General features: G+C 39.3%; 1 protein-coding gene and 1 long non-coding RNA gene across 6 annotated transcripts; one reads left to right on the top strand and one right to left on the bottom strand.

The window, feature by feature from the left end:
- Positions 1-16,888: 16,888 nt before the first annotated feature.
- On the top strand, positions 16,889-108,289 carry uacab (uveal autoantigen with coiled-coil domains and ankyrin repeats b). Of its 5 annotated transcripts, none has more exons than XM_061887050.1 (19): positions 16,889-17,090; positions 68,253-68,383; positions 77,217-77,305; positions 79,361-79,425; positions 84,959-85,016; positions 87,835-87,905; positions 88,202-88,308; positions 91,517-91,698; positions 92,049-92,086; positions 92,410-92,463; positions 94,893-95,000; positions 95,114-95,146; positions 100,311-100,400; positions 100,537-100,567; positions 100,799-100,848; positions 101,026-103,716; positions 103,788-103,940; positions 104,202-104,267; positions 105,462-108,289. In XM_061887050.1, the coding sequence occupies exons 1-19, from the start codon at positions 17,043-17,045 to the stop codon at positions 105,531-105,533; spliced, it is 4,137 nt and encodes a 1,378-aa protein (XP_061743034.1). In that variant the 5' UTR covers positions 16,889-17,042; the 3' UTR covers positions 105,534-108,289. The 5 variants fall into 5 exon arrangements, with proteins under 5 accessions (XP_061743034.1, XP_061743033.1, XP_061743037.1 ...); XM_061887049.1 differs by having other exon boundaries at positions 92,407-92,463; XM_061887052.1 differs by lacking the exon at positions 16,889-17,090 and adding an exon at positions 67,269-67,463 and having other exon boundaries at positions 92,407-92,463.
- On the bottom strand, positions 22,504-55,330 carry LOC133543068 (uncharacterized). Its single transcript, XR_009804294.1, has 3 exons — positions 55,222-55,330; positions 38,718-38,863; positions 22,504-22,862 (listed from the first exon to the last, which is right to left on the bottom strand). It is a non-coding gene; the product is annotated as an uncharacterized LOC133543068 (long non-coding RNA).
- Positions 108,290-135,000: the final 26,711 nt, after the last annotated feature.

Genomic DNA, 135,000 nt, shown 5'->3' with positions numbered 1-135,000 from the left:
GCTTTTCACCAACAACATTGTTCTTTATAGTCTCCATTATTAAATGAAAAAAATTGCAAAAGATTCAGCAACACAGATGTCCAAAATACTGTGTAATTATGCAGTTAAAGCAGACGACTTTTAGCCGCGAGTGGTGCAGTGCTAATATTTCCTGACAGTCTGTGACGTCACGTGTAAGCGTCATCATTCCACAGCATTTTCAACAAGAAACTCGTGGGAAATTTAAAATTGCAATTTAGTAAACTAAAAAGGACGTATTGGCAGGTGTTGCAATGTTAATACTTCATCATTGATGTATAAACTATCAGACTGCGTGGTCAGTAGTAGTGGGTTTCAGTAGGCCTTTATAGCACGATAATAAATAAAACATTTTTAGTTAAAAATTTAGATTTTTTTTTGTACATGTGTTCCCTCGCACACTGTCTCATTTCAATTGATTATTGATTATAACTAGTGCACAACAAAACAAGAATTGTTTTTTAAATTGCTTATTTTTCAACACATTTAAAAATACCTCTACATGTTATTTTCATATGTTGTCACTTCATTGTGTCCTGTCCCAACACGCATCGGATTTTTATTTAAATGCAGATTGTGAAGGACGTTTCGAAGATGTAATGGTGACAATAACTAGCTAAACATTTGAAACATGGAGCGAGCAGCAGAAAGGTACTAAGTCGCCAACAAAACCGAACAACATAAACAGATACGATTAGTGATAAAGTCGCTACAGGGAGAGAAATAGGTTCTCAAGCAAATTGATGTGTTTAAATAAAGCTGGAGTCACTCACCAATGGCCAATGCAGTTGCTGGCCAAAGCATTGCATCACTCGGGAATCGAAAAATTGGCACCGCTGCCGCCATATTCTTTTGAAAAAAGCTCACGTTAACAGGCAAAGGGCGGGGTTGAGACAAAGGGAACACTCTGCACAGAGAAGAGCAAACAGCCGTAACAAAAGCACATCAAATAATACTAAAATACTGTGACAGACTTAAGCCGTCGTCGTGTGGGTTGCATGGACCACCCAGGAAGGACATCTCTCTTGAGCAGGTTTGACTCTTCTATTTCCCAAATAAAGCTTGTCTTTCGGTCTGGTCGCTTTTCAGCTCCTTCCCTTCTGCTCACTCCTTGCTCTCCTTCAGTCGGCCGCGTCGTCGTCGTGCGCTCTTTTGCTTCCACTCCTCGATTTCTACTGCAGTCTCTACAACTCCTTCCGCGACCTCTCGTCCTTCTCCCTTGATTTAGATTGCGGCGACGTCGCTTTCGACACGCCCCGCCTCTCCACTCCGACGCATCCTCCGCCTCCTTGCCGCCATCTTGGGCAGGGCTGCAGCGTGCCCTGCCCGCCGTCGGCCCGTTGGCTCCGCCTCTCCACAAATACATACTAGGGTTGTATGGTATACCGGTATTAGTATAGTACCGCAATACTAATTAATCATATTCTGTACTATACAGCCTCTGAAAAGTGCTGGTCCGACACAGGCAGAAAGCGATAATCCATAAAAATTTAAAAAATGCGCGTCCTTTCGGATTTCAATGCGTAAAAAGACACAAAAAGTGTGTCAACGCCAACACTGAATACACATCCTGTCCAGAATGATGGGAACATGGGATTTCAGTCATTTGTAAGACTGTATAGAAATATGACGTATCTAAATTCCCCAGAGCATCTTAACTAGACACATAAAAGGCCTACTGAAATTAGATTTTCTTATTTAAACGGGGATAGCAGGTCCATTCTATGTGTCATACTTGATCATTTTCGCGATATTGCCATATTTTTGCTGAAAGGATTTAGTAGAGAACATCAACGATAAAGTTCGCAACTTTTGGGATTGCTAATAAAAAAGCCTTTCCTTTACCGGAAGTAGCAGACAATGTGCGCGTGACGTCACGGGTTGTCAGGCTCCTCACATCCTCACATTGTTTACAATCATAGCCACCAGCAGCAAGAGCGATTCGTACCGAGAAAGCGACGATTTCCCCATTAATTTGAGTGAGGATGAAAGATTCGTAGATGAGGAAAGTTAGAGTGAAGCACTAGAAAAAGAAAAAAAAAGCCATTAAGATGTTATTAGACACATTTACTAGGATAATTCTGGAAAATCCCATATCTGATTATTGTGTTACTTGTGTTTTAGTGAGATTATAAAGTTATACCTGAAAGTCGGAGGGGTGTGTTGACCGCCAGTGTCTCTGATGGAAGCCATGGAGGAGCCAAGAAAGTCGCAACTGCCTTTTTGACAGCTGCTGCAGGAGGACGCAAGCTCCGCTGATGTCTCCGGTAAGAGCCGACTTATTACCACAATTTTCTCACCGAAACCTGCCGGTTGACATTTGGTCGGGAAACATGTTCGCTTGACCGCTCTGTTCCATATTAAAGCTTCACAACAAACAAAGAAACACCGGCTGTGTTTTGGTTGCTAAAGGCAGCTGCAATCCACCGCTTTTCACCAACAGCATTCTTCTTTATAGTCTCCATTATTAATTGAACAAATTGCAAAAGATTCAGCAACACAGATGTCCAAAATACTGTGTAATTATGCGGTTAAAGCAGACGACTTTTAGCCGCGAGTGGTGCTGGGATAAAATGTCCCCTCCAACCAATAACGTCACAAGCACGCGTCAACATAAGCGTCATCATTCCGTGACGTTTTCAACAAGAAACTCCGCGGGAAATTTAAAATTGTAATTTAGTAAACTAAAAAGGCCGTATTGGCATGTGTTGCAATGTTAATATTTCATCATTGATATATAAACTATCAGACTGCGTGGTCGGTAGTAGTGGGTTTCAGTAGGCCTTTAACTAAAAGCACTCCTCTCGGCCTCTCTTTTTAGTTTTTAATTGTTTTTATCAGTGTTTGCAACCTCATTTTGGCAACTGTTTGTCACATAAAGTTGACACATAATCTCTCCGTTTCCACAAGTATCTGGTAAATAATTTTTCCACGCTGTTTAATGCCGGCGGCTATGATGTCATGCCCGCAGAGTACCACTGTGTGAGTGTAATTTGCACCCTCAAAGGTGTAATTTAAAAGAAAAAAAAGGTACAATTTAATTGTTGCACACTTATGTGATCATTTCTCCTGAACAAGCCTCTTGAGAGGTCAACACAGGGAAGAGCATGAAATGTAAAGGTATAACTTGGAAGCTATAACGGTTCTTCTAAAAATACATGAACAGGGTCTGTCTAATGCAGTCCAGGTGTGGTAATTGTTGTTGGATGCATTTATTATCCGGGGTGTTACTTTCACACAAGGTGCAATTATTATTTTTCCATTATAATCTTGGTCTTGTGTATTTGTACAAAGAAAAATGCTTGCAGAATGTTTATGTTGTTTGTGTAATGCAGTGGTCCTCAACCTTTTTTCAGTGATGTACCCGTTGTGAACATTTTTTTTTAATTCAAATACCCCCTAATCAGAGCAAAAAAAGGGTTGAAAAAAAGGGATAAAGAAGTAAAATACAGCGCTATGTCATCAGTTTCTGATTTATTAAAATTTATAACGGTGCAAAATATTGCTCATCTGTAGTGGTCTTTCTTGAACTATTTAGAAAACAAAAGATATAAAAATAACTAAAAACTTGTTGAAAAATAAACAAGTGATTCAATTATGAATAAAGATTTCTACACATAGAAGTAATCATCTACTTAAAGTGCCCTCTTTGGGGATTGTAATAGAGATCCATCTGGATTCATGAACGTCATTCTAAACATTTCTTCACAAAAAAAAATTCTTTAACATCAATATTTACGGAACATGTCAACAAAAAATCTAGCTGTCAACACTGAATATTGTATTGTTGTATTTTTTTTCACTGTTTATTAACTTACATTTATTTTTGTTGAAGTATTATTCCATAATACATTTTCAAAGGATTTTTGAATTGTTATTATTTTTAGAATATTTTTCAAAAATCTCACGTACCCCTTGGCATACCTTCAAGTACCCCCATTTGAGAACCACTGGTCTAATGCCTATTTTTATTCATTCTATTTCATCATATAATGCAGCAAGTTGCCACCCTTGTCTTTTATGTGCAGTATGTCTTATTCATATGTGAGATATGTGATTTGTGGACACCGTAGATATGAAACACCTTGAGTGTGTGATTTACAGTCCCGGCGAGAATTGGGCAGGTCAGCGTGATTCTGCATCTCAAGTATTATGCTGCTAGCTTCATCTCCATGGCAACGGTGTTACCATGGAGTCAGTGACAAAAGTGACACGTTTCATTGCTGGCAGACCGTAGACGAGCCTCTCTACCCCTAATCACACATACAGATGTACACTAATGACCAGTGAAAAATGTTTTTGGAAAAAAACTTGCATTGTTCGGGTTTTGAATTGGTTGCCCAGATATTTGCACACAATGACCAATTGATTCATCGGCGGTCACTCGAAGCGAGTATGACGATCCTCCCTTTTTGGAGGATGCCTGTGCGTGACTTTGTTTAACGTGGGGAGACTGGTGCACAGACAGTCACCACACATGATGCTTGACAGAATCGGGCCAGGGTCCAGTGGCATGGAGTCCAAGACGAACTCGACTGGGGGCCCTTTTCTGCTGTGACGCTCCATAGGGTTAGCAATCATCCTCCGCCTGTTCCACTGTTGAGGGTCTTGGGTTGTTATTTCCCCATAACTGGGCCCACATGGATGTGGGCGTGCCTTCTCCCGCCATCGCGGCCGTTGTGGTAGTTCTTACATCTACCGTTTTCCGCCTGCTCGGCCGTTAAGGTCTTCACCGTTAGGGCAGTGAATGTTTGGGTGTCCCACGATTCGATTCAATTGCGATTCTTGGGGTCACGATTCGATTAAAAATCGATTTATTTATTTTTCCCAATTCAACACGATTCTCGATTCAAAAACAATTTTTTTTCCTGATTCAAAAGGATTCTCTATTCATTCAATACATAGGATTTTAGCAGGATCTACCCCAGTCTGCTGACATGCTAGCAGAGTAGTAGATTTTTGTAAAGGACAATGTTTTAACAACTGATTGCAATAATGTACATTTGTTTTAACTATTAAATGAACCAAAAATATGACTGATTTTATTTTTGTGAAAATATTGGACACAGTGTCTTGTCAAGCTTATGAGATGCGATGCAAGTGTGACACTATTCCATCCATCCATCCATTTTCTACCGCTTATTCCCTTTCGGGGTCGCGGGGGGCGCTGGCGCCTATCTCAGCTACAATCGGGCGGAAGGCGGTGTACACCCTGGACAAGTCGCCACCTCATCGCAGGGCCAACACAGATAGACAGACAACATTCACACTCACATTCACACACTAGGGCCAATTTAGTGTTGCCAATCAACCTATCCCCAGGTGCATGTCTTTGGAGGTGGGAGGAAGCCGGAGTACCCGGAGGGAACCCACGCTGTCACGGGGAGAACATGCAAACTCCACACAGAAAGATCCCGAGCCTGGGATTGAACCCAAGACTGCAGGACCTTCGTATTGTGAGGCAGACGCACTAACCCCTCTGCCACGGTGAAGCCCTGTGACACTATTCTTTTTTTTAATTTTTTTTATAAATGTCTAATGATAATGTCAATGAGGGATTTTTAATCACTGCTATGTTGAAATTATAACTAATATTGATACTGTTGTTGATAATATTAATTTTTGTTTCACTACTTTTGGTTTGTTCTGTGTCATGTTCGTGTCTCCTCAATTGCTCTGTTTATTGCAGTTCTGAGTGTTGCTGGGTCAGGTTTGGTTTTGGAATTGGATTGCATTGTTATGGTATTGCTGTGTATTGTTTTGTTGGATTGATTAATAAAAACAAAAACAAAAATAAAAATCAATTTAAACAAGGGCTTCACGGTGGAAGATGGGTTAGTGTGTCTGCCTCACAATACGAAGGTCCTGCAGTCCTGGGTTCAATCCCAGGCACGGGATCTTTCTGTGTGGAGTTTGCATGTTCTCCCCGTGAATGCGTGGGTTCCCTCCGGGTACTCCGGCTTCCTCCCACTTCCAAAGACATGCACCTGGGGATAGGTTGATTGGCAACACTAAATTGGCCCTAGTGTGTGAATGTGAGTGTTGTCTGTCTATCTGTGTTGGCCCTGCGATGAGGTGGCGACTTGTCCAGGGTGTACCCCGCCTTTCACCCGATTGTAGCCGAGATAGGCGCCAGCGCCCCCCGCGACCCCAAAAGGGAATAAGCGGTAGAAAATGGATGGATGGAAATTTAAACAAAATGAGAATCGATTCTGAATCGCACAACGTGACAATCGCGATTCAAATTCGAATCGATTTTATCCCACACCCCTATTCACCGTATCCCTGGCTCTGGGTCAGTCAGGTACTAGGCCTTTGCCAAGAGCCACCTGGGGCAACAGTAGTAAAGGGGTCAACCTCCTTGTGCCCCAAGACCCCATAGAGGAGCCTTCACTGCCGGATGCACTTTAACGTCATGCCCAGGACTAAAACCAATTGATTATGAAATGAACAACAACATACCAGCTGCAAGGAAAATGCACAAGTCTACAAAATTACCTGGCTAAATCCATCCGTAATTACCTTGACGTTTTAAAGAAAACGTGCTATTTTAGTGGAAAAAATTGATTTTTTCACTAAAATAAAATCAGTGCTTCAAGTGTTTGTTTGGAAGCAACTTTTGAAGTAGCCCAGTAAATCCTATAAAAAATCCAGTACTATTACGGTAACTTGTTTACTTGTTATTTTTTATTTATATACCTTTGTATGTAATTTATTTGTTATTTTATTTATTTATTTTAATTATTTAAAACACTATTTTATACTATTAGATTTGTTTTTTTAAATAAAGTGATTTTATTTTCAACACCATCATAGTGGTGCCACCTTTCTGTTGCCTATGTTAATCAAATTAAGTAATTTGATATGCTGGCAAACACCATTAAACAGTTGCAATTAAAAAGTACTGGATTTCCTCATTGCATAATTAATTGCAATGGATGTTGTAGGAGAGGGAATACTGTAAGCTGGTGGGAAAGATGAAAATCCATTAAACACATGCAATCAAAAACAAGCGGTAGAAAATGGATGGATGGTAAGGAATTGAATAGTGAGGGATTTATTTTTTAATGCTGCAATGACACGCTGCGAGACGGCAAAAAAATGCAAAAGAAAAATGACGATCGTGACGAATACAAAAATCCCTAATGGAAAATGGGTTGTACTTGTATAGCGCTTTTCTACCCTTTTTTAAGGAGCCCAAAGCGCTTTGACACTACCTTCTCCAACCTCCACGGACAAAGCTTTGAACAATGGGAGACCGGGCTTTCTGCTCCGCTGCCCCCAGTCTGTGGAACGCTCTCCCTGACCACCTGAGGGCACCTCAGACTGTGGATGCTTTTAAAAAAGGCTTAAAAACCCATCTTTTAAAAAAAGCCTTTCTATAGACATGCATGCTGGTTGTAGCTATTGGGCTGTTTCTAGTTCTTTATTTTATTTATTTTTATTATTACTATTTTTTTAAACTTTGGCACTTTGAGGTTGTTTGCTCAACGTAAAGTGCTTTTTACAAATACAATCTATTATTATTATTATTATTACTTCCACATTCACCCCCACATTCATACACTGATGGCGGGAGCTGCCATGCAAGGCGCTCACCAGGACCCATCAGGAGCAAGGGTGTAGTGTCTTGCACAAGGACACAACGGACGTGACTAGGATAGTAAAAGGTGGGGATTGAACCTCAGATTGCCGGCACAGCCACTCTACCAACTTCGCCACGCCGTCCCCTAAAACGTAGGCGTTACATGGACACTGCAACTTCACAGAAAAAAACAACATTTTGCCAGGCTACCATCTTGAAAGACTTTAAACGTAATATTTCAAAACTTGTTTTCATTGAGGGCCACGTCACAGTTATAGCTGCCATTAGAGGGCTCCTTGTAACAGCAAATAATATATGAATTTACCTATGATTTCATGGATATATATTTTTGTACACTGTAAAAACATCTGTTGATTTTACACAAAAAAAACCTGTAAAAACAGAATTGTACTGTATGAGTAAGTGTGTGTTTTTTTTTTTTTTTTACAACATATCTTGGTAATTGGGAAAACGATACCGCTGTTTTTTTTTTCGTTTTGTTTTTTTAATTTTGGCTAAATTGACATTTTTTTTGCAGTAAAAACATTTGGTACAATTGTTTTCATTTAATAGTAATTCACCGTAAAAACAACAACCACAGATTTTGCGGTAAAAATGGCAGCTCAGTCGACGGAATTTTACCATGATAAAAGTGGATTTTTTTCGATTTATCGAATTGTGTTGTAAAAATTTTACCGTAAAACTCATTGTCATTTTTATAGAGTTCAATTCAATAGATAACTTTTTTTGAAATCATACGTCAAGCAGATGTTTGAGTATTTATTTTTATTTTGACCAAATTTTTTTGCAAATTATGGAAAAATAACAATTGTTGCATTATTGGGTAATATTAAACTTGAAAAAGGTATGCAATTTCATGCAGTATAAATATTTTTTTCATATTATTTCCAGTCTTTCACGGGCCATTTGAAATGATGTAGCGGGCCATATGTGTTTTACATTGTTAATTTAGAGCAACCATTTTCTTTACAAAAACATGAGGAAAAAATGTATCTTGTATTCTTAAAGACAGCCATCTGGCGCCCCTGGCAGCATGGCTGACCTCCATATTGTTTCATGAACATGCAGTGTTTCTCTCATGCAGTTGTTTTTGTATTCTTTTGGCATTTGCAGCATTTTTTATTTTGCATTTTGTTTTTGGTCCTGCAGCATTTATGTGGTAGCAGCATTTTTTATTTGCAGCATTTTACCCGCTGCATTTGCTTCCTGGTGCTGTGTGTTTACCATTCGGGTCATTGCAGTCAACACTGGAAAGAACGAAGAAGCATTAATACATTAGGAGAAATACATAAAAGAAATACATTTAATTTACAGTTTAATAGTTTACACAGTAAATCAAATGTACTACATTTATACTACAGACTTTAGAATAGACTATATCTTTGAAAAACTAATTATTATTTCATTCTGTAGATTTATTTCATACACAGTAAAATATTTCAAGAATGTGTTTATCATTTTAAAAGCTTGCTGCTGATAAAAACTCCAAGCTCTGTATTTTACACAATGTGAAAAAATTATCAAATTTACATTTTGTAAGCTACTGCATGGTTCACACTCTAATCCAGTGGTTCTCAACTTTTTCCTTGATGTACCCCCTGTGAACATGTTTTTTAATTCAAGTACTCACTAATCAGAGCAAAGCATTTTTGGTTGAAAAAAAAAAGAGAGAAATAAGTAAAATACAGCACTATGTCATCAGTTTCTGATTTATTAAATTATACAACAGTGCAAAAATATTGCTTATTTGTAGTGGTCTTTCTTGAACTATTTGGAAAAAAAGATTAAAAAATAACTAAAAACTTGTTGAAAAATAAAAAAGTGATTCAATTATAAATAGAGATTTCTACACTTAAAGTGCCCTTTTTGGGGATTGTAATAGAGATCCATCTGGATTCATGAAATTCATTCTAAATATTTCTTCACAAAAAAAGAAATCTTTAACATCAATATTTATGGAACATGTCCACAAAAATTAATATTGCATTGTTGCATTTCTTTTCACAGTTTATGAACTTACATTAATATTTTGTTGAAGTATTATATATTTATAAAGGATTTTTGAATTGTAGATATTTTTATAATATTTTAAAAAAAATCTCTGGTACCCCTTGGCATACCTTCAAGTACCCCCAGAGGTACGCGTACCCCCATTTGAGAACCACTGCTCTAATCAACTCCCTGAGCCCTAAATTGGTTCAGTTGTTTATTGTTTTTGTCCAGATTGAACTCCCCAAATCAAATAACTTAATTATTTAAAAAAAAAAAATGTTATTGGGCTGCAACTGCATTAAATATTACAGCGAGCACATATTGTAGCTGCAAGACTAACTTAACAAGTGGCAGATGTGACACCAGACAGCGGGGGCGTCAAACTCATTTCAATGAGGGCCACATCTCATTCTAACAGTGAATACACATGAATGTTAATGTATATTTGTCTCATAATGCAATCTCAAAAATTCCTTTGCATTTGATTTTTTTTTACACACAAACTTGATTTGAAATAATAAGTCAGGGTGACGGGCAGCTCAGTGGAAAAAGGGGTTAGTGTGTCTGCCTCACAATACGAAGCTCTGAGTTCAATCCTGCGCTCAAGATCGTTCTGTGTGGAGTTTCCATGTCCTCCCGTTGACTGTGTGGGTTCCCTCCGGGTACTCCGGCTTCCTCCCACTTCCAAAGACATGCACCTGGGGATAGGTTGATTGGCAACACTAAATTGGCCCTAGTGTGTGAATGTGAGTGTGAATGTTGTCTGTATATCTGTGTTGGCCCTGTGATGAGGTGGCGACTTGTCCAGTGTGTACACTGCCTTCCGCCTAAATGCAGCTGAACATGCAGTTGAGACAGACTCCAGCACCCCCTGTGACCCCAAAAGGGATAAGCGGTAGAAAATGGATATTTAAGTATTTAAAAATGTTTGGAATATATGGTTGTTTGCATGATGAGATGATCCATCCATCCATCCATTTTCTACCGCTTGTCCTTTTAGGGGTCGCGGCGGGTGCTGGAGCCTATCTCAGGTGTATTTTGGTGGAAGGCGGTTTACACCCGTGTACAAGTCCATCCATTCATCATTTTTCTACCGCTTGTCCCTTTTGGGGTAGCTGGGGGTGCTGGAGCCTATCTCAGCTGTATTTGGGCAGAAGGCAGTGTACACCCTGGACAAGTCGCCACCTAATATTAAAGTAAAAAATACATGCAATTGCAGGCAGGACATGCATTATTTCTGTCAAAATTGTAAGAGTGAATACATTTAATAAGTACGTCGCTGTATTTTCCCAACTTTATTTTGGTAATCAAAATATTTTGCCCTTGTAACACAGTGGTTCTTAACCTTGTTGGAGGTACCGAACCCCACCAGTTGCATACCTACATTCACCAAACCCTTCTTTAGTCAAAAATAAAATATGTAGTTTTTTTGTAACGATCTGTCACTTACTTTCTGATAGTTTTTCGTGTTTTGTACTTTGTTTCCTGTTCAGTGCTCTTATTTTGTCATACTTCCTGTTTACTCCGCTGAGCACTGTTTTTGTCACACTCGCCGTTGATTGGCAGCGGTCCTCAGCTGCGGTCAATCAACATAGGTCTATTTATGTTTCACTCGAGCACTCCTCAGTGCTCGAAGTTAAAACCTATGTTGGGAACATCTCCATGCAAGACTGCTTTCTGTTTATATCTTTTACTTTGATGAAATTAAAATCATCTTACCTGCTTTCTGCTCTCCTGGATTTTTGCATACTTGAGGTCACACAACTGCAGCCATGCGACATCCCAACAGTAACTTCGAGCCAGAAAATTGTGACCTCGCGAGAATCCCTGTCGGCAATCCTCAGCCGACGTTCTGGACCGCACAATTCCTGGAGGACTTGAAGGCCAGGTTTGTGCGGTCCCAGCCTACAGACGCGGACCCTCTCCCCGCGGCAACGCCACCGGCTTCGGCTCTCGGACCGGCGCGTCCGCCACTTCCTGCATGCCTCGCGGCTCCCGCGGCAACGCTACCGGCTACGGCTCTCCGACCGGCGCGTCCTCCGCCGCCATCCTTCCTCTCGGCAACGCTGCCGGCTACGGCTCACCGACCGGCGCGCCCGCCTCCTCCTTCACGTCTCGCGGCTCCTGCGGCTCCGTCGCCGACTGCGGCTCTCCGACCGGCACGTCCGCCGCCGCCATCCTTCCCGTCGTCTGCTGAGCTGCTTCTCCCTGCTCCTACGCAGCTTCCAGCGGCTGCTCCCCGGCTGCTCTTTTTGCCAGCTCCCGCTCTCTTTTTTGGTTCGCCGAGAGCTCCAGTGGAGCCCACAGTGAGGTCGCTTTTGTCCTCCTGCTGGGACTTGGCACGGGACGTGTCTTCGTCCCTCCTCCTGGTCCCCTCCCGCCCGTCCCTGGTTTTCGCACCGGGGGACTCCGACGAGCAGGCACGTTTTCCCGCATGTGTGAACGGTGTCTGGCAGCCACCTAGTGGAGGGGGGCCCACTATACACTGCGGTGCAGCCAGGCACACACCGCTGTCATCCCCGCCAGCGTCTCCTTCCACGGAGACATCTACGTCCCTAGCGGGCTTTCGCACAGCTCCAACGCCGGCTCCACGCCTAGCCCCAACGCCGGCTCCACGCCGAGCCCCAACGCCGGCTCCACGCCGAGCCCCAACGCCGGCTCCACGCCGAGCCCCAACGCCGGCTCCACGCCGAGCCCCAACGCCGGCTCCACGCCGAGCCCCAACGCCGGCTCCACGCCGAGCCCCAACGCCGGCTCCACGCCGAGCCCCAACGCCGGCACTACGCACGGTTCCAACGCCGCCAAGAGCAGCACCACGCCGGGCTTCGTCACCGCCGGCATCCGCTATTCCTCGGCCAGCATTTGCTGCTCCTCGCCCGGCGTCATCTGCCGCTTTCACGCCGCCGATGACATCTGCAACAATCACGCCGTTGATGACGTCTGCCGCTTTCACGCCGCCGATGACATCTGCAACAATCACGCCGTTGATGACGTCTGCCGCTTTCACGCCGCCGATGACGTCTGCCGCTTTCACTCCGCCGATGACGTCTGCCGCTTTCACGCCGCCGATGACGTCTGCCGCTTTCACGCCGCCGATGACGTCTGCCGCTTTCACGCCGCCGATGACGTCTGCCGCTTCGACACCGCCGATGACGTCTGCCGCTTCGACACCGCCGATGACGTCTGCCGCTTCCACGCCGTTGATGACGTCTGCCGCTTTCACGCCGCCGATGACGTCTGCCGCTTCGACACCGCCGATGACGTCTGCCGCTTCCACGCCGTTGATGACGTCTGCCGCTTCCACGCCGGCACCAACATCGGCTCCTCAGCCGCCTCCTGCAGAGGTATCTGTTTTGGCTGCAGCCCCCGCCGCTTTGTCTGCTGTCTCCGGGCCTGCTTCAGCGCGCCCGCCTCCACGTCAGCCGCGGATGTGGCCGTGCCCTGGGCGTCCTCCTCGCGGGATGCACTCGTCTCTTTTTCGGCCAATGATGTGGCTGTTCCGTGGCCGCCCGCCCCGCCAGTTCCAGCGGCGCTCTACGCGCCGTCGCCACCTGACTTTCCCTCGCTGGCTGCGGGGACACGAGGTTTGGCGACCTTCCACCAAATCCTCCTTCCATCCTCCCTTACTTTGTGGACATTTTTTTCCATTTTTCTTTTCCAGGGAACATCTGGTATCTGTTCCTTGAGGGGGAGGTCCTGTAACGATCTGTCACTTACTTTCTGATAGTTTTTCGTGTTTTGTACTTTGTTTCCTGTTCAGTGCTCTTATTTTGTCATACTTCCTGTTTACTCCGCTGAGCACTGTTTTTGTCACACTCGCCGTTGATTGGCAGCGGTCCTCAGCTGCGGTCAATCAACATAGGTCTATTTATGTTTCACTCGAGCACTCCTCAGTGCTCGAAGTTAAAACCTATGTTGGGAACATCTCCATGCAAGACTGCTTTCTGTTTATATCTTTTACTTTGATGAAATTAAAATCATCTTACCTGCTTTCTGCTCTCCTGGATTTTTGCATACTTGAGGTCACACAACTGCAGCCATGCGACATCCCAACATTTTTTTCAAATTCAAGACAACAAAATGTTTTTTTACTGGTGCACAAACCGACTCAGTGGCCTAGCTAGATCGGAAGGTTGTGAGTTCAAACCCCAGCCGAGTCATACCAAAGACTATAAAAAAAATGGGACCCATTGCCTCCCTGCTTGGCACTCAGCATCAAGGGTTGGAATTGGGGGTTAAATCACCATAAATGATTCCCGGGCGCGGCACCCCTGCTGCTCACTACTCCCCTCACCTCCCAGGGGGTGATCAAGGGTGATGGGTCAAATGCAGAGAATAATTTCGCCACACCTAATGTGTGTGTGACAATCATTGGTACTTTAACTTTAAATTTAAAATGAACCGTGCATGATCATCACCTTGTTCAAAGAACAAAACCACCACAGTGGATGAACTCACAACAAATGACACGCCTGCAAATCAGTGTGACTTCTGCTGTTGCCGTATCCATAATACGCTGATAGGGAGGAGTTCATATTTACACGATGAGTCGGGTGTTTCTCGACATCTGCGGCGGAGGCCCTTCCGAACCCCTGAGGCTGACTCACCGAACCCCTAGGGTTCGATCGAACCCAGGTTAAGAACCACTGTTGTAACATTTAGATTTTTTACCTCCGCAGGGCCGACCCAGACAGACAGACAACATTCACACTCACATCCACACACTATGAACAAGTTATATTTCTAGAAAACTTTATGGGATTTAAGTCGTAACATTCAGAGAACAAATTATGCGTTTTTTCCGTAAATTGTAACTGGAGGTAAAACATCTAAATGTTACAAGGACAAAATATTTTGATTACCAAAATAAAGAGGTGGCGACTTGTCCAGCGTGTACACCACCTTCCGCCCGATTGTAGCTGAGATAGGCACAAGCGCCCCCTGCGAACCCAAAGGAAATAAGCGGTTTTGATTGATTGATTGAAACTTTTATTAGTAGGTTGCACGGTACAGTACATATTCCGTACAATTGACCACTAAATGGTAACACCCCAATACGTTTTTTAACTTGTTTAAGTCGGAGTCCACGTTAATCAATTCATGGTACAAATATACTAGACTTAGACTTAGTGTATGGATAGCTTGTCGTCAGCGAGCCAGGTGCAAATATTAAGGAGCTCAGCACTGAAGATTTGTTCCACCTGTGACTTGTCCTTGCCGGATACCAGCAGGGCCAAGTCATCCGCAAACAGCTACAATTCACAGTGGCAAGCTGATGGCATGTCATTTACGTGTATTAGGAACAGTAAAGGTCCTAGTATTCTTCCTTGGGGGACTCCACAGCTTACTGAGAGGGGAGGGGACAAGGTGCTATTCACCTCTACCACCTGTTTCCTCCACTCCAAGTAAGATTGCATCCAGCTCGATGAGGTTTTATCGAATCCGATTGCTCTGAGCTTGTCCAACAGTATAGCGTGTTTAACGGTGTCAAAGGCCTTCTGAATTTCCAGCATGACCATGCCGCAGTATTTGCCCGCGTCCACCTCATGTTTGATTTGGTCGGTCAGATAGAGAAGGCATGTGTCAGTGGAGTGGTTAGTTCTGAAGCCGGATTGGAATTTGTACATTAGTTTATTAGTAGCAAGGTATCTATTAGAGATGCGCGGTTTGAGGTCACAACCGCGGAGTCCGTCGGGCGGGTGACATGACGAAAAAATAGATTTTAAATAGATTCGGGAGGGTGGCGGTTGAACCAATTCGGAAATATATATTGTAATAATCCCAGGAATATAGACTCATAAAACTTCTTCGTTTGTCTTGTCTTTACTGCACAGGATGTAATACAACCACACAACAGTGCTCATGTCTCTAACGCTTTTCCCGGGACAACTCGAACTCTCACTTCCTGTCGATAACGTCACTTCCCTATCTCTCCCGGAAGTCCCGCCCCCCAGCCAAAGTCATTGGCTAACACCCCGTAGCCAGCCGCTACATTATACATAGTTAAATGTTATGTTGAAGAGGTTCTTTTAGCCTACTGATGTGTATTTATAAATGGTTGATTTATGTAGGCTAGTATGTAAAGTGTTGTACCTGACAACTCTTGATGGTACAATCCATATAACACGTCACAGACAACGTCACGCTAACATCACGTGACACCTCTGATGAAGGCTGCAGAAGCAAGGTAGCCCAAACTTGTCAGGTACAACACTTTACCTTACTAGCCTATAGAAATCAACCATTGATAAATAGTTAAATGTTGTTACCCACATACGAAAAACGAGCAGCACTCTTTGAAACAGTATGTGGGCATACTTTTATTTTGAAGTGTCTCGTTTGGTCTGTCGACGGATGTAAGGAAGCTACTTCCGGGTATGGCCAACGAGGTATTTGTCATTTGCTGGTATTTTACTTGGTAAAATGTTTGATCCACATGCTGTGCATATTATTATTTTTATGTTTGTAACCTGCTCTATTTATTACAGTTTTCACGGTGAATTTGAAGGGAAAGTAAGCCTTCAAATAAATCAGTTCAAGAAAGCCATTGTGTCTGTGCTTTTTGGAGGGAGTTACACCTTCTAACCTCACTAATGTCTTGCATCGTCTATATTAGATATATAACAAAGGGCGGGTGTGGGTTTGATGAAATGTTGGTTCGGGTGGGTGGCGGGTGGATGACGACTTTAGTGATGCGGTTGCGGATGATATAATTGCCTATCCGTGCATCTCTAGTATCTATCAACCTGTTCATAAACTATTTTTTCCATTACTTTCGAAATGGAACTGAGAATAGAAACAGGTCAGTAGTTACCAGGTTCTAATTTGCTTCCTTTTTTATAAAGGGGGGTTGCTCTTGCTATCTTGAAATCTTTTTTTAACTTGTTTGAATCGGGGTCCATGTTAATCAATTCATGGTACAAATATATACTATATACAGTCATCACAGTAGGTTAATCATCATAGTATATACATTGAATTATTTACATTATTTACAAAATTTAATCATAAACACATCCAGCTGAGTAATACACATTATTATTATTAATATATATTTACCCAATAAATGTAAAGTTTTTGGGGTGGTTTTCCAGGTGTTTCGGTGTTCAGGTAAGTCTGACGTCACCCCCATCTCGTCCCAGGATATCTCCAACTTCCCCCTTCGACGCTAAACTAGGAAGTCCCGCCCTTTGACGCAACCAATTGGACGAGAACAAAACCAAACCGCGCGTTCGCGACTCTGATTGGCTGCACCAGTCGCTCATCTAATGCGATCAGGCTTTGCCTTTCAGCGTCAGGTGGAAACTCGCCCCGTGGGAGACCGGGATACAAACTTGGTTTCAGTCCTTCGGAAGTTATTTGGGAACAGTCGGCGAATGTTTTCATAGATTAAAGGAAATTGACGACACAAACCAACACTTGGAAAATGAAGAGCTTCAAGAACCGCCTGAAAAAGCACGAAGTTAACATCACTGTGAGTAGAATGTTGTTGTTGGTGACGAGGTCGGCGGCGTTTTGTTATTCTTCAATTAGCTTTAGCTTTGTGTCGGTGAACGAAGTTACACGTTTTCTGATACAACTGCACACTTTGTATTGTCCTCTATCATATCCACGCCTTGTTGCCACGGTGGTCCCGGTGGAAGTTATAGCAAGCACCTGCAGTAGCTTCGAGTCACTTGTTGTATACAGAGGGGGGTCCAAAGTATGGCGCAGGGACCATTTCCGGCACGGTGCTCCTTTTTTAATTGTCCCCCCTGCTTAGAATTACCGTATTTCCTTGAATTGCTGCCGGGGCGCTAATGAATTTAAAACCTTTTCTCACTCCTGCGCTTACTAAAGGCATCCGGTAAAAGTAAGCATGTGCTAACTATTTTAAAACCTCTTCTCACTCCGGCACTTACCAAAGGCATGCAGTAAAAAAATTGAGTGTGATGTAAGGATATCATCATGAAAAGAACATTTGATAAGGGACGGCGTGGCGCAGTGGAAGAGTGTCCGTGCGCAACCCGAGGGTCCCTGGTTCAATCCCCACCTAGTAACCAACCTCGTCATGTCCGTTGTGTCCTGAGCAAGACACTTCACCCTTGCTCCTGATGGGTGCTGGTTAGCGCCTTGCATGGCAGCTCCCTCCATCAGTGTGTGAATGGGTACATGTGGAAGTAGTGTCAAAGCGCTTTGAGTACCTTGAAGGTAGAAAAGCGCTATACAAGTACAACCCATTTATCATTTTATTTATTTAATAAAAAAAAACGTTATGGTATTACCTTTACTTATAAATATAGTCCATGCCAGCTACTTCTGGGCAAAAGTATCAATAACTTGTTTATAGAAGTCTTTCTTATCTTTCTTCAGTTTTAAAAGTCTCTCTTTCTCGATGAAAATCTTCCTTTATTACCTCCCCCAGCACATATCACGTCACTCATTTCACTTCTGCAGCCGAGTAGTCGCAAGAAGGATCACTAGCGCCCTCTACCACCAGGAAGCGGGAGTCATTTAATGACTCATATTTGACAGACGCAGCTACGGTATTCTGACGGTCTCAAGCCGTCATCTCGCGGGTTCCCAGGACCACCAAGGAAGGACAAGGCTTGAGCAGTTTGACTTTGTTTATTTTTCAATAAAACCTCAGTCCAGGTCGCTCTTCCGCTCCTCCGCTCCGCTCGCTCGCCGCCTCCTCGCCGCCATCTTGGGCCGGGCTCCAGCGTGCCCTGCCTGTCTATCGGACCGTCTGCTCCACAGGTATATTAATAAAACATAGCTGCATACTGTTCTTTTTAGCATACCGGTATTCAATAGCTACCATGAATTGATTAACGTGGACCCCGACTTAAACAAGTTGAAAAACTTATTCGGGTGTTACCATTTAGTGGTCAATTGTACGGAATATGTACTGTACTGTGCAATCTACTAATAAAAGTATCAATCAATCAATCAATCAAAGCTTGGACCTTAAATCCTACTGAATAGCTCTTACTCTTCTTCCCTTTACCCGATTTCAAATTACCGGTATTGAAATCAGCCTCCTCTATTTTGAAAATGATGACAGGGGAAGTGTCACTCGTGACGTCACGAGTTTGACCCGGCGGTAATACTAAGCATGCGCTAATTATTTTGCGAAGAGAGTTTGACCCGGCAGTAATTCAAGGCAGGCGCATACTATATGCCCGGCGGCAATTCAAGGGAATACGGTAGTTCATTATGGAAGCTGCTCTTTGTCACAAACTTCAATCCTGGCCTTGTCCGGGTCCGACCATGTTAGCTTCGCCCCACTAATACACATACAAGCAACAAAAGATAACAACATGTTACTAAAGTGTTGTACGACGCTAATAATAATATCCATCCATCCATCTACTTCCGCTTATTCGAGGTCGGGTCGCGGGGGCAGCAGCCCAAGCAGGGAAACCCAGACTTCCCTCTCCCCAGTCACTTTGTCCAGCTCATCCCGGGGCGTTCCCAGGCCAGCCTTCATTTCAAAAGAATATAGCAACCATTATAGAATAATTTTTTAAATCCTTAAAGGGGTCATATAAGGATTTTTCTACATTTTAAACAGTTGTGGTCTACATCAGTGTTTTTCAACCACTGTGCCGCGGCACAATAGTGTGCCGTGAGATACAGTTGTGCAGTCGGGGATTTTGTAATTTCACCTCCATCCATTCATTGTCTACCGATTAGTCCCTTCAGGCGGTGGGCACTGGAGCCTATCTCAGCTACAATCGGGCGGAAGGCGGTGTTTACCTTGGACAAGAGAGAGAGACAATCACATTTGGAATCATTTTTGCAGAAGGCCTTAATGCTTAGACGTGTCTGAAGGGTTGGGAATCTCCTTAAGTTATAGGATAGGAAATATCAGATCCGTAATTCCACTGGTTTTGGAACCCGATATCGATACAGGATTGGATCAGCCCCATTCCTATTTGATTACTCGCTAAATACAGCGACAATTCCACTAAGTTGGCAACACTGATGATTCTTGCTATATCGTCTTTTTCTCTGGCAAAGTAGGTGTGTAAGAAGTATATTAAGATGCCGAGTTACTATGGATTCTGCCACCTCCTGTACATAATTCGAACAACATTTAAAGACATTCCCGTCATAATGTGTTTGTGAGCAAGTTTAGACAGGTAGTCCCAAATCTGGGGGTCCAAATGTATGGGAAACACTGCTAGTCTACATGCAGTAAATCAAACACTATTAAAGATGAACAGCATGGGATGATTGATTTTTTTTTCCCCCTCTAAAGTGGATTTTTCTACCGGTTAAAACCCTGTCTTGGCCACTGTGTAAAATAAATTCTACCAGTTCAACCGTGCTTGGTCTTTAAAACTCTGCACAGCTCAAGACGGAGTGGCTGCTTGGCACTGTTGTCAGCTCCCAGCAATTACCATGACAAAAGGCACGAAGCCAAGTGATCTGTGTGTGGTAAACTATCTAGCCTCTGCATGTGGACTAAAAAAAGCCTTTCACGGTTGAAGCCCAATTGTATTCACACTAGAGGTTTTTCCCCCTTTTTTGCCGTGATTCCCAGGGAGGATTTAAGCGTTCTTCTGCCCTGCAGCGTGTTTGTTCTGATACTTAAAAAAACCTGTTTGTCTCAAACAAAGTTTTGTTGAGGAAGAATGTGTGACATTTACTGATTTTTATGTTGCGATTTCATTTGTTTTTACCTCTGCTGGGAGACAGCAAAATTAGCAGAGGCATTCTAGATCAGGGATGTCAAACTGGTTTTCATTGAGGGCCACATCACAGTTATGGCTGCCATCAGAGGGCCGCTTATAACAACAGTGAATAATGTATGAATTTGCCTCTGGATTTCATTATTAATTGTATCAATTGTTTTAAACAAATTATATTTACACTTTTTTACTGTAAAATAGTGTTTTTTTTTAACAATATTTTACGGTAAATACCGCTGTTTTGTTTTTTTTTTGACGGAAAAAGCTGGCAGCTTAGTTGCCAGAATTGTGGTGTTAAATTTACATTGTGAGTTTTGTTGATGTTAACTGCCAGCTAATCGATGCTAACATGCTACGCTAATCGATGCTAACATGCTATTTAGCTAAAGCAGACATGGCACAGAGATGTATGGATAACCTGCAGATGCATTTGCAACTATATTACGTTTACTTCCACCCACATTTAATGCGAAAAAAACACTTACCAATCGAAGGATTTAAGTTGCTCCAGTGTCACGAGATGCGAAAGTCCTGATCGTTTGGTCCGCACATTTTACCGGCGATGCTAACGCAGCTATTCGGCCATGCCGAGGCTATGAATAGCGTCAATAGCTATTCGCTCAATAGCTTCAGTTTCTTCTTCAATACTTTCATACTCCAACCATCCGTTTCAATACATGCGTAATCTGTTAAATCGCTTAAGTCGCTGAAATCCGAGTCTGAATCCGAGCTAATGTCGCTATATCTTGCTGTGGTATCTGCCATTGTTTGTTTACATTGGCAGCACTGTATGACGTCACAGGGAAATGGATAGTCGCATCGCAAATCGCGAAAATCAAGCACTTTAAAGCTTTTTTTAGGGATATTCGGGGACCGGTAAAATTTTGAAAAAAACTTCAAAAAATACAACAAGCCACTGGGAACTGATTTTTATTGTTTTTAACCCTTTAGAAATTGTGATAATGTTCCCCTTTAAGCTGCGTGCATTACATTACTGGCGTGTCTCACTCCTTTTCGTCTGTCCTTCTCACAGAAACGTAAAATAAGCCCGCATTCTTACATACGTCACACGCTCTCGCCGAGAGCTAACGTTAGCATGGCTAACGTTAGCTGAGGCAGGTCGAGTTGCTTTTAGCTGCAGGCATTACACAGCAGGCGTTTCTCTCACTCCTCGTCTCTCATTCTGACAAATACGGAAAACAAGCCCGCCTTCTTACATACGTCACATACTCTCGCGAGTCTAGCGTCATAGCTTCTCGCCGATCAGAGAGAGAGAGAGATGGTGCGAAACTTATCACAAATGGAGGAAGAACAATAAATGCCCAAAATAAAGAGCAGGGGGTCCATCATCTGGCGGTGGTTTGGCTCCAAGTGGGAAGATATTCAGCAGACAACAGCAATATGCTGTTCAATGTATATACTATGATGATTAACCTGTGTGATGACTGTATTATGCTGATAGTATATATTTGTACCATGAATTGATTAACGTGGACCCCGACATAAACAAGTTGAAAAACTTATACGGGTGTTACCCTTTAGTGGTCAATTGTACGGAATATGACCTTTACTGTGCAATCTACTAATAAAAGTATCAATCAATCAATGCAAAGTATGCAGCGGAAGTGTTACTACAAAAAGGTACCAACACTATTAATTTGTTCTTTCATTTAAAAAGTCACCCTTGACAGAATGAAGAGTATTTAATAAATACAGTTTTGGTCAATTGACTTAGTTGTGATTTCCCTCTCTGCATGAAAGTTTAAAAGTAGCATATATTAATGCAGTATGAAGAAGAATGTTTTCATGTAGACACATCGAATCATCATACTGCTGTGATTATATGCATCAAGTGTTCATTCAAGGCCAAGGCAAAATATTGTGATATATATCGTATATCGCAATATGGCATAAAAATATCGCGATTTTAATAAAAGCCAATATCGCCCAGGCGTAATTGACAGTATATGCTGTAAAAAACAACATAAAATGTATTGTCATTTTTATTAATTTGATGAGTAGTTTGCTGTAAAGTTAAGTATTTTTATTTAGACAAAAACATGTTTGGAAAGTATGATAAAATACTGTAATACTTTTTGAAGAAATGGATACTATTAAAGTTTAAAAGGTATGCAATTTCAAGCAGTACATATATTTTCTGTCAAAATGAAAAAAATCCATTACTATCAGTGAGAAAAAGTACTTTATTGACACATATAATTTCCAGGTGTTTGCAGGCAAGATACGATTATGTTGTGGGCGAGATCTGGCCCCCGGGCCTTGAGTTTGACACCTGTGTTCTCGATATTAGTTAAGTGTGAGGTGAATTATATAAATATGGCACTTTTTTTTAGGGACTCAAAGCGCTTTACATAATGAAACCCATTATCTTCATCTTTAAACTATATTTAAACCAGTGTGGGTGGCACGGAGAGCAGGTGGGTAGAGTGTCTTGCCCAAGGACACAACGACAGCGACTGGGATGGCAAGAGCAGGAACGGAACTTGAACCCTCAAGTTACTGGCGTGGCCGGCGGCTGCTCTGCCAACCGAGCTACGTACAAGCAACTGTAATTGAAAAGAAGTAAAACATCATTCATTAGACTTTATCATTATATCCTGTAGAGCAAGCGTGTCCAAAGTGTGGCACTTTGTCAAAATAAATTCAGGAAAGAATAAAAAATGAGAAAAGGACACAATATAACGAGAAATTATCTAAATGTTGACTCTAATAAAGCTAATAATAATATGTTTTGCCACCGATACCACAAGGCTGTTATGAAGTAACAATTACTGGTATTAATGATAAAACATGTTAAAATTCCAGACACTTATTATTACCGTTTCCTACTCTAATTATCTTAAAACCGTGATCGATTACCGTACTTTGATAGACTCTCAGCATGGTTATTTATCGGTAATAGCGACAGTAGCAAGCTAAAAATATATATTTTAAAAAATGTATTAAAAATATATACAGGTATACATTCATTTAGAATATTGTAAGAATCACAATGTTTTTATTAAAAAATATACATCGTGTTTTTTGAGCACATTCAAATATACCATGATGGTAACAATGGTCCCATATTTTGGTATTATAATGTTATTTTGTTGCATTCCTAACAATGTTTTGTCTTTAAAGCTACATAACAATTATAATGACTCCCTCATCCTTTTGATTTATTTTCAATGTGGGACCCTCTACAGCAGGGGTCTCGAACTCAATTTACCTGGGGGCCACTGGATGCAGAAACTGGGTGAGGCTGGTCCGCAAGAAAAGATTTCTTAAAAAAATCTAACATTCACTTTTTAATGAATTCACCTTTGATTGGCTTTCCCGCCCTAGCAACATACTTGCCAACTCTCACGATCTTTCCGGGAAATACCCGGACATCAGTGTTCCTCCCGACAATCTCCCGGAGTAATCATTCTCCCGGTTTTCACCCTTACAACAATATTAAGGGCGTGCCGTAATGGCACCACCTTTAGCGTCTTCTACAACCTGCCGTCTTGTCTGCTTTTCCACCATACAAACAGTGTGCCGGCCCAGTCACATATCGTATGAGGCTTCTGCAGACCCACAGAATTGACTGCAAGACATACTTGATCAACAGCCATACATGTCACACTGAGGGTGGCTGTATAAAACACTTTATCACTGTTACAAATATGTGCCACACTGTGAACCCACACCAAACAAAGATTGACAAACATATTTTTGGAGAACATCCGTACCGTAACACAACATAAACACAACAGAACATATACCCAGAATTCAATGCAGCCCTAACAATTCCAGGCTACAATAGGGGGCGGGGTGTATATTGTAGCCCGGAAGAGTTAGGACTGCTTGGGATTGTGGGTATTTGTTCTGTTGTGTTTATGTTGTGTTACGGTGCAGATGTTCTCCCAAAATGTGTTTGTCATTTTTGTTTGGTGTGGGTTCACAGTGTGGCACATATTTGTAACAGTGTTAAAGTTGTTTATACTGCCACCCTCAGTGTGACCTGTATGGCTGTTGATCAATTTTGTCTTGCAGTCGCTTACTGCGTCTACAGAAGTCAAATACAATATTAGGTTGGGTTGCCACGATATTTGTACTGGTGGTAGAGAACCCCAAAGACTGTGCCCCTACGGTGCCCCCTTAATATTGTTGTTGGGGTGAAATCCGGGAGAATGATTACCCCCAGAAGGGCACTGAAAATTAGGAGTCTCCCGGAAAAAACGAGGGTATACAAGCATGACACCGTAAAGCGCCATTCATATAAAACTCGCTGGCCGCATCAACATAAAATTTTCACATCAAGGTGCGGGCCACAAAATAACGTCTAGCGGGCCGCGTGTTTGAGACCTCTGCTCTATAGTATTTGGACACCTTTGCTGTTGACATGTAATGCAAAGCTTTTGTTGTTAATCAAACATAAATAATCTAGATAGACAGTATTATTGTAAATGTTTCCATTGGAGGTAACTAGAGGCTTGGAGATATGGACAAAAATCATGTTATTTTTTTCACATCAGTTGATAGTAAAGCTGTGGTGATTCGTTGACTTCTTCAATGATGTACAGTAAAGGCCAAAAAAAAAAGTGAAATAACTTAAAACATGCTTTATATTCTAGTTTCTTCAAAATAGCCACTGATTACTGATGTGCACATTCTTGGCATTATTTTGATGAGCTTTAAGAGGTAGTCACCTGAAAGGGTTTTTACTTCACAGGTGTCATAGTTTTGATGTTTTCAGCGACAATCTACTATATAGTCATGAAAATAAAGAAAACTCATCAAAATGAGAAGGTGTGTCCAAACTTTTGGCCTGTACTGTAAATATATTGATTTACAGGTTTTGCATCGAGGAAACATGGCAGCGCACTGAGAAAACGAGTAGTGCTCCAATTGATCGGCCACCTATCAGCAGCTAACTGTAGCCATGTGTACATGGGCAAAATGTATTTAATCAGATCATAATTCGCAAGGCTGTAGGCCTAGCTTTTTCACTTGTAATACTCGGGCTAAACATTTTTTAAAAAGTAGTAACATAAATGTTTTTGTAGCACAGAAAAAATGTAGTAGCAATATAAAATTATATGAAATATCACAATTTCAATATTTACAATCAAAATACGTGCACATGTGCCCTCATACATATAAAGACTATGCTATCATAAGGCTTCCTGTAATGCTCAAATAAACACAAAGAACAACCCTAAATTGTGCTAGCATTGTCGCTAACACAAGTGTAGGGCTGGGCAATATGGGTCCAAACTCATATAGCGTTAGAGTTAGGCCCCTAAACTGACCCATAAATGGAAATATCCGTTGATGTAACTAAACATGATTTGATTTAGATTTTCGGGACTGATTGGGATCCGCAATACAAAAAAAATAAGGTACCAACAAATAAGAAAAATCGGTTTTGCATAATCGGATCCTAACTTAAGATGTGTTTCGAGATAAGAAAAAAGCCTTGAAATTAATATAATAAAAGTCAAATATAATCTCCAATCGTATTTAAAAAAACATTTAGCTATGCTCAATTATTCAGCTAATAAAAACACAAATGAATAAAATGTGAAATAAAGTGCCCTGGTTAAAGAGGACATGTTTAAATGTCAGCAGAAATATGAAAATAATTGACCTATAACAATGGTGTTTTTGTAAGTAAACATTATAGGATACAAACACAAAGATGTTAGCCAGGAACACCAAACTGCCAACTGCTTCATGATGCTGTGTGACAGGCTGTGTTCTGAAAATGACTGCAACCGTGCAGTGCAGTTTGTGTCAAGTTATAAGGTGGTGAAAAAAACGTTGCCTTTTACTGACCAGGTCCTCCAACTAAAAACTTGTTTTCTTGCATATTGCAAGACTTTACAACAAGTCCTGCTACGAAAGACCTGCTCCCTTCTGTGCATGGCGCCTGGCGCAGGAGGGAGACACAGAAACACACACTCACATGCACAGCTGTCAGCAGTGACACCTCCGCTGCGTCAGTCAATTCTCCATTTGGTTAACCGTTATGGTTTATGTGTATTTCAAACATGTTATACAGATGAGTGAGCATTTTACTCTAGTTGGATCAAATTTGGATGGATTTATTTTAGCAGCAAAACGCTACTTAGGGGTAAAAAACTATTTGCAGGCATGCTTTTTTTTCCCGTTACATCCATCCATCCATCATCTTCCGCTTATCCGAGATCGGGTCGTGGGGGCAACAGCCTAATAAGCAGGGAAACCCAGACTTCCCTCTCCCCAGCCACTTCGTCTAGCTCTTCCTGGGGGATCCCGAGGCGTTCCCAGGCCAGCCGGGAGACATAGTCTTCCCAACGTGTCCTGGGTCTTCCCCGTGGCCTCCTACTGGTTGGACGTGCCCTAAACACCTCCCTAGGGAGGCGTTCGGGTGGAATCCTGACCAGATGCCCGAACCACCTCATCTGGCTCCTCTCTGTGAAAGAGCAGCGGCTTTACTTTGAGTCCCTCCCGGATGGCAGAACTTCTCACCCTATCTCTAAGGGAGAACCCCGCCACACGGCGGAGGAAACTCATTTCGGCCGCTTGTACCCGTGATCTTATCCTTTCGGTCATGACCCAAAGCTCATTACCATAGGTGAGGATGGGAACGTAGATCGACCGGTAAATTGAGAGCTTTGCTTTCCGGCTCAGCTCCTTCTTCACCACAACGGATCGGTACAATGTCCGCATTACTGAAGACGCCGCACCGATCCGCCTGTCGATCTCACGATCCACTCTTCCCCCACTCGTGAACAAGACTCCTAGGTACTTGAACTCCTCCACTTGGGGCAGGGTCTCCTCCCCAACCCGGAGATGGCATTCCACCCTTTTCCGGGCGAGAACCATGGACTCGGACTTGGAGGTGCTGATTCTCATTTCGGTCGCTTCACACTTTTTTTTCCCGTTACACGCACAACTTATTTTTTGTCACAAATGTGACTAAATTGCTCGGATTGTACAGCTCTGATTTGGATTATAGTGTTACTTTGTATATGATTATGACAAGCATTTTCTTGCCGCACACCTTAAATCGGAATACTTGATTTGACATGCGTAGCACACACCGTGAAGAGAAGTAGAAAAAGAAGAATCAGTGACTTCTGTAAACAAACATGGCTCTCCCACGCTTAGGTCGCATTTATCCAACCAGAACGTCATCAAAAAGTGATAGACTATCGCCAAAATAGACTGTTATAAAAAAATTGTTGACCACTAAGCAGAAAACCGGTAAAAAAATAATGTTTTAGCAAGTCACGTAAAAGTGCAACCACTCCGGTTTCTGACTGCTCACCCACAAACACGCTCTTCAAGCAGACATCAAAGCCAAATATCCGGTAAACCTGCAAGTGCATTCTTAATCTTCTACAATCAATAACTTGGTTCAGAACATTTTGAATTTGATTGCACACAATATTTGAAATTGCCATAGAGGCGCCAATACTTCGTTGAAGCTATGTTAACTTCGGTAAGCCCTGCAGTGCGTGCAACATCATCACGTCATGTCCGCATGCGGGTCAGATTGCATTCACATTAGAAATCGAATTCTTCTCATAATGTTAAAGTTATAGTTGTAGTCCCAACGATCATCACACACTAAGTGTGGTGAAATGTGTCCTCTGCATTTAACCCATCCCCATTTTCACCCACTGGGAGTTGAGGGGAGCACTGAGCAGCAGCCTGTGCCGTGCTCGGGAATCATTTGATGATTTAACCCCCAATTCCAACCTTTGATGCTGAGTGCCAAGCAGGGAGGTAATGGGTCCCATTTTTATAGTCTTTGGTATGATTTGGCCGGGGTTTGAACTCACAACCTTGTAGTCTCAGGGCGAAAACTCTAACTGCAAGACCACTGAGCTGGTGGTAATGTGAATGGCCACTAAAAATATCGTATTTGACAAAAGTCCGAATTGGACATCCGACCCTGCAGTGTGATCGTAGCCTATACTTACAGCTAATTCTAAGCGATGTAGACGAGAAAAACCTGATTCCCACACCTGCAAATAAGTCCGTTTTGATTGCTCCGCAGTCCGTGCTTCTGGAAAAGTGTCAGCTGGAGGACAGCCATGCCAACTCCTCAGTGAGAAAAGTAGCTATGGTTATACTAAAGATCACAGGAATATGAATAACACACAGTTTGCATTTATTTAGAAATGTTTTGAAAAATGAAAATTGGGTAAAAAATGTCCTCAATCTGTTCAGATGTACAAAAACAGTGATTTATTTTTTTTTCTGATAAAGCTAGAGAAACACTCTTTCCTGTGTGTTCATGCGCTATTTAACAGCTATTTAATAACACCTTCTACCCATTTACGACTTAACAACTACAAGGGATTCTACTTAAAACCACTTTGAAAATGAATACTTTGTCTTGTTTCTCTTGTTTTAACTTTCAGTTATTGCAAATATAAACACAAAAGACATACTGATTTGAAGATAGTCCATGTATTTCAAGTCGGATGCAGAAACAGACTTTGCCCAAACAATTTTCCCACAGATTTGAAATTAAATTGCAAACTTCATTCTTCCATATAAATAGGTGTCATTTTCACCAAATATTTCTATTGTTTGAGCAATTTTTTTCCTCTCTAGATTAGATTAAAGCAAGTGTTGATGAAACACTATGGACACAAGCAAAGTGACTATAATGACTTGGGTCAAAGGTAAAATTAGTAACGGTTTTATGACACCCTCTAACAGGATTTGCAAACCAGATTCACATAGATTTTTTATGTTTTATTTTATGGCTTTTTGTTATCCCTTTTGTTTAATGTAAGGTACAATTCTCTGTCACCAATCTATCCCAACAAAGTAGTGACTGTAAAATGGCGTGGTTTAGGTTGGATATTTTGGAACTATATGGAAATGCAGTTACATGTATACAGTTATTAGAGGTGGGAATCTTTGGGCACCTCACGATTGGATTACGATTCGGGAGCTATTGTTCTATTAAAAATTGATTATCAATGCATCTTTAATTTATGTATTTTAATGCAGTTTTACATTTCTTTTCATTTCACTAAATAAGTGTTTATCACTTGCAACTTTAAAAAAACTATTCATTTGAAATAAGAAATAGTAAAAAAATGTCCACATTTATTAGATTAATGAAAATGTGTGCAAAACTGGACCATAAGTGCCCGATATTAAAGGAGCTAGTTGGATCGCTCGGTGAGATTGCTGCTGTCAGCCACATTTTAGAACTGTCTGCATTACTTTATTTAAAATAAATAAATCGATTATCGACGTTTACCAATCAATTCTGTAATCGTCAATGTCCGAAATTGCGACACATCTAAATATCAAATAAAAATGTATGTATGTATGAATGGACTAAAAAATGCACCAATGCTTGCCATTTTTACCAATACACTTATGTGGAGAACATATTTAATAAATGTTTTGTTGGAGTCAAAAGAATCAATCAATTTAATTAGGTTGTACCCCGTCACATTCTATGTGATTTATCAAAAAGCTACAAGTATGCGGTGCATGTTCTCTGTCTGTTGTCTGGTAAGTTTTATTTTGCTTTCTGGAATTGAAGCTGAATGCAGTTCTGTCATCTGCAAACATTAACTTGAGGTATTTTGTGATTTTACTGATGTTGTTTATGTTTTAATAATTTCGGGTCCCAGAACTGACACCTTGGGTACACCACAAGACACTTCCAAACTCTCTGTGTGATCTCTGAGCCTCACACATTGCTTTTTATTGGTTTTGTAGCTTTTCACCCAGTTCAAAACCACACCCCGCCCAAACGGTGTATTGTTCTAATTTGTTGATCAGGATGTTGTGATTGATTGTATCACATGCTTTTGACAGCTCCATAAATACTGCTGCTGCACATTGTTTACGATCTATTGCAAAAGTAATTCCTTCAGTTATTTCAATTAGTGCCATCGATGTTGATATTTTATCTTAGGGGTGTAACTGTACACAAAAATTTCGGTTCGGTACGTACCTCGGTTTAGAGGTCACGGTTCGGTTCATTTTCGGTACAGTAAGAAAACAACAAAATATACATTTTTTGGTTATTTATTTACCAAATTTGTAAACAATGGCTCTATCCTTCTAACATTGGGAACATTATATTCTGCCCACGTTAATCAACATTAAACTGCCTCAACTTGTTGATCAGATTAAATAAAATGACAAAACCTTTTTTCTACATATAAAAAGTGCAACATTAAACAGTTTCAAGTCAACTCATCATGCTGAATTTATTACAGCATTTGGGAAGCCTGTAGTTGATTTGTATTATGTAAATGTTATATTTTTATCAACATGTGATAGCAGGGACCTTGCCATTCAAACTAGGCTGCTACATTACTAATGATTAATGTAATTATAGCTGAAAAAAATAGTACAACAACAATAGGAGAGGCTATTCATCCCTGAACACCATGGAGAGTTCATGTAGGCTTAATGATGCAGTTACATTATTATATCACTAACACACACACACACACACACACACACACACACACACACACACACACACACACACACACCGCAAAATGAGCTAACGTTACGCTAAAAGTTAATTAGCCTTCACCTCAAGCCGGGACTGCGAGCGAGCTGAGCTGCTGTTTGTTTCTAGAACGTCATCTACAATGTTGACTGGAAGGTGTTTATTATAATTAGGGGAGAGTCCGCTGCTCACCTGCTAAACACATATCTGCTCGACGCTGAAGCGCTGACTTTGCGCTCTGAATACGCACTGCTGATTGGTTGTTACCGCTCTGAATACGCACTGCTGATTGGCTGTTACAGCTATATATGTAACCAATCAGATGGTTGTGTGGGTGGGACAATGCTGGGTGCTGTGTAGTAGACAGAGGCAAAACGGAGCGAAGCAGCTTGTTAAGACTTTAGCTTAGGTGGCTACTTTATATGTTCGTGTGGAAACTCTAACCGAACTGGAACCCCCGTACCGAAACGGTTCAATACAAATACACGTACCGTTACACCCCTATATTTTCTATGTATTCATATTGGCTAGCTGAGAGTAATTTTGAACGTGTTTATACATTTGTCAAATATGTTTTATATATATGATGTATATTTTTTTATATATAATAACATTTATGACATTTATATACTTTTTCAAGAATTTAGGAGAATTTTGGGAGTAATATAACTGGTCTGTTACTAGTGAATTGATGATTATGTCCTATCATGTAGATTGGTATTACTTTAGCTATTTTCAATTTTTTCTATAATGCGTTTTTCTTTTTACTAGTATTCTGCAATGCTTTTGTCATCCACTCTTCGAGCCATTCAGCTGCTGACACAGAAGCTAGCTTATGGCTAATGTTGTGTTTGCTCTTACAATAACAATGTCGCTACAGCTTGCTTATTATTATATAGGTTATGAAATGTAAATGAAGTATTGTTGCCGGTTTTTGATGCATTTTTAAAGCGATTTAGAGGCAGAATGATTTGCTCCCACCCATGGCTGGCCACCTAGAACGAGTGGATTATTACAAATTAAAATGCTAAAAACCCCCAGAACATATGTGTTCTTGTCACTCATAATGATTGTGAATGATAGACAAATCATTCTAAAAGGTGAAGTTCCCTTCTAATGGTTACAGTCTGCTAATAGTTTTACACGCGTATTGGATATGTCATGTTCCCTCAGGCAAATATGCGTGTTGGGAAAGAGTTGAAACCAAGGATAGAGCTTGAAGTGTTATGTCCTCTATTGCAGTGTTTTTATTTAATTTTTTGACCCCTCTGTGGGACAGAAATTCTAAGTGGGCCATACCCCACTGGAATTAATCACTATTGATGATTTTTTATTAATTAATTCATCTGTACAACACACCGTGTGAGTTAGTCTTTACATACCGTACTGTATTTTCTGGACCATAAGGCTCAAGACCGATGAGCGGGTCTATGTAGGTCTTTTTTAATACGAAAGGCGCACTAAAGGGGTCATTTTATGTTTTTTTTTTCTCCATTTAAAACACTTCCTTTATTCAAAGATTTGCATAGATTATGTCTTACAGACAGTCTTAATGTCACTTTCAGACCGTCGCTCCAGGAGGCTCCGTTTTGTGGGCGGTCTTATATAAGTGGCTCACTTTCGACAGCGTCTTCTCCCCGTCATCTTTGTTGTACCGGTGTAGCGTGCAAGGACTGGAGCCAAAGAAGTGTCAAAAGATGGAGCTCACTTGTTTAATGACATTCAGACTTTACTTGAATCAATAACGGAGCAGCATCTCCTCATCCGTGGCCCTCTCGTGCAATTACAATTAAATGTGTCCCGTGAAAAACCTGTCCACTCCGGAGGCAGTGGACAGGTACCGACAGGCCAAGCGGTGTGCAGCTTCAGCGGTCGCGGAGGCAAAAACTCGGACATGGGAGGAGTTCGGGGAAGCCATGGAAAACGACTTCCGGACGGCTTCGAAGCGATTCTGGACCACCGTCCGCCGCCTCAGGAAGGGGAAGCAGTGCACTATCAACACCGTGTATGGTGCGGATGGTGTTCTGCTGACCTCAACTGCGGATGTTGTGGATAGGTGGAAGGAATACTTCGAAGACCTCCTCACCTTCCCACCAACACGTCTTCCTATGAGGAAGCAGTGCCTGGGGAATTTTGTGGTGGACTCTCCTATTTCTGGGGCTGAGGTCGCTGAGGTAGTTAAAAAGCTCCTCGGCGGCAAGGCCCCGGGGGTGGACGAGATCCGCCCGGAGTTCCTTAAGGCTCTGGATGCTGTGGGGCTGTCTTGGTTGACAAGACTTTGCAGCATCGCGTGGACATCGGGGGCGGTACCTCTGGATTGGCAGACCGGGGTGGTGGTTCCTCTCTTTAAGAAGGGGGACCGGAGGGTGTGTTCCAACTATCGTGGGATCACACTCCTCAGCCTTCCCGGTAAGGTTTATTCAGGTGTACTGGAGAGGAGGCTACGTCGGATAGTCGAACCTCGGATTCAGGAGGAACAGTGTGGTTTTCGTCCTGGTCGTGGAACTGTGGACCGGCTCTATACTCTCGGCAGGGTTCTTGAGGGTGCATGGGAGTTTGCCCAACCAGTCTACATGTGCATTGTGGACTTGGAGAAGGCATTGGACCGTGTCCCTCGGGAAGTCCTGTGGGGAGTGCTCAGAGAGTATGGGGTATCGGACTGTCTTATTGTGGCGGTCCGTTCCCTGTACGATCAGTGCCAGAGCTTGGTCCGCATTGCCGGCAGTAAGTCGAACACATTTCCAGTGAGGGTTGGACTCCGCCAAGGCTGTCCTTTGTCACCGATTCTGTTCATAACTTTTATGGACAGAATTTCTAGGCGCAGTCAAGGCGTTGAGGGGTTCCGGTTTGGTAACCGCAGGATTAGGTCTCTGCTCTTTGCAGATGATGTGGTCCTGATGGCTTCATCTGACCGGGATCTTCAGCTCTCGCTGGATCGGTTCGCAGCCGAGTGTGAAGCGACCGGAATGAGAATCAGCACCTCCAAGTCCGAGTCCATGGTTCTCGCCCGGAAAAGGGTGGAATGCCATCTCCGGGTTGGGGAGGAGACCCTGCCCCAAGTGGAGGAGTTCAAGTACCTAGGAGTCTTGTTCACGAGTGAGGGAAGAGTGGATCGTGAGATCGACAGGCGGATCGGTGCAGCGTCTTCAGTAATGCGGACGTTGTACCGATCCGTTGTGGTGAAGAAGGAGCTGAGCCGGAAGGCAAAGCTCTCAATTTACCGGTCGATCTACGTTCCCATCCTCACCTATGGTCATGAGCTTTGGGTCATGTCCGAAAGGATAAGATCACGGGTACAAGCGGCCGAAATGAGTTTCCTCCGCCGTGTGGCGGGTCTCTCCCTTAGAGATAGGGTGAGAAGCTCTGCCATCCGGGAGGGACTCAAAGTAAAGCCGCTGCTCCTTCACATCGAGAGGAGCCAGATGAGGTGGTTCGGGCATCTGGTCAGGATGCCACCCGAACGCCTCCCTAGGGAGGTGTTTAGGGCACGTCCAACCGGTAGGAGGCCACGGGGAAGACCCAGGACACGTTGGGAAGACTACGTCTCCCGGCTGGCCTGGGAACGCCTCGGGATCCCCCGGGAAGAGCTAGACGAAGTGGCTGGGGAGAGGGAAGTCTGGGTTTCCCTGCTTAGGCTGTTGCCCCCGCGACCCGACCTCGGATAAGCGGAAGATGATGGATGGATGGATGGAAAAACCGTCCGACCGGAACTTTCCAATAACTAAAGTTCCGTGGGTGAATTATGTAAACCCACTGCACTTCACTTTCATAGTGAGTCTACTGACAGATATAAGTTACAACTTTACCCTACTTTATATTATAAATGGCAACAGTGGAGGATGAATGCCCCTTAACAAGTAGATAAAAAGAAGAAGCTTGACTACGGTGTCTTTACGGACTACAAAGGCGGACACGCGCACATTTTCAGGACTTATGCAGATCCCGAATACAGATCAGCTAGTACCAGAAGTTAATAAAATAATATTGCGAAACAAAACTCCAGATAATGTCTGCGAAAGGTGCCATTTTGCGGTCCTTATGCACACACCATAATAATACTAGCATGTTGAAGCACAGCACCTCTGACTACGGTAGCCGTAATGCTCCGACCATACATCAAGCGGTGCAGCTTCATAGCTTACCAAAGTCGTACTAAAACATATTGACAGATTTTTGAGCACCGTGTGTAATGTTCTATATTTTTAATACAACATTTAAAGATTTGTTGTTGTTTACTGGCATCATATTGCAGTCTACACGTATCTCTTACGTGTGACTGCCATCTACTGGTCACATTTATCATTATACCATGTACCAAATAAAATAGCTTCAAGTTCGGTAAGCACAGCTAAAATATTTCCATACATTAGGCGCACTGGCTTATAAGGCGCACTGTCGATTTTTGAGAAAATTAAAGGAGTTTAAGTGCGTCTTAATAGTACGAAAAATACGGTAGTCACCTTATTATCAAAGTAGATTGACAAAATGAGCTGAAAGAACATCTGCAACAATTTGTAACATTTAAGAAATACTGCTTAGTCTGTGTGATTTTAAACAACACAGATATGCAAATGATTCACTGGGTTATACATTTGTATAGTCACATTGCAAATGTTTTAAAACCATAAACATTGATCTCTTTTCAGCTTTATCAGCTTGTTCCTTTGCCAAAAAAGCAGTTTTTTGGTGCAAAATCTGCAACAATATTGCTCATATTGAATGTTATCAAAAGGGATGGAATTGCATATTTGCATTTACTTTCCCCGAACATATAGTATATCCAGAATACAATTTTAAAACACCTTCAACCCTGAACCTCACATACAGTGCATCAGTTTGATCATTTTTATTTATGAAACACAATCAACCTGAACTAATTCTTTCCAACTTATTTCAAAGCAATAATCTGTTTTATATGAGCAATGTCCACTTCAATCCAATTTGCCATCACTGTTCCAGATGCACAGAAAATCTCTTACAACATCTAAAAACAAATGATTGTCTTTGTATTTAGTGCCTGCAGTGAGCTTTTTTTGCACCGCACAGCCTTTCAAATCTGGGATTCAAACTTAATCCTGTTACTCTTAACTCTTGCTCAATGTTAAGATGGGGTCTGTTCTTTGTTTTTATTGCAGTAACAATTGAAAAACCCATCTCATAGTGATAGGAGGTGTCTGCATTTCCTTCCGTAGCTCTGGTGAATCTATAGACTGTATGTTTCGTCATGCACCCAGGTCATTTTATTATGATTTCAGTCACGTTTTCCTTGCCGCTGATGACTCTTCCATTTTTATTTTATTTCTGTTACAAATTTCTCCATCTTTCCAACTCTGTTAGCTCTGCACAAATGTGTTCCTGTGTACTTACAATTACTACTGGGTAAAACATGGAAACTGTTGATTAGATTGAGCATTGATTCCACTTAGTTTTGATCTAACCGCCGTAGTATTGGCCATGTACTGAGATGCTTTACTTGGTATAGTTACTGTCAATGTTTTGTATCGATCCACCCACCCTATAGCTTAGCAGTTAACATGGCTTATGGTATCCTCCTATAGTGTGGAATGTAGCAAGTTTAGCTATTCTTCTTCGCCCTCAAGTGATATTGATACTTGGCCACAAGGTGACTAACATTGTGGAAGGGCGTTAGCTGCTGCCTCACTTGCAACAACTCTATATTATGTTGACAACACAGTCGTTCGTTTGTTGCTGTCAAATTTGAGGGACGCAGTTAGAATGTATCAACATGTATTATCACGATATGGTATCACAATAGTATCAAAAAGCTCTATCGCTCGGCATTTATCACATATCGTTCATGTCGAGCAACCCCAATGCTTACATTTAATGTAAGTGGTCAGCTCGCTAACAGCATCAGAACAAAGGTTGGTTTACGGCTGAATGTACTATTGGCTATAGAAGGTGTGGTTGCGTGACAGTCTGTCTTTTTAGGATTAATGTCTGGCTCCATGGGGGCAGCCATGAGGTCATCTCTGCCGTCTCACCCCCGTCTGTGTTCCCATGCTGTGCAGCCAGAAGCGGCATGTTTGAAGCTGTCACTATTTGGATGTGTGTGTTTGTTTTCATATTCTACAAACCCCGTTTCCATATGAGTTGGGAAATTGTGTTAGATGTTAATATAAACGGAATACAATGATTTGCAAATCCTTTTCAACCCATATTCAATTGAATGCACTACAAAGAATAAGATATTTGATGTTCAAACTCATAAACTGTTTTTTTTTTCAAATAATAATTAACTTAGAATTTCATGGCTGCAGCAAGTGCCAAATTAGTTGGGAAAGGGCATGTTCACCACTGTGTTACATCACATTTTCTTTTGACAACACTCAATAAACGTTTGGCAACTGAGGAAACTAATTGTTGAAGCTTTGAAAGTGGAACTCTTTACCATTCTTGCCTGATGTACAGCTTAGGTTGTCTTGTCGTATTTTACGGTTCATAATGCGCCACACATTTTCGATGGGAGACATGTCTGGACTGCAGGTGGGCCAGGAAAGTACCCGCACTCTTTTACTGCAAAGCCACACTGTTGTAACACGTGGCTTGGCATTGTTTTGCTGAAATAAGCAGGGGCGTACATGATAACGTTGCTTCGATGACAACATATGTTGCTCCAAAACCTGTATGGACCTTTCAGCATTATTGGTGCCTTCACAGATGTGTAAGTTACCCATGCCTTGGGCACTAATACACCCCCATACCGTCACAGATGCCGGCTTTTGAACTTTGCGCCTATAACAATCCGGATGGTTATTTTCCTCTTTGATCCGGAGGACACCACGTCCACAGTTTCCAAATATAATTTGAAATCTGGACTCGTCAGACCACTTTTCCACTTTGCATCAGTCAATCTTAGATGAGCTCAGGCCAAGCGAAGCCGGCGGCGTTTCTGAGTGTTGTTGATAAATGGCTTTCGCTTTGCATAGTAGAGTTTTAACTTGCACATACAGATGTAGCGATCAACTGTAGTTACTGACAGTGGTTTTATGAAGTGTTCCTTAGCCCATGTGGTGATATCCTTTACACGCCAACGTCGTTTTTTGAGGCAGTACCGCCTGAGGTATCAAAGGGCCGTAATATCATCGCTTACGTGCAGTGATTTCTCCAAATTCTCTGAACCTTTTGATGATTTTACGGACCATAAATGGTAAAATCCCTAAATTCCTTGCAATAGCTCAATGAGAAATGTTGTTCTAAAACTGTTCGACAATTTGCTTACAAATTGGTGACCCTCGCCCCATCCTTGTTTGTGAATTACTTAGCATTTCATTGAAGCTGGTTTTATACCCAATCATGGCACCCACCTGTTCCCAATTAGCCTGCACACCTGTGGGATATTCCAAATAAGTGTTTGATGAGCATTCCTCGACTTTATCAGTATTTATTGCCACCTTTCCCAACTTCTTTGTCATTTGTTGCTGGCATCAAATTCTAAAGTTAATGATTATTTGCAAAAAAAAAATGTTTATCAGTTTGAACATCAAATATGTTGTCTGTAGCATATTCAACTGAATATGGGTTGAAAATGATTTGCAAATCATTGTATTCCATTTATATTTACATCTAACACAATTTCCCAACTCATATAGAAATGGGGTTTGTAGGTTTTTTTAATCGATTGAAACTTGTATTAGTTTATTGCACCGTACAGTACATATTCCATACAATTGACCACTATATGGTAACACCCGAATAATTTTTTCAACTTGTTTAAGTCTGGGTCCACGTTAATCAATTCATGGTGTATATTGTTTTCTGTCTGAATGTATAAATGCATATATATAGACAATAATGGGGATTGTTGAGGTAGGTTATGCGAGAACGCCCAATTTTATCCACCCATTTTGGGTAGGCTACAGCTAATATCAGCACACACACACACACACACACACACACACACACACACCATAATACTCACATTTTTGTTGTGCATCAGACATGCTGCGCAGAAGGAACACAAAAGATTCTGCTGATGAGCACCATTCAACTGTGACCTGGCCCTGACTCAGCCTCATCTAGCTGTGTTCTGGGTGTTTGCGTCCTATTCCATCTCTGCTGATTAGACTGTCAAACGTAAACACTTTTAGGCCGTTCTCATACTTTGCATGGAAAGGTCACAAAGCAGGTTATCACTTAGTTATGTTCCCGCAACACTATACTCTCATAACTGAAAGTATAAATGGTATTCATTATTAGTAAGGTTTTGTGAAATCATTTGCAGATCATATCAGTATTACTAACCCACTTCCCGTACAGACAAGGTAAATTTCAGTTGAACTTTGTATTCCTTGTGGATATTTTATTGCTTGGAATTTTTATTGTACAGCAGCTTTTTATAGGGTTATATCTGCAGTAATAACTTTGTGTGTGTGTGTGTGTGTCACTCTTTATATTAGCAAAAGTTCTGTAATCCTGGGTGGAGACCTTTCCCACTCAACTGTGCCTTGTTTTGAGTTGGGACAGGTTTGCACATGCTTGTTGTCTGGTGTCACAGGAATGTGGTAACAGGAAATAAATGGCTCTCTCTTCCCTCCCGCAGTTTAAATGACAATCTATGCATTTAATGAATACATTATTTAAACTAGGGTTGTACGGTATACCGGTATTAGTATCGTACCGCGATACTAAGGAATCATTTTCGGTACGATACCGTCTCTGAAACGTACCGGTCCCCCAACCCCCTGAGCCCGCATCGAAGTCACGTCGTGAGATTGCTGGTTTTACAAGCAGAGGCGCATGTTTGGCAGCACAAATCACCTGTGTCGAGAGAAAAGGGAGATGGGATGCATTGTGGCTTAAAAACTAACGATAAAGGTTAAGTTATAACACTGAAACACCCTCAGGAAGAGGTGCATTAAGACATGGCTAGCTAGCTAACAGCTAAAATCCATCCGCAGTCTGCAGTGTTTTAATCCTCACCTCCACGGCGACAAATAAAGTATGTTTCTTACAATTAGGATCCCTGCAGGATGAGGAATAATTAAACATGCTTCACTACACATCGTAGTTCACCGGCGTCAAATTGTAAACGAACACCATTGGTGGATCTATACCTAACATCCACTGTAATGATATCAAGTACAACCACATATCGAGTCGATACTACTACGATTACTTCGATATTTTTTGTCATCACAGCATCTTCTTTCGTTTTTTTTTAATGTATATTACCGTATTTCTTTGACTTGCCGCCGGTGCGCTAATTAATTCAAAACCTCTTCTCACTCCTGCGCTTACCAAAGGCATGCGGTAAAAGTAAGCATGCGCTAATTATTTTAAAACCTCTTCTCATTCCGGCACTTACCAAAGTTATGCAGTAAACATTTGAGTGTGATGTAAGCTTGGACCTTAAATCCTACTTAATAGCTCTTAATCTTCTTCCTTTTATGTGATTTCAAATTACCGGTATTGAAATCAGCCGCCTCCATTTTGAAAATGATGACAGGGGAAGTGTCACTGGTGACATCATGAGTATGACCAGGCGGTAATACTAAGCATGCGCTAGTTATTTTGGGAAGCGAGTTTGACCCGGCAGTACTTCAAGGCAGGCGCATACTATATGCCCTGCGGTAATTCAAGGAAATACGGTATGTTTATAAACTCCAGAAATAAGTCCCTGGACACATGAGGACTTTGAATATGACCAATGTATGATCTTGTAACTACTAGGGGATTGATACCCAAATGCGTAGTGTCATCCAAAACTAATGTAAAGTATCAAACAACAGAATAGTAAGTGATTATTAGATTTTAGCAGAAGTGTAGATAGAACATGTTGAAACAGGAATTAAGCAGATATTAACAGTAAATGAACAAGTAGATTAATAATTATTTTACTACCACTTGTACTTAATAATGTTGACAAAATAGAACCATAAATGACACAATACGTTACTGCATACATCAGCAGATTAAACTAGGAGTCTTTGTTTGTTTACTTACTACTAAAAGACAAGTTGTTTAGTTTGTTCACTATTTTATTTAAGGACAAACTAGCAATAAGAAACATATGTTTAATGTACCCCAACATTTTTTGTTAAAATAAACCCAATAATGCAATTTTTTTGTGATCCCCTTTATTAAGAAAAGTAACGAAAAGTACAGAAATAATTTTAGTACCTGTACCAAAATACTCATTTTGAACGTGATTTCTGTATAGATGTATATATCAATTAGGGCTGTGAATCTTTGGGAACTACACGATTCGATTCTATTCAAAATGATTCTCGATTTCAAAATCAATAAAATTTTAAAAACATTGGTGCCAGTTCTATGATTAACTACATCCCTCCATAAAATAGATAAACAGTTCTGATAAATTGTTATATTACTTAAAAGAAAACTGGGTTTTTTAAAATAAAATTCTACCCAAAAATGTAATAAAGACAAATACCAATAAGGCAACAAGAGAAGTATCACACACTCCTCTTTCCAAAAGTAAATATGTACAACAGATGAATGGCTGGACAGAACAGATTAAAAAAAAATAATTAAAAAAAATCATTTATTTAATCGATTAATGATTGTTACAAATATGAAACGTGTGTTTTTAGTGACCATTGTCTAATATCCAACAAACTTGTACTGTTGGATTACAATAAAACCTTTTCACTGCCATTGTAGAACGTTAAGGATAGTCCTCTTTTAACTTGAATCTTAAATGATGAAATGAAGGCTGTCAAAAACATGTTACTGGTGGTGATTTATCTATTTATGGCAAAATGTCTGAACACATGCACATCATGGCAAGCCACACTTGTCTACACCTTACGTATAGGATCAATAATCTCATTTGATAATAATCAGTTCAAAGAAGCAGTATATTACATTGTTTTTGTTTTTTTAGATCGAGCCATCCATCCATTTTCTGCCGCTTATCCGAGGTCTGGTCGCGGGGGCAGCAGCCTAACCAGAGAAGCCCAGACTTTCCTGTCCTTAGCCACTTAGTCCAAAAATATATCATTTTGTTATCTTTCTGTAAATAAAATTCAGTGAAAATATACATTATTTAGAGTATACATAGTTGCACATTCTGATTAATTATGTTAAGTTAATTTGATGATTGATAAGAATAATGTTGATAAACATACAACAGTGCTATATGAACAGAATGAATGGAAGCTGCTGTCATCATTTCAGTTTCTTTCCTGTCTGCCGATTATCCTGAGTAGTACTTGTCACGTTTCTTAGTAGCACCAATGAGGAAGCATGTTAAATAGTTTCGATTTTACGAGATGCCAGCTTTGACCCCAGTGGGACATCAGAAAAGAATACATGTTTTTGTATGGTACTCCCTCGATTATTGTGGGAATTAGAACCCCGCAAAGTAGGTATTTAGTAGGTAATCGTTCTACCCAACTAAACCTAAATAAATTAACTTATCCGACATGCAATGTACACAAATAATAATAATTAGCACAGCTTATGTTACCAAACCTATTTGACAATCAATGCATGATTGTTACTATCTAAATGTTTTGTTTTTTATTGTGCTAGATAAGTATCTATCGGTGGAAAAACACGAGCTGACTATTATGGATAAATTAATATATATCGGCGAAAATATTTTGTTAACGATATTTGGTTCCAAAGTCAACAAATGGTTGCATCTTACTAGTAACTGTGATTCTAAGCAAGAGCTGTTGTTCACAATGTATTGTTTTCCATGAGAAGGAAAATTTAAGGTTTTCCTGGGACGCATGGAGAGTGAATTTACAGTGTTCTTTTCACATTTTAATTCACCGAGTTACATCAGTGCATTTGTTATGAGTACTAACACATGATGACTAAAAAAATCAACTGCATGATGATGGGACGTCAATCACAGTGGCGATGTCACTCACTGTTGGCTTCTTCCAAGTGAGGAACAAAATAACGTAGAGGTGATGGCACAGTCTTTTTATTAGACACTTGGTTTCTGTGCCAGAACCCCGCAAAGTAGGTATTTAGTAGGTAATCGTTCTACCCAACTAAACTTAAATAAATTAACATTTGGACGACATTGTAGGGATGCAAATAAATTCAAATTGTCCCACAAAAACAAAGAGCTACACAAAGCTCGGCTGAAGAAAATGACAGGAAGCCCAATGTGGCCTAGCCAATCAGCTGCCAGGACAGAAAACTGTTATTGGTCCGCCAATAGTGTGCAACGTGCGATGTCAAATGGGCAAAGTAGCTTCAATGCCTGCTGGTAATATCAAATAAATGTTATGTTTTACATGTATACAAAAAATACCTATTTACAATTTTTTTAATCTGCGATTTTAAAACCATTAAGTGTGGCGGCAACGTTTTCCTTTTTTTAAAATCAAATTATCACCTTTATTTCTATCTGTGTTGGCCCTGTGATGAGGTGGCGACTTGTCCAGGGTGTACCCCGCCTACCGCCCGAATGTAGCTGAGGCCGCATATTCCCCTAAGGGAATAAGCGGTAGACAATGGATGGATTTCTTTGTTGTATTTTTTTCAGAAACATGTTTATTTTTTTTATATATATATATTTTTAATCATTAAAGCAAAATATCTATAAAATTTCCATGTTTGGGGATCTGTTGTATTGTTTATAAAATAAACAGTAATGATCAGTAATTGTGTAATGTATTGGTTTTTGATCACCCTCTTTATCTTTTACATCCGGGATCTTCCACATTAGAACCCTGCTTCATAATTTCAGTATTTATTTTTAGATCCAATTTGGATATTTTCTGTGTTACATTTTTACCACTAATCAATTAATGAAGAATCCTCTTGGTTTTAGGTAAACCCACTTTATTATTCAGTAAGACTTTAGAGCCTACAACACATTAGCGCTATAATCGTCTTTATCCATTCAGGATAAAGTCAGCAAAGTTAATAGTGTTAGATTAGTAGTAGCTTTAGTGTAGATTTAACAATAGTCATCTGTTTTTCACCCACTCAACTAATCAAGAGCAAGGTTTTTGTCTGGTATAACTGAACGGTTTTCAACAATACTGTTAAAACGGCCTTAATTGTGTTTAGGTGTCTTCATATGGGCACTGGCAAGGAGCAAAGTTCACATACCTTGGCCAACAGGAAATCTAATATTCCCACGTGGCAGTGTAAAAGAGAAGGATGAAAAGAAACATCTAAAGAAGTCTTGGTATGAATGAAGGAGCTCAAACTTAGATCTTTTAATTTGATCTAATATGCCTAAACAACAACGAAAGAGAGAGCGGATACAGTACATAGCAAAAATAATAATAATTGCTATTTATAGCGACCCCAAAGGGAATAAGCGGTAGAAAAATGGATGGATGGATAGTTAACAGTTATGTCATGGCACTGTACATTTGCCGAACTAGTAGCACTAATGTTAGTAGTGGGATTTCTTATAGTAAGAGATCATTCGATATGTGTCTGTCCAGGAAAAGGAATAGGAATACCTTCTGTATATACAGTATTTTTGAAAGGGAGTAGTAATTTAACTCTGCACCACTAGAGGGTATATCAGTCTGTCCAACTTGCAGTAGCTAAACTCTGAACAGCCAGTGATCCTGTGTATGAAGCTGAGAAAATCACTGTGTGCCTTATGTCCATAACTCCTCGCATCTCTTCATCTCCTCATATCTTTAATGGTCACAAGCTAACACTAAGTACCCCGAAAAACCAGCTGTCTCAAAAATGGCGCCTTTGCCAATGTAAAAACACTGTTTTGGAAAAGTTATGATATTGCAGCGTATTGCAATACTTTTTCTAATGATATTCTGCTTTTTTTTTTTAAATATTTTAGTATTGATTGTTTTTTTTATTCATTTTTGTAAGTCATGGTTTTCAGCCAATTGTAACCTATAACCTAAGGTTGTTAACCAAACTTTTCTACTACAAAGGAGCCCACTATATTAGCAATCTCACTCTTGATTTTAAGCATATAATATATTATTATATAATCAATAATTATCTCTAACCTACTTACAGTTTACAACCTTGTCAAATGATATGAAACCATGGGTTAATCACAAATATTATTATCAAGGCCGAGGGTCAGGCTGATTTAAAAAATAAATACTAATCAAAAATATACTGCAGAAGAAGAGACTCAAAAACTGATTTAAATTCAATTTACATACATAGAATTATCATACTGATGTGATTATATGTATCAAGTGTTAATTCAAGGCTAAGGCAAAATATCGAAATATATATTGTGTATTGCGATATGGCCTAAAAATATTGAGATATTATAAAAAAGGCCATATCGCCCAGCCCTAATTCTACCTGCATTTTAGCGGCAACACGACAACACTACACTCCCCTTAATAGCTAGCCACCAGGTAGCCACGCTGCTTATTGCACAATACCTACGGTAGCCCAGATGTCACGTACACTTTGGCGGGAGCGGGGGAAGAAAATTGATTTTTGAAAAATGAGAATCGATACTGAATCATACAACATGAGAATGGAGATTTGAATTCAAATAGTTATTTTCCCACACTCCTAGTGCTCGTGGCCTAATTATGAGCTCTGGCCCTATGGTTCAGAAACACTGTCATAGAAAAATTCCACACCTCTGCTCCACAAGGTGTCAATTTAGTGGTGAGCTCGGCAGTAAAGGAAGTAGACAGTTAAGAGAAAGAGGGCATTGCAAATACTCAATTTTATTGTGTCACAGGTATCATGCTTTGTATTGAAAACATGGAAAATGTAATTTACAATGCTGATTGAAGCATTTTCAATGCAACTGTTTTAACTGGCGTATTAGAAACATACTATATATGAAATACATGGGCCACAGTCACATCCATCAATCCATCCATTTTCTACCGCATGTCTCTCTCGGGTTCGTTGTTTGGCGGGAGCCTATCCCAGCTGCATTGAAACGGAAGGCTGGGTACACTCTGGACAAGTCGCAGGGCCAACACAGATAGACAATACATTGATTATGGCAAACACAAAAAATGATAGTTCCTCTCCAAGGTTCTCATAGTCATCATTGTCACCGACGTCCCACTGGGTGTGAATTTTTCCTTGCCCTTATGTGGGCCTACCGAGGATGTCGTAGTGGTTTGTGCAGCCCTTTGAGACACTAGTGATTTAGGGCTATATAAGTAAACATTGATTGATTGATTGATGATATATTTTGAAGCATAATTAAACAAGACGACAAACCGCAACCGTGCAACAACGACATCTAAAATCTCTATTTAGCTGTAAAAAGGATTTTTTTTAAACTCCTTTAAAAAGACATCATCTTATGTCTATTAAGGAGATGAAGTCTATTTTAAGAAGAAACTAGTGCTGTCAAAGTTTGCTCAATTGATAAAAAAACTGTAGATTAATTTCTTGCATTTAAAAAAAAAGTAGCTAAGGCACTTTTACTGTCAGAACAGTCTATTCTATTAAATAATTAAACATGATCATTTTTCCATACATTTATATATTCGTGGCAGCTCTCTAAAGATAGATTTGGAACGTCATTTGGCGCTACCTGTTGCCTCTGTTTATAAATGGGAGTGTGTGAATGTTGAGTTGGGTTGAGCTTGTGTTTATTTCGACCATGCATGCATACAACATGATACATCACAATTTCCAGTATCTCTTTTCAACATGTTCAAAAAGGAGTAAGAAGAAGCAGAGTTTATTTAATCCTATCCCTTTTCCTTTACATAGCAGCTGCTTAAACATTTGTTCACTTCCTGTTCTCAATTTATTCACAATATACTCCTTTAGTAATAACAATAAAAATAAATAAATAAATAATAATTAGTGAAGTAAGTTATATTTCATATGGTGATATAAGTAGGATTATCTAGTAACTGAATGGATGGATGAAATAAATACAGAATGTTTATCATGGTTCTTCTTCTTTGTACTTTGAAGTGGATTATATTAGTACATTTTTTGATTTCTTTGCTTAATTAATTCCATAATTTAATTCCACATACAGCTATACTGAAGGTCTTAAGTGTTGTATGTGCATACATTTTTCTCTAAGATTATATTTCTCCTCTTTTGTTGACATTAATTGTTGTATATTGTTTAGTAGCAGATTGTAGTGTGCTTTGTGTATAATTTTAGCTGTTTGCAAATTCACTGTATTGAGGAATTTCAGTATTTTTCATTAAATAAATAAGGTATTCGTATGTTCTTTACATCCAACATTATGTATTATTCTAACTGATTTTTTTTTGTAACACCGTTAAAGGGGAACATTATCACCAGACATATGTAAGCGTCAATATATACAATGATGTTGCAGAAAAAAGACCATATATTTTTTTAACCGATTTCCGAACTCTAAATGGGTGAATTTTGGCGAATTAAACGCTTTTCTATTTATCGCTCTCGGAGTGATGACGTCAGAATGTGACGTCACCTAGGTAATAAAGCCGCCATTTTCTCAAACACATTACAAACACCGCGTCTCAGCGCTGTTATTTTCCGTTTTTTCGCCTATTTTCTGGAACCTTGGAGACATCATGCCTCGTCGGTGTGTTGTCGGAGGGTGTAACAACACTAACAGGGAGGGATTCAAGTTGCACCACTGGCCCAAAGATGGGAAAGTGGCAAGAAATTGGACAAAATTTGTTCAAAATACGAGGGTGTGGGGAAAGCCGACGAAATGGTCAGTCGTTTGTTCCGCACACTTTACCGATGAAAGCTATGCTACTACAGAGATGGCAAGATTGTGTGGATATCCTGCGACTCTCAAAGCAGATGCATTTCCAACGATAAAGTCAAAGAAACCTGCCACCAGACCCCCATTGAATGTGCCGGAGTGTCTGCACATTTTACCGGCGGTGGTAAGGCAGACATGGCACAGAGATGTATGGATAACCTGCCGATGCAGTTCCAACAATAAAGTCAACTAAATCACAAAGGTGAGTTTTGTTGATGTTGTTGACTTATGTGCTAATCAGACATATTTGGTCGCGGCATGACTGCCAGCCAATCGATACTAACATGCTATTTAGGCTAGCTGTATGTAGATTTGAAACTATATTTACATCCAGCGTTTCCCTCCACCCACATTTAATGCCAAACAAACACTTACCAATCGATGGATTTAAGTTGATCCAGTGTCACAAGATGCGGAACTTCCGATCTTTGGTCTGCACATTTTACCGGCGATGCTAAGGCAAACATGGCCGAATAGCGTCAATAGCTATTCGCTCAATAGCTTCAGTTTCTTCTTCAATTTCGTTTTCGCTATCTGCCTCCATACTGCAACCATCGGTTTCAATACATGCGTAATCTGTTGAATCGCTTAAGTCGCTGAAATCCGAGTCTGAATCCGAGCTAATGTCGCTATATCTTGCTGTGCTATCCGTATTGGCATCACGGGATGATGTCACAGGAAAATGGACGATGGCTTCACAGATAGCGAAAATCAGGCACTTTAAAGCTTTTTTTTAAGGGATATTCTGGATGGGTAAAATTTTGAAAAAAACTTCAAAAAATAAAATAAGCCACTGGGAACTGATTCTTATTGGTTTTAACCCTTCTGAAATTGTGATAATGTTCCCCTTAATGAATGAAGTGTACTTTTGTAATTAATTCCCCATATTTCTGTACAGTAACTCAGATAGGGTAACACTAGCAAACAGTAAAACATAAGGAGTGATTTTTGGTTTAGAACATGTTTTGCTTTATTCATTATTGACGTGTTTCTTGCTACTTTATGTTCTATATTTTTTGCATGAGATTTCCAGTTCATTTTATCATCAATCATTACACCTGGAAATTTGGTTTAATTTACTCTTTCAATTTCTATTCTGTCTATTTGTGTTTGTGTTTGACTTTCCTTTCTACTGTTACTAAATAGCATTATTTTAGTTTTACTGAAGTTTAAGGAATGTAGCTTGTCATTCCACAACCATACAGTAGATGGCATCGGAATTGCTTTAATGCAGGGGTCACCAACCTTTTTGAAACCAAGAGCTACTTCTTGGGTACTGACTAATGCGAAGGGCTACCAGTTTGATACACACTTAAATAAATTGCCAGAAATAGCCAATTAGCTCAATTTACCTTTAAAAAAAAAAAAAAAAAAAAAAAATTATATATATACTGTATATATATATATATATACACAAAATGGGGATTTCTGTCTGTCATTCCATCGTACATTTTTTTTCCTTTTACGGAAGGTTTTTTTGTACAGAATAAATGATGAAAAAAACACTTAATTGAACGGTTTGAAAGAGAAGAAAACAGGAAAAAAAAGAAAATTTAATTTTGAAACATAGTTTATCTTCAATTTTGACCCTTTAAAATTCAAAATTCAACCGAAAAAAAGAAGAGAAATACTAGCTAATTCGAATCTTTTTGAAAAAATTAAATAAATAATTTATGCAACAACCCATATTAGTCATTTTTCCTGATTAAGATTAATTTTAGAATTTTGATGGCATGCTTTAAATAGGTTAAAATCCAATCTGCATTTTGTTAGAATCTATAACAAATTGGGCCAAGCTATATTTCTAACAAAGACAAATCATTATTTCTTCTAGATTTTCCAGAACAAAAATTTTAAAAGAAATTCAAAAGACTTTGAAATAAGATTTGAATTTGATTCTAAAGATTTTCTAGATTTTCCAGAATAATTTTTTGGGAATTTTAATCATAATAAGTTTGAAGAATTATTTCACAAATATTCTTCGTTAAAAAAACAGAAGCTAAAATGAAGAATTAAATTAAAATGTATTTATTATTCTTTACAATAAAAAAAATAAATTTACTTGAACATTGATTTCAATTGTCAGGAAAGAAGAGGAAGGAATTTAAAAGGTAAAAGGGTATATGTGTTTAAAAACCCTAAAATAATTTTTAAGGTTATATTTTATCTCCAAAATTGTCTTTCTGAAAGTTATAAGAAGCAAAGTAAAAAAATAAATGAATTTATTTAAACAAGTGAAGACCAAGTCTTTAAAATATTTTCTTGGATTTTCAAATTCTATTTGAGTTTTGTCTCTCTTAGAATTCAAAATGTCAAGCAAAGCGAGACCAGCTTGCTAATAAATAAATACAATTTAAAAAATAGAGGCAGCTCACTGTTAAGTGCTGCTATTTGAGCTATTTTTAGAACAAGCAAGCGGGCGACTCATCTGGTCCTTACGGGCTACCTGGTGCCCGCGGGCACCGCGTTGGTGACCCTTGCTTTAATGCAACTCATACTTACCTGTCTGCCAGATAATGTGTTGTTTCCAACTTAGTGACTCTGTCTCTGTCTCTGGCTATGGCTACATTCACGCAGCAAAGTAGGATCACCCAAAAATAAATAATTTCAGCAAAACATTTTCAAAGCATAATTGTTTTTTTTTTGGGGTCGGGTGATTTTTTTTTTTTAAAGATATCAAATTGGTTTTTTTTGGTTTTTTTTTTTGGCAAATCCGATCTTTTTATGTAGTCGTTTAGCATTAAAAAAAAATTCCATGTCTAATTTGAACACAAACTGACTCGCATACCTACATGATGTTACACGTGCTGCAGTGTTTATGGAACTAAACATGGCTCCAGTTCTATTAGGTTTCAGTCCCTGCACATTTGTGGCAATTTCAAGGATTTCCTGCAATCAAAGTCAACATTATCTCAATCTAATTATTGTGCGTGGAAGATTGACGAATGAGAGGGCAGGCATTTTGGCTAGACTACATTTACACTGCAGGCCAAAGTTGGCAAAATCAGATTTTTTTTGGATCTGATTTTTTTCCAGCTGACTGTTTACACTTCAAGTAAAATGGGATTTCAGTGTAATCCCGCACAGGCCCCAATGTGGCTTCGACGTCACGTGCATGCGCACTTTGATAAAGTAAAAATAAAGGAAGTTGACCGAGAGGAAGTCGCTACTACGACAAAATGAAATAAAAGTCGCAATATATATGAAAATGTTGTCTTCTAAAATTTAGTGTGTGCGGCTTTTATCCGGTGCGCTCTATAGTCCTGAAAACACGGTAGGTCTTCATAAGCCTGGGTCGATAATCGATAAATCAATTAACAAACGATAAATGAAAATTAAGTCTGTACCTTTTCAAGCATCGCTAAATTGCCATGTGGTTATGTCAGTACGAACTTTAGGAGCCTCAACACTTTTAATCAGTTTCAGAAGATGCGCGTGTTTGTGCCAAAACAGAAGGAAAAGAAGGGGGTTAATTTACTTGTAATAGTTAAGTGTCTGTGATTCTTTGTGTGGCGAGTCTGGGCCGGTGGCCCGCTAACATCATACAGTGCAACAAATTAGTATGTAGTCGCGAACATGATCACAAAACCATACCAAATCCTACCCCATCAGTGCGGGAATATTTCAGTTCAAACGTTTGGAACTAGATTAAGTCTATTAATACAGAGAAGCCATTTTGCCCAATGCGCTCGAATACAACAAACCTTCACGCCCACTTGAAGCACAACCAGCTGACAGTTTACACTCACTTTGTGTTTGGTGTACAGGTTCAGTGCAAAAAAAATGGTGTGCGTCCCACAGAAAGTGTGGTTGAATATATCGCCATAGACCTGCTGCCGTTTGATAAAATTAAAATACTAGCATTTCTAAAAATGCTGCATAACATTTGTCATGTTATGTCATTATTGTGACTCTCGCTCGGAATCTGCCATACTTCATTTTTTTTTGTTTTGTTTTGTTTTGCAAATGACCTGTAATAAATCCTCTTATAGTGGAGTGTTTTTATTGTTATTCTGCACTTTTGTTTAAAAGGGTCCTAATTTATGATTGTCATTTAAGTAATATACAACTCTACCTCTGCCGACATGTGATTTATTGAAGTGCAACTTTGCTTGTCAATTTATTTTGAAGTTTGTTATGCTAACATATCCGAGAAAGGAAATACTTGCATAATTATGTATTTTTATTACATCAGTGGTTAATTTGGTCTCAAAAAATTAATGGCAATAGTATTGTTTATCGGTAATAATTTGTAGGTCAATATATTGTCGGGCACTTTTTGTTGTCGACCCATGCCTTGGTCTTCATGGTTGTTGCTAAGTTTCGCATAGCTGATGTCATGCTGTTCTTTAGACCGCTAACTCGCGAAGACTCTGGCTTTGTTCTCTCAGAAGTCCAAGGTATTTTTCTAAAACACAATATTAATCAACACTTACACAATCATCATAATTCCATGAATAATTGATCAGCCCTTGTATAAAAATGCTGCTGTCGGAATAAATGAATATGTTGAGAGTAAGCAAAAGCCTGCCACCATGCAGATGGAATGTCCTTACAGTGCCAGGACTGAGCTGTAAAAACATAAGTAGTGTGAAACTTAGCCCTTGTTCAGTCCTGGTGGAGAAGTTTATAATAGAAGTTATTTTGGGGTGCACTCTTTGTGGGTCTTTTATCACGTTTCAGAATTTATTCCGTTTTTTATCAACTGGTAGCCATTAAAAGTACAGTTAAGATCCTACATTCAAACAGATTTTACTTTGGTATTGTTCACCCAAAATAACCTATAAATACATTAAAAAAAAGAATATATATATATATATATATATATATATATATATATATATATATATATATATATGCGCTGTGGAATACATAATCTCGCTTTTGTAATGTTTATATTCTAATGTTCTAATGCATTAAAACTTGGTCACATTCAGAATTAGTACCAGCATATTTCGTAAACATTGCAGCGACACAGATACTGTAATATTATCTTAATTTTATGACTGATAGAGCTTGGGTTTTAGCTTCTCCTTGCCAATGTATATTGCACCAATAAATCAGGGGGTCACAGTGATTTTTAAGAGCATGCAGCTATTCCGATGCCATATATCATTGGTGTCAGTGATGATAGAATATGACAACTGGTTATTAGGGTCTTATTTTGGCCTAGTCACTGGCCAAATGTCATGATATTGTGCTAAGCGGTGATATTTCAATCACAATTGTATCCCTATATTGGGAATGTTTTGTTCATCATGACAATATAAGAGGTTATTAAATGTTAATTTGTCAAACTGCACCTCATTAACTGAGGAACATTTTGTAAACCAATTTATTTGAATTAAAAAGTACATTTGAAGTTTTTCACACTCAACAAAAATACTTGTTGCAAAAAGTGCTTAAACATTGCGTTTCTCTCCAGCTAACTAGTTGAGACTGACAGCCATGTCCACTATGGGTTTCATCTGACCAAGGAACTTTCCTCCAGAAGGTCTTATCTTTGTCCCGGGGACAAAGATAAGATGAAACAAAAATTGAGCTGTTTGGGCACAATACCCAGCTATATGTTTGGAGGAGAAAAGGTGAGGCCTCTAATCCCAGGAACCCCACTCCTACCGTCAAGCATGGTGGTGGTAGTATTATGCTCTGCGCTTGTTTTGCTGCCGATGGAACTGGGGCTTTAAATGGCACAATGAAAAAAAGAAGATTACCTCCAAATTATTCAGGACAACCTAAAATGATCAGCCTGGAGGTTGGGTCTTGGGTGCAGTTGGGTGTTCCAACAGGACAATGACCCCAAACACACGTCAAAATTGGTAAAGGAATGACTCAATCAGCATAGAATTAAGGTTTTAGACTGGCCTTCTCATAATCCTGACTTAAACGTGTGGACAATGCTGAAGAAACATGTCCATTTCAGAAAACCAACACATTTAACTGAACTGCACCAATTTTGTCAAGAGGACTGGTCAAAAATTCAACCAGAAGCTTGTGGATGGCTACCAAAAGTGCCTTATTGCAGTGAAACTTGCCAGGGGACATGTAAGCAAATATTAACATTGCCGTATGTATACTTTTGACCTAGCAGATTTGGTCACATTTTTGGTAGACCTATAATAAATTTACAAAAAAAAAAAAAGCTTCATGAATGTTTTTTGCGACCAACAAGTATGTGTTCCAATCACTCGATCACAAAAAAATTAGAGTTGTACAAAGTATTAGAAACTCAAGACAACCATGACATTATGTTCTTTACAAGTGTATGTAGCTTAAAAGAACAACCAGTATTTTGGTATACTGACTCTCTGACAAATACATGGAATTGCAACCATCATTGTGCGATCCCAAACTTCTGGTGTATGTGGTCTTTTTTTCCATTCTCCGTTAGCTTCACTCATCCCTTTCACCATTACAACATAAGGAATTTGCATTTACATCGCACTGCCCGTTAACCTTTTTAAAAATGTTTTTATTGTAATGATTTTATGATTGTGACAAGCCAGACAAACTCAAAACTTGCTTAATCGCCCAGACCTACCTCTGCCTCAGTTTGGCGGCATCTGGCTAAAGTAATCTGCCTAGTTTGTAGCTATCTTTATCCAAATGTGACTTTTTACAGCAGAGACATTTTTTTTGTAAAAATATGTGAAATTGGGAAAGTGTAGATATCATTTTAGTCCAATGGGGAACGTATGTGTGGTTATCACGTCTCAAAGTGGGCAAAATAATCCATTTTAAGATGCATCACAACTAGAATGTGGGTGATTCATAAATCGATGGATAAATGTCCAAACATCGATTATTTGCGTATGTTGAATGAAGTAATACGGTTCTAAAATATGGTATTGATGCTCATGTTCGCTAGACATTACATGGTTCAAACTACGGCAAGCACGGTAGAACAATTAGCTAACATTCTTTTAACAATAAGTGTTAATTGGATTTATGCAAACATACAGAGGAGGGAAGAATAGGAAACGAGCTCTGCTAGCCGCGGCGCTATGCTAGCTTTAATGTGAAGTAGTGAAACAAAAAAAGAACAGATGATTTATACACTTCAACAGAAGGCTGAAAAGAACCCCAGCGTTACAGTCGAGAGTAACCAACTAAAAAAAAATAGGTCAGTAATAGTATCCTCACAGCATGGCAACACATATGTCAGCCATAGATATGTCTTCGGGTCGCAAGTTTATGGCAACTGGGGCCAAAATGTCTTAACATTCTGTGGGTTTTGAAGGCACAGAAATTAAAAGGATCCCAGCTCGATCTCAAAACATTAGTTGTGTGTTTAAAGTGGCTCTCTTATGCAAAAGCCTTTTGAGACATGTTTAAGGGCTGTATAAGTAAACATTGATTGATTGAAAAATAACCTTTCTAACCTGATTGTACCTGCTTATGTGTATTTGGGATCTGCATAGCTCCTGAAAATATTAAATCAAACCGTGGAAGAATTGCAGAGATGTTTACAAAACAATCTTGCCTTCCTTCCTACTTCCTCCAAATGGTCTGTTTGGAATTTGTCAGTCCTTTAACGTAGTAACTGCTAAATAATTACTTTATAAGACTAAGTAACATGTTACGTTACTACTTACTACAAAACTAATGTGAGTACTCTCAACACTGGTTGTCTTGCTATAAAAGACTTGGGCAACATTAAGCACTGTGCACGTTTTGTTTTAGATACCGGTATGTATCGTATATCGCCACTCAGCCTAAAAATATCGCCCAACCCTGCTTGGAAATAAAAGAGCACATTCCACAAGCAAGCTGCACTTTCTCTTACCTTATCCTGTGCAAGGAATTTGATTTTCTGTGTAATATTTGATGTGTCTTTTGAGATCCTTGTATCCTTGGCGAGCTGCTCGGAAAGAGTTGGCAAGCTACGTGTAGTTTGCAAGCAATGCATTAGAGACCCATGAACTGTTGCCTTGATTATATATTCATACGCCAGGTGACAGAAGTCTTTCAACATATATAAAATCGTTGGACTTTTTTTTTTTAAACTATAATAAAATATGAACCAGTAGTAAGAGGATACTGTTTGAAACCAATAAAGGTCAAAATTGTGGTAGACATCTTGTCAAACAATTGTTATTTATGTGAAAGTGTTGGATAAACGTTTGGAAAATAGCTACTTTCAAATAACTTTTCAGACCATAACACCATGCATCATAGGTGTTATGGTCTACTATGATCGTTTTCACCACTGTCGTCATCAGTAACATCAGTAGTTTGGCAGTGGACACAAGTGTCAGTTTACATTTTGGCACACAGCTTTATGTTTTTGTCCTGGCGGCTAGCTTTTATCAGATGACTGACTTTCTATTTGCTGCCAGTGATTTCATCTGTCAGGACATGAGATACCCATTAGTCCAGCCAGGATAGTGAGAGCGAGACAGGAAACTAAGGTGTTGGGAAGAGTTACAGCCTGCAACGGAGAGTTTGAAAGCCTTAGCTGATGATGACAGAAGCCTCATGCCGAAATATTTCCTGGCAACACAAATATGTGTGAATAGTTCCACACCTGACTCGTGTCAGGTGATGTTATGCCTCCAAGGTCACTGTGTTTAAATAGCAACTTTAGGAGACATGCTCGCTTAAGATCCATGCAAACAGGTTGAGTATAAAGCTAAATATTGCATATAGAGAACATACAAACCCTTTATTTATTAAATCACAGTTATTGAAATTCAACGATTTGGTGCATTTGCAAACAGCCAAAATTATGTATAAAGCAAACTATAACCTGCTACCCAATAATATACAACAATTCTTCTCAACAAAAGAGGTGAAATATAACCTTAGAGGAAAATCTATTTTATTACATTTGTATGCTCGTACAACACTTAAAACGTTTAGTACATCAGTATGTGGAATTAAATTGTGGAACGGATTAACCAAAGAACTCCTGCGATGAGGTGGCGACTTGTCCAGGGTGTACCCCGCCTTTCGCCCGAATGCAGTTAAAATAGACTCCAGCGACCCCAAAAAGGGACAAGTAATAGGAAATGGATGGATGGATTAATCAACTCAAACAAAGCACCAATATGATTCAGTTCAATAGACCGTTCAAACTACAAGTGTTCACAAAGTACACAGAACGAGTATTGTGATGAACATCTTGAACCTTTATTTTATTGAGACATATTATTTATGTATTTAATATTTGTATGCTTACTATGGTATATTATTTATTTGTTCACTGTTGTGTTCCAGAAAACAAGGAAATAGGATAAAATTGCTATGATATGAAAAGGGTTTGGATTAAATAAGCTCTGCTCTGCTTCTTCCTACTCCTTTTCGGTCTTACCGTAATGAAACAACTGTAATTGTGTGATGCATTACATGGTATTATATGCATGTTTGAAATAAACTGAAACTGAACTGAACTGAAAATAATTTCCACATAAACATATGTCCCATCACTACAGATAAACCAAAAGGTGAACTATGTCCAATATTTTCACATATTGGTAGTACTTCAGACAACGGCTCCACTAAATTGTAAAACATCACGTTTTTATGATAGGCTGTTTTCACTTTTTACCTTTTTTAATTGTGCTTTCATGGTTGAGCATACGACCTCCATTAATCATGTGATATGACTGCTTGTTACAACACAGCCCTTGAGATTGCCGCTGAAACCAGATCAAAGTAACAAATACAATTCATTGTAGGTTGTTCTAGCATTTTCATGATATCTTAATTGTTTTTAATCAAATGATACATTTTATGATATCCTAAATCTTTATGAAACCTATAAAGTGAAAACATATGTCTGTGTTGGTAAAATAGTTTCCCCATGTGGCCTACAGAACTGATGCACAATGTTAACAGTCATTCTTTAGTTTATTCTTTATTTGTTGTCAAATTGAAAGTAGTTCCTCAGTATGCTGACAGGCAAAAAAAAGAAAGAAAAAAAACACCATACAAACCCAGAAGGGGTTGAAATGGAAAAATGGGGGGGGGAAATCAAAGAAAATATAATACACATATTGTCATTGTATAATATTTTACTGATAAATATATTTTAAATAAATGAACCTCTGTTACATTTTGTGTATGTTCATAAACTCTAAAATGTTTTAATGATGCATTAAGGCAGGGGTCGGGAACTTTTTTGCTGAGGGAGCCATGAAAGCCAAATTTTTTAAATGTATTTCCGCGAGAGCCATGTAATATTTTTTTTAACACTGAATACAACTAAAGGCGTGCATTTTTAAGTAAGACCAACATTTTTAGAGTATAATAAGTCTCTCATTCTTTTTAATAACATTGTTATTCTGAAGCTAAACAATATCAATTAAAATATATCTTACCATTAATGCGACTTCTTGAACAAGTGCGGTAGAAAACGGACAAATGCATGAGAATGTTTTATATTTTGAACTTTGTTTTTAACACTGCTATTACCAGTGGAATTATTGATTACTTATCCTGTTAAGTAATTTCAGCTAAGATTTATCTGAGAGCCAAATGCAGTCATCAAAAGAGCCATAGGTTCCCTACCCCCTGCATTAAGGTGTCTTAAAGAAGTGAATGCACCTGTCATTTTTCAGAAACAGTTTTATGCCAGTATATCTTCTCAGGAAATAATAGTATGGAAATTTTGTTTCGTCTTTGTTCTCGATCAGATTTTGATTTAATTTTTTTTGCCTCCGATTTGATCCGGTTTTTTTAGGCCGCGGATACGATACAAGTTCAAGTCGTGATCCCATACTTTGACAATGTTGTTATACAATATGTAACTTGATTTGTTTTAAGCAAGTAGGTCAAGTAAACACATCCTCACATGTTTAAAAAGCAAATTTCAATAAACTTAAAATCTGATAGTATTGTTGTAAATCCCATATAATAAACTTTGCCAAGGAGTTCAAGGGGCCCTATTAATCAAAACCAACTTTTCTGACCTATTGGTACGTGTTTTTGTGTAAGGAGGTATTTTGGAGGTATGTAAAAAACAATGTTACCTTATTTCATACTTCTTCTAAAAGAAGTGTTTGAAAATTGTCCAATTTGTAATGTTTTTCCGGGTTGTGACATCAGTGGATATCCATATATAGAGACCTGTATACTGTATTGTTGTGCGAGTACGCCATTGTAGTCTGGTGCTGTTGTCAACAAGCTTCTTCCATTTAAGGATCAGAATCCACTTTATTGGCCATGTATGTACATGTACAGACACTTGTGGAAGTCACACATTCGGGTAAAACATATCTCAGACGGCAACATAGGAATGTTGAGCGACGGTTTTGGATAAGGCCTGGAAAAACGGCAGCCTGGTAGGATATGTTTTTCAATGAGTGTGTTGAGCCAGAGGAATGGCAGGAGAACTTTCGAATGTCCACGTCGGCTGTGATTCTACTTAGCGAAAAACTGTCCATTTGTCGAAGGGGAGACAACGAGAATGCGGGCTCCCGTGGAGGAGGGAAGACTACGGATAACAGCGAATGCATTTGGATTGGCAAAGCAGACTATCAGTTTTTGTCCGCGATGTATGTCCAGCTATTACCCAACGTCTAGTTTTGTACTCCATAACTATTGTGAAGCCTTGAAGTGCTTGCGGCCGTCAAGTACGACCACCAATTTCAGCCTCCAAGGACAGGCAGGACTGCAAGAATGGACAATGAAGGTGAAGGTAAAAGAGTGAGTGTTCTGACCAGATATTTAGAGCTCTAGACTTATTGTTGTAAAATGTTCTTTATAACATTGTTTACTTTTACATGTCCATTAAATATACGATTCATGTATGGTGGCTCAGGTGTGATTCACTACAATAGTCTAACAGCTGCTGATGGTGAGGCAAGCAATGTTTACTGGTAAATAAAATGTGGCAATAGTCTACATTGAAACACAGGGTAAAGATACACTTACAGGTCAGAGGTGACTATGACGTAATACATGGGTGTCAAACTCTGGCCCGCGGGCCAAATTTGGCCCTTGAGGTAATATCAAATTAAGATTAGAGCTGGCCCGCCGGTATTATACAGCGGCGATGCCTCTGTAACACTGCATTCACCGCTGATACTCATACTTGCCAACCCTCACGATTTTCCCGGGAGACTCCCAAAGTTCAGTGCCCCTCCCGAAAATCTCCCGGGGCACCCATTCTTCCGAATTTCTCCCGATTTCCACCCGGACAACAATATTGGGGGCGTACCTTGAAGGCAGTGCCTTTAGCGTTCTCTACAGCCTGTCGTCACGTCCGCTTTTCCGCCATACAAACAACGTGCCGGCCCAGTCACATAATATATGCGGCTTTAACACAAACAAGTGAATGCAAGCCATAAGGGTCACACTGAGGGTGGCCGTATAAATAACTTTTAACACCTTTACAAATATGCGCCAAACTGTGAACCCACAACAAACAAGAATGACAAACACATTTCGGGAGAACATCCGCACCGTAGCACAACATAAACTCAACAGAAGAAATACCCAGAATCCCTTGCAGCACTAACTCTTCCGGGACGCTACAATATGCACCCTCGCTACCACCAAACCCCACTCCCCCAATTTTTATTGAAATTTTCTTTGATATGCCATTGAAATTTTTTAATCATTATTATCATAATTTAAAACTAGATTTTGTATGTGACTATAAAGTTATATAAGCCTTGCTTGTTTAATATTCAATGCAAAACTTGTTTGGGTACCTACTAAAAGGTAAATTTTTTCAACCTTGGCCCCCAGCTTTGTTCAGTTTTAAATTTTGGCCCACTCTGTATTTGAGTTTGACACCCCTGACGTAATATATATGAGCATCTGCCATTTTCCGTGCATGCGTACTAGTTCACGTTGCGCCAGCGGACGGAGGGGGCAGGGGGTCTTAAACGATGGCATTGTGTGGACAGGGACAAGGTTAGGTGGGATATACCCTGTATTAGTGTAGAAGCAGCATTAGAGTGGCTATAAATGTCTCTGTATTGTGGGGAGGCTATATGACTAAAATCAGATTCTGATTGAACACATTATTTCTGGTGGATGTTGTGGGATCTCCTCGGTTCAGCAGGCCTTGAACACACTGTGAAAACTCCTCTGTCTCTTTTTGTCTGAGATCGAGGCCTAAAGGGCACCAACTTTCCTATATATTTTACACAGTATATCCCGCTCTCTTACGTAATACATGCACGCCCATTAGTTATAGGCGTTGTTGGTACATAGGTAGCGTTTGCTGTCATTGAATGTATATTCCATCATAACAACAACATGACTATGGTTGGGTAGCAAATTTGGTATTTTTATAGGCACCAACCGAATTCCAACAGTACTTCGGGTATTGTTTCACATATGGCCTTTTTTTAATATCTCAATATTTTTAGGCCATATCGCGATACACAATATATATTACGATATTTTGCCTTAGCCTTGAATGAACACTTGATACATATAATCACAGCAGTATGATGATTCTATGTGTCTACATTAAAACATTCTTGTTCATACTGCAATAATATATACTGATTTTAAACTTTCATGCAGAGAAGGAAATCACAACTAAGTCAATTGACCAAAACTGTATTTATTAAACAGTTATCAAGCAGTGGCACAAACATTCATGTCATTTCCAAAACTGAAAGTGCAAGATTGTCAGAGACATTTTAAAACAAGCTATGAGTGCACTTCTGTGCACGATGTCACTAAGATGACATATCAAAACAACACTAAATTAAAGTGCACTTTTTGTACAGAACGCCACTACAATAGTTTAAAAACAAATAAAGTGCACTTTTATGCATGATGTCACACAAGATATTTCAATAAGTGTCAAATAAAAATGAGCTGCATAATAGGAAATCAAATAGTGTATGTCCTTTGCAATGTGGTAGGTTACTGCGGACATTATCTCCTTTTGTTGACTATTTTTTTTCATACGGTGTTGATCTGGAAATGTTTGCCTCGGCATTTTGATGGTGTGTGCCTGTGGCACCTAATGGAAATGTTGACATGCGGAGTAATCACTCTTCATTCTCTAGCAGATGACTTTTCAAATGATGCTACACATTAGCAGTGTTGTTACTTTTTGTTGCAACGCTTGTGCCCCACACTTGACAAATTAAACTTGTCTATTTGACATATTCCCGCTTGAAGCCGAACCACCGCCAGACGATGGAGCCCCTGCTGTTTTTCTTTGGAATTAATTCTTCATTTGTTACCAGATTCGCACCTTCTTTCTCTCCTAATGCGTCACTTCCTGTTCATGAGAAAGGACGCAAAAGAAAAAGGCTCCGCTTTTGCTACCGGAGTTTTTGTTTATTCTGAAGATTTTGACCACTGATTTGCGAACACAGCCACAGGAGAGTCACCTGGCATCCTTGACCTCTTTTTGGTCAGTTATACGCTGAAATAAGGCAAGTTGGATGAGACGTTTGCCTCAAGCCATCGGCGCCTTACCGCAGCTCAAAGCGGTTGCCTAGTAACCAAAAACTACGGCGAGTTTACAGCTGTTTTAAAGTGCTTCCAACGTCGCAGAGTGTTATAAGTTGACAGACTAACACCTCAAATTGATCTGTGAACAACACAAAGTACGCATTGTTGGAACAACCAAGTTAAACGTGCTGCAAGTTGCTAAAGTGATTGCAGTTTAAGACACAAGAGGCACTGACCTCATCGATCTGCCACAATGCCAAAAGTTAAAGGGAAGACCGAAAGCCCGAAACCTTCGGTGTCAGCCGACACAGGACACAACTGGGACCAAGATTTGAGACTGGACACAGGACATGATGGGGAACAAGGAGTACTACTAAAAATACTCCATGAAATGAAAGAAGAAATTAAAGAAATAAAAAAAGATCTGAAAAAAATCAATGGAAGAACACAAACAAGTTGTGAAAAGTCTGCGGCAAAATATTGAAAGTCTGCAAACACAAATCATCACCAGACAAAATGAAGTCTCTGATATGTGCCAACAATTGAAGACCTTTCAGGAAGATATGCGCCAACAAATGAAGACCCTTCAAGAAGACAACTACATGCTGTGGAATATCATAGATGAAATGGAGCAGGATAAACGAATGAATGATATCATCATGACAGGGCACCGAATTAAACCAAGATCCTATGCTAAGGCTGTGAATAATGTAGGTGAACCAGATTAAATGGATCTTGTCTCGGCAGAACAGCAAGTGGTCAACTTTCTGCAATCAAAGGAAATTGAAATTGACAATAATACCTTCGAAACATGCATCCCACTGAACAGAAGAGACAACAACGCCACTCCAGTCGTGCTCGTGAAATTCGTAAACAGAAAATCTAAAATGGCATTGCTGAGACAGGGCAAGAAGCTGAAGGGAACAAATGTGTCCATGAATGAGCATCTCACTAAACGTAATGCTGGAATCGCCGAGAAAGCACGCGACTTGAGAAAGCAGGGAAAAATCCAGAGAACTTGGAGCGCCAACTGTAAAATCTACATCAAGTTGAATGGAGGTCCAGAAGCAAGAGTAATTGTTGTCAATGACATCAAAGACCTGGACAAATTTTAGGTTTACACAGCTTCCACAACAACGATGATGATGGACTCTGACAGAAAACAAGCACCTAAATTCAACATCAACACTACTACGCTGCAAGGGACGACTAAAAAAGAAGACTTAGATTCAGGACTGCATCCATCTACACTTATAGAGATTATTGAAACGACATCAAAGATTGTTGAGCAAGGAAATATGGAACTACAAAACTTCTGCAACAAAGAGCACAAAAACCAGGATTTGGAAAACGATATAGATCCAGATACAACAATTTTTTCTCACATTAGTAATAATTGTTTTTATTACACAGATGAGCAATACAATAGCATCATTAAAAGTGACAATAAATTGTAAATTATTCATTTTAATAGCAGAAGCTTGTATGCAAACTACCACAACATTAAGAACTTTTTGGAACACATCAACGAACCCTTCAAAGTGATCGCCGTCACAGAAACATGGATTGATGATAAAAAAGGAATAGATTTTGATCTGGAAGGATATGAACTAAACTATATTAACAGAACCAACAAAAATGGAGGAGGAGTAGCTGTGTATGTGATGAAGAACCTGAACTACAAAGTGGTAAAAAACATGTCATTTGCTATAAATAATATCTTAGAATGTATTACCATTGAAATATGTCAGGAAAATAGCAAACGCATAGTAATCAGTTGTATATACCGATCACCTAAGTCAAGTATAGAAACATTTGAAGAATGGATCAAGGCAACTTACATGGACAATGGTAAAAAAATAATTTTCTTTTGCGGTGACTTTAATATTGACTTATTGAACCCTAACAAGCAAAAGTTTATTGATGACTTCATTGATACAATGTACAGCATCAGTTTATATCCTAAAATCACAAAGCCAAGCAGAATCACAGGACACTGTGCCACGCTTATTGATAATATTTTTACTAATGATTTTGATATTAACACTACAAGTGGTTTACTTATAACCGACGTTAGTGATCATCTAACTTAACTCATGATTCGATTAAGATTTAGGAACTACAGTTCGATTAAACATAGATTATTGATGCATCTTTAATCTGTCTCTCTCTCTCTCTCTCTCTAGCTCTCACTCTCTGTATACAAACCCCGTTTCCATATGAGTTGGGAAATTGTGTTAGATGTAAATATAAACGGAATACAATGATTTGCAAATCCTTTTCATTCCATATTCAATTGAAGGCACTACAGAGACAAGATATTTGATGTTCAAACTCATAAACTTTGTTTTTTTTTTGCAAATAATAATTAACTTAGAATTTCATGGCTGCAACACGTGCCAAAAATTAGTTGGGAAAGGGCATGTTCACCACTGTGTTACATCACTTTTTCTTTTATCAACACTCAATAAACGTTTGGGAACTGAGGAAACTAATTGTTGAAGCTTTGAAAGGGGAATTCTTTTCAATTCTTGTTTTATGTAGAGATTCAGTCGTTCAACAGTCCGGGGTCTCCGCTGTCGTATTTTGCGCTTCATAATGCACCACACATTTTCGATGGGAGACAGGTCTGGACTGCAGGCGGGCCAGGAAAGTACCCGCACTCTTTTACTACGAAGCAACGCTGTTGTAATACGTGGCTTAGCATAGTCTTGCTGAAATAAACAGGGGCGTACATGATAATGTTGCAACATATGTTGCTCCAAAACCTGTATGGACCATTCAGCATTAATGGTGCCTTCACAGATGTGTATGGTACCCATGCCTTGGGAACTAATACACCCCCATACCATCACAGATGCTGGCTTTTGAACTTTGCCCCTATAACAATCCGGGTGGTTGTTTTCCTCACTGTTCCCGAGGACACCACGTCCACAGTTTCCAAACATAATAAGTATGTGGACTCGTCAGACCACAGAACAATTTTCCACTTTGCATAAGTCCATTTTAGATGAGCTCGGGCTTAGCAAAGCCGGCAGCGATTCTGGGTGCTGTTGATAAATGGGTTTTGCTTTGCATAGTAGAGTTTTAACTTGCACTTACAGATGTAGCGAACAACTGTAGCTACTGACAGTGGTTTCATGAAGTGTTCCTGAGCCCATGTGGTGATATCCTTTAGACACTGATGTCGTTTTTTGATGCAGTACCGCTTGAGGGACCAAAGGTCCGTAATATTGTCGCTTATGTGAAGTGATTTCTCCAGATTCTCTGAACCATTTGATGATTTTACGGACCGTAAATGGTCGAACAGTTTTAGAACAACATTTCTCAACAAGCTATTGCGAGGAATTTAGGGATTTTACCATTTACGGTCCGTAAAATCATCAAAAAGTTCAGAGAATATGGGCTCAGGAACATTTCATAAAACCACTGTCAGTAACTACAGTTGGTCGCTACATCTCTAAGTGCAAGTTAAAACTGTACTATGCAAAGCCAAACCCATTTATCAACAATATCCTGAAACGCCGCCGGCTTGGCTGGGCCCGTCTCACCTTAGATGGACTGATGCAAAGTGGAACAGTGTTCTGTGGTCTGACGAATCCACATTTCAAATATTATTTGGAAAAAGAAGACGTGGTGTCCTCCAGAACAAAGAGGAAAATAACTATTCGGATTGTTATAGGCGCAAAGTTGAAAAGCCAGCATCTGTGATGGTATGGGGGTGCATTAGTGCCCAAGGCATGGGTAACTTACACATCTGTGAAGGCACCATTAATACTGAAAGGTCCATACAAGTTTTGGAACAACATATGTTGTCATCCAAGCAACGTTGTCATGGTTGCCCCTGTTTATTTCAGCAAGACAATGCCAAGTCACGTGTTACAACAGCGTGGCTTTGTAAAAAAAGAGTGCGGGTACTTTCCTGGCCCGCCTGCAGTCCAGATCTGTCTCCCATCAAAAATGTGTGGCGCATTATGAAGCGTAAAATACAACAGCGGAGACCCTGGACTGTTGAACGACTGAAGCTCTACATAAAACAAGAATGGGATAGAATTCCACTTTTAAAGCTTCAACAATTACTTTCCTCAGTTCCCAAACGTTTATTGAGTGTTGTTAAAAGAAAAGGTGATGTAACACAGTGGTGAACATGTCCTTTCCCAACTACTTTGGCACGTGTTGCAGCCATGAAATTGTAAGTTAATTTTATTTGCAAAAAAACAAAAAAGTTTATGAGTTTGAACATTAAATATCTTGTCTTTGTAGTGCATTCAATTGAATATGGGTTGGAAAGGATTTGCAAATCATTGTATTCCGTTTATATTTACATCTAACTCAATTTCCCATCTCATATGGAAACAGAGTTTGTACATCAGCATAGCAACTTTACCCCAATTGGTTTTAACTAACCATAACTGTAAACACCTTATCTGAAACGATAGAGTTGAATATCATTTTGGATTGACAGGGAATTTATTTGATTAAAAGAAGAATTAAACGTAATGTGATTTGTCTAATATATGTGCATTTGGTATATTGTGTCACTATTGTGACAACATGAGTGGTTGTTTTTTGCTTGCAAGTTTTCTTATTATTAACTAGTGCATAAACAGACTGACTAACAAATACACACAAGACCATGTGAGATATTTTGGTGACATGTTGTACAGTATGCTGTGTAGCTAGGTGCCATTTTGGCACCTTTGTCTCCATGCTAGACTGAGCAGCTTTCGTAAATTGACACCCACTCCTTCATTTGACATGTCATGTGGAGGAGGTTTGGATATGTTTTTGGGTATCAGTGCTGCTCTGTTTACGCCACTCCTGCAGGGGCTAGTAACAGCAGTCCCCCCTGACCTAGAAATGTTGTCAAGTTTGATACTCCCCTTCTCGCCAAACCTTGCTTTCACTCTTATTTCACGCGTAACTTTTCACCTAATCAGTGAACTCTGAAGTCTGAACTTTCTGACCATGTTGGTGTTCATATGCGGCTGAGCTGCAGACTCAAGACAGCTGGTTGTAAAAAGGCTGACTTTTAACCTTGCTACTGTGCATTTAGGATCATCGGGCTTTGCATCAGCATCATTCTTTCTAGATAGATGAGTCAACAGCAGCCTTGGGCCCGCTAATATGCTGCGGGTGTCAATGCCAAGACCACTTCAAATGTGCAAACCTTAATCTCCCTCTGACATTAATATTTTCAGTTGGACAAGCAGGGGGCACAAGGGTGGTAATGTAAGCAATGTCTTTTGGATGGGCTTCTTTCACGCTGGGAGTGGAGAATCTACAGCCATTACTCACCGTATAGTAATGTTCAGAATGTATTCTTAGCTCCTGTCTTCCAATCCGTCACTACAGGAAGGTTTGCAGGTCAAAAAAAGAGGTAGCCAGTCTGCAGGCTGTCTGCACCACTGCTATTTACCAGGGAGGGGGTGATATTTTAAACTGGAGAGCCCACATATTTACCCCATTGAGCTCGACTGACCTTGCCATTTGGTGGGGGCTAAGACGCATGAGACCACTGGCGGAGGACAAGAAGCCGGGAAAGAGAGAGGCTCCTTAGTACGCAGCTCGCTTTCAGTGTCTGCAGGCAGACTGAAACCAGTCCAGGGAGAGGGGGAAGACATCAGATATCAGAGATATCATAAAGAAGACTGAGTAAGGGAACTTGTTTAAGGATTTAGAGTAGCAGAAGACATTTGGTGGGGTTGAGAAGTAGCCAGGCTGAGCTGACTTTTACCCCCTGAGGAGGAGTTGCAGTTGCCGGCCAGGGCAGGTCCCAAGGCTGGCAGGGGCTGGCCCTACTGCTTCTCCACCTCCATTCCTTCCTCCTTATTCTCCCTTGAAGAGCCAACTGCTGTGCAGTGCTGAACCTACAGGTTGAGCCTGTAAGCTTCAATATTCCTCCAATGTCAGAACACTCCAGAGGATAAGCCTTTTTTAAGAGGACCTCATTGCTGTCCTTTTTTTTTCTGCGCTCACTGGTTGAGTGCACTGAGGAGCTTTGTATACTTTACCCCCTCTTTGTTTGTTTTGTTTTATAACCGGAACGCTGGCGAGCTTCTCGGTAGCACGGTGCAAGGACCAGCTCCACTCACCGAAGATGAGGCGCTGGCTGAAATGCACCTCCATGCACTTTGTATGTACTCATTTAGTAAATTTAATCTTTTTAACTTGTGTCTCAATGAACCCTGAGCTAGGCTGAACATGGATTTGCCTGTAACTCAATAATTGCTTCATGGTAATGTAGCACAAAATGTTTTCTTTCAGTTGCTTGTTGGCTTTGAAGCTCCCTACTGATTTAGGAATAGTGTGTTACCGAGCTTTGTTTCTAATTTACATACTAAAACATAATCTATTCACTGATCAAATGTACAGTTTAGATGTTTTTATTGTTTTTAGTGTTATACTCGATTATGAATCTGATTGTTTTGTGTTGTTTGTCAGAACACAGACTGGAACAAATATGATGATCGGCTGATGAAAGCAGTGGAACGTGGGGAGGTGGACAAGGTGGCTGCAGTTCTTGGCAAGAAGGGTATAGTCCCTACCAAACCTGATGTGGAGGGACGATCTGCGTAAGTAAATGGACACGCACATTTGCATACACAAACAAGCTCACGCCCAGTTACTTTGTGTGGACGAGCTGTGACATACAGAAATAGACCCTTTACAAAACATGCTCAACGGTCCGTACTGGTACACGGAGTAATAGTTTGTAGGTCCCTTTGTCATACAGAATTATTTTTCTGTTAGCTCATGCTGACTCAAAAATAGTTTGATACCTCCCTTTATGACCTCAAGGCTCCATCTCCCTGCATGACCCTCGAAAACATTCCTATAAAATGTTCATGGGTAGGGAGGTGTTTCACATTTCAACTTTGAACCTCGTTCCAGCTGCTTTACATTTTAGAGGTGTCAGAGTTGAATATTAGTTTGGAGATTTATATATGCAATATGGCCCTTTAAATCAGCCATCTGCCTGTGGAGGTCAGTGTGGGAGTTGGTCTAAAAAATGTTTGTGGCCTCTCGAGGCTTGACCACACTGGCCAAAGGGCTGTTTGGATAGTTCTCACAGGAAATGACAGCCTGAAAATTCAGCTCAGAAGCACTGTGGTGTGCACGACATCAAACCAGACATTGTGGCTCAGATGGAGGCTATTATTGGGATGAGCTGACATCCCAAATGATCATATTAAATATACATAATGCATGGTTAGATTTTTCTCTGTAAGCCTTGCAGTATTTTGAAAAGTAATCGTGACATGCTAAGTATTTCAGTCATGTATTAAATGTTTTGTGGCAATATTCAAAGAAAGTAAGCGATATATGCAGGACGTTCTTTTCTGATTCTTGTAATGTGCCACAATTCTTCAGATCCTGGATGTTCATATAGGAAAAGAGTTTAAGATGTGGCTTGGTCTGCCCAAAACAAAAATGAACCACAATTGCAACTCAGCAAGTCTACATTTAGTCCACTGTGCCACACACAGACTAACGTGTGTCTATGGTATTCTGGCTGCTGCAAAAGCTGGGAGAGGAATGTTGAATGGTGACCTCTAGTTATTGAAGACCTCGAGGGGGGACACTAATTACAAACCGCTAACCCATCAATTAAATTTTCTGCGTGTTGGATTAGCATCATTGTGTTAATTTATCCCGAACTGTCAAAGGCTTCCAGCTGAGTAAACAGTTCAAATTGTGTCTGCCAGTAGTATTATCTGGCTGATTCACCACACCTGCTCAATAAGTTCCTGATGTGTTAACAAACTGAGAGAGTCAGCTGCTAAAATAATTTGACAGCATTTGAGATGCTCACTTCTCATACCTCATACTCATGACACATTTTTTCCATTGTGACTAATAATTAGCATGATTATTTTAAGAAGAACACCATAGTTTCACAGATCCATGTGATGTTGGACAAGAATTGTGTTTACTCGTTGCTTCACAGGTTTTAGGAGGCAGGTGGGCTTCAGGAGCCCTAACAAAAACATCTGCGCACACTCACATGGTGTAGCTGAGTCATACAATGACTGTAATGCAAAAGCTCCTTTATATCTGTCTATAGATGTTCTTATTCATCCAGGTCATTGTCTCTAGGCATTCAATTGATCTCAAATTGACTGTTTGTTTGTCTTAGAAGACGTTTCGTGTTTCACCTCTCATCTGAATAGGCTTCATCAGTTCATGCTCATAGACTTAGATTGGTCAGGTCTAGTCTAGCGGCTTGTGCCAATACCTCATCAGTTCGGGTTCATCAACTTAGATGGGACCTCCATATAAGGTGATGAGCATGAAATTTGATGAAGCCTACACGGATGAGAGGCGAAACGTCTTCAAAGACAAAGCAAACAGTCCAGTTACAATCGATTGAATGCCCTGGGCCAGGGCTGGGCGATATATCGATATACACGATATATCGCGGGTTTGTCTCTGTGCGATATAGAAAATTACTATATTGTGATATTCGAGTATACGTTCTCACGCAGTTGCTTTTAGCTGCTGGCATTATATTACAGGCTCTTCTTGCTCTTTCCTGTGTCTCCTTCTCACAGACAAGCGCACCTTTTCTTACACACGTCACATACTGTCACGTCAGACGTCACATACGTATACACCCTCGCGGAGCAGAGACTTAGCAGCATGGGTAACGTTAGCTGTGATGCTAGCAGAGCCGTGCGAGTAGTAATACTAGAGAGTGAAGGTGCGAATGAAGGAAGAATGAATTCCCAAGAAAAACAGCAGGGGGTCCATCGTCTGGCGGTGGTTTGGCTTCAAGTGGGAATATGTCGAACAGACAACCGTAATTTGTCAAGTGTGGGCTAAAAGCGTTGCTACAAAAAGTAGCATTACTGCTAATAAGTAGCATCATTTGAAAATTGGCCTGCTAGAGAATGAAGAGTACTTACTCCGCATTTCAACATCTCCGTTCGGTGCCACACCCACAAAATGCCCAAGCAAGCATTTCCACATCAACACCGTATGAAATAAATAGTCAACAACAGAATTGAATAACGTCCGTAGTAACCTACCACACAACGAAGGACGAACACTATTTGATTTCCTACTATGCAGCTCATTTTTATTTTACAGTTAAAATGTCTGACAATCTTGCACTTTCTGTTTTGGAAATGACATGAACGTTTGTGCCATTGCTTGATAACTGTTAAATAAATACAGTTTTGGTCAATTGACTTAGTTGTGATTTCCGTCTCTGCTTGAAAGTTTAAAATGAGCATATATTAATGCAGTATGAACACGAATGTTTTAATGTAGACACATAGAATCATCATACTGCTGTGATTATATGTAACAAGTGTTCATTCAAGGCTAAGGCAAAATATCGAGATATATATCGTGTATCGCCCAGCCCTACCCTGAGCTGACTCCTTTGTACAGTAAATCCTCATATTTTCACTATTCCGCATTTATATTCACAGATCTTTCATGTTTTTTTTGTTTGAGGAAAAAATATTTTTTTCCTGATTTCAACTGTAATATTGAGGCTGATTTTAATCAACATTTCATGTAATTTGGCATACATTCATAAAGCTTGAACTTCATATCAAGCAGTTGGAGACGAACAGCAATTGCAGAGGTACTGCAGTAGTTAAGCTTGATTCTACACGAGTAGTCTTCTCAATTATTCACAGCTTCTCACCATTCAATCAATCAATCAATCAATGTTTACTTATATAGCCCTAAATCACTAGTGTCTCAAAGGGCTGCACAAACCACCACGACATCCTCGGTAGGCCCACATAAGGGCAAGGAAAACTCACACCCAGTGGGACGTCGGTGACAATAATGACTATGAGAACCTTAGAGAGGAGGAAAGCAATTAGCAGGTAGTCTCAGAACTAGAGTTGCCACTATCAATTATTATAATAGCGGGTTTAGATCCGAGGATGTCGTTGTGGTTTGTGAAGGCCTTTGAGGCATTTGAGATTTTAGGCTAAACAAACTTTGATAAATTAATATTCAACTACTTGCAATTATTTTTTAGATTAGTCGACTAGTCAAACAATTATTTCTTATATGGTCTGCTTTACACAGTTGAGTTCACAACTTGATGTTAACCTACCGTATTTCCATGAATTGGCGCTGGGGCGCTAAATAATTTAAAACCTCTTCTCACTCCGGCGCTTACCAAGGGCATGCGGTAAAAGTAAGCATGCGGTAATTATTTTAAAACTTCTTCTCACTCCGACACTTACCAAAGGTATGCAGCAAAAATTTTAGTGTGATTTAAGCTTGGACCTTAAATCCTACTGACTAGCTCTTAATCTTCTTCCCTTTATGCGATTTCAAATTACCGGTATTGAAATCAGCCGCCTCCATTTTGAAAATGATGACAGGGGAAGTGTCACTCGTGACGTCACGAGTTTGACCAGGCGGTAATACCAAGCATGCGCTAATAATTTTGGGAAGCGAGTTTGACCCGGCAGTAATTGAAGGCAGGCGCATACTATATGCCCTGCGGCAATTCAAGGAAATACGGTATATGTTATAAATGTAGTATATTGAATTATTAATAATAGGTTCCAGTACCCCTGCGACCCCAAAAGGGACACGTGGTAGAAACTGGATGGATGAATGTATAGAGGGTTCCTCTTTTGGCTACTACGTCATATCAGGTTTTTGGATGTTCGTGTACACAGCAAGTATGTATGAAAAACTACATACGTCAGAACTGTAGACGTGGAAAAACTAAGTAAACCTCTGCTTGGTAGGCATGCATCCTTCATTTACTGTTTTTGACTTCTAAAACCACAATGTTCAGACACTTTGCCTCCAGTTTCAATAAACCTGCTGCTCAAAGACCTGTGTCGTTTATCTGCTCATTAATATGCATGGCTGAAAGTGTTGGCGGCACTGTGGATATTATTGTATTTCCTGATGCATTAATCTATTTGCTAATGTCATCGTCTTAGGTGGTTACTCTCTGTGGTAACGCAGTTCCAGTTAGGCTCCTGTTAAAGTGTACAAAGCATTCATTCTTTTCTTGTGTTGCTACTTAACATTCACACTTGCTTATTGCCGCAGTGAGCATGTTCTCTCTTCCTCTATTGTCAACAATATAACTATTTCAAATGCAACAATACATTAATGTAACGAAAACCTGAGTTCCAAAAGAAGCCAGATAAATGGGGGGAAAAAAGAGAAGCAAACTATATTAACCCTGTAGATTGTTATAGTATAGATAGGTTAAGCTTTATCATTGTGCCAAGTTTGACCCAGTTTTCCCTTTGATGAAACTTATTTATATGCATGAGTGTATGTATGCATGTATAAGTGCTTATGTGTTTGCAGTATGTATATATGTATTTTTTTACAGTGAAAGTGCGTGTGGATGTATGTTCTGTCTGTGTGTGTGTATGTATGTATGTTCTATATTTGTGTATGTATGTGCGAGTGTATGTATGTACAGACACGGGGATCTGATTGTACGTACGCAGATTGACATACAGACAAACACATTAGTATAGACATATGAATTGGATTACACACACACACACACACACACACAGATAAACACGTTTGCAAATAATTTTGCAACAACGATTGTAGCTGAGATAGGCGCCAGCCCCCCCCGCGACCCCGAAAGGGAATAAGCGGTAGAAAATGGATGGATGGAATAGTTCTGTATGTTTCCTCTGCCAAGTATATTGTGTGGCTATTAAGTTTAGATGCTGATAAAAATATAACTTGGTGAAAAGATTTTAGTGTATTATTTTTGGGCACATACAACAATACAAAGATAATAATTGTAACCGTGATCATGTTGGTCACAATAACCTAATTTAGCCATCATGAGGGTCCACCACCTTTTCTTTAACAGAGACAAAAATTATTTTTTTGCTTTTTGGTTGGAAATTTTAATCAAGTGCAGCATTTTGCTAAAAGAGTATATTTTATTTGATTTAATTAATTTAGATTTTTAAGTTTACATTCCAAATATGTTAAAATGTATGAAAAAAAAGAGTTTAATGCATTTTAAAGAATATACTTGCATTATTATCAGTATCATTATGCCATTGGTTAATTTGGACTTAAAATATTGTTGACAATAATTTCATTTATCTGCAATAATTTGTAGGTCATTATATCATCAAGCAAAGTTGGTTATCGGCCCAGGCCTAGTGATAATTGTTCATTTTCCCACCAGGAGCTAACAGTCAAAACCTAATAAAATGAATTTAAATATCTGTATGTGTCATGGTAGTTGACTAGCTCATATTCCAATTAAAAGTCTTACTCTACTTAAGGATATACAGTATACATCCTTTTTACCCAGATTATTCACAGAAAACCCAAGGGCTATGTATATTTTACGGTGAGTGCGGTGTCAATCTCACAGAGATTTCCGAGCCATTTTGAGAGATAATAAGCAAGCCAGACACGTGATCGTGTGACCTAGAGGTAGGAACCGCAGATCCCTTCCCGACCAACAACAATGCCATATGTGCAGACTTTTGGGACAAATGATGGTACAGAACCTTATAGTTTTGATCCTGAATATAAGGAGGATGAGCTACAAGTTCTAGAAGCTCTGCTAAATAGATCCAGCTTTAGTGAAACACTAAGCATCATTGTTCAGTGCCAAACAAGAAATACAAACTAACATAATTCAACTATAGTTTACTATACAATGTCTGCTCCTACTTCGATGACGACTGATAGGATGTCCATATCTTCCTGTTCAGATGAAGAACAAATTTTAATCCAGACAAAAGGTTAAAAAAGTTGCTGCTGACAGTCACATTGTCTTCGGTTGTGTGTGTTTGTCTCCACCTCTGGTTATCAACTGAATGTCACAGATGAACAGCGTCTAGATTCATGGATTAATCCTCCAATTATCCAGATGACAGTCGGCGACTTGTCCAGGGTGTACCCTGCCTTCCGCCCGATTGTAGCTGAGATAGGCGCCAGCGCCCCCCGCGACCCCGAAAGGGAATGAGCGGTAGAAAATGGATGGATGGATGGGATGGAATAATTTTGAGGAGCCAAACACGATGCAGTGGTAGCAGAAGCAGCACACTGGCTCAAAGCTTATGCAGCACACTCGGCAAATGCTGCATAAGCTTCTTCTTTTTCCTAGTTTTACTGCAGTTTGCATCCATATATGTTTCTCTACTACCATCTTCAGTTTAATTTTCAAATTACATTTAAAACTGTCTGTGTTTCCAGTGCACCATAACATAAAAGTTAAGTTAAAGTCAAAGTACCACTAATAGTCTCACACACACACACACACACACACACACACACACACACACACACACACACACACACACACACACACACACACAAACACACACACACAAACACACACAAACACTAGGTGTGGTGAAATTACCCATAAACTATAGTTGGATCTCGGTTATCAATGCTAAAAATAGTTTGTCTGAGTTAGCGCTTATAATGCCAAAATTATAAATATTTGGTTAATATTCAGGTCACGAGATGTAAGTAGGGTCTTGTTTACGGGTTTTGGATGGTTAATAAGAGGATTTTGTGGGTAAAATGGAGAGCCCCTGTAGACTCCAATGTTGGTGAACTTTTTAATTATCTATTTATGACTTAGAATGTATAAAAAAAAGTAAAACGTGTTAATGTCTTACATAAGGATTGTGAATGATAAACAGATGAGATCAGATCAGTATGACTGATCTGATAACAAGGTTACAGAGTGCAGAAGTGTTACGACTATGACTTCAATCTCGGAAAATGGCGGGAGAGATTCGAAGCAGAATATTCAAAATAGCTGACTGAATTTGTGGCATTTTGGGATGTTTAAACAATGGATGGATGGATGGATAAACAGTGTTTTCGCATACTTTGCGGATTATAAATACTATCGGATAATGGATACAATTAAGCATATATAGTCAACTTGTTTTTCCACTCTACTGGTACTTTAATAGGTAACCATGTTAATATCACCTGTTTTCATGTCAGCATTTAAGCTAGATAGCTGCAGCCAGTCAGTCCATGAGTTTATCAAAGTGCAGTTATGAATCCGGGTTTTTTTTGATAATTGTAATTTAAAATGGTAATACTTTTGGTCCCAAGTTTTGCCGTGGTTTTCATTTTTACCGTTTATTTTTACATCCCTAATTGTCATACTTGCCAACATTGAGACCTATGAATTCGGGAGATGGGGGCTGGGGGGTTGTATATGTCTTCAAGTATTTGTTTAATATATATATATATATATATATATATATATATATATATATATATATATATATATATATATATATATATATAGTATCCATTCATGTATGAGTATATCCGTTCGGCCAATGTGTTCAATGGAGAAGTCTGATCTACAAAATTTGCAGGCAGCATACCCCTTCCCCTTCGAGCTTTTCTGGATGAACTGAAATTATTTTTTCCAATCTATTTGGAACTTTCAAGCATACTTCTTCTTACTCGTTGTCACCATGTCTCTTCTTCGTTTTTCTGCTTCGTTATGTCTCTGTTATGTCTTTGGACATAACCTCTGTTATGTCCAAAGACATAACAGAGGTTATGTCTTTGGACATTACTACTTGCCGTGGTTTTGAAGCAATACATGATGGGAATCCGGATGTTGTGTGTCAGTGTACTAATGTGCCGGCTGGATTAAACACACGCTGAGAAATAGGTCCGTGGCTGCCTACTTTATGGGTTATAGATGAACCTATGGATAACGGAGACATATATAACAGTCTCCTTTTCAGGTGAAAGGCACGCCCCAAATATTGTTGTCAGGGTGGAAATCGGGAGAAATTCGGGAGAATGGTTGCCCCGGGAGATTTTCGGGAGGGGCACTGAAATCCGGGAGTCTCCCTGGAAAATCAGGAGGGTTGGCAAGTATGCTAATTGTGCATGATGCGATGATAACTCAAAATGTGGTCTTAAACCACATCTATTTACCTCACATGACTTATATCCACCTACTAGTTTTTACTCTGAGCTGTTTACCCCTGGGTGGTCAGGCCCCTTCAGTGCTCACTTAAGACCCAGCTTCTCAGGGCCATCAACACCGCTTTTAATACCCACGTTGGTGTTGGGGTGACAGCCATGCTGTCGCCTTGGCAGATACCTTTGGGTTAGTATGTAAACGGATCAATGTGACTTGATATGTTAAGGACTGAGGTCAGTTACACACAAGTAGGCAGCAGACGATCCCAAATTTCTACTGCACATTGATGTGATTAAAGACATCATTTACAAAAAAAATTATCAGTTTTTTATCCTTATTGCTTCTGTACTTCTCCAGACTAAAACGAAAAAGTTGACATGCCTGGTGAAATACATCAGTTTATACATTGTGTAGTACTAATAAAGTGACCATGCTTAAGTAGCTTTTTTCGTTTTCGTGATTTTCAACACCTTATTTCTTCCTGTGTGTTAAAGGTTCCATTTGGCTGCAACACGAGGACACTTGGACTGTCTCAATCTCATTCTATCACACAATCCTGATGTCACAGCAACTGATGCCACAGGTTAGTACATGCAAGGTGACTGCAACGTGCTACATTTGTCAAAAATGTTTGCTTTGCTGGATGATCATGATGACACCTTAATGACATATTGGATTTGTACTTTTTTTTTTTTGCACATTAAATAATAAACCCTGTATGAAGTCACGTTAACCTTAAAGGCACATACCCCCGTAATAAATTAACCACACATTCATTAGTGATTTTTAAGAAAGACCTCACCCTTCACATGACTGACTTTGTTGGTAAAGTGCTGTATGTTAACGTAAATCTCTTGGATTTAATTCTACCTTGTATTGGGTCTTGTCTCTGCTTCATCAGTTCACATTCCCCTACTAGATTAGCTTGGACAGCTGAAGTCTGAGGTGATTGTGTCCGATTCAAAGTATTTGTCCTGCGAGGTAGCAGTAACTGTAACCCATATCAAAAAAAAAAATGTTTGTCCTTCTTCACATAAGGGTGAAAGCGTTGTTTCCAATCATTCAATCAAATTTTATTTATATAACAGTGTTCATGCGCAGGCAAGTTGCAACACAAAGTGGTTTACATCAGTAAAAAGAAGAAAGAAAACACAGACACATGCATGAACGCACTGTCTGCACTATTGACAAATAATAAGACATGGCATGGTAATGAGTTGAGGACTAATTGAGGTGTCCACACTGGAGAATAAATAAAAAATGTAATTGAAAAAATAATAATATAAAATATATTTTAAAAATATTTGTTTACAATAAAGTGAGGATAATGGCTGTAATAAATACATTGAAAATAACAGAATAGAAAAATTAAAACGTAAGGGGAGTTTAAAAATTATCTGTAAAAATCTTGATTAAAAATATGTAAATGTAGCCAAAAATTTAAATCCACTTTAATTCTACATTATGTCAAGATTACATCTATGAAACTTAGTTGATGAACTTAATTTGACAGACTGACCCATTTGGCAAGTTACTGGAGATCTTTTTTACTGTCAACTCCATCTTTAACGAACTGACCTCTTCTCACATCCGACTCGACAGTCATCGTTCAATTGGGATGTTTGTGTTGTGATTCACAATCCAATTGCAGATATACTCATATACATTATGTTTATGTGTATATATACCTTTACATCGTTTTTTTCCAAATTTGCTCACATCTAGGACTTGATATCTAAAATGCAGTTAAAAAAGGGTATCTAATGGTATATTGATGTCATTAAGAGACACAGCAATCTACACCTGGGTATCGTCAATGTCTTCCAATGACATCCCCAGAAGGCAGCATGTAAATATTAAAAAGAATGGGGCATAAAATTGATCCTTGTGGAACCCCACACTATCTTAAAGGATAAATCCTGCTCCTATAAAAAGGCGAAACATCTTCTATGACAACCTTCATAGTCCAGGTACGATCGATGTCCTCAGCAAAATGATAAGAAACAATAAACATAACATAAAATATATAATAGTTAACATGTATTTTCAAATGAAACAATAACAGTTTAAAAGGGCTGAATTATTATTGTACATTTGTAAAGAGTTGGTATTTTTTTTATTGAATATTTGGATGCATTACTCTGGGTAGTTATACTTTCTGTCCCCCACTAAATGTGTACCCTGTGATGTACACATCTGTACACCAAATGTTCCACACAAAACAATCTGTACACGTATCTTAAAAAAAAAAAAATTGAAGTTAAAGATTAATTGGAGATTCTAAATTGTCCATAGGTATGACTGTGTGTGTGCGTGCGTGCGTGCGTGCGTGCGTGCGTGCGTGCGAATGATTGTCTATATGTGCCCTGCGATTAGCTTGCGACCAGTCTAGGGTGTAAATGGATTGGTGTCCCACTATATACCCCTATAGAAAATGTGTGCTTTTTAGAAAACATATTTTTATTGTCTGTTGTTAAAGCAAAATATACCATTGCGACAACATTTGATTTGATATAACATATTCTTTGCAATTGCTTGAATTATTCGTGGTAAAACTTGCACTCATATTTATACCATTTCTATATACTAACACTTCTTACCGTTATCTAATTTTCTCTTTCTGATGTAATACTGATAGGTAAAAATGCTCTTCATCTGGCTTCAAGAAATGGACACTCGCTGTGTGTGCAAAAACTTCTTCAGGTAAAGTGTTTTTGTCTTTCAACCTCCAGTCCTAATTTAGTAGAATGTCTTATACTGTGCGACAAACTTTTTTGTTGACATTAAGCACTTTTCTTAGTTTTTATTTTTATTTTTTACCCTTACTGACATAAAACGCTTAACCGTATGACACAAAAACAGTCTAAGGCCATGTCCACATGAACACGAATCTTGATAAATGCATACTTATCTCTGCGTTTAGGCCTCTTGTCTTCATGCAAACGCATACTTTTATCCTTAAAAATGCAGATTTTTTCCAACACTTGCCAAAGTATAGAGTTCCAAAACTCTCTATCTAATCACCGTATGCATGTACTCTGCTCAAACGGAGACATGTACTCCTCTGATGATGTCACGCCTGTGCGTTGTAATTTCCAAAGCCCAACAATACTGCCTCGCTGTCTTTAAACACACAGAGTTACTGTATGTCTGAACGTAAACATGCTGCTATTTTGAGACAACATTGATAAAAAAAAAGACACATCAAAATGAGCTTGCGACACTCCTGCCGGTGTCAATGACAGTTAGCTGTTTTGGATACAATTGCTGTCGAACCTCCAGCTGATGTAACAACTTTGGTCAGCAAGATTATATTAACAACAAATTATGAAGTTAACTTAAGGTGTGTTGCTTCCATTTGTGTCGATGCACGTGCATATAATGCGCCTGAGTGACAAAAAAAACAACGTAATGTATCTTTCTCCTTGTTAGTGTGTACTGGTGCTAAAAACAATGTAGATATCATTGCACGTATTCAATCTTTTTTTAATGATGATTAAATGCATTATAATTCCCCCATAGTTTTGCAGCGGCACACGCATGTCCGTGCGCTTTAGGCACTTAACTTGTCAAAAGGCTTCATTTTTTCTTTGTTAGTGTGTGCTGATTTTAGAACTAATGGGCACTTCAGTGCATGTGTAATATGTCACAAAGTTGCTTAATTAAATGCGTTAGAATTCCACAAGTTTTGCAGCTGGACACACATGTCCAAACGCTTTAAGCACTTAACATGTTGAGAGGTTTCCTTTTTTTCCTCTGTTAGTGTTTGCTGATTTTAGAACTAGTGGGCACTTGACTACACATGTAATATATCACCATGTTGCTGATTAAATGTGTTATAATTCCACAAGTGTTCAGGGCTCTGTGCAAGTGCAGTAAAGATAATTTATGTGGCATTGTTAGCAAGTATATCAAAATAAACATAATAATAACATAAGTGTAATGCCACTAAGTCAGCGGCGGTTGCTTTTCCAGGTTTCTAATTGGACAAAATGTGCATGACAGCGCGTGTATACGTATGTGTGTAGACAGAGACAATTTTGAAACTACACTTGTGTGGACAGAGATCATGTTAACCCCAGATATGCGTTTAGAAATTATCCGTGTTCTTGTGGACATGGCCTAAAAGGGAGAAATGCAAAAATAATATAAATATATAAAAAAAAGCTTTCTTTAGATATGTAATGATCGTAATTGACTTGGTCATAGAGGTAACAATAACCTCCCAGTATAGTGCTGTTTTTTTTTTTCAGGAGCTTGTTTGTTCTATTCAGTTAGACTATGCAGGTGTTAAATTTGCATAATATATGTGTGACTGACAGTGACGCATCCCCGCAGTTTTCTTTTCACCTCCTTAAAATATTCCTTGCAACACAGCCGTGGCAGCTGGGCCCAGTGCTTCCTGTTGGCATGCTGCAATGAAACATTTGTGTGTGTACTATGAGGCAGCAGTATTGTCCCTTTGTACAACTATGGCCCTGTGCCCGCTAAACCCCGTTTTCTAATGTGGCAATGATCTAACAGAGGTCATTTGTGTGGCGGTGGATTTTCAACAGTGTTGACAAGTCTTACACCCTTGCAAACTTTTTCCTCGATTCTGGGTGCGGTCATCGCTCTCAACATATTGTAGCAGCCTGATGCCAATGATCTGATGTAGCCACAACTTCATCCGCACAAACTTTAGTTGTGTAGTATATCACCCCTAGATGCTCTAACGTCAGCTCCCCCTGCTAATCCCTCCGTCTCGCACGGTCATTTGAGCATGATGCTAATTTTTGGCTCTTGTTGCTACAGAGAAGTAGGTTTTTATAGTTTGTGTCATACCTAACCCGCAACATTAGATCTACAAACCTGGTGTCCGTCATAGCATGCCCTCATCACCACATTGGAACAGTATGTCCAGTGACCATTGAATGTGCTGAGATGCACCAGGCAAGGTATCAATAACCACACTTGGCCTAATTTGACATGCTTGCTTCCTTATTTTTATCGCCACCCTCCAAAAATAGATTATTTTGGCACATTTTATGCTGCAACTTCAAAATAGGAACACACTTAATATTTGAAGTACGTCATACTGTATCTTGTCCATTCAAACTTTATTTAGAAATTTGAATGCACTGTAAATGACCATTTGGGTTGTTACACATATGCTAGGAAAAATAAAGTCCGTGACTAGTGACTTCTAATAAAATATTTAGTAGGAATGGGTACCTTTTCACATTTGAATATCAATTCCCTGTACCTGGGAATCGATACAAGTAGTCAACAGTACCTATTTTTACTACTTCATATGTTACTTAATGTTAATTTTTTTTCAAATTAACATCAACATTTTCTGTTCACTTTGAACAGTGAGTTGATAATGATAACTTTGCTGTCCAGTTGTTATATATTGATTTTTTACACTTCTGAGTCTAATTTGTAAGTAGAATATAGTAGATTTGCCTGCAGCTGCAATTCTAAAATGTTAGATTACAGTAGTGTATAGACTACGGTGTGTGGCCTATTCGCGAATTAGTCTTTGTCATTTAGCTAAATCTAGTCTTTTACTGCACCCTAAAAAGTGTTCATGGCGTAAGTATTGTACTTATAAATTAGTTCTGTGAATCTTTAGGCACCACACGATTCGACGCGATTCTTGGGGGTAACTATTCCATGCAGAATCAATTCTCGATTCAAAACAATTCTCCATTCAAAATCTATACTTATTTTAATAACATTGGATGCCAGATCTATGATTAACTACATTCTTCCATAAAAAAATAAACAACTCTGATCAATTGCGATATTACTTAAAAACATTTTAAAAGAAAACAATTTTTTGTTTAATAAAATGCTTCCCAAACATCCAATCAAGTCAAATACAATTATGGCAACCAGAGAAGTATTCAACACAATATGATCCGTCTCATTGACTGGACATGACAGATTAAAAGAGTAATGTAAATATATTTATATTTTGTATAATAAAAAAAATACACCCCTAATTATTATACAGTAGTTCTTTGATTATAACGTGCATATTTGATGTAGATTTCTTTACCAAATAAAACAACACAAGGTGGCAAGAAATACATCAATAATTAATAGAGCAAAATATGTGCTAGACAAAAAAAATACTCCATATTCTCCACTGTTTGCTTGTGTTATATAACTAGATAGATAGATAGATAGATAAATAGATGGATAGTACTTTATTTATTCCTCAAGGAGAGTTCCTTCAGGAAAATTTATATTTTCAGCACAATCCCATTCAAGATCAGACAAACATTACAGGGAGACAGAACAGTACCGCTGACGGGTCTGCCGACTTCCGGCGCCCCATACAAAAAAGGTGAGATACAGGTAAACGGGGAAGGGGGGGATGAGAGAAAAAAATAAAAGATTAAAATAAAATAAAAAAAATCGGTCTAAGCCTGGGCCTCTGGAGAGGGGGTCCAGACTGAGACAAGGGGAAAAAAACAACTCATAGCCATAGTACACATCCCTCTTACATGTGTATAAGAGGGAAACATCAAACATCAAAGAAAACAAAGGACATGAAAGACATTAAAGCAGCAGAGCTGATACAACCAGCCATTTCTACATACAGCTACGAATAAAAAGTAAAAGAAACATATACACTGTGGTGGCCTCTGCGGTGTATCTGAATATCTGAGTTATTGTGTGGGAATATTGGAAAACTACAAACCATGTTACAAAAAAGGTCAGTTCCAATAGCACATAATATTTGATATTAAAGAACTTTGAAATATTTTATTTATTGAATCAAAAATTATGAAATTCAGCAATTAAGTGAATTAGCAAACAGCTAAATTTATGCATAAAGCAAACTATAACTTGCTTCCCAAGAATGTTCAACAATTCTTCTCAACAAAAGAGGAGAAATATAATTTCAGACAAAAATTAATTTAAAACATTTGAATTCACACTTAAAACCTTTATATTATACGTGGAATTAAATTATGGAATACATTAAGCAAAGAAATCCAACGGTGTACTGATACTATACAATTTAAGAAACCGTTTAAACTCAATGTTTACAAAATACAAATAATACTCTAATAAAAAAATTTAACCTTATTGAACATGTGATAATCTTGTTCATCTAACTTTTTGAATTACAGTATATTTTACTATGTATTTATTTATTTGAAAATTATTATTTATGGTGTAAATTATTTATGAATTAAAAACAGCAAAATTAATCAAATGTGTCAGTACTTGCTATTAAATGGAAAAGGGTTAGGGTTAATTAAACTCAGCTTCTTCTTTCTCCTTTTCGAATATGTTGAAAAGAGAAACTGGAAATGGTGATGTCATCATGTTGTAACAGTATGTATGTTTGAAATAAACCTGAACCATAAACCATAAATTTGGAGGTGTTGAAATCGCCACATAAAATAATTAATGCTAATCAGGAGCATGTCTATGGCAAATCCAATGTGAATTAGCATTGAGCTAACACATTTTGAAAAGTGGAGCCTGACTGTACTTTCAGTGTTTTCCATCAGGCATACTTGCAATTTTGGCATTGAAAATGCAACATTTTCTCAAGGCAGTCTAACTGAGTCCGCTCCAAGTGTTGTTTGACGGCTTGGTTGCCCGCCAAGTGTTTGGCGATGTGACGTCATGTGCTTCAAAGGTATCAAAATATGGCACCATTTTATTTCACGTGAAATGATACCCAGTAATACCGGCGGGACTTGGTCGGTGCCTATGAAAGTACCAAATTTGGCACCTATCCTTCCGCCTATGCCTTGTTTTGGTGGATGAAGTTTTGGGAAAAGATGGCTGTTAAAAAAAATACAGTATTGTTGCCTCCTTAATTAGGAGCTGTTGTTTGCAAATATTTCTTATTTATTCCTAAATTATGCTGTGTTTGCGTTTCATTTTTATCACTGCCAATTGCAGATGCTGCTGCCACATGCATCACAATACACACGTTCAAATAAAAATAGAATCAATCAACAGTTGCCACACACGTTCTCTGCTTTTTTTTTTTTTAATTGATTTTTTTTTTTTATTATAATAAGTCTAACAAAATAGCACATAATATTACAAAAATAATACTTTTTCATACAATTTAAATTCCAAACAAGTTCCAGTCCAGCAACATTCTGAATAGAAATCAACAGTTTTCTGCTTTTTAGAAAGCTGTAGAAGAATGTGCATTGTTGTAGTTTTGTGGGTTATCAGCATTAGTAAGCTTGTTTCTTTTTACTTTCAATAGCATAACTGTCCAGTTGGAAATGTGGACCTACAAGGAAGAACAGCTCTTCATGATGCAGGTACCTTCTGATGGGATCAGGTCTCCATACTCTATACTTCAATCTGCATTCTTTACTGGAGTTGACCACTATTTTCTTAGAAAGTCATAAGTGCTAACGATACAACTACAGTACAGTACAAATTGTATTAAACTTTGTAACGGTGATCTTAAAGATTGTATATACAGTATGTATAGGGCATTCCACCGAATTTGCGCCATTGGTTCTCAATGTGAACTTTAGTTTATATCTTTTTTTTCAACTCAAAGTTTTATAATACGTATATTAAACTTATCAGAATATGTATATCAGGCAATTTTAACTAATTGTTGTTAGTGTTGCGGAATATAGACGATATACAATGTAAATGACTTAAATTTGCCTGACACATTCTTGCTGTGTCCCGACAGCGACGATTGATTGATTGAAACTGAAAAAAAGTATTTTATTAGTAGATTGCACAGTTCAGTACATATTCCGTACAATTGACCACTAAATGGTAACACCCGAATAAGTTTTTCAACTTGTTTCAGTCAGGGTCCACATTAATCAATTCATGGTACAAATATATACTCTTAGCATAATACAGTCATCACACAAGTTAATCATCATAGCATATACATTGAATTATTTACATTATTTACAATCCGGGAGGTGGGATGAGGAGCTTTGGTTGATATCAGTACTTCAGTAATCAACAATTGCATCAACAGAGAAATGGACATTGAAACAGTGTAGGTCTTACTTAGTTGGATATGTACAGTGAGCAGAGAACATAGTGAGTTCAGCTAGCATAAGAATAAGTATATACATTAGAAATACATTTGATTATTTACATTACGTTATTTACAATCCGGGGAGCAAACAACCAAGTCCAAAAAGCAATGTAGCATCCTTGCAAGTGAACTAACTAATTCCCAACACCATGGCGGCAAAAAGAGTTTGTTTTCCAATAATATTATCACTGGAGGCTGATGAATATCTAAACATGCTACACTCCACACTCTAGGAGGATATAATAAGCCATGCTATCCGCTAAGCTAGAGCTCTTGAACGTAAACAGCGGTGGGCAGATCGATAAAAATATAAACAGTAACGATATCGACTGTAGTATTAGTATATGGTCGATACTACATGATTAGATCGATAGTCTTTATAATCAGAAATAGTTTTTGTCAGTTTTGTTATTGTTAACAAATTCAGTTAAATAAGTCCCTGTACACAGCAGGACTTAAAAGGTAAAAATCTAAGGATTTAAATCGGAGCCAATGATAATTTTTTTTTTTTTAATAATTCAGCACTTTTATTTTGCTAAAATATTGAATTTATTCAAAGGGAATAAGGAAGTAATTAAAGTATCTCTTTTATATTGATTCTCCGCCATCCTGTGTTTTTGTCTGATTATTAATGTGATCAAAAATTGAGTCATTTACTGATCTTGCATCATCATCAGCATTTGTACAACCAATACTGCCTCTCTAACGACTTTGTATTTGATTGATACCCAAATTTGTAGTATCGCCCACAACTAATGTAAAGTAGCAAACAACAGAAGATAGTTTATAACATTTTAACAAAATTGTAGATGGACCCATGTTACAACATAAAGTAACCAGATATTAGCAGTGGATTAGCAAATTGATTAATAAAAGTGTTAACAAAATAACAGTTTTAACAAATAAGGAGCTTTTGTAACTCGTTTGGAAATGGTTTTATTATATTTTACATTACAAATAATATATTGTGATTCGTCTTGCTTTTGAAGGAGGTTGTAATCTATATCGCAATCTAGATTTTAGCCCGTATCGCTCATCCCTGATTTTTTTTCTTTACATGGTTTTTAATAATTTTAGTAACAGGACTGAATGAAGCAGTGAGTTTTTATAAGATAATTAGCATATACATCAAATATTGCCAGATTGCATGTATGCTAATAGCATGTTAACATTAAGTACATTTAGTGATGCAACAAAAAAATATACCATTGCATTATTTAGATAAAGACAATTTATATAAATACAATTTGGTAAGAGGACAGTGATGAGATTTTAAAAGGCATCACTGTGGTAGGAATAGCCCTCATGTTAAGCTTTTAAACAGAATGTCATGTTTTGGCTTTCCATGGGCTTCACGGTGGCAGAGGGGTTAGTGCGTCTGCCTCACAATACGAAGGTCCTGCAGTCCTGGGTTCAAATCCAGGCTCGGGATCTTTCTGTGTGGAGTTTGCATGTTCTCCCCGTGAATGCGTGGGTTCCCTCCGGGTACTCCGGCTTCCTCCCACTTCCAAAGACATGCACCTGGGGATAGGTTGATTGGCAACACTAAAATTGGCCCTAGTGTGTGAATGTGAGTGTGAATGTTGTCTGTCTATCTGTGTTGGCCCTGCGATGAGGTGGCGACTTGTCCAGGGTGTACCCCGCCTTCCGCCCGATTGTAGCTGAGATAGGCGCCAGCGCCCCCCGCGACCCCGAACGGGAATAAGCGGCAGAAAATGGATGGATGGGATGGATGTTTTGGCTTTTATTTATAAGGTGAATTGGACTATTTGGTACGGCGTGGCGAAGTTGGTAGAGTGGCTGTGCCAGCAATCTGAGGGTTACTGGTTCAATCCCCACCTTCTACCATCCTAGTCACGTCCGTTGTGTCCTTATGCAAGACACTTCATCCTTGCTCCTGATGGGTCCTGGTGAGCGCCTTGCATGGCAGCTCCCACCATCAGTGTATGAATGTGTGTGAATGGGCGAATGTGGAATACTGTCAAAGCGCTTTGGGCTCCTTTAAAAAGGGGTAGAAAAGCGCTATACAAGTACAACCCATTTACCATTTATTTTCTCAACAGTTATGGCAGGCTGCTCATCCAGCGTGAAACTACTCTGTGACAGCGGTGCTTCAGTCAATACCAGTGATTTTGTAAGACCTTACACTTCATTTGGCACTGTGTTTTCATGCATTCTTCAAAGACATTGTCTTGTTTGCCACCTGTAAAGTTATTGATTTTGCAAAGCAAGTTGTGTTGTGTACCTTTCAAAAGCAGTTCAAATGCTGTCAGTGGCAACGAGGACTGACGAGCACAACGATTTGCTAAAATTTACACTTAATGATAGGATTCACAAAAGAATAGAAAGTATTGTCAGGCACACAGTGACGTACAGTATATAACATTTTGGTAAAAATATGTCTTTGTGTGTTGTGTCTTTGTTCTTTAGGATGGCAGGACTCCTCTGGTGCTGGCAACCCAAATGTGTCATCCACGCATCTGTCAGCTTCTTTTAGAGCGAGGGGCCAATATCTCTGTCCGGGACAAGCAAAAAAAGTAGGAGTTGCCCGCATGGATTAACCCATTATGGAAAGACTGAGCTGGTATCATAATCCTGTTAATGTAGTTCATGTTCTCCATTAATTTGCCAGAAAATAATATTACATGTTGAACGGCCAAGGGCTTTAAATTTATTTTAAACAGGTGAGCGAGACCATAAAACACTGTCCTTGCGCTGTGGTTTTGTTCTTTTTCTTTGTGCTTGTTCGTTACCCGAAGGTTTAGACGAGAAACTGGGTAGGTCACAATGATCGAGCGCGCGCGCCCTCTTAGCATTTGCCTAACCGTGACATACAGCAGTTTTAAGTGGAAGTTGTTGTTTGTGCAAATAGTATTGAGTGCAACAAGGACCTCATTTTTCTATGTGCTATGTTTTTGCTACATCAGTGTTGTCAAACTTCTGTTTAATGAGGGCCACATCACAGTTATGACTTCCTCTGAGGGCCGCATGTAACAGATATACTGTATACGTAAATGTATTTTTATTATATTTTTTATTGATGAATAATTTGCTTTGAAATCATAAGTCAGTGCAGATACTTAAATTAGGGTTAACCCAATCCGATATTGATCTTAGATATTTGTGATATCTGAAAAAAAACAATTAAAAAAATCAAATTATATGGGCTTGCATGTAAAATACCACAAATAAGCTCTGATACAAGCAGTCCTGCAATGTGTTTACTTGCGCAAAGCTCGATGGGCAGTTAACATCTAAATGTCCTCCAATAAACACACTTGTATTTTAGTGAAGTCATCAGCTATAGGCTACTAGGAGCTAGCAACTTCACAGCAGCTTAGCACACAAAGCAAACACAATAGGTGGACTTAATTGAGCAATATTGCAGTCTAAAACAGCACATTTGTCAAATGATTATAGTTGCATATTACTTACAAATACAAAGTCTCCAAGGCAGAAACATATTAGAAAGTATTCAGTAGCAAACGTGTCCGCATCAAGCAACTTACTGCCTCATGGATTATATTGGCTACTAAGTAGCACCAAAAAAGTAAGGGCCGTATAACTCGGCTGGTAGAGCAGCCGTGCCTGCAACTTGAGGGTTGCAGGTTCAATCCCCGCTTCTGCCATCCTAGTCACTGCCGTTGTTTCCTTGGGCGAAACACTTTACCCACCTGCTCCCAGTGCCACCCACACTGGTTTAAAAATAAATAAATAAAAAAAATCTAACTTAGATTTTAGGTTTCACTATGTAAAGCGCTTTGAGTCACTAGAAAAAAGCGCTTTTTGAATATAATTCACTTCACTTCACTTCACCAAAAAAGTAATTACCAGTTTACTTCTATTTAAAGGGAAACTGCACTTTTTTTGGAATTTTGCCTATCGTTCACAACCCTTATGAAAGACGAGAACATTTTTTATTTGTTTTATTCTTTTGCATCCTAACATATAGAAATTGTCTCGTTCTTGGTGGCTCGCAATGCAGCTAATGGGAGCAATCCAATCTACCTCTAAATCAGTTTAAAATGCATTCAAAAACCGTCAAAAATACTTAATTTATGTTCCGTAACCTGTTTAATAACCAAGCAGTAGCGACATTGTTATTGTAAGAGCACACTTATTTTCTATTTTACTAACACATAGGCACGCTACGGTATTAGCCGTAAAAGTTAAGTACGGAAAGAGATAAGCTAGCTTCTACGTCTGCACCGGAACGCGTTTGAGTATGTAATGTACAACACTGCGATAGAACACCAATTTGTACTGACTGAAAAAATTGGCCCTAGTGGGTGAATGTTATCTGTCTATCAGTTTTAGGCCTGTGATGAGGTGGCGACTTGTCCAGGGTTGCCAGATTGTAGCTGAGATAGACTCCAGCGACCCCGAAAGGGATAAGCAGTAGAAGATGGATGAATGAAAAACATGAACAATTGTGTAGCCCACATTTCATGTTTATTTGGTAGCCCACACGTCATGTTTTTTTGGTAGCCTTCATTTCATGTTTTGTTTCTACACAGCTCGCTCGACAGCATATGCACTGTAGTGTACGGTGATGTGCTGCATGTATAATGATCAATAGTATAGTGACTTAGTTGCTGCGGATGTTTCCAGTTGATTTGGGTAAGCGATCCATTAATTCTGCATTGCTTGGCTCGAAGTTCCAAATTTGCGGCGTGATCATGTCGCACTCTCTCGGCTTTTGTGCCCTCCAACGTTTCGGCCTCTTATTTGTGCTCGCTTTTTTAAGCAGCAGTTCATCCTCCATATACGTAGTTTCAAAAAGATAAAGTTGTGAATCCTCATTTGTCCAAAAATATTTGTCTTCGTTGTCTCTTACCTGGTCTGCCATGACACTTGCGTTTGATTCCGGGGGTTGGAACAAATATGTTGCAGGAAGTCGGAAGTGCACTGCTAAGGAAACGAATAAAATGCGGCAAATAATTTTTTCCGGCTGTGCATAAAATGACCAAACTTCGGTAAATATTGTACATATTACACATTGTTATGATGTTGTCTGTTATGACAAATAAATGTAGACTTGCAGTTGTGTATATATAAGGTTCATTTGAAGGTGACTCCCATTAGCTGTATCTTTTAAGTGTTAATTTAACATTTATAAAATTAAATAAAATAAAAAAAGACCTGTGTGATTGTTTCTTATGATTGTGAACAGGCAAAAAAAAAAGAAGAAAAAAAAGTGCAGTTCCCCTTTAAGACAGCATAAGTCTGTCTTAAGGTTAATAATAAATAGGTTAGTGTTTATCGAAGCTTACATTGTTCTGAGTAATTTCAATAATTCAAAGTTTTTTCAACATTCCACACTGCAACATAATAAAAAGTATGTACTATGATTCGTGCTGATACCGTATTGGATTAATATCTCTATCAGCCAATATTCTTATATCGTTCTCGTATTGGAAGTGAAAGAGTTGTATCGGGACACCCCAAAGTATGACTTTCTTTTTTAATAACTAAAAATGCTTGGAATATCTTGTTGAATGATCAGATAATAATTAGGTTTAGAAGATATGCAATTACATATAAATATTTTTCTCTGGCAAAATTAAAAGAACAATACACTTAGCAATATAGAAGGAATGCTTTATTGAAGCGCATTATTTTTGTGATTTCACGGGCCATATAAAATAAAGTGGTAGGCTTTTGAGTTTGAGACTCTTTGTTTTACAGTTTATGTTTATATTTCATCTTATTGCAACACATCCTCTTTTTTTCCCCCAACCTTAGAACGGCGCTCATTCTCGGATGTGAGTATGGTTGCAAGGACGCAGTGGAAGTGTTGTTAAAGAATGGAGCCGATGTCAAGGAGATGGACAGCTTGGGCCATGATGCTTTCCACTATGCTCGCCTCAGTAAGAACCACGAGCTTGTTGCATTGATTAAAGTCTGCCTCGACAAAGCCACAAGAGGTGAGAATGCCATTTTTGTCAGAGACTAAATATACGACTCCCACACAAATAAAAATGAAAAGTCAAATATGTTTAAAGTCTCCTTCCTGATAGACTTGTCCGAAGATTTATGTGTATCTCTATTACATACAGGAATTGGGTGTGAAATATGTGGAATTCTGTTCCATTTGCAGCAACACATTAGTTTAACAACTTTAACATATAAAAAAGGGCCTATTTCATCATCATACTGAGCCTGTTTTGTAAACATTGTGTGCTCATATTATGTTCTTGTTTAGTAGCATTAACACTCTTTGATTATTTTGTCATTTTAAGAATTAGTCATTGTGAAATTCTGTTTCTATTTACAGAAAAAGAGGCTGCAAAAATAGAACAGTGGAAGCGACAGGTATGGCATAATTCGATATTTTTCTTTTCTACTTCCCATCATATTTCAGAAGCATTATTACAGTATTACCAGTTTGGTAAAACAAAATCAATTTTTATGTCCTCATTATGTTTTTCTCAAATGCCACTATGGTGATGTATAGTGGCATTTAATGGCAACATTCATGACAAAACATTAAACATTACAGAGATTTTTGCACATTGTTATTCTTAACTTGTCTTTGAAAATGGACTGTTCATTGTTGCTTGTATGTTCTAAGGAGTGTTTCAGTTCCATTGATTTCCTCTAGCCCATTTTTAGAATGTTTGTGTTGTCCTCAGCAGTCGGTGGAGCGCTCAGACTCCATGGAGTCTAACAGAAAGGATCACATGATAAAGGTAGGCATTAGCTCTTCTGACAAGACGCACATTCACAAATTTGTTTAGACCCTCTAGGATTTTGTGATGTTGCAATTAGGCCAATTTAACCATTAACTACACATTTTACGTGGCCGTGCAGCTATTTCCAGTCCACGCTTTCGCCCACATTCTGGCCAATCACTCCTCATTTCGCCTGTCGGATTTGTCCATGACGTACTGCCAAACTCAGGGGTTCTTAATCTTTTTGACCGTGGGACCCCACTTTTCCAGTACAGAGGGCCTGAGGCTGAGTTAGTGATCTTACTCTTTATTTTAATCATTATCAATGATTATATCTAGACTACTTACAGTTCAACAGGATACATTTTATTGTATGATATGAACGCATGTGGTAATCCCAAAGATTATTATCGAGTTTAGGTTAGGTTAGGTTGATTACAAAAATAACTACTTACCAAGTATACTGCAAAAGAAGAGATTCATAACAACTGAGTAAAAGTCAATGTACATACAATTACAGTGATAAAATAATTACATTAAAACTAAATTAATAATAATATGTTGCTGACATAAACTGTCAAAATTAAGTGCAAATGAAATTACAACATATTTTTTGCGCTTAAGAAACTTTTCAAAGACTTTAGCTCAAGACTTATTTTTTGTCATTGTCATTACTGCTACAAGTGGTGTAAAAGTATATTACTACTGAGTACCATTGCAGCCCACACGGACCACAGTTGAGAAACAGATATTTTTGGCGGCCCTTTAGGTGCTCTCAATAACCAACGAAAAATTGCAGTAGTTCAGGTTCAACAGTTTCCCATTATTCTCAACGAAAGCGGGGGTAAATTACATGCAGTGTGATAACATTTGAACAAAGGTTTGCAACCGATTAGCACTTTTTTTAACTGGTCAACATGGGCGTAGTACTATCTGTAGCCCGTAAAGTCAGATCTTCAAAAGAAAAGCACGCCGGTAAAATAACATGGTTGCACCACTGTTAGATGAGTTAAAATGCAAGAAGATGGAAAAAGAGCCGCAAAGATCTATTGATTAGGATAGGCTCCAGCCCCCTTGCGACCCAGAGTGGGACAAGCAGTAGAAAATGGATGAATGGAATTTGATTAATAGTTTAATTAATAAAAAGTCTGCAAGACTGATCAAATAGATTGCAAATTATAGTACGCCTATAGTGATATAGGTCGTGATGTGGCCTGTGTATGTGTGGTGGGATTAGCAGAATGCCAAGAAAGATGACTCGGCATCACGGTGGAAAGAGAGCAAAAGGCCCAATGAAGACGAGGGAGAGGTTTTGTGATTGTTCATACTGAAAAAGACAGACATTTGAAATGTTTGCACTGTCAAAAATTGGTGCTGGCTTTTTACAATAGCACTATGTCGATAATGCATCATGTTACCAGAAAGCATCAGTCACATTTAATAGCATAAACAAGCTAAACACCTATTTTGGCAGCTAAAGCCATATTATATGTATGACCTTGTGTAACAAATGTTTTATTTAAACATGTTAACATGTGTTAAAATGTTAAATACATTGTCACCAAATGTATTATACTAAATCGGAGAGTCTTTTAGATTTTTCTGGTTCTTTATTATCTATTACCTGGTTTTAGGCTATACAGTTATATTTTTTTATAAAGAAGTAATTCATAGTAGTATAGCTCCTGTAGAAATAAGTTCAATTTCAATGTTTTGTGCATTTATCCTTTGTTTATTTCAACTATTTTCCTTAAAACACACATTGCGGCTAGAAAGTGTTTTATTCGATTCCTCGATTTATTTGACAAATTAATCAAAAGATTAATAATCAATACCTGCAGCCCTAGATTAAACATGGAACAGGCCACGGACGTAAGGTTCATGGAAGATTATGTTTCGTCCTGTAAAATAACACTGAAATGCTAAGTTGGACAACATCTACCATTTTCTTTTCTCACTTTAAACTGACTGAAGGCGAGAACCACTGCTGCTCACGGCTCCCCTCACCTCCCATGGGGTGATCAAGGGTGATTGGTCAAATATAGAGAATAATTTCACCACACCTCGTGTGTGTGTGACAATCATTAGTACTTTAACTTTAACAGAATGCTTGCCTTACCTACTGACTTACTGGTAAAACGGAGATACAACTCCCAACATACTGTATATGTTAAATGAATAAGATATTCTAAATACAAATACATTACTCAATGTGACCACACATTACAGTGTTACAAAGAACACTTAGAATATTGATAATACATTTGTAAAATCACAAGCTAATGTAAAAAGAAAAATAAATGAAACATTGCAACCTTTTCAAAAAGTTGAAACAAAACCGGGAATTTTTAGCCTCAAAACAAAAAAAATCAATCCTGGAGGGACACTTTTTTTCTTGAACACTTTAGTGACAGATCAATTTCATTTTGTGTGGCATTGTATTTCAGGACCTGGAAAGGCAAAAAGAGTCCCTGCAGGAAAGTCTCAGGAATTACCACCTTGAGCAGAGGGCGCTGCAAGATGAGGTCAACATGTTACGACAACAGCTCACACAGGTAACTTGAAGACGAATCTTACTCTATATACATATATATTCTGCCCATCTGTATGTGCAAAAGCTCTCACATGTCCCTCATTTGACTGTCAAAAAAATGTGTTCTACTTGCAGGACAAGAAGATTATAGAAGACACTCACAAGGAGGTATGAAACAAAAAATACCTGCATGTTATTTGGAAATATTGTTTTATGTGTTGACACAGATAGGGTTTTCACATACTTTTGATACCCGTTAAAACAAGTTGTATCTTGGACTTTAAGTGAAAACAAACCATTGAAATAGTTTCAAAGGGATATATAAGTAGAAATGATAAAGGTTTAAATACATCCTGTGTCATGCATTATGGGACAGTCAGATCACCTACAAAGTGAGATGTATAACGGTCAGCAACCAGTGTCTTGCGCAAAGCCAGGTAGGGAAGACTGTGACAACATTCTTTTTTAATGAAGAAAATCATTCAGCTTTATTCTAAGCTCTTTTTGTTAATAAAGACATTACATTCTGGTAAAATTGCTGCCATTTTAGCATCCTCACTTTCTGTGGCTGCCTTTGCTTGTAAACTTGTTAGTTTTTTATTTGGATTCCCATTTGCTGCAGAAAACGCTGCTGTGTGCAACAACTGATCTCAAAAAGCACATACTGTATGACATAACTATATATAACTATATATATATATATATATATATATATATATATATATATATATATATATATATATATATATATATATATATAATATATATAGAAATATATACTGTATACATATAAATATGTATGTGTGTGTATATATAAGTATATATGTGTGTGTGTGTGTGTGTATATATGTATATATATATATATATATATATATATGTATGTGTATATATATATATATATGTGTGTATATATATGTATGTATGTGTATATATATATATATGTGTATATATATATATATATGTATATATATATATATATATATATATGTATATATATGTATATATATATATATATATATATATATATATATATATATATATATATATATATATATATATATATATATATATATATATATATATATATATATATATATATATATATATATATATATATATATATATGTGTATATATGTGTATATATATATATATATATATATATATATATATATATATATATATATATATATATATATATATATATATATATATATCAAGTTATTTCATGGCTTCACGGTGGCAGAGGGGTTAGTGCATCTGCCTCACAATACGAAGGTCCTGCAGTCCTGGGTTCAAATCCAGGCTCGGGATCGTTCTGTGTGGAGTTTGCATGTTCTCCCCGTGAATGCGTGGGTTCCCTCCGGGTACTCCGGCTTCCTCCCACTTCCAAAGACATGCACCTGGGGATAGGTTGATTGGCAACACTAAAAAATTGGCCGTAGTGTGTGAATGTGAGTGTGAATGTTGTCTGTCTGTCTGTGTTGGCCCTGTGATAAGGTGGCGACTTGTCCAGGGTGTACACCGCCTTCCGCCCGATTGTAGCTGAGATAGGCGCCAGCGCCCCCCGCGACCCCGAAAGGGAATAAGCGGTAGAAATGGATGGATGGAAGTTATTTCATTAGGGATGTAACAATATCAAAATCTCATGGTACAATGTTATCATAGTATTAAGGCCACAGTACGAATTAAGTGGCAGTAATGTTTGAGTTAGACACACTTTCTGTGATTGAATATGCTAAAATCTTCCAATCATATTTATTACTACAAGTACATACATGTATTTTTAAGTGCAAATAATTGTGTAGGAACAGCCACTGTTTCAAGCAAATATTAGCACACACTTATAGTGGAGTATTTTTAAAGTGACAATGTAAACATCCAGTGTAAAACAGTAATGTACACTTTATTGTCTTGCAACCTTTACATTATTGGAAGCAGTGTCTTCCACAGTGGACATGATTATATCAATTTGAAAATGCTGTTCCTCAGAAAAATTAACTAACAGTTTAACTTTTAATAATGTAAGTACCTCACAAACTGACGTGCTTATCAAGTAGCTTTTTAGTTTACATGTACTTCCCCCAGTGAATGTTTTTTTGGTGATTTCCCTCAATGCTGTGCAGCGTAACCGGCTGGCTCTGTGTCACCTTGTAAACGCTAAAGAAAAAAGTGGTGTGCTTTGCAGAACGCAGACTTTTTTTTACATCCCCCAAAGAGGTTAGGTTTTCGCCAGGGTTTGTTTTTGTGTTTGTTTGCAACATAACTCAAACAGTTATGGAAAGATCTTGAAATTTGGAACAATACCTCATCTACTACGAACACACTTCATTTCCTACCGTTACACCCCTAATTTATAGTACATGAACGATAATAACATGCAAAATTACAATCCTCCCGTAGATCAAAATGACAGTCCCAAATATTAATACAATTATTATTGAATCATCATATAGGTATCTGCCCTTTGGAAGAACAGAATAGCATAGCGTAGTTTAACGCTTATGTAAAATAATAGATAATCAAATCATATAAACTTTGTATGCAATTTTTAATCTGAATGGGTTTTCTATCAGTTTGTATGGGAAGGAGATTCCATTCATATATTCCTCTACGAATAAATGTTGTTTTCTTGTAATTTCATTGGGGTTGTCCCGATACCAAAATTTAGGTATCAGTACCAAAATGTTTTTCCAAAATTTTTTGATACTTTTCGATACTTTTCGATACTTTTCAAAATAACTGGTGCCACAAAAAAAAAATCATTTTGGCCTCTCTTTTCTGAACAGTTTACAATACATAAAACAAATGTTTCCTATTTCACTTAAAGAACCGTTTTAGATTAAAATAAAGAAAATGAAATAAAACACATTAAACGCACAGGGCTTTTCTTTTTGCTCCCAAAGAACAATTTACAAGTGTAAATATCACATATACAGTATAGACTGCCGTAATATAGAATTAGGTTGGACAAGAATAGACTGCTTTATTGACATTGTATTACTGTACATGATTTATGATTAATGTTTGCCACTCTTGGTCTGTGCTTTAAGACAAATACAATCAATAGTAAATTCTAAAAATAATACTATGGCTAAAAGTACACATATAAGACATCCATTTTCTATCCGTTTCGGGGTCACTTGGGAAGCTGAAGTCAATGCATGTAGCAGGTAAAAATAAAAAATATATACATTGTTTAAGATTGTAGAAATTTGTTAACAAATTAAGTCATTTCATTTGCGTTAGTTTATATTACTAGGGTGGTTCTAACTGCGCTAATAACTTGCACTAAGCCAACCAGCTGTGTGCGCGTCTATTTAACGATGTGTGCGAAACTGATGTTAACTGCATTACCTGTTACTCTTTAAAGTGCTTGCACATATCTGACTTCTTGTTATTTAATTGTTTAGCTAAGTTTGAAACAAAGGTGATAATACTTTTGTTAGTTTTCAACTTTGGCGAGTCATGTTTTAAAGCACTGCTTTGCATCGCGGCGCTTCCATGTTTAAAGCGTCACCTTTATTGATAGTTTTGAAGCCCAAATACTTAGTTTTTGTCCATTCTTCCTGTACCTACTGTTTCTGCTTGTAAGCGCTTCATGTGTGCGTTTTAACACACTAAATAACATGCATCTGAGTTTTGTATGTCACCGACCAACAGCAGCATTCGAATGGAAAAAAATAATAACCAGTATTTTTCGAAGGCAGTATAGTATAATTTTTAAGTCATTAGCACAGTGGTACTTCATGAGTACAGGTAAACTGTACAACCTTAAATTTCATGTGAATTTATAAGCAGAAACATATTTGGTGGCATGATTACAATAAATTCTGATATACGTAAAGAGTTTTGGTCACAGAAACCGTTTGTACCTATGTTTTTGCAACATGTAATGTATTTTAGCTGCTTAGTTATATTCCTTAAAAGGGACCTTTTTTGCAATTATGTCAATTATTCACAATCCTTATGTGATACAAGCACACATACTGTATGTTTTTTGGTTTTTATGCATTCTAACTCGAAATATAGGCTTGCAAGATTCAGCTAACAATAGACTCAATGTGATTCGCTCTATTCCGCTTATAACCCACTCTAAAAAAAATTAACCTTTAAAAAACTCCAACAATGTTTTCTATACACGCTGTAAGTATATATGTAATTTAGTAACAGGCACATTCATAATAACATGTAATATTTACGTATTTTGCTCATTTTAATTATACGCCTGCACATAATTTTTTGCCGACTCATCACAAGGTCGTAATTTGTGATTCTTCAACAATAACAAATACTACTAATCATGGCAGACTTCATTAAAGCTAGCAACGACTACTAGGGGACAAGTGATGATCCAGAACCTTATATTTTTTAGCCTGAATTATACGGCGGATGAGAGACAAATTTTAGTAAGTGATTAATAAGCAGATCCAGCAAGTAGCACTATTGCTCCGTGCTAAACAGGAAATACAAACTGTGAACATGATAAACTTATTGCGTATTGTCTCCTCTCAGTGGGATGCTGACTGATGGGATGTATATATTTTCCATTTAGATGAAGAATTATTCATAATCCTCATGCAGGTTTAAAAAAAGGGTTGCCAACTGATTTCCTTTTCTGAGTTTCCCGCGATCTCAGAGTCCAAGTTGAATGGCAAAGTTGACCAACTTCTCGGTTTATGGCCACAACCTTTTACTTCCAGGTGGGAGGCATGATTTATAATCTGGAATTAACTTTGACCAACTCAGAGGCAATGCAGCAGCTCACCGGCTCAGTATGTCAATAGCTACATAAGCTAGTTTCTGTGATCGCGGTGCCGCGTTGGCGCTTATAACATTAAAATTTGCAAACACTTTATTAATATGCAGATTACAACATGTTAATGGAGTATTGTTTAGCGGATTTTGGAAGTTGTTTTTAGAGGGCTTTATAAGCGCAATAGTTTACTACCATTGGCTTCATTGTTAGCCAGCTCGTATTTATATTAGTCGTATATTACAAATTAGAATACATAAAAAAAAGAAAGACATATGTGCTATTGACGTACATGGGGATTGTGAATGATAGGAAAAAATTCCCCAAAAAGTAAAGTTCTCCTTTAAAATACACTGATGGCTTGTAGATAATCCCAGTGGCCGAAGCTGTAAAAAATTTAAGAGCATGGTCAGCTGGATTTTTTTCATTCAAATTTTTGTCTTAAAAGTCAATCTGTGTGAAGTCAGGTTTACATAGTAATCAATTTACCTTAACGCATGCAAATGCTAATTTGGAAATGGTTTCTATTAAACTCATTTTTGTTCTTTTTTTTTTTGTTGTTCTTTTCATTGTATCAGAAGGAGCAATTAAGGGTGTTACTTAGTGCCAAAGAACAAGAAGGGTCACGAGGCTTGGAGACTGTCAAGGTCCAGCTCAAAAGCACTATGGTCTGTGGCTGTATACAGATCATTTGATGTCCTATTATAGGAAGCTATTATACACTACATTTGCTCAGATGTTGTGTAAGCATTTAATAATCATAATTATCATGTGCATCTGCTAAAATGGTATTGTTTTTTTCAGGGGGACTACATGGGCCAGTCAGTGATAAAAGGTTGACTTGGGTTCCTCTTCTATTATATAGTAAAATTACAATGTCTGATGAAAACCATGTATCTCTAAATGTTTTTATTTTAGTGTTTTTAACACATGACCTAAAACAAGGATTTTTTCCCCTAATAAAAATAAAGATACATGCTTTTCATGTGGCAGCAACAATATTTGACCAATTAAGATTTACTTGCAAAAGACCTGAGATTAAATGTTGTTTGTACTTTTTTTGCAGGCAAAGAGAACGTTTTGGTCAAACAAGCATATAGCTTGGATTTGGATCAGGTAGTCTTTATTTGCTATTTTCTGTCAGCATACACGCCATCAGTACTTTAAAAAAAATGATAATAGATATATCCATCAGGAAAAAAACATTACAAAACCCCTATATATGTTCCATAACTCACAACTACAACATTTTTTTTCAATCAAGTCTTTAGTAATTTGTGTGTATTTCTGCAGAAACTCCAGAATCCTGCCATGTCACGTTCACTGACTAGACCATCAGAGAAGGGTCTCTCTGGTGAGCCTGACATTCTCCGACATGAGCTTGAACTGCTCAGAAGAAAACAGCAAGCGACCGAGGAGGACAGGGCCCGACTTCATTCTGCTCTAAGTCGAAAAAACCGAGAATGCCAAGAACTTGTTCAGAGCAGAGACCTTGTCCAGAAACAGGCTGACCAGCAAGTTCAAGAACTAGAGGATGCCTTGGGGGACGTCCAAAAGAGAATGCTTGATTCGGAATGCAAGGTTAAACAGTTGCAGGCCCATGTGGTTGCAGTAAAGGAGCATTTAGGAGGCCAAGCCACAGAAGAGCTGCGTGCCCAGCTTCAAGATATCAAGGCCAAGTACGAAGGCGCATCAGCTGAGGTGGGCCGAGTTCGTAATCGCCTCAAACAGAGTGAAAAGGCTTTGGAGGAGTACAAGAACAGTGAAAGCCAGCTAGCAACTGAGGCTGAAAGGTTAAACGAAGAACTTGGGGCCGTAACCACACAGAGAGATGAACTTGCAGAAACTGTCCTCGAAATGGAAACTCAATTGAAGGAAACCAAGTCCAAGCAAGACAGTGTGGTGCCTGCTGAGAAATTTGACAACATGAAAAACCTGCTCACCAATGCGGTCGATGAAAAGGAACGACAGCTTGCTGAACTTAGAGATGACTATGATCGTGTCCTAGAGGAGGTGGCGCAGCTCAATCAAAAGTTAGATAATCCCACTCAGAGTGAAACGGGGGTAATGTTCTCTGAAGAACAACAAAGGATACTGGCTGCCCTGGAAGAGCAGAACGTCTCGCTGAAAAGGAAACTACATGACGTCACGGCTAAAAGCCAGGCACTCATAAATGAGATGGAGGACACTGAGGAAGAGAGAGAGATACTGCAAGAAAAGCTGGAAGACCTGAACAACAAACTCGAGACCGAATTCATACCCATCAAGCAACACGAGGAAGCTCGGATGGTCATGGTAACAGCTGTGGAGGAACTGGAGGACAAACTGGTGGAAGCCAGCGAACGCTTCGGAAAAGCAGAGGCCCAGGTCCAACAGCTTCAGACTGAGAGGGTGACGCTCCATGAGAATATCAACAGTCTACAAAGTACCACTGAGAAACAGCAAAGTGAAATGGAATCCCTGCAAAGGGACAAGGCTGAGCTGAAGAAGGAGCTTGAACTTTTACTGACAACATGTGAAGACCGAGACAAGGAGTGTGAGCAGCTCACAGCAAAGAGTCATACTCTGAAACAGAGCCTTGAGGGAGAATATGTGCCAAGACACCAGCATGATCAACTGATGATGGAGTTAACTGCCACTTTAGAGAGGGTCAAAGCTGAGATGGCAGATTTGGAGTGCAAAGATAAAGAAAATCAAAAGGAATTAAAGTATGTGATAGAAGGTAAAGCCAAGTTGCAAGAAAAGTTGGAAAATGTACTGTTGGAGAGGGAAAACGACTATATAAGTTTAAAGGACCACAAATGTGTCACAGAAAAGTTGGGTGCTGCTGTGGTGGAGGCAGAGAACAGAGCAAACCAACTGTCAGAAATGCATGTGACAGCACAGAAGGAAAATGTGACAATGACTCAAGAGCTAGAAGCTCAGAAGAAAGAACTTGATACTATACAGCAAGCCATTCAGTCCAAGTTCATCCCTCTGACAGCTGCTGAGGAAAGAGAACATGCCTACATTTGCCAAGTAAAAGAGATGAAAGTCAGACTATTGGAGATGGAGGCGAAGTATAATGAAGAGAAGTCTGACAGAGAGAACAACAGGCTGGAGAAAGAGAAACTGAAAGTTGAGATTGAAACTGTTCAGCAAAGACTGGACACCGCTCTTGTCACTGGTGAAAAGAACAAGGAATGTGAAGATGAGTTTAAGGGCCGCTACGAGGAGGTATCACTGAAGTTGGCCAGTCTGGAGGAGAAGCACAACAAGGTAAATCTTCAGAAAATTGAGCTTGAAGCCCAGAATGCTCTGTGCAACACTCAAATCCAGAATCTCCAGGATCGTCTGAAATCTGAGTTGACTCGGATTTCAACGTATGACACAGAACTCAGGGCCCTTAATGATGCCATGCAGCAAGCCCAGGCGGATTGCAAGAAAGCACGAGATGCTCAACAGTTGGAAGCTCAGAAGGTTGGTGTCCTGCAGAAGGAAGTTCAGGAACTCCGCAGAGAACAGGCTTCTCTGCTGCAGCAACACACCAAGGCCAAGGAAGCCCTGGAGGCTGAAGTCACAGAGCTACAGATGGCGCTCCGAGAAGAAGAGGAGAGCAGTGGCCAGAGAGCCGAGGATGTTTCAGCACTGCAATCTGAGCTTCTTCAGGCCACTCAAGCGCTTGACGAGGGTCGCTCCAAGGAAAGTCAAATGACCCAGTTGAGAAAAGAGAAGCAGCTTCTTGAGGAGGAAGCTGCTAATCTCAGTAACAAGCTCTTTAGCTTAACGGAAGAATGTAAAGAAGTCCACCGGGAGGCAACTCAGGCAAGGGAGGGGGAGAGCAAAGCCAGGAGAGAGATGGAGGTTGTCCACAAGAAGGGACAAGCCATTGAAAGAGAAATAATGGAGCTGAAAGAGCGCTATGATGAGTCACTCGGCACCATCGGGAATCTTCAAAAGAGGATTCAGACATCATCTCAGCTGACTGAATCCAAAGACAAGAAGGTACACATTATTAAAGCACCTTTTATGCCTATTCCCTTTTTATGTTCTCTTAATGGTTCTTCTCGGATCAGATCACAGAGTTGCTGATAGACGTAGAGCGACTAAAACAAGCACTGAATGGGTTGTCCCAGTTGGCGTACACAAGCAACGCTCCTAATAAAAGGCAGATGCAGCATATTGATGCCCTACAGGTCCAGATCAAGAACCTACAGCAACAGCTGGCTGTGAGTGGACACACACGACAAATTAAAGTACTGTAGATACCACACAGGACACGGTCAATAAGCCACTCTTTGACATTGACCGGCCTATTGCAGGATCTTCTATACTCTCTATTCCATGGTTACCAGATCCAAAACAGTTGACTTTTACTTGAACAACAATAAATATAATCTAATGCATTTTATAATGTGCTGGCTGGAGTAAAATCTGGGTTTGCGAGCTGCGCTTAATATCATCCTTCTGTCTGTTTTTTGTTCATAAAGGATGCTGAGAGACAACACAGGGAGGTGGTTTCCATTTATCGAACTCATCTCCTCAGTGCAGCGCAGGTTAGTTCACATTACCTGTTTCTGGTTTCTTTGTTGGAACTCTGGTGACAGTGGCGGTTTGAGACATCTTTGAGCACCTCGCCACAATCATTTATTCCATATCTTAGTTGTATATTATATAGTTGACAAGTTACTAAGAAACCACCAGTGGTTATATTACAATAGCTACCAAGTAACATGAGCTTATTTTATTGCATCAATATGACACATATAAATTGATGACATCTCTATAAATTGTGCCTATTAATTATTTTGTTTTTCTATCTTATTTTTATATTTTGCACACAATGGCTTTGACTTTTGAGACTTAATCATCATCCCTCACCCTTGACACCTCAACGAGCTGTCAAAGCTAAAACTAACATTTAAATAAATAAATAAATACATTTATTTAACATTTTCATAGTGCAATAACATGATTGAGAATTCTGCCCTGCGCTATATTCCAATATTTTCCATCAATCCATTTTCTACCGCTTATTCCCTTTTTGGGATCGCGGGGGGCGTTGGCTACAATCGGGCGGAAGGCTGTGTACACCCTGGACAAGTTGCCTCTCATCGCATTATATGATATTAAAAACGCAATGTGTTTCACTTTTAAGCAATTTTATTTGTAATGTATCGTTTTAACTTCTGATTACCCGGAGGGCTGAGGCCCGGTGATGAACTTACTCCCAGCTGTATGGGGCCCTACCTGTAGAGGGCACCTATGGGACATGCCAGGAAATAAATAAACATGAATTTTAGTGTCTAACTATATGAAATACAGACACTATAGAATAGTTAAAAATATCAGTTGATGTAATCAGCAAACCCCCATGTCCCCTAAGTCAATTTTGAACTAATAATACAGTGTCCCCCTCATCATTGTATGGTTCTCTTACTGCAGTCTCAGTAAATAATAGATTTGAACATAACTTTGAGTACCCATTGAAGTTTTATGGTAAAACAATGTTCGTTTTAGAGTATGAAGTGTTTTAAGTGTTTTTAACTGTGTGTAAAAGGCTTCTAAAGATATAATCATATAAAATAAATAGCCCTACTTTGCGGAAATTCATCCATAGTGATGGGTTTGGAACGTACCTCCCACAATAATCGAGGGTACACTTTTTATATAAAAATCTGTACATATTGTAGTAGTTACAATGAAGGTTTAGAGTACAGAATCATTCTAAAGTTGTATTTTCTTTGTAGGGCCACATGGATGAGGATGTCCAAGCCGCTTTGCTCCAGATCATCCGCATGAGACAAGAGTTTGTGTGTTAAATCTTTCTTCAGAATAATACGAGGCAACCTGCAGACTCAAATTCATCATTCTCACATCCTTGCCATACAGTCATGCTTCCAATGTATCATCCAGACAGTAATTAGTCTAACAGACTGTTATTTACATCATTTTATAGTCGTTCCATAACTTCAAACTGAGTATTGAGGCAGATTAACTGTAGCATGTAGAGACACTGCTAACTGTGGACGAACATTTAAATCTACAACACTACATTAGGTCAAAATCACAACTATGAAACTTAATTGATGAACTTAAATTGGAATCATTTGACTAATTGCTGTAGATAATTTTTACTGCAAACTCTTTCTTTCTTCTGACCACTTCTCACATTCCAACTCTACAGTCATCCTTCAAATGGGATGTTTGTTCTCTGATTCACAGTCAAACTGCATATATACTCACATATTTAAAGTATATATAAAACATAAATTATACACAATATTTATGTATGTATGTACATACGTATATATTTATATATATATCTTAATTTATATATATATATATATATATATATATATATATATATATATATATATATATATATATATATATATATATAAGCTGGATCCTCTTATATTTGCAGCTAATGTCTTAGAAAGAAGCCTCGCGGACAAAATGTTTCAAATCAATAAGTGTGTGCTTTTTGAAGTGCCAAATAGGACATTTTGGGAAAAACATCAAAGGTAAAACGTATGTCCTGTATAGTCAGAAGATGGATTTTTAAGTGCAATTATTTACACATCTTCCAAAAAGTTAGGGATATTTGGATTCTGGGTGAAATTTCAGGATGAAGCTCAAATGCACTTAAAAGCAGTGGTCCGCAGCGATACCGAAGGGGGGGGGGAAATTTCGGTTGATTAGGTCTTTAAAAATGTATATATTTCTTAATACTCCCTGTGATTTTTCCACATATATTAATTACTTTTATTACACATTAACATTGATCCAACACACTGTAGTATAGTTTAGAAACGGCAGTGGAATGGGCACCGTATGGTTTCACATCTCATTGCACATAACTGTGTTGTATTCAAGGTACCCTGATTAAAGTTCGAAACAGGGGCTTAACGAGTTTTTTAAAACTTTAACGCCAAGTAGATAAATTAATAATAATGATTATAATGATAATGTATTATTATCAATATCCACTGATTAACATTCTGCAATCAGCTTACCTCTACTTTTTCACTATAAAGTAAAGAAAAACTTTACTTTGCTGGTTTAAAACAAAACATGAATAAAAAAGATAGCGATTAGCACGCTAATTGCCAGCTACCTATTAGCGGTGCCATACTATTTATTAGAATCACTTATTATTGCACAAAAAGCAGGTATCTTTAGGACCAGTTCAATGTATAGCATAGTTTTAAACAGGCTGGAGATCCTTAGCCTGGAAAACGTTGAAGATCTCTGCTTAGAGGTGAACTTAATTTGACCTTTTCTAAACTGTTTCCAACTGTTCAATGTTTCACTACGTTTTACACAACTTACCCTTCTCTAACAACGCACTGAACTGCAAAATTCACAACAGGTGTGATCTCATTGTAGATCGATACTGTATATGTCTTAAATCAGCTAAAATTTAAATGAAAAAATTAACTATCGTTTACATTTTGACACCAAGACCACACCTAACGATGGATTAAAAGTTTCAAACTGATTGTGTTTAGAGGGACATAGCCACGGAGCTTAGAGTGTCATTAGTGTCAATGCAACATTTATACGTAGAGACTGGGATTTTGCCGTAGATTTCCTTGTTGGAGAACAGGAAGTTGTGTAAAAAATTGTGAAACATTTGGACATTTGCCTTCAAGAGTTAAGAGGTCTATTTAAGTTCACGATCTAATAAGCCTCATCCTGGATTTCACCCTAAATCTGAACATCCCCAACTTTTTATGAGTATGTATTTATGTTGCTCCAAAGACATGGTCCACATCTGAAATGATCATTTTGGTCGCGAGTCACGACTGTGCTTCATTGAGCAGAGATTTCATTTCACTTTCACACTGGTTGGTTGGTTGTTGTGTTCTGCTGGATTTGAGTCCTGAAGGTTTTGAGAAAAAGAGCCCTCTTGCTGTGTCCTTAAGTTTGCGGTGGCTGGTGGTGGTCTCTTTGTTGGAACCTGAGTGTCCTCTAGTGGTCAGACTTGGCAGGCCAAGTTGATAGAATTTGTCAGGTGCAGCGTGGCCCAGGGGGTATGTATGCACATTGTGGAAACTGCATACTTGAAAACTTAAACTATTCAGAGGAATCTTGCAGCTGTCAAGACAAATTTAAAAACAAAATTGTTTTTAAAAAAGTATTAACCCCTGAGCCACCTGTGTGTGTTGTGATTGTGGAGCAAGTCTCTCGTGCCTTTTCACTGACTTTTTTTCATTGCTTTGTACTACTTTGATTACTGGACTTTAAAGTGTGACAGTTGTAACATTCAGCAGGTCTGGAAGTAGAAGAATAGAGCAGATCCCCCTCCAACTTATGTTTTAGTTGACCTAAAAATGTGTTAAATGAAGCACTCCTGTCTTTTCCTTTGAGCTAACACACTTAACAAAATGCTTGTTGCGCTCTGTTTTTATACTTTGGCCAAATTTCTGCAGATAATTGGAATTTACTGATGTTTCTGCAAGGAAAACAAATATTTCTACCCCTCAACTGTTAATCTAAAGTCTCGACTAAAAGATATTTGTGTTTGTGAGTCACTCTGAATCAATAAAAGTGCCTAACATAGAAACTATAATATTGTTTGGTCCATTTTTTCGCAGTTTGCTACACTAGCTAACTATCGATCCTTGTGTTTTCAACTCCTGTTGCCTTGTTTCTAGCAAATTAATGCTGCTTTAAGAAGTTGTGTCACAACAGAGATTTTCAATTTCAACAGTACAGCAAACTTCAGTATATGAGTGCTGCTTTAAATCAACAGCCGGTTATTATGCAAACACATCAGTTTACAGTACTGGGCTTTTATGTTATCAACCAAGCCCCCAGACCAAGATGTTTCATTTGTTGTACATCTTGGATTAATGACGAGTTAAAAAAAATCATTGGAATGAGCATCATCACCATCATTTGAGTTCTATTTTTGACACAAGTATGCCCCCTACAGGATAGAGTTGGAACTCTATCCTTTATATATATATATATATATGTGTGTGTGTATATATATATATATATATATATATATATATATATATATATGTATACATATATATACACATATATATATATATATACACACACACATATATATACATATAAATATATAAACATATATATACATATATACTGTGTGTATGTATATATATATATACATACATATATATATACATATATTTATATATACATATGTATATATATACTGTATATAAATACACATATATGTATATATACATACATAATATATACACATATATATATATATATATATATACATACACACACATATATATATATACATATATTTATATATGCATATATATATGCATATATTTATATATACATATGTATATATATATAAACTGTATATAAATACACATATATATATATATACATACATAATATATACACACATATATATATACATACACACACATATATATATATATATACACACACACATATATATATATATATATACACACACATATATAATATATATATATATATATATACCATATATATATATATATATATATATATTACCACAAATGTATTCCTAGCCCCTTCCTGCCCTGCCATTGATAATGATATAATGGCAAATTTCTCTGGAGATTTGTGTTGTCTTTATTTATGGCGTTAGGGCTGGGCTTGTATTTTTGACCTACAGGAATCGAATTACTGTTGGGATTGTTCCAGGAACGTTTCCAACTATATCTTTAACTTTAAGTTGTATATTTTGCACAAAATTAGTTTTAGTATAAAATATACATCAAATCAAATTCAAGTTTGATTAAAAAAAGTTAAAACATTTTTTTCATGTACATAAAAAACTGGGGGGGGGCAAGGGGCCCCAAAATAAAATTTTGCTTAGGGCCCCAATTTAGCCAGGGTCCTAATCAATCTTACACCAACTTGCAGCCTCACGACTCAACCACCACCTGTTGCATGTACAGTATGATGGCCGCCATGGCAGTCACAATGTTTTAGGTAGACATTTTCATCAGCGATGTCAGCAGCTGTTGTTGCATTACAAAAGTTATCAAGATTTGGTCAGGCTGATTACAAAAGTATAAGTAACTAAATATACTGTAAAAGAAGGAACTCATAAAAATGTATTTACTTACGCAGAGCTACGATAAATAGATTCTAACTAACGCAATCCATCCATTCATCTATTTTATACCGTTTTTCTCTTTCCGAGTTGCGTGAATAAATATTAAATATGTTACTTAAATAAATTGTCAATAAAATTCGAGTACAAATGAAATTACACCTTAACCACTTGAGTCATAATTTTTGCGCTTAAAAAAACTCTCCATGACTTTAGCTCCAGACTTCGTCTGTTTGATATTTTCATTACTGCCACAAGTGGTGGAAGAGTGTATTACAACTGAAGACTGCAGCGGCCCACACGGACCACAGCTGAGAAAATATAGATACTTGCGGCCCAACATTGGGCCCCGGCTCTATGGTTAAGAAACACTGGTTCAGAAAACCTGTTGCCGTCATTACTGATGAAAAGCGCTCCAGAAAACAAATACAAATACGTACATTGTACATGATTTTTTTTTACATAAAATCATTGTTTTTACTTTGTATGTATAACAGTGTCAAACAGTTCCATTTTTCAAAGGGCATAACATTTTGGATTTATATTTTACTTTTGTAAGAATCTCTCAATTGACTCCAGCTGGAAAAAAATATGAAATATTTTTTTATTTAACCCTTTTGCTCAAATGATATCACTGTTTTTCATTAGTATACATTTGTATACTATGAGTAATTTTATGACAGTAATTTAAACCTGTCTCATTATCTGATCAAAAGGTCTTCTATTGGGTCCAAAAAAATAATAATACGTGTTTAATTTTTTTTCCTGGGTCGGGTTTGAGAAATTTGATATAAAAGTAAAAATGAAAGAGAAATAAAATACAGCAAACACCATAATACATACAGGCCAAAAGTTTGGACACACCTCATTCGATGGGTTTTCTTTATTTTCATGACTATTTACATTCCATCCGTCCATTTTTCTACCGCTTATTCCCTTTTTGGGGTCGCCGGCGCCTATCTCAGCTACAATCGGGCGGAAGGCGGTGTACACCCTGGACAAGTCGCCACTTTATCGCAGCTATTTACATTGTAGATTGTCACTGAAGGCATCACAACTATGAACACTTGGAGTGATGTCCTTAATAGAAAAAAGTAAAATAACAGAAAAAACATTTTATATTCTAGTTTCTTCAAAACAGCCACCTTTAGCTCTGATTACTGTTTTGCCCACAATTGTCATTCTCTCGATTAGCTTCAAGAGGTTGTCACCTGATAGGGTTTTCACTTCACACTTTCACTTTTGATGCCTTCAGTGACAATCTACAATGTAAATAGTCATGAAAATAAAGAAAACGCATTGAAATGAGAAGGCGTGTACTAACGTTTGGCCTGTATTGTATATACACATATATTTTGTTAATGTACATGCAGTCGGTTTTTGGCCACAGGTCACATGTTTTTAGCCCAATGCAGCCGGTAATGTAACCTTTGCAAACCAGACTTCAAATCAAGGATGGCAAGGCACGCAGTTGGTAACAGTTTACAAACATTTATTGAAATCCCAAAAAGTGTCAAGAGGTGAACAACAACAGGTAAACAAAGCACCCACAATCTGTAACAAAAATGAATAAAGACACCACAAGTATCGTATATTATATATAGTACATTTATATTCCAAATATATTTCAAAGTCACATGCGTTAAATATGCCTATATATAATTAATCAAAATAAGCATATTAAAAATAATCCATCCATTTTCTACCGCTTATTCCCTTTCGGGGTCGCGGGGGGCGCTGGCGCCTATCTCAGCTACAATCGGGCGGAAAGCAGGGTACACCCTGGACAAGTCGCCACCTCATCACAGGGCCAACACAGATAGACAACATTCACACTCACATTCACACACTAGGGCCAATTTTTAGTGTAATCAAAATACCGTTATTCAAAATGTAAATCATCCATCATATCAAAATACATGTATTCACAATTAAAGGTCAATAATCAAATATGTCAAAGCAAATAATTAAATAATCAATACAGATTTAGCAAAATCAATCAACATTCAACAAAATTTATTTAACCGCTTAGAACACAACATAATCTCATCATCAAAATAATCACCTCAGTATACGTTTGATGCATGTAGAGCAGGGGTCGGCAACCCGCGGCTCTTTGGAGCTTTTTCAAAAATATATGAAAAATGGAAATGATGAGGGGAAAAAAACATTGGTATGGTTTCTGCACGAGGACAAACATGACACAAACCTCCCTAATTGCTATAAAACACACTGTTTATATCAAACATGCTTCACTGATTCGAGTATTTGGCGAGCGCCGTTTTGTCCTACTAATTTCAGCGGTCCTTGAACTCACCGTAGTTTTTTTTACATGTAGAACTTTCTCCGACTTTCTAAGACGTGTTTTATGCCACTTATTTTTCCGTTTCATTTTGTCCACCAAACTTATAACGTTGGGCATGAATGCACAAAGGTGAGTTTTGTTGATGTTATTGACTTGTGTGGAGTGCTAATCAGAAATATTTGGTCACTGCAAGCTAATCGATGCTAACATGCTATTTAGGCCAGCTGTATGTACATATTGCATCATTATGCCTCATTTGTAGCTACATTTGAGCTCATTTAGTTTCCTTTAAGTCCTCATAATACAATTTACATCTCATGACACACTATTGGGGACGGCGTGGCGCAGTGGGAGAGTGGTCGTGCACAACCCGAGGGTCCCTGGTTCAATCCCCACCTAGTACCAACCTCGTCACGTCCGTTGTGTCCTGAGCAAGACACTTCACCCTTGCTCCTGATGGGTGCTTGTTAGCACCTTGCATGGCAGCTCCCTCCATCAGTGTGTGAATGTGTGTGTGAATGGGTAAATGTGGAAGTAGTGTCAAAGCGCTTTGAGTACCTTGAAGGTAGAAAAGCGCTATACAAGTACAACCCATTTATTTATTTATCATTTATCTGTATGTAATATGACTTTTAATTTTTTGTACTTTTGATCCATTATGGCTCTTTCAAAATTGCCGACCCCTGATGTAGGGCAAAACTCCTGCTCAGGACAGAGAACATCCTCTGGAGTGACAGGCAGCAGACTGCCAGAAAAATGGCATTTTCCCACTTAAACAGCCCAAAGACCCACCCACCAGCTGGGACCAATTTGACAGGGGGAATTAAGAAAACTTTTTGTAAATTACACCATAAATAACCATCACATGTCTAAAAAGTATTCACATAGTATTTTTGTATTTGTAAAGCAGTCATTTTTGTACACAGTATATTCAGGCTTAGACAACACAACACTCAAATGTCCAGTGTCCCTCAGCAACACCCAGCTCCTGGAAATCATGGTTCGGCCCAAATTAGACCTAATTAGTCTAAGCAGGTGTGCTCACCTATATAAAGCCCTCTGTCCCACCCTGACTGTTTTACCCACACATTCAGAGCCATGGTGAGTGAGAGGTTACAATGTGTTTGTTGAGCATGCTTTCTACTGACTAAAAAATATATATTTTTCAATAATGATTGAATGTTTGTAGTTTGTCCATGTTGATCTTCCTAACAAATGTTTGAGAGGAAGCCAAAGGTAGTGATGGGTTGATGAGGCGTCATGAAGCGTTTCGACACATTGCAAAACTGTATTGATACTTTGTCGATTCTGTGTCACTAAATACTAGTGACGGGTCCGGCAACACCGATGCATCGGCGCATGCGTCGAGCTCATAGAGCATGGGTGTCAAACTCTGGCCCGCGGGCCAAATTTGGCCCACCGTGCAATTTCATTTGGCCCTTGAGGCAATATCAAATTAACAGCGGCAGAGCCACTATTACTCAAACTTGCCAACCCTCCCGATTTTCCAACCATTCTCCCGAATTTCTCCAGATTTCCACCCGGAAAACACTATTGGGGGCATGCCTAAAAGGCACTGCCTTTAGCGTTGTCTACAATATGTTGTCACGTCTGCTTTTCCTCAATACAAACAGCGTGCCGGACAAGTCACATTATACATGCGACTTGCTCAACAGCCATACAGGTCATACTGAGGGTGGCGGTATAAACAACTTTAACACTGTTACAAATATGCGCCGCACTGTGAACCCACACAAAACAAGAATGACAAACACATTTCGGGAGAACATCCGCACTGTAACACAACCGACACAACAGAAAAAATACCCACAATCCTTTGCAGCACTTACTTTTCCGGGACATTACAATATGCACCCCCCGCTACCACCCAAATCTCCCCCCCCCCCACCCCCCCCCCCCACCGACCCCACCCATCGCATTATTTTATTTTAAGATTTATTAGCCTGTGGAAAAATGTAATGTTGATATTTACCTCAGAAGGCTGCAAATATAGAAAAGAGGCATTAAAAGTTGTATTTACAAATTTTTTATTTTACCGTTGATTTTTTTTTGTTTGTTTTTTTGAAAGTTGATTTTGCACTATTAATTTATATAAGTATTGCTTGTTCCATATTCAGCAGTAAAGCAAATCAGTGTAGCAAACTGAGCAATAATTAACATTTTATTAATGCACTTTCTCTTGCTACTTCAAGGCTTGAATGTTTGATTCATTATTATTTTATTTTCAAATGTATTATTAGCCTGTGGAAAAAGTTTGTTTTGATATTTCCCTCAGAAGGCTGCAAAGTGAAAAGACACAATTTTTATTTAAATTTTATTTGTTATGCCGTTGATATTTTTTAATTATTATTATTATTATTATTTGAAACTCGTTTTTGCATGTCACTATAAAGTTATATAAGCCTTGCTTGTTCAATATTCAATGCAAAACTTGTTTGGGTCCCTATTAAAAGGTTAATTTGTTCAACCTTTGTTCATATTCTAAATTTCGGCCCACTCTATATTTGAGTTTGACACCCCTGTCATAGAGCAACACCCTGTGTCAGTGCGCGTACCGCTTTTCGAAAGCCACGTGACCGATCATGAGCTGTTTCGGTCACATGACCTGTGTCGCACTGACAAATGCGTTTGTAAGGAAACTGTAACATATTATTTTCGGGTCTCCTCATGTCTAGCATTAAAAGATTACAGTTGGTACAAAATGCGGCTGCTAGACTTTTGACAAGAACAAGAAAGTTTGATCACATTACGCCTGTACTGGCTCACCTGCACTGGCTTCCTGTGCACTTAAGATGTGACTTTAAGGTTTTATTTCTTACGTATAAAATACTACACGGTCTAGCTCCAGCCTATCTTGCCGATTGTATTGTACCATATGTCCCGGCAAGAAATCTGCGTTCAAAAGACTTATTAGTGATTCCTAGAGCCCAAAAAAAGTCTGCGGGCTATAGAGCGTTTTCCGTTCGGGCTCCAGTACTCTGGAATGCCCTCCTGGTAACAGTTCGAGATGCTACCTCAGTAGAAGCATTTAAGTCTCACCTTAAAACTCATCTGTATACTCTAGCCTTTAAATAGACTCCCTTTTTAGACCAGTTGATCTGCCGTTTCTTTTCTTTTTCTCCTATGTCCCACTCTCCCTTGTGGAGGGGGTCCGGTCCGATCCGGTGGCCATGTACTGCTCGCCTGTGTATCGGCTGGGGACATCTCTGCGCTGCTGATCCGCCTCCGCTTGGGATGTTTTCCTGCTGGCTCCGCTGTGAACGGGACTCTTGCTGCTGTGTCGGATCCGCTTTGGACTGGACTCTCGCGACTGTGTGGATCCATTATGGATTGAACTTTCACAGTGTCATGTTAGACCCGCTGGACATCCATTGCTTTCGTCCTCTCCAAGGTTCTCATAGTCATCATTGTCACCGACGTCCCACTGGGTCATCATTGTCACCGACGTCCCACTGGGTGTGAGTTTTCCTTGCCCTTAGGATGTCGTAGTGGTTTGTGTTGTGGTTTGTGCAGCACTTTGAGACACTAGTGATTTAGGGCTATATAAGTAAACATTGATTGATTGATAAGGAAGCGTATCTGTCAACAAGATGCTGCTGCCAACAGAATCGCCGCACTTCTGTCGTTGGTCATTTGTAATTTATCGTCGTCGATCATTTCCGCCGTGTGGGAATATTTTGATCATGTATCGGAAAAAAATGTATTTTTGTTCATTTCCTTGTCGTTTTATCCTGTTCTCTCAAAGTTTCCACTTGTTCTATTAGTAGGAGTGTAACGGTACGGGTATTTATATTGAACGGGTTCGGTACGGGAGTGTTTCTAAGCTAAAGTCTTAACAAGCTGCTTTGCTTCTTCTGCCTCTGTCTCAGTACCCAGCATTGTCCCACCCACACAACCATCTGATTGGTTTCATTAAAAAGCGGTAACTGCTAATCCCTTCGATAGCTCGGTTGGTAGAGTGGAGGGCTGTAGTTACTCATGCTGAGTTCCTTAGGGCACTGGTTCAAATCCAGCTCGATGGATCACCCATTACGTTTTTACCATGAATTGATTAACGTGGACCCCGACTTAAACAAGTTGAAAAACTTATTGGGGTGTTACCATTTAGTGGTAGATTTTACAGAATATGTACTGAACTGTGCAATCTACTAATACAAGTTTCAATCAATCAACAGTGTGTATTCAGAGCGCATGTAAAAAAAAAAAATAATCGCAATCTACAAGCATCCTCATTCACAACACGTTCTCTTAGATTTCCATGTTATGATACATGTTCACATTATTTATTGACTGTATCTAAAAAAAAATATATTTTTTTATTTAAATGAAGATATGAAATAATCCTAAATTAAATACAATGACTTGGTTTATATTATTGTATATACTAACTAGGTCATAAAATCAGTGTTAGTTAAGTCGGTCCATAGGTTGCCTGTAGGGATTTTTAACGTCCAGCAGATGTCAGTATTTAGTGACACAGTATCAATACAGTTTTGCAATGAGTCGAAACGCTAGATGACCCCTCATCAACCCATCACTAATGCTATCAACTGACTAAAAAAAATGCTTTTCACTAACGATCAAATGTTTGTAGTTTGTTCATGTTGAGCTTCCTAACAAATGTGCATGTTTGAGAAGAAGCCAAAGGTCAAACTGTCACACAGCCCCCGGGTCAAAAAGTTTGGATACCTCTCCACTTCTACATATTATCTGTATATTTCTCTTAAAATACCCCACCATGAATTCGACTGGTCTTTCATGAGTAGTCTGTTACTCAGACATTGGAACCTCTTGGCTCCGAGCCGAGACAAGCAAGGCCGCTTGAATGTTTTTGCAGGGTTCCAAAACACTTTGTAGTCTCAATAAAGTTCCTTTATGGGATGTAAAGGCTCCGGAGGACACATGGTGCTGATTTTGACCCGAATGGCTTCAACATGGCTCACATTTCCACGATTTCATGTCGATGACTTCATCCGCTTGCTTTTTCTTTCCCCACCTTCTCACCCCATTTCTTGTCTATCAAGTCCTCGTATTCACACAGCTTTGCAGGGCTGGCTGCTGCTGCTGGTGGCGAAGTAGAAGGTTGACTACCCTCCAGCTACGAAACGCTGGAAGGCGCATTGTTTTCATTTCATGCTATTGTAATGTGGACTAATGGCTAACTTGACCATCGGTATTAGTGGCGGACAAGTTGAGATGCTTTTCATGTGTGAGTGATACAAAAGCTGCTCTTTTTGTTGGTATAGACCAGACCTGGGCAATTATTTTTTCTCGGGGGGTCAAATTTGGAGATAAAATGTGTCTGGGGGCTGGTATATCTATTTTTAGGAAAACTCATACAAAACCTCACAACAAAGTCTGAGTGAATGCTAAAAACGGAATGGAATATTTATTTTTTCTATGAACGATAAAACTCTGAATATTGACAAGATATGAACGCATACTTGCCAACCTTGAGACCTCCGATTTCAGGGGGTGGGGGTGGGTAGGCGGCGTGGTTTGGAGCGTGTTTGGGCGGAGGGCTTGGTTAAGAGGGGACAAGTATAATTCACCAACTTGAGTATTTCATATATATTTCATATATATATATATTTTAAATATATACATATATAGGGACGGCGCAATGGGAGAGTGTCCGTGCGCAACCCGAGGGTCCCTGGTTCAAATCCCACCTAGTACCAACCTCGTCATGTCCGTTGTGTCCTGAGCAAGACACTTCACCCTTGCTCCTGATGGGTGCTGGTTAGCGCCTTGCATGGCAGCTCCCTCCATCAGTGTGTGAATGTGTGTGTGAATGGGTAAATGTGGAAGTAGTGTCAAAGCGCTTTGAGTACCTTGAAGGTAGAAAAGCGCTATACAAGTACAACCCATTTATCATTTATATATATACATATGTATGAAATACTCGACTTTCAATGAATTCTAGCTATATATATTTATTTTATTATATGTATAAATAAAATAAATAGTTGAATTTCAGACGGCACCTATCAAATACACAGTAATAAAAACAGTTCTACTAACTGTACTGTGATTGCTGGTTATTAAAAAAAACAACACTTGCCTTTCACTATTTGAGTAACCTTTGTTCTGCCATTTGCGTACTGGCGAGAGTCACTTGCCGTCAGGTGCACAACACCACGTAAATCGTTGGCCAATCAAAAAGCAACCCCATAATGCTATAGCCAACATTCACCAGGAGATGGGGACAGACATCATAGAATCACTCTATTACAGACGGTTTTGCCATGGCTGTAACTTCCTTGTTCTTCAGCTTCATCTCCTTGTGTGTGCAGTCCACCCATCCATCCATTTTCTACCGCTTATTCCCTTTCGGGGTCGCGGGGGTCGCTGGCGCCTATCTCAGCTACAATCGGGCGGAAGGCAGGGTACACCCTGGACAAGTCGCCACCTCATCGCAGGGCCAACACAGATAGACAGACAACATTCACAGTTTTTTATTAAAAATCCGTAGATGTTGTAACGTGCTTGGGCAGGCAAGCTGTTTATATAACAGGGAAGCGGACGTGAAAACAGGCTGTCCCCATCCCCACTCATGTCCGCATGGAGCTGGAGGGAGCGTGAATTTCGGGAGGTTTTCGGGAGAGGCGCTGAATTTCGGGAGTCTCCCGGAAAATCCGGGAGGGTTGGCAAGTATGTATGAACGTCACACCTCCTCTCAATCGACATATTTTACAATCAAGCCAAATGCAACAAACACTTCAAAATATGAACGTGAACGGTAAAAAAACAAACATCTACAATCTGATGTATCTGATGTATCACTAAGCTTTAGAACTTTCTTGTAAAAATGTCCGTCCATGTCTGTCCCTGAAAACCACATTTCAGGCTGGCCACTCTGGACACACTCAGTGGAAAAGCTCCCCATCCACACTCCTTGGTTCCTTGTCTGACCTGCTGTGACGTAGATTACTAGCAGGGTTGTATGGTATACAGGTATTAGTATAGCACCGTGATACTAATGAATACTAGTAATTCCCAAAGCCCAAAAAAAGTCTGTGGGCTATAGAGCGTTTTCATTTCGGGCTCCAGTACTCTGGAATGCCCTCCCGGTAAAAGTTCGAGATGCCACCTCAGTAGAAGCATTTAAGTCTCACCTTAAAACTCATTTGTATACTCTAGCCTTTAAATAGACTCCCTTTTTAGACCAGTTGATCTGCCGTTTCTTTTCTTTTTCTCCCATGTCCCACTCTCCCTTGTGGAGGGGGTCCGGTCCGATCCGGTGGCCATGTACTGCTCGCCTGTGTATCGGCTGGGGACATCTCTGCGGTGCTCATCCGCCTCTGCTTGGGATGTTTTCCTGCTGGCTCCGCTGTGAACGGGACTCTCGCTGCTGTGTTGGATCCGCTTTGGACTGGATTCTTGCGACTGTGTTGGATCTATTATGGATTGAACTTTCACAGTATCATGTTAGACCCGTTCGACATCCATTGCTTTCCTCCTCTCCAAGGTTCTCATAGTCATCATTATCACCGACGTCCCACTGGGTGTGAGTTTTCCTTGCCCTTATGTGGGCCTACCGAGGATGTCGTAGTGGTTTGTGCAGCCCTTTGACACACTAGTGATTTAGGGCTATATAAGTAAACATTGATTGATGATTGATTGAATCATATTCGGTACCATACCGCCCCCTAAGATTTTTTGTCAAGATAAAGCCAATAACGCAGTTTTTCTGGTCCCTTTTATTTAAAAAGTATCAAAGTACTGAAAAGTATCAAAATAATATTGGTATCAGGACAACATTAGTCACTAAAATATCATACAAAAGCGCAGATATCCAACCATTGAAATATGTTGTATAAATCAAGACTTATGGTCATTAGAAAACATCACTGCACATCAAAATGGCAGCTACACTTTCCATCTTAAAGATCTAAAAAAAAATATTTGGGAATGTCCGGCGGGCCAGATTGAAAAGCTTAACGGGCCGCAAGTGACCCCCGGGCCTTAATTTACCCAGGTCTGGTATAGACCATGGTATAGAAATGACTGTGAAGTTGGAATTATTATTTATAAATGACATATTTTCGTAGCTAGAGCAGTAAAAAAAAAAAAAAAAAATTCTTAATGTTTTTTAACATGACATCCTTTTAGACATGAAATAACATCCTTTAGTCACCTTTACACTGTTTTTATCCAATTTAGTGATGGTGGCTGAGGTTGAGCCAATCAGATTGGTTTGGTCTTAATGGCCTATTGTAGTATTCATATATTTAGTTCATTTAGCCTTTATTATGATTGGAAAAAATGTTTAGTTTAGACCACAAGTGCGACACACAAATAATGTTGGATTCTAAACATTTAAATAACATTGAGTTAACATAAATTAGTTTTTTGTGGAGTCAAAACGTTACTGTTGATCAAGTATTGATTTAAACAGCAAAGTGGCAGCTATATTATACATTACAATCAAAATATATGGTGGATTATGTCTAATTTAGTGGACACATGGTTATTCCCAATTTACTCAAATGACAAATGTTGTAAATGCGATGAGATAGTGACTTGTCCAGGTTGTACCCCGTCTTCCGCCCGATTGTAGTTGAGATAGGCTCCAGCTTCCCCCGCGACCCCGAAAGGGACCAGCGGTAGAAAACAGATGGATGGATGGTTATTCCCAATTTACTCAAATAACAAATGTTGTAAATGTGATGAGGTAGCGACTTGTCCAGGGTGTACACCACCGTCCGCCCGATTGTAACTGAAATGGACTCCATCTTCCCCCGCGACCCCGAAAGGGACAAGCGGTAGAAAACGGATGGATGGTTATTCCCAGTTTACTTAAATGAAGAATGTTGTAAATGCGATGAGGTGGCGACTTGTCCAGGTTGTACCCCGCCTTCCGCCTGATTGTAACTGAGATAGGCTCCAGCACCCCCTGCAATCCCCAAAGGGAATAAGCGGTAGTAAATGGACGGATGGACAGATATTGTCTATCTGTGTTGGCCCTGCGAGGAAGTGGCGACTTGTCCAGGGTGTATCCCGCTTTCCGTCCGATTGTAGCTGAGATAGGCACCTGCGACCCCAAAGGGAATAAGCGGTAGAAAATGGATGGCTGGTTATTCCCAATTTACTCAAATGACAAATGTTGTAAATGCGATGAGGTGGTGACTTGTCCAGGTTGTACCCCGCCTTCCACCTGATTGTAGCGGAGATAGGCGCCAGCACTCCCTTCGATCCCGAAGGGAATAAGCGGTAGAAAATGAAGAGATGGACAAATGTTGTCTGTCTATCTGTGTTGGCCCTGTGATGAGATGGCGACTTGTCCAGGGTGTGCCCCGCCTTCCACTCGAATGCAGCTGAGATAGGCTCCAGCACCCCCTGCGACCCCCGAAGGGAATAAGTGGTAGAAAATGGACGTATGGACAAATATTGTCTGTCTATTTGTGTTGGCCCTGCGAGGAGGTGGCAACTTGTCCAGGGAGTACACCGCCTTCCGCCCGATTGTAGCTCAGATAGGCTCCAGCACTCCCTGCGACCCCCGAAGGGAATAAGCGGTAGAAAATAGATGGATGGTTATTCCCAATTTACTCAAATGACAAATGTTGTAAATGCGATGAGGTAGCCACTTGTCCAGGGTGTACCCTGCCTTCTGCCCGAATGCAGCTGAGATAGGCGCCAGCACCCCCTGCAACCCCCGAAGGGAATAAGCGGTAGAAAATGGACGGATAGACAAATATTGTCTGTCTATCTGTGTTGGCCCTGCGAGGAGGTGGCGACTTGTCGAGGGTGTACACCGCCTACCGCCCGATTGTAGCTGAGATAGGCATCCGCGACCCCAAAGGGAGTAAGCGGTAGAAATGGATGGATGGATGGTTATTCCCAATTTACTCAAATGACAAATGTTGTAAATGCGATAAGGTCGCGATTTGTCCAGGGTGTACCCCGCCTTCCGCCTGATTGTAGCTGAGATAGGCGCCAGCACTCCCTGCGACCCAAAAGGGAATAAGCGGTAGAAAACAGATGGATGGTTATTCCCAATTTACTCAAATGACAAATGTTGTAAATGCGATGAGGTGGAGACTTGTCCAGGGTACCCCGCCTTCCGCCCGATTGTAGCTGAGATAGGCGCCAGCATCCCCCGCGACCCCGATAGGGACAAGCGGTAGAAAACAGTTGGATGGTTATTCCCAATTTACTCAAATAACAAATGTTGTAAATGTGATGAGGTGGCAACTTTTCTAGGGTGTACCCTGTCTTCCGCTTGATAGTAGCTGAGATAGGCTCCAGCATCCCCCGCCAGCCCGATAGGGACAAGCGGTAGAAAACAGACGGGTGGATGGATGGTTATTCCCAATTTACTCAAATGACAAATGTTGTAAATGTGATGAGGTGGCGACTTGTCCAGGTTGTACCCCGCCTTCCGCTTGATTGTAGCTGAGATAGGCGGCAGCATCCCCCGCCAGCCCGATAGGGACAAGCGGTAGAAAAACAGACGGATGGATGGATGGATGGATGGTTATTCCCAATTTACTCAAATGACAAATGTTGTAAATGCGATGAGGTAGCGACTTGTCCAGGTTGTACGCCGCCTTCCGCTTGATTGTAGCTGAGATAGGCGCCAGCATCCCCCGCCAGCCCGAAAGGGACAGGCGGTAGAAAACAGATGGATGAATGGTTATTCCCAATTTACTCAAATGACAAATGATGTAAATGTGATGAGGTGGCGACTTGTCCAGGGTGTACGCCGCCTCCCGCCCGATTGTAACTGAGATAGGCTCCATCTTCCCCCGCGACCCTAAAAGGGACAAGCGGTAGAAAACAGATGGATGGATGGATGGTTATTCCCAATTTACTCAAATGACAAATGTTGTAAATGCGATGAGGTAGCGACTTGTCCAGGTTGTACGCCGCCTTCCGCTTGATTGTAGCTGAGATAGGCGCCAGCATCCCCCGCCAGCCCGAAAGGGACAGGCGGTAGAAAACAGATGGATGGTTATTCCCAATTTACTCAAATGACAAATGTTGTAAATGCGATGAGGTGGAGACTTGTCCAGGGTACCCCGCCTTCCGCCCGATTGTAGCTGAGATAGGCGCCAGCATCCCCCGCGACCCCGATAGGGACAAGCGGTAGAAAACAGTTGGATGGTTATTCCCAATTTACTCAAATAACAAATGTTGTAAATGTGATGAGGTGGCAACTTTTCTAGGGTGTACCCTGTCTTCCGCTTGATAGTAGCTGAGATAGGCTCCAGCATCCCCCGCCAGCCCGATAGGGACAAGCGGTAGAAAACAGACGGGTGGATGGATGGTTATTCCCAATTTACTCAAATGACAAATGTTGTAAATGTGATGAGGTGGCGACTTGTCCAGGTTGTACCCCGCCTTCCGCTTGATTGTAGCTGAGATAGGCGGCAGCATCCCCCGCCAGCCCGATAGGGACAAGCGGTAGAAAAACAGACGGATGGATGGATGGATGGATGGTTATTCCCAATTTACTCAAATGACAAATGTTGTAAATGCGATGAGGTAGCGACTTGTCCAGGTTGTACGCCGCCTTCCGCTTGATTGTAGCTGAGATAGGCGCCAGCATCCCCCGCCAGCCCGAAAGGGACAGGCGGTAGAAAACAGATGGATGAATGGTTATTCCCAATTTACTCAAATGACAAATGATGTAAATGCGATGAGGTAGCGACTTGTCCAGGTTGTACGCCGCCTTCCGCTTGATTGTAGCTGAGATAGGCGCCAGCATCCCCCGCCAGCCCGAAAGGGACAGGCGGTAGAAAACAGATGGATGAATGGTTATTCCCAATTTACTCAAATGACAAATGATGTAAATGTGATGAGGTGGCGACTTGTCCAGGGTGTACGCCGCCTCCCGCCCGATTGTAACTGAGATAGGCTCCATCTTCCCCCGCGACCCTAAAAGGGACAAGCGGTAGAAAACAGATGGATGGATGGATGGTTATTCCCAATTTACTCAAATGACAAATGTTGTAAATGCGATGAGGTAGCGACTTGTCCAGGTTGTACGCCGCCTTCCGCTTGATTGTAGCTGAGATAGGCGCCAGCATCCCCCGCCAGCCCGAAAGGGACAGGCGGTAGAAAACAGATGGATGGTTATTCCAAATTTACTCAAATGACAAATGTTGTAAATGCGATGAGGTGGAGACTTGTCCAGGGTGTACGCCGCCTTCCGCCCGATTGTAACTGAGATAGGCTCCATCTTCCCCCGCGACCCCAAAAGGGACAAGCGGTAGAAAACGGATGGATGGTTATTCCCAATTTACTCAAATGACAAATGTTGTAAATGCGATGAGGTGGAGACTTGTCCAGGGTACCCCGCCTTCCGTCTGATTGTGGCTGAGATAGGCGCCCCATCCCCCCCGACCCCAATAGGGACAAGCGGTAGAAAACAGATGGATGGATGGATGGATGGTTATTCCCAATTTACTCAAATGACAAATGTTGTAAATGCGATGAGGTAGCGACTTGTCCAGGTTGTACGCCGCCTTCCGCTTGATTGTAGCTGAGATAGGCGCCAGCATCCCCCGCCAGCCCGAAAGGGACAGGCGGTAGAAAACAGATGGATGAATGGTTATTCCCAATTTACTCAAATGACAAATGATGTAAATGTGATGAGGTGGCGACTTGTCCAGGGTGTACGCCGCCTCCCGCCCGATTGTAACTGAGATAGGCTCCATCTTCCCCCGCGACCCTAAAAGGGACAAGCGGTAGAAAACAGATGGATGGATGGATGGTTATTCCCAATTTACTCAAGTGACAAATGTTGTAAATGCGATGAGGTGGCGACTTGTCCAGGTTGTACGCCGCCTTCCGCTTGATTGTAGCTGAGATAGGCTCCAGCACTCCCTGCGAACCCAAAAGGGACAAGCGGTAGAAAACAGATGGATGGATGGATGGATGGATGGTTATTCCCAATTTACTCAAATGACAAATGTTGTAAATGTGATGAGGTGGCGACTTGTCCAGGTTGTACGCCGCCTTCCGCTTGATTGTAGCTGAGATAGACGCCAGCACTCCCTGCGACCACGAAAGGGACAAGCGGTAGAAAACAGATGGATGGATGGATGGATGGATGGATGGATGGTTATTCCCAATTTACTCAAATGACAAATGTTGTAAATGCGATGAGGTGGCGACTTGTCCAGGTTGTACGCCGCCTTCCGCTTGATTGTAGCTGAGATAGGCGCTAGCACTCCCTGCGACCCCGAAAGGGACAAGCGGTAGAAAACGGATGGATGGATGGATGGATGGATGGTTATTCCCAATTTACTCAAATAACAAATGTAAATGTGATGAGGTGGCGACTTTTCCAGGGTGTACCCTGTCTTCCACTCGATTGTAGCTGAGATAGGCGCCAGCACTCCCTGCGACCCCGAAGGGAATAAGCGGTAGAAAATGGATATATGGACAAATGTTGTCTGTCTATCTGTGTTGGCCCTGTGATGAGGTGGCGACTTGTCCAGGGTGTACACCGCCTTCCACCCAAATGCAGCTGAAATAGGTTCCAGCTTCCCCCGCCACCCCGAAAGGGACAAGCTGTAGAAAACAGATGGATTGATGGTTATTCCCAATTTACTCAAATGACAAATGTTGTAAATGCGATGAGGTGGTGACTTGTCCAGGTTGTAAACCGCCTCCCGCCCGGATGTAGCTGACATAGGCGCCAGCACTCCCGCGACCCCGAAGGGAATAAGCGGTAGAAAATGGATGGATGGACAAATGTTGTCTCTGTGTTGGCCCTGTGATGAGGTGGCGACTTGTCCAGGGTGTACACTGCCTTCCGCCCGATTGTAGTTGAGATAGGCACCTGCGACCCCAAAGGGAATAAGCGGTATAAAATGGATGGATGGTTATTGTTAATTTACTCAAATGACAAATGTTGTAAATGCGATGAGGTGGCGATTTGTCAGGGTTGTACTCCGCCTTCCGCCCGATTGTAGCTGAGATAGGCGCCAGCACTCCCTGCGACCCCGATAGGGACAAGCGGTAGAAAACGGATGGATGGATGGATGGATTAATGGTTATTCACAATTTACTCAAATGACAAATGTTGTAAATGCGATGAGGTGGCGACTTGTCCAGGGTGTACGCCGCCTTCCACCCGAATGCAGATGAGATAGGCTCCAGCTTCCCCCGCGACTCCGATAGGGACAAGCGGTACAAAATGGATGGATGGACAAAATCCGAAACCTTAACAATTGTTTTAGTCGTTAGTTGTTGCTTGATGCCGCCACTTTTTTTTTTTTTTTTAACCTGCAGGTTCGGCCACACTGCGATGAGGTAGCGACTTGTCCAGGGTGTACCCCGCCTTCCGCCCGATTGTAGCTGAGATAGGCGCCAGCGCCCCCCGAGACCCCGAAAGGGAATAAGCGGTAGAAAATGGATGGATGGATGGATGGGTTCGGCCACACCAGAAGGATTGGACAGATATTCCTCCCCTGCTCTGAACCTGCATTGACCATCTTAGTTTTTCTTCTCTTTGCACTTGCCCCAGCTGACCAATGGGTGGCACTGTGGGATGCACAGCTATGACATGAAGACTTATGACCTTCTGTCCACTGAGGTCAACACTCAGGTTAGTTTTCCTATCGATCCTAACTCTTGTATTTACCCTTCATTTGTACTTGAGCAACAACGGATGCTCAATGTTTTCTCTTCGCCTTGAAGTGAGAAAACAGGTCGGGTCATTGCGTCTTTTGGTCAATTCATTTTTTTTCAGAAATTTTATGAATTTATGGGAATTGAAAAACAAACAAAAAAGACCGGGTCCATGTACCTTCCGTTGATTCTAATTACAATTCTGAAACGCAAATAAAAAATTAGGGCCGTTTTTCCGTTTTTATTATTTTTGGCAGATTTCTTTTTTAAAAAGGGTTGATGTTCGTTCATATATTTCCATACAGTTGGATTTTGTGCTGTTTTCTTTTTTATAGATTTTTATTTTTCAACATAAACACAAAATGCGAATATATGTTCTTCCAAAATGCAAAAATGTGTGGTTGTCTGTGTGATGACTAATTGAACCCGAAGCAGTATTTTAGCTTTTCCTTTGCGTTTAGCATGTTTTAGCCTAACGGTAACACCTTTGTTCAGCAGGAGTCCTATTGTCGTTTTAAAAAGTGTCATTAAATAATTGTCCAACTCTTGTTTCAAAAATTAAAATTGAAAAAAAACAGCCCGAAACTTGTTTTTTGAATTGGAATAGAGGCTTCACGGTGGAAGAGGGGTTAGTGCGTCTGCCTCACAATACGAAGTTCCTGCAGTCCTGGGTTCAAATCCAGGCTCGGGATCTTTCTGTGTGGAGTTTGCATGTTCTCCCCGTGAATGCGTGGGTTCCCTCCGGGTACTCCGGCTTCCTCCCACTTCCAAAGACATGCACCTGGGGATAGGTTGATTGGCAACACTAAATTGGCCCTAGTGTGTGAATGTGAGTGTGAATGTTGTCTGTCTATCTGTGTTGGCCCTGCGATGAGGTGGCGACTTGTCCAGGGTGTACCCTGCATTCCGCCCGATTGTAGCTGAGATAGGCGCCAGCGCCCCTCGCGACCCCGAAAGGGAATAAGCGGTAGAAATGGATGGATGGAATTGGAATAGAATGAACGGAAGGTACGAACACCAGACCGTTTTATCTGAATTTCATTTTGAGATACAAATAATTAAATTGAACAATAAGGTGTTTTTTTGTGTCTTATAGTCAACAGGCAACTAGATCTAAAAAAAAAAAAAAGGTTAGATTTTTGTTTTGTATTTCATACATCAAAATCAAAAATCAGAAGTCAGCAGGAATATATATATATATTTTTTTTGGGGGGGGGGGGGGACAGAGGACCCTATTGAATTTCTAAGGTTTTATTATTATTTTTTATTATACCGATACCTCTTTGACCCCCTTAACATGTTTCAAAACTCACCAAATTTGACGCACACATCAGGACTGTCGAACATTGCGATCTAATCATAAAACCAAAACACAAAACACAAAATTACGCTCTAGCGCCCCATAAGAAGAAAACAGACAAAACTGTCTCTAACTTCCAGTAGGAACGTCGTAGAAACATGAAAAAAACCCACTACGTAGGTCTCAGTTAGACCTATATTTCATAAACTCTTAACTCCCAGCTAAAATCAACAGGAAGTTTGCAATTCCCCCTTCAATACAAAAGTTGGCAAAAAAAAAATTTTTTCAAACATTATCTCCTCTGAGGCTGTTTGTGGTTTCGGTTTCAAATAAGCAACAGAAGAGAGATTGAACCCTTTTGAATAAAAGTTGATGAAATAGTTTTAATCACTGCTACGGTTTTGATTTTATCAGCCTTCAAGGAACCGCTGCGCTGAAAACCTTTTCAAAGATGGCCGCCGTGCGCAGACACAGTGAGGGAGACGTTTTTTTTTTTCTTTTTTTCCCATACCGTTTGTATGTCTTACATTACAATCATGCTTTGCTTGTCAAATATGTTTTGTAATGTAATCTGTGATATTTCCACCTAAATAAATGCAAGCACATCAACTAAGGACTATTCTTTTAGAGTGTTTAGCAGGAATTTTACATTTTATTAATAAATAGAGAAGGTTAAAACATTGTCTTGCAGCAATATGAATACCATTAAGATGTACAACACGTAATGTACAGAATATCAGAGGCATTAATTCAGGTAGAAGTACCACATATTATGTTACCAAACATCTTTGACAATCAAACCATGATCGTAACGAACCACATTTTGTGCTTTTGGTGGGTAAAACTGTCATTTAATTATCTGTAGCTCCTCTCCTCTGAATGCAAGTGCTCCTACGGCATGAATACACATTCTGTATTCCCACAAAACACTAAATCTTGAAAGGCACCAAAGCACTGCAGGTAATTTTCTGAAATTGTCATTAAAAATGTTGATGTTCGTCTTGTGTTGAGCTGTTTAAAAAAGCAGAATGTTTAAAAAATTCAACCAATTCTAAACTAATTGTCCAGTGACAGTACTAAAAATCTGAAAATAATGTATCTACGGTACACTTATTCAAGAGGAAAAAAATATATCTATTTGCGATTATTTGAGTTAAAGGCCTACTGAAACCCACTACTACCGACCACGCAGTCTGATAGCTTATATATCAATGATGAAATATTAACATTGCAACACATGCCAATACGGCCTTTTTAGTTTACTAAATTGCAATTTTAAATTTCCCGCGAAGTGTCCTGTTGAAAACGTCGCGGTATGAGGACGCGTGCGTTTGACGTCACCGGTTGTAGCGGGTATTTTTTTCCAGCCCGATCCAAGTTATAAGTAGTCTGCTTTAATCACATAATTACACAGTATTTTGGACATCTGTGTTGCTGAATCTTTTGCAATTTGTTCAATTAATAATGAAGTCAAAGTAGAAAGATGGAGGTGGGAAGCGGTGTATTGCAGCTGCCTTTAGCAACGCAAACACAGCCGGTGTTTCCTTGTCTAAAATTCCCGAAGGTGAAGCTTTACTTTTGAACAGAGCAGTCAAGCGAACATGGTTTCCGACCACATGTCAACCGGCAGGTTTCAGTGAGGAAATTGTGGTAATAAGTCGGCTCTTACCGTAGTTATGAGTGGAGCTTGCGTCCTCCTGCAACTGCGGACTATTACCTCCTCCCACCGGAGACACTGGCGGTCACCACACCCCTCCGACTTTCAGGTATTATATAATCTCATTAAAACACTAGTAACACAATAAGCAGATAAGGGATTTTCCAGAATGATCCTAGTAAATGTGTCTAATATCTGAATCGCTCTCACTGCCCTCACCTTTTATTTTTTTTTTTAAACTTTTTTTTCCCCCTAGTGCTTCACTCTCACTATCCTCATCCACAAATCTTTCATCCTCGCTCAAATTAATGGGGAAATTGTCGCTTTCTTGGTCCGAATCGCTCTAGCTGCTGGTGGCTATGATTATAAACAATGTGAGGATGTGAGGAGCCCTACAACCCGTGACATCACACGCACATCGTCTGCTACTTCCAGTACAGGCAAGGCTTTATTATTAGCAACCAAAAGTTGCGAACTTTATCGTCGATGTTCTCTACTAAATACTTTCAGCAAAAATCTGGCAATATCGCGAAATGATCAAGTATGACACATAGAATGGACCTGCTATCCCCGTTTAAATAAGAAAATCTCATTTCAGTAGGCCTTTAACTGTGAACAAAATGCAATAAATCACAATTAAATATTTTAATCGTTCGACAGCCATAGTTCTTATATAGAAATGTAGGATACAACTCTTTTTGATCACCTCATTAATAACAATATCAAGTTATTGGTATACCAGTGGCCTCTTTTTATGTGTAGCGTGTGTGCTCACATTTCATACGTGGCTTTATGGCGTTGCATCACAGAAAGTGTTGCCCTTGGCGAGAGCAGAGGGAAATATTTATGAATCCTCTGCACGGCAAATATTGAAGCTGACCCACAAGGTGAAAAGTAATCCAACGGACGCCCTCGCTTGAAATGTGCAAATATACCTCACAAGTGTTTCTGCTGACCACTGAACATCAGGCACGTCCCTGTGTGACTTGTGCACGACTTGTTGGCTTCAGCTTTATTATTATTATTATTATTTTTTAGCTTATTTTTATTTTTAAATACATTTTTGGTAACTTCAACTAAAGTCAAAAGGTGCATTAAAGGGGGAGGGGGTGTGGCCTGCGGGCATGCCACGGAACAGAGTGTGTCAGGACCGACCTCGAAGACAGCGACAGACTGTGGCAGTCTGTGGTGGTGTGAAGAACCCACTAGAGACTGTCAAGGATTCAGGTTATAACACTGTTTTAGTTTTTCAATGGTCCAAAGTCTTTTGCTTTTCAGCACAGTGTCTCTCAGCAGCACCTCCAACTAAATTTCAAAGTTCCGTACTTTTATAGGCACCGACTGAACACCGTTAGCAGTACTGGGTGTCGATTGACGCAAACTCAAACACGCGATGTCACGTCCGCTTGCAGAGTAAGCCGGCTCAAACACTTGGCGAGGAAACAAGCATTCACGCGAACTCAGCCAAACTGAATCCAGGAAATGTTACAATTTTCCATGCCAACAAAGCAAGTATGCCTGATAGAAAAACGCTCAAAAGCACAGTAAGGCAAACCTTTTCAAAACATGTCACTTCAATGCTAATTTGCTTCGGATTTTCCATAGACAGGTTACTGGTTAGCATTAGCAAATTTAGATGTCGATTTCAACACCTTCCATCCATCCATTTTCTACCGCTTATTCCCTTTCGGGGTCGCTGGGGGCGCTGGCGCCTATCTCAGCTACAATCGGACGGAAGGCAGGGTACACCCTGGACAAGTCGCCACCTCATTGCAGGGCCAACACAGATAGACAGACAACATTCACACACTAGGGCCAATTTAGTGTTTCCAATCAACCTATCCCCAGGTGCATGTTTTTGGAAGTGGGAGGAAGCCGGAGTACCCGGAGGGAACCCACGCATTCACGGGGAAAACATGCAAACTCCACACAGAAAGATCCCGAGCCTGGATTTGAACCCAGGACTGCAGGAACTTCGTATTGTGAGGCAGACGCACTAACCCCTTGCCACCGTGATTTCAACACCTATCCAAATTTAATAAAAAAAAACTGCAACGAAGAACAGCTGATGTGTAGAAAGTACAATGCTTACATTACAAAAACTGCATGCAAAGTCAAGTATATAATACTTGCAAATGAGACTCAAGTGTAAAAAAAATAGAAAAAACCACGGAACCGCACAGTTATCATAATCAGCGCACTGTTAAAAGTTAAGTTAAAGTAATATATTTTCTTATGAAACAATTAACATTAACACATGAAAAACCACAGAAGTATCGAACATTTTACAGTTGAGTACAGGTACAGAGAATCTGTATGGTGTTGGTTCAGATGTAAAAGGTACTTATTTACATGTAATTTCTCTCGCAATTACAGAACCCAAAACCAGTGAAGTTGGCATGTTTTGTACTTTGTAAAAATGTTGGCACAGGGTCATTTTTACCACTGTGTTGCATGGCCTTTCCTTTTAACAACACTCAGTAAATTTTTGGGAACTGAGAAGACCAATTTTTGAAGCTTTTCCGGTGGAATTATTTCCCATTCTTGCTTGATTTACAGCTTAAGTTGTTAAATAGTCCGGGGTTTCCGTTGGGGTATTTTAAGGTTCATATTGCGCCACACTTTTTCAATGGAAGACAGGTCTGGACTACAGGCAGGCCAGTCTAGTACCCGCACGCTTTTACTATGAAGCCACGCTGTTGTAACACGTGGCTTGGCATTGTCTTGCTGAAATAAGCAGGGGCATCCATGATAACGTTGCTTGGAATGCAACATATGCTGCACCGGAACCTGTATGGACCTTTCAGCATTAATGGTGCTTTCACAGATGTGTAAGTTACCCATGCCTTGGGCACTAATACACCCCCATACCATCACAGATGCTGGCTTTTGAACGTTGTGCCTATACCAATCCGGATGATTCCTTTCCTCTTTGTTTCGGAGGACACCACGTCCTACAGTTTCCAAAAATAATTTGAAACGTGGACTCGACCACAGAACACTTTTCCACTTTGCATCAGTCCATCTTAGATGAGCTCGGGCCCAGCAAAGCCGACTGCGTTTCTGGGTGTTGTTGATAAATGGCGTTGGCTCTGTGTAGTAGTTTTAACTTGCACTTACGGATGTAGTGACGAACTGTAGTTACTGACAGTGGTTTTCTGTGTAGAACTGTTACGTTTATTTTTCGTTGCCGGCAATCAGCCAAAAAAAAAGGTGATAAAAGCTAATATTGAAATATTGTCAATATGGAAGAATGGCATTGAATTTAAAATACATGTCATAGAAATATCCCTATTACTAAGATGTTATATCTGTCTTATAGATGGAATGTGGTAGGGTTAGCTCAGGAAGGACATCTGGCGTAAAAAACAAAGCCAACTCAAACTTGTGATTGAATGGCTCTAATCACCCCTGACCGGACACGACTAAAGACTAATAAATAAAATGGCAAGTTTCACTAGAAAGGTCGCTCTCTTCACTACACCAAAGTTATCCCTGTCAGTTATCACCTAAATTATCAGCAGCGAATACAAAGTCTGCGTAACACATGCTCCTTATTTTCAGAACATTTTGAACGTGTGGTTACTTATTTGGGCTTGCTTTTCTGTCCCCACGACGATGCAAAACACGGCCGTGCCGGATAGATTTTTGTTGTTCTTTTCTACCCAACGTTTCCTGGTTATCACGTGGCCGACACCCCCCCCCCCCAGAGATAGATGTTGTGCATTACATTATACATAATTACTGTATATAATATATATATTACACATATATAATTGGTATTATCTATAAAGTAAATATTTTAAAGTAATAAAAAGAACATCCATTCATCCATTGTCTACCGCTTATTCCCTTTTTGGGGTCGCGGGGGGCGCTGGCGCCTATCTCAGACAACAATTAAATGATAATAAATAATAATAAAAAGATGTGTGTATAAATCTTCCCAACATCTTCCAAAATTTCCCGATTAAATTAATATACGCTTTTTTAAATTTTATTTTTTATATATAATCTGCCAACTCTGCAGCGTGTGCTAATATTGTCCAGCAGAGGGCGCCATAGCCTCATCCAATATATTTGTGCTTGCTCCACAAGCACTTTATGTTTGCAGGGAACACTGAACACGTTACTTTTGGTGCTAAAAATCCATTTATTATATCAGAGTGAAAACATTTGCTTAGAAATTGAACAACAAGTTTGCTGTTGCAGTCTATACTCTCTTGTTGGGGGTTGACCTTTGACCTCTGTGGCCAGCAGCATGAGGAAGTGCTTGCAGAAACCTCCCATTTTCTCTGTTTGCTGTCACGTCCTCTATTGCATTTCCCAATTTTTTGTGTGTTTTTTCTCGGGGGTGGTGTGGGTGTGGATGACCTCATTTCCTGTGTGAACATGGCGCTCTCATGAGAAAAGTGTACACGTGAGGGGTGTGTGTGTGGAGCAGGGGTCACCAACGCGGTGCCCGCGGGCACCAGGTAGCCCGTAAGGACCAGATGAGTCTCCCGCTGGCCTGTTCTAAAAATAGCTCAATTAGCAGCACTTACCAGTGAGCTGCCTCTATTTTCTAAATCGTATTTATTTACTAGCAAGCTGGTCTCGCTTTGCTCGACATTTTTAATTCTCAGAGAGACAAATCTCAAATACAATTTGAAAATCCCCAAAAATATTTTAAAGACTTGGTCTTCACTTGTTTAAATAAATACATAAATTTTTTTGACTTTGCTTCTTATAAATTTCAGAAAGACAATTTTAGAGAAAAAATACAACCGTAAAAATTATTTTGGGATTTTTAAACACATATACCTTTTTACCTTTTAAATTCCATCCTCTTCTTTCCTGACAATTTAAATCAATGTTCAAGTAAATAGATTTTTTTATTGTAAAGACTAATATAACAATTTAAATTTAATTCTTCATTTTAGCTTCTGTTTTTTTGGACAAGGAATATTTGTGAAATATTTCTTCAAACTTTCTATGATTAAAATTTTTGAAAATTATTCTGGCAAATGTAGAAAATCTGTAGAATTAAATTTAAATCTTATTTCAAAGTCTTTTGAATTTCATTTAAAATTTTTGTTCTGGAAAATCTAGAAGAAATGATTTGTCTTTGTCAGAAATATAGCTTGCCCCAATGTGTTATATAATATAACAAAGTGCATATTGGATTTTAACCTATTTAAAACATGTCATCAAAATTCTAAAATTAATCTTAATCAGGAAAAATTACTAATGATGATCCATAAATTCTTTTTGTAATTTTTTCAAAAAGATTCGAATTAGCTAGTTTTTCTCTTAATTTTTTTCGGTTGAATTTT

The sequence above is a fragment of the Nerophis ophidion genome, linkage group LG25 (assembly GCF_033978795.1).
Source record: "Nerophis ophidion isolate RoL-2023_Sa linkage group LG25, RoL_Noph_v1.0, whole genome shotgun sequence".
In the NCBI taxonomy this organism is placed as follows: Eukaryota; Metazoa; Chordata; class Actinopteri; order Syngnathiformes; family Syngnathidae; genus Nerophis; species Nerophis ophidion.
Note: the sequence above shows the minus strand (reverse complement) of the source record. Positions and strands in the feature narration are given on the sequence as shown.

What these genes read in the sequence shown, in the direction of transcription:
- uacab (XM_061887049.1), top strand. Translation starts at nt 17,043, where the DNA reads ATGAAGAGCTTCAAGAACCGCCTGAAAAAGCACGAAGTTAACATCACT. An exon ending in AACAGCTCTTCATGATGCAG is followed by an intron (nt 85,017 to 87,834) that starts GTACCTTCTGAT and finishes TTTTCTCAACAG; the next exon opens with TTATGGCAGGCTGCTCATCC. An exon ending in ACCTACAGCAACAGCTGGCT is followed by an intron (nt 103,941 to 104,201) that starts GTGAGTGGACAC and finishes TTGTTCATAAAG; the next exon opens with GATGCTGAGAGACAACACAG.